General features: G+C 43.7%; 1 protein-coding gene and 1 non-coding gene across 2 annotated transcripts; one reads left to right on the forward strand and one right to left on the reverse strand.

Moving 5' to 3' along the window:
- Positions 1-25,376: 25,376 nt before the first annotated feature.
- LOC123391526 lies at positions 25,377-25,481 on the reverse strand. Its single transcript, XR_006606235.1, has one exon. It is a non-coding gene; the product is annotated as a small nucleolar RNA U13 (small nucleolar RNA).
- A 1,142-nt stretch (positions 25,482-26,623) lies between these two features.
- On the forward strand, positions 26,624-101,453 carry LAPTM4B (lysosomal protein transmembrane 4 beta). The gene is made up of 7 exons (XM_045077969.1): positions 26,624-26,947; positions 54,947-55,058; positions 73,534-73,607; positions 73,946-74,068; positions 76,907-77,005; positions 81,470-81,565; positions 100,347-101,453. Exons 1-7 carry the CDS (start codon positions 26,849-26,851, stop codon positions 100,422-100,424), a joined length of 681 nt encoding a protein of 226 aa, XP_044933904.1. The 5' UTR covers positions 26,624-26,848; the 3' UTR covers positions 100,425-101,453.
- The last annotated feature ends 1,234 nt before the right edge of the window (positions 101,454-102,687 follow it).

Below are 102,687 nucleotides of genomic sequence, written 5' to 3' on the forward strand. Positions count from 1 at the left end.
GCATCTGCCTTCGGCTCAGGTCATGATCTCAGGGTCTTCAAATCCAGCCCCGCGTTGGTCTCTCTGCTCAGCGGGGAGCCTGCTTCTCCCTTTCCCTCTGCTGCTCCCCCTGCTTCTATTTCCTCTCTTGTTGCCTCTCTCTCTGTCAAATAAATATATAAAATCTTAAAAAATAAAAATAAAAATAATAAAAAATAATAAAAATTTGTTCAGAGGGTAGGGGTCCCTGGCTGGCTCAGTCAGGGGGGCATGCAGCTCTTGATCTTGAGGTGGTGACTTTGAGCCTCACGTTAGGCATAGAGATTACTTAAAAATAAAATGTTTAAAAATTCTGTTAGGAGGGTAGATCTCATGTTGTATTCTTACCACAATAATAAATAAATACATCTTTAAGATAACCTTGATGAAAATCGAGAACATGAGATTGTCTCTGACAGAGTCTGAGAGATGGAGAAACTTAGACTCCTGAACAGAAAGTACAGCCCCGGCCGTTGCCTTTTCTTGTACAAGGAGGATAAGAGGCTGGAGGATATGACGCGTCACATGCCTTGAAGACATCAAGGATATAAGCAGTAGTCAGTTGGGGGTAAAAGTCTTTCCTGGAAAATGTATGGTACTCTGTATACTATCCTCATAAATGTAAATATTTTATGTACAAGGAGCTCTCTTTCTGAGACCTTCAATGATTAAATGTTATATAGCTTTTAACTTCGATGCTGTGTAATACAGTAATAACGGATGTGTGGACTCCAAATATTTCATCACATAAATCACATAAAAGATGAGGTGGCAGTATTTTTGCAAACTAACAAAAAACACTAGTTTTCAGCCAATCTGTATACATCAAAGAGCACAAAAGTAAAGATAATGGGACTTTCACATATCTGACCAAAGCCTGGGGTGAGGTTTTGAATGACAGAAGAGGAGAGCTCCCCTTCAGAGCCCCCTCTTGCCCCTGAGAGGGGGGCTGAGCCGAGGATGGGGACAGTGTAATTGTATCCCAACCCCTCTTATCTCTGGATGTCCTGTCGCCTTCACTGGTTTGTTTGTTGTAGGAAATCGTATTTACTCATTGCATGTTTGTAGTAGCAAATCAAGTTTTCTAACAGTTAACCCATTCTCTGTGACTTCACTGATCTCTTTCAAGTTAACCTGAGGGGCGCCTGGGTGGCTCAGTAGGTTGAGCCTCTGCCTGCGGCTCCAGTCATGATCTTGGGGTCCTGGAATCAAGCCCCACCTCGGACTCCCTATTCAGCGGGGAGTCTGCTTCTCCCTCTCTCTGCCTACCTCTGCCTGCTTGTGATCTCTTGTCTGTCAAACCAATAAATAAATAGGTTTAAAAATAAGTAGGGGCGCCTGGGTGGCTCAGTGGGTTTAAGCCTCTGCCTTGGGCTCAGGTCATGATCCCAGGGTCCTGGGATTGAGCCCCGAATCAGGCTCTCTGCTCAGCAGGGAACCTGCTTCCCCCCCTCTCTCTGCCTGCCTCTCTGCCTACTTGTGATCTCTGTCTGTCAAATAAATAAATAAATAAATCTTTTTAAAAAAATAAAAATAAAAGATAAAAATATAAATAAATAAATAAGCCCCGCCTTTCCGGGCCCTTGGGAGGCATGGTTGGTAGGGCTTCTGGCTCAGGTTGGGATCTCAAGGTTGTGGGATTGAGCCCTTGGTTGGACTCTGTGCTCAGTTCAGAGTCTGCTTGAGATTCTCTCTCCCCTACCCTTTGCCCTTCCAATTTATTCAAATAAATAAGTTTGAAAATAAATAAATAAAGTTAACCTGGCCAGTAGAAAAACTATCCAGAGCTTGGAGTTAGGAAAAATGCTCTGATTTCCTCCATGTCCAGTTTGAAACAGAGAAAAATAAAGAGTGATGATAGCAGAGATGTGCTTAACACACAATTCAAGGGTGCCTGGATGGTGCAGCCGGTTAAGCAGCCAACTCTTGGTTTTGACTGGGTCAGGATCCCTGGGGATTCGTGAGAATGAGCTGACCTTAGGCTCCATGCTCAGTGGGGAGTCAGCTTGAGGATTCTCTCCCTCTGCTCCAAGCCCAACTCACGAGTTCTCTCTCTCTCTCTCAAATAAATAAATCTTTTTTTTATATATATTTTATTTATTTATTTGACAGAGTGATCACAAGTAGGCAGAGAGGCAGGCAGAGAGAGAGGAGGAAGCAAGCTTTCTGCCAAGCAGAGAGCCCGATGCGGGGCTCAATCCCAGGACCCTGGGATCATGATCTGAGCTGAAGGCAGAGGCTTAACCCACTGAGCCACCCAAGCACCCCTAAATAAATAAATCTTAAAAAGAAAATAAAAAACCCACAGTTCATAATTTAGACCCCTTAAGAGTACATCACACGTTTGGGGTGCCTGGGTGGCTCAGTGGGTTAAAGCCTCTTCCTTCGGCTCAGGTCATGATCTCAGGGTCCTGAGATTGATCCCCGCATTGGGCTCTCTGCTCAGCAGGGAGCCTGCTTCCCCCACCCTCTATCTACCTCTCTATTTGTGATCTTTGTCAAATAAATAAATAAAATCTTTAAAAAAAAAAAAGAGTACATCACACATTCAATTGTTCTTACAACAAAAGAGTCTTTGGTGAAATATACCTATTGATGATAGGACGGGTTATGAGTTGATCCCATACCCATGAACACCAGATCTTATTCACAGTAATAGCTATCACTTAGGGAACACTGATTCTCTGGTATGTGCTTTGTGCTTTGTCCTCAGTTGCTCACAAATCTCAGGAAGTCGAGTAATTAGTCCCAAATCCCAGAGAGGCTGCAAAGTTGGAAAGGAGCAAGGAGAGCCAGGGTCTCAGCTGCCTCACTAACTCCCTATTTCCCAACCCGGTGTCCTGTGAAACGCTTCTGGGAGTTATTTCTAGTTAAGTCTCAAAGTTGAGTTCCAGAGTGAAGGTTCAGGAATTCCAGCATGTTTCCTCTTGAAGGAGCTTACCATTCACATCAGCGTGGTGAAGCTTCAGAGAAGCCTTGTGTTAAAGTGTTTAACTCTATTTCACTTAGTTACCCCAAATATATATTGAGAACTTGGAACTTTTTTTTTTTTCAAGGAAAGCCTGGTAGCAGATCCTGAAAACTCACTGTAACAGAAGCTGAGTTAAAGTTTTCCCATTGTCCTGGAACTGACCACTGAGGTCTATAGCTGAGGACTGAGGAGCATCAAGAACCCCACATTCTGGGGTGGCTGGGTGGCTCAGTCGGTTAAGCATCTGACTTTGGCTCGGGTCACGATCCCTGGATTCTGAGATCAAGTCCACCATCTCTGGCTCTTTGCTCAGCAGGGAGTCTGCTTCTCCCTCTACCTGCTGCTCCCCCTACTTGTGCTCTCTCTCTCTGAAAAATAAATACATAAAATCTTTAAAAAAAAAAAAAAAACACATTCTGAAGAGAACTGCTACCACTGGACACCATTTTGGTCCATGCCCTCCCATGTTGTCAATACTTGATTCCCACCCAAAAAGACTGTGGAGGGGAGATGGGAAGAGAGTCACAAGAGTGGAATGTTGTCGGCTTCGAGCAGTGCACTGTGGCTTTCTTTACCGTCTCGGTGAGGAGGAAGGAGGAGGCGTTCTCCCCCACCACCCCAGCCAAAGAAAGAGGTATTCCAAGAGAAACTCTTCTGAAGATTAGGGTGTCTGCACTACACACAGAAGCCATTGGCACAGACCAGTTGGGGTTGGCAGAGAAGCAGAGAAAACCTTCTTAGGATTCTCCAAAGAGATGGAACCAATAAAATGTGTGTGCTTGGCACAACAGGCACACACACTCACACAATGTGGGTGGGCTCGTCCAATCAGTTGAAGATCCTAAGAGGAAACACACACACATATATGAGATTTTATGTGGCTCAGTGGGTTAAAACCTCTGCCTTCGGCTCAGGTCATGATCCCAGGATCCTGGGATTGAGCCCCACATCGGGCTCTCTGCTCGGCAGGGAGCTTGCGTCGCCCTCTCTCTCTGCCTGCTTTGCTGCCTACTTGTGATTTCTGTCTGTCAAATAAACAAAAAAAAACTTTTAAAAATTTTATAAAATGATTTTAAAACAGACTTTATTTTTTTTTTTTAGAGCAGTTTTGGTTCACAGCAAAATTGAGCAGAAGCTATAAAAATGTCCCATCTACCTGTGCCCACACATGAACGGACTCCCCTATTATCAACGTCTCCCACCAGGGCAGTATGCTTGCGGGGGGAGGACAAGGGACACATGATCATCATCTGAAAGTCCTTAGCTCACCTTCGGGTTCATTCTAGCCATGGACCTTGTATGTTTTCGGACAAATGTATAATGACATGTACCTATCATCATGGTGTCACGCAAATTATTTTCACTGCCCTAAAAATCCTCTGTCCTCCACCTACCTGTCCGTCTCTCCCTTCACCCCAAACCCTGACAACCACCGATCCTTTCACGGTCTCCATAGTTTCGCCTTTTTCAGAATGTCCTATTGTAGGAATCATACCATATGTAGCCTTTTCTGATTGGTTCCTTTCACTTAGTGATACGCATTTAAGTTCCTCCGTGTCTTTTCCTGGCTGGATAGCTCATTTCTGAGAGAGAGATTTATTTTAAGGAGCTGGCTCATGTGGTGGTGGGAGGTGGCAAGTCTGCAAAGTGCGTGGCAGGCGGGCGGGTGGGCGGCCTGGAAATCCCAGCAGGAATCAGCAGGAATCCATGCTGCCGTCTTGAGTCCAAAGGTGGTCTGGAAGCACAATTCCTTCTCTTGTGAGGATCTGGGCTTTTCTCTTAAGGCCTTCAACTGATGAGATGAGGCCAATCCACGTGATGGAGAATAATCTCCTTTACTCAAAATCTGCTGATTTAAATGTTAATCACGTCTTAAAAAATGCCATCACAGCAACATCTAGACTTGTGTCTGGCCAAAGAACCAGGCGCTGTAGCCCAGGCGAGAGACCATGGTTCGTTTTAATTAACCATCACAGCCCCCAAGAGAAGATCAGCAGTAGGAAAAAGGCTCAGAGCCTGTCTTTCCTCACAGCTGACACCCTAACACATTGGAGAAACTGGAGCATGGTTGGTGGGGAGGCTCCAAGCTCGATCACAAGCCCCCTCCGCCCCTCCAGGAGGCAGCAAGAAAGAAATAAAAGCAGAGACAAGCTCTGTCTACCTCCACACCCCTAAGCCATTGTTAGCCTGCTGAGGGCAGGAAAGGGGAAGAGGGAGTGGGATGAAGTTTAAATTGGAGCTATACAGGGACTTTAAACTTAAGCTTTAAGGACTGGAAATGGCTGGGAAATGATGGAATCTTCTGGATGTCTCTACAGGACAGAAAAGCAGGAAGCAACAGAAAACAGATGACAGAAGGCACCGAGGGAACGAATGAAACCACTTTGTGTTTAGAACCTACGGCCCTATTATTAACTAATTAAAATGGTGTTATCTTGTTTGGGAGACCCTATTTCATGTTCTATGCCCCATTGCACAGATACTAATAAACTAGTGACATATTGTTTGAGAGACCTTCAAGTTAGGACACAGTTCTTTAATTCATTTCTATCACCACCACCGTAAGAAAGGCAGGTGAACAAAGATTTAAGAAATATATATGTGGGGGCACCTGGGTGGCTCAGTGGGTTAAAGCCTCTGCCTTTGGTTCAGGTCATGATCCCAGGATCCTGGGATGGAGCCCCGCATGGGCTCTCTGCTCAGCAGGGAGCCTGTTTCCTCCCTTTTCTGCCTGCCTCTTTGCCTACTTATAATCTCTGTCTGTCAAATAAATAAATAAAATCTTAAAAGAAAAAAAAAAAGAAGCTATTAGTCCCTTCTGATGGTTTAAAAAAAAAGAAAGAAAGAAATATAGATGTGCATATATATATGATTAAAAGTAGAAAAATACTGTTATTTGAATAACTGATTGGAAGTGAACTTATTTTCTCAGATATCAGTTCTAGGGGAAAAAAATCTGTAAGAATCTGTACAGAGAGGGGCGCCTGGGTGGCTCAGTCGATTAAGCATCCAGCTCTTGGTTTCGGCTCTGGTCATGATCTCAGGGTCCTGAGATCGAGCTCCGGGTTGGATTCCGCACTGATCAAGGAGCCTGCGTAAGATTCTCTCTCCCTGGGGCACCTGGGTGGCTCAGGTTAGGTATCTGCTTTTGACTCAGGTCATGATCTCAGGGTCCTGGAATGGAGCCCCACATCCAGCTCCCTGCTCAGCGGGATGTCTGCTTCTCTCTCTCCCTCTGCCTGCTGCATGCTTGTGCTCTCTCTTTGTTTAAAAAAAAAAGAAAGAAAAAAAAGTAAATAAATAAATAAATGAAATCTTTAAAAAAAAGATTCTCTCTCCCTCTAGCCTTCCCCTCCGCCCCCGCGCCCCTCCCCACCCCAAGCGCTCTCACACTCAAGAAAGAAAAAGAATCTGTATAGAGAGATGATGGTAGCTGGGCACTTTCCCGCCACACCAGACCTTAAACATAAGAACCTGGCACTGGGGGGGCGCCTGGGTGGCTCAGTGGGTTGGGCCGCTGCCTTTGGCTCGGGTCATGATCTCAGGGTCTTGGGATCGAGTCCCGCATTGGGCTCTCTGCTCAGCAGGGAGCCTGCTCTCTCTCTCTCTCTCTCTCTCTCTCTCTCTGCCTGCCTCTCCATCTACTTGGGATTTCTCTCTGTTAAATAAATAAATAAAATCTTTAAAAAAAAAAAAAAAAAAGAACCTGGCACTGGAAAAGATAACACTGTGTGACACCGTGGGGCTCAGCTCACTTCAAAAACCTCCATCAATTTCTACAATATTACAGTTCAAAGGAAAACAGTACAGAGTGTTACAAAGACACATTCCAGGAAAGGGAATTAGAATTTATATCTAGCCCTTATTATCCAATTGTTCATTCCTTTGGGGCTATAAAACTTAAAAGGGAAGAATGACGGAGTAACATTTTTAAGGAGGAAATTGGGATGATAATGAGGACATTAAAAATCTCCCACTCTGTCCTTCTTGTTCCAACTCGCGGCTCCATTGAGATTTATTGAATACTTACCATAAAAAGCACAGCGTTAAACAGGTCTGAAGGGAAAAGGAAGGTGCGCCCAGAAAGGCTTCAAAGTGCCGGCGAATTTGCTCTAGACACAGCCCTGAGTAAGAGACCATGTCTGGTTGGCTCACTTGGGCTCCTGGAACTACAACAAGCCTGACTCTGTGGCTCAAAAAAGTATTTGTTCAATGACCACATGAATAAATAAATGGATCCGTGTTCAGCATGTTGTCCGTTTTCTAATAAAGGTGGGCTGAACTGAACAGTGTCGCTGTGTGTCCCCTGTGCTCCCAAGCTAACAGTTAAGAAGTGGCGCTTTCCTTCTGTGGCTCGAAGTGTCTCCATGGCTCAGGGTCCTGCATTAGGGACAGGGATGTCGCAGTCACCACAGCAACATGACAGATCAATTGTTCGTCCCACCAACCTAGATGACAAACAGCAGGCAGGTGGCGGAGGGCAAGGGAATAACAGCCCCCGCCAGAGAAGCGCAGAGTGCCTGGGGAGCCAACCGTAAGGTCGCGGTGGCAGAACCCTGATGCTCTGGGAAGGATGCTGCACCCTCCAGCCTCCTCTGGGGCTAGTTGCGGGAGGAGACAGGTTGAGGCCGGACGCTGTGTGTGCCGCGGGTCCGGGAAGGCTGCTTGAAAGGACGGGGGTCACTTTCTGATCTGTGCCTGGGGCTTCATTTATAAAGGGAATGAGTAGTGGCATGGAGAGGCTAATGCCTCGGGCAGAAGAATCTATGACTTGTATGACTTGCAGTGATAGATAGGAAGAAAGGGCACCCACGCCGCACGGGGCCACACGGGAAGCCACCATCTTCAGTCGGCAGGCTGAAGCAGGTGTCAGGGGAAGCACCGGCCACAGCCTTGATCGTGTCCTCTGAGGGCCAGGCAAGCTTGGGGTTGGAGGGTTGGAATAATTCCAGCTGCCTCTGGGGCAGGGGCTGTCCCCGGTTGTATGGTCCCTGGCCTTGGGGTGATGTAGGTCAGGGGCACCACCAGCCTAGTGAGCAACCGTCAGGTAAAGGAGACAGTTCAGGAAATGGGCCCTGGTTCACTGGGAGATGCCAATGACCTTGACTGTTAGTTTGGTCTTAGGATGAATAGCGGCCAATCAGGCAAATACAGAATCTCAAACAGAATCTCAGCCTGGCCAACGAGGTACTACTCCAGGCTAGGACGGAGCTGTGGAGAGGAAGGAGCCTGGGTCTCCAGGGACCGCACGCCCCGGGCTGTCCAGCTCCGCGTCCATTCCACATGAGAGAGAAATTGGATTTCCACCCTATAAAGCCACAGTGACCGCAGTTCTGTCATGGGGAGCCCACAGCATGCCAATGGATAGAGGCACCTAACGAAATTAGGGTAAGTCAGAGAAGACTGGCCTCAGGAGGCGACGGCAGGGCGAGACCAGGGCAGACGGATCACTGAAGTGAAGAAGTGCATTTGGTTAGAGGAACCCACGTGAATGAAGAAGGCCTGGGGACAAGAAGGGAGCCTCAAGCATGGGCCATAGAAAGCTCGTATGGAGGAAGCCCACAGTGCAGCTTGCTGGGGGGGTAGGGGGTCCGCCAGGTGGGAAGACAAAGAGTGTCCATGAATGATGGAGCCAAGGGACAGCAGGGACTGACTCATAGGAACCTTGTATGCCCTGTGGAGTGACTTAGCTTTAAAGACGCTAGGGGAGGGGCACCTGGGTGGCTCAGTGGGTTAAGCCACTGCCTTCGGCTCAGGTCATGATCTCAGGGTCCTGGGATGGAGTCCCGCATCGGGCTCCCTGCTGAGCAGGGAGCCTGCTTCCTTCTCTCTCTCTCTGCCTGCCTCTCAGTGTACTTGTGGTTTCTCTCTGTCAGATAAATAAATAAAATCTTTAAAAAAATAAATAAATAAAAATTAAAAAAATAAAGACGCTAGGGGGCCCTCTAAGGGTTTCCAGCAAGGGAGCGACACGACCAGATTAGTTTGAATTCGGGCCATTCTGTGGTCAATGGATCAGAGAAAGGAACCAGAGGAGTGGCAAGGACACAGGTAAGAGACTGCTTGGGGTGACCAACTCCTCCAGGTTGCCCAAGACTTTCCTAGGCTTCGCATTGGAAGTTCTGCATGCTGGGACCTCCCCCCTTATCCCCCAACCCTGAGTCGCATGCAAACAGGCACAGCGGGTCACCCTAAGGCCGCTGTAGCACGCCAGGTGAGAGGGACTGCGGCAGATGAAGGGCGCAGAGAAGGCTCCAGGGTATTTCATGGGGAGACAAACACCAACTGTCTCCTAGAGTGGACAGAACTCCCTCAGGCAGAAAATGACACCAGGAAAAATTTTAGGGGTAGGCCAGAACTTCAGAGCCACTGAACTCCAGGAGAGGAATAAATCATGATAGTCAATGTCTAAGAAACGTCTTTTCTCAAAATAATAATAATAATAATAATAATAATAACAACATTTTGCTTGGATGCAAACAATCCCAGTGTCCATCTCCATGATTCTTCTTGCTACCATTATCCTCGTTTGATGAGGGACATCATTTGACCTACTCATGGATGGGACACTGAGCCCCAAAAGAAGCACAGGAGAATTCTGACCTCTTGTTCTGTAGAGTACCACAAGGATGGGCCATCTTTTAAATAAGACAAATGTGGGAGCACCTGGGTGGCTCAGTGGGTTAAAGCCTCTGCCTTCTGCTCAGGTCATGATTCCAGGGTCCTGGGATCGATCCCCACATCAGGCTCTCTGCTCAGCGGGGAGACTGCTTCCCCCCCTCTCTGCCTGCCTCTCTGCCTACTTGTGATCTCTGTCTAATAAATAAATAAAATCTTTTAAAAATAAATAAATAAGTAAGACAAATGTGGATACATTTGCTTCCGAACACTTAGGAATTCTGTCTGGCTTCTGCTGCTGTTTGTTGCAAGTTGTATACATTCCCTGGAATCTATAAGAACAGTAACTGCAGTAATTGATCAGAGAATCACAGCATAGGAGAAAAAAAAATGGCAGAAGTTCCCCAAATCTAGAAGTTTCTGCTGTGCAGCAAAATGTTTTACAGAGATAACAATGGTCCCCTGTCAAGTCACTAAGCATAGAATTGATAATGGAACAGATAATGGAAGGGATAGCTGACTTAATAGGAGATAAATGATACTTAGGAATTTTATTTCAATCATCACTCAGTTGGTCAAACAAACTCTCAAAATGTATTTTGGAGGGAATTTACTATGAAAAGTGCTAACTGACTTTTAATAATCTCGCCAACAGCTACCCAAGAGATCTCTTCCAAGTGTTAGCCTCTTGAAATCACAGAATTACACACACACACACCACCCACCAAGTATTTGTCTAAAAGTTACTACAGTGCTCCTTGAGCAGACATTTTTAAACTGAAATTTTTTATTTTATTTATTTATTTATTTATTTATGGTCAGAGAAGAAAGGAAGTGGAGGCTTGCGTAGGGCATGTTTATGGGCAGGCCCTAGAAGAAGGATGCCACTTTCAACCATAGTGCATGCTCTAAACTCAGACATAGAGCCTCACATAGCTGAAGGAAACCTGAGGAATATGATCTACCCATGTGTAGAGAGAGAAGAGAAGTGGATTTGGGGGCTTCCTGTTCAATCTACATGAAGTGGAGTGCCCGGCAGGAGGTAAAGACCCAGTAATTGTTGAAGGTCCCAGAGATGATGCTACTGTTAGAATTCCAGCTTCCTCCTGCTGGGCCATGCTGTGCGACCAAAGGGCCATATTGGCATGGATAAGGTCAGCTTGAAGGGTTTTCCTCATCTGCCCATTGAGGTTATCTCTTAATCTCTGTATACTGGGGAGAAATCGTCTCTTTGCCCCCAGGGACTCTTACCGTGGTCCCTGGACCTAAAAGGAACATGAGCTGTTCTCCACTACTCATCTTCAGAACAATAATGGAGACGGCTACTAGCTGCTTCAAGCTGGGTGTAGCAGGCTCTCCATTGAGCAGAGAGCCCGATGTGGGGCTTAACCCCAAGATCATGACCTGAGCTGAAGGCAGAGGCTTAACCCACTGAGCCACCCAGGTGCCCCTCGATTCTGAGTTTCTGAAACATCTTGTGATATCCTCCAACCTTGCACGTTGTGTCGGGTCTTGAAAGAGCACAATGAAGAATGTATTGATGTAAATAATCTTCTAAGTGGGGAGTGGCAGGCAAATTGTTGCCCAAAAACAATCCCAAGAAAACCATAAAATAAAATGAACTGAAAAATAAAAGCTGTCACACAATGAGCACTTTATCAGAATAATAGAGGCTTGGTGAAAAGTTAAATGGGCTAACTCAATGAACATTTAAGTCAAAAATGGCATGTTTTTTTGCTTTAAATCCTTTAGCCAATAAAAAAAAAGTTACCAGGCTTTCAAAGGGGGCATTTACACAGTGATAAACAAAATGCACTTTGAGGACTATTATAGATTCATTTAGTTCATTTAAATGTTTGTCATATTTTCATTAAATCACAAAACATCCTTTTCTCCCTCTGTAAGGAGCATGTTAAGACTATAAGTGGTGTCAAAGCAAATTCAGAGTTCTTCCAAAACTTCTGTTTTCAAAAAAACTGAGCATTTAAGAATTTTGTCTAATACCAGTTTGTTTGCTTTTTTTTTTTTACTTTCTATTTTTTTAAAATAATCTCTATACCCAAAGTGGGGCTTGCACTTATGACCGCAAGATCAGAAGTCACAAGCTCTACTGACCAAGACAGCCAGGCCCCTTCTCGAATACTGTTTTACCATAGTTTCCTCCTTTCCTCATTACTGCCCAATTCACTTTTTTCTCTTTTTTTAAAATGCACTTTATTATTTTTTTTTAATTTTTTAAAATGAACACATAATGTGTTATTTGCCCCGGGCATACAGTTCTGTGAATCATCAAGATTGCACATTTCACAGCATTCACTATCACAGCACATACCCTCCTCAATGTCCATCACCCAGCCACCCTATCCCTTCCCTCCCACAACCCCCCAGCAACCCTCAGTTTTTTCCCTGAGATTAAGAGTCTCTTATGGTTTGCCTCCCTCCCAGATCCCATCTTGTTTCATTTTTTTCTTTCTCTATGCCCTACAACCCCCTCCCTGCCCTGTCTCTCAAATTCCTCATATCAGAGAGATCATATAATAATTGTCTTTCTCTGATTGACTTATTTCATTCAGCATGATACCCTCTGGTTCCATCCACGTTGTTGCAAATGGCAAGATTTCATTTCTTTTGATGGCTGCGTAGTATTCCACTGCAGGTATATACCACATCTTCTTTATCCATTCATCTGTTGATAGACATCTAGGTTCTTTCCATAGTTTGGCTGTTGTGGTCATTGCAATGTACTTTTTTTTTTTTTTAGGATAGTTTAAATCTGCAGAACAACGGTGACTATAATACAGAAGTCCCCATATACCCATCCTCACTTTCCCCCATTAGCACCTTCTGTTAGCACAGTACATTTGTCTTAATTAATGAACCAGTACTGATTCATTCTTATTAAGTAAGATAACAGACTTTATTCAGATGTCCTTAGCTTTCCTCTGACAACCTTTTTCTGTTCCAAGATCCCATCCAGGATACCACATTATGTTTACTCGTTACATCTCCTTAGGCTCCTCTTGACTGTGACAGTTTCCCATTTTCCTCATGTTCGATGACCTTGACCGCTTGGAGTACTCGTCAGATGTTATGGAGAAGGTTCCTCCAGTGGGATTTGTTAATATTTTTCTCATCATGAGACCGGGCTTAAAAGATCATAGAGACAAAATGTCATTTTCCTCACACCATATCAAGGGTACATGCCATCCCCCGGATTCAATCACTGTTGCTGTTGACCTTGACTACCTGGCCAAGGTTTGTCGGGTTTCTCCATGTTACTTTTTGCCCCACTTTCCATACTGTGCTCTTTGGAAGAAAGCCACGGTGCGCAGCCCACATTCACGGAGTGGGAAGTTGTGCTCTATCTCCTCGCAGACAAAGTATCCACATAAATTATCTGGGATTTTCCTGCACCAAGGAATGTATCTCTCCTTCCCTACTTATTTATTCAATCATTTATTTATTTCAGTATGGACTCAGGGGTAGGAGCACAGTTCATTTTTCAAGATGCAAATTTCTCCCCACGGGGAGGAAAACAAGAGAGGCTGCCAAACATTTGCATAAACAAAATGCCCTCAGCCTTTTCTCCAGCACATCCCGGGAATGCGTTAAATCCTCTCTGCAGCAAGGGACTTGGCACAGGTAAAGAGGGATTGCTCCCTGTCATCAAAAATGGTTGACTCACTAAATTAAAATACCCTTGAGAAAACTTCCCTGGTATTTACTTAATCTAAATCCGCCATTTTAGGAAGGAAAGGAAATTTATTTATTTATTTTTTTTTTTTTATAAAGATTTTATTTATTTATTTGACAGACAGAGATCACAGTAGGCAGAGAGGCAGGTAGAGAGAGAGGAGGAAGCAGGCTCCCTGCTGAGAAGAGAGCCCGCCCGACGTGGGGCTCAATCCCAGGACCCTGGGATCATGACCTGAGCCGAAGGCAGAGGCTTTAACCTCTGAGCCACCCAGGTGCCCCAGGAAAGGAAATTTAAATGCACTCTTTATTTCTGAGTTTTACTTAAACCACAGCAAAATATAAACAATCAATGAAAAAAAAAAAAAAAAGACAGGAAACCTCCCTCAGACTACTAAGAGAAAAATAAACACACCAACAACAGCAATGCCGGTGGATGATTTGGCCAGACTTCATGGCCAGGAGCCTTCGGAATCCTGTGGCCCCAAGAACTTAGTTTCACTACGGGTCTCACCAAGTCCTAAGGCCAGCTCAAGGTAGCTTCCAGTGGAACTCCTGCCTGTCAGGGGGACCCCCCACATGTAGCACTCACCTTCAGAAAAGCACTACAGACCATGGCTTTGGGGTAGTTACTAGACATTTCCTGACTTGCTAAGGTGTCCGGCTCTACTGGGAGACTAGTCCTCTCCACAGAAGTGCCCTGCTTTCTTTCCATGCCATCACCTTCGACACCTCAGGAATTTTCTCACATCTGCTATAGCTGCCCTGTCTTCACAGAGTCGGACAGTGGGCCGTCCCCTCTTGGTCTTTTCCTTATCAGTTTTGGGAGGTCCCACCGTGTGAGGGCACAGCTCAATCTGAGGCAAATTGTCTGCTCTGTCTCTCTGGGCCTCAGGTTCTCTAGTGTGAAATAAAGGTACTGATTCAATTGACTCCAACACTTTCCAGCTCTGAAATGTTACCATCTTGTTTAATCTTTAAGACCTTAGTTCCTTTTTTAAAGGAACTAAGTATTACAGATACAATAGCAGAAGGCAGAGGCTTTAACCCACTGAACCACCCAGGCACCCCTACCATGAGTATTATTGACTTTAATCATATCATCTTCTTAAGAATAAAACTTGAGGGGTGCCTAGGTGGCTCAGTGGGTTAGAGCCTCTGCCTTTGGCTCAGGTCATGATCCCAGGACCCTGGGATCGAGCCCCGCATCCGGCTCTCTGCTCAGAGGGGAGCCTGCTTCCTCCTCTCTCTCTGTCTGCCTCTCTGCCTGCTTGTGATCTCTGTCTGTCAAATAAATAAATAAAATCTTTAAAAAAAAAAAAAGGAATAAAATTTGACATCTCATATCCCTGTTTTTCCTTTTGTTGACCATTTAATCGTCTGGTATTTGAACACACAGAGCCAGACATTAAAATAGGACTGGGAAGAGGCAGCCCCCTCGTCTAGGGTCTTTTTCTTTTACTTTTTTTTTTTTTTTTTTGAGATTTTCTTTATTTACTTGACAGGCAGAGATCACAAGTAGGCAGAAGCAGGCAGAGAGAAAGGAGGAAGCAGGTTGCCTGCTGAGCAGAGAGCCCAATGTGGGGCTCGATCCCAGGACCCTGAGATCATGACCTGAGCCAAAGGCAGAGGCTTTAACCCACTGAGCCACTCAGGCACCCAAGGACCTTTTTCTTTGAAGCTCCCATTAGGCTCTAGCTCCTCTGTGAGGCTTTTCTTTTGACCTTGATCTCCTGCAGAAATTTGTTAGTCAACTTCTCTGGTGCTTTTTGCTATAGAGACCCCTTTGAGGCACTTAATCCCTACTTAGTTAGGAACTCTGGGCTTGTCCACCAAGCCACATTTTCCTGTATGGAACACTGACATTCTGTACCCTCAGGAGGGGCGAGGTCACTCCCCGCTAACAAACAACCCCACAGGTCATTTCTTGCCCACACTCCCTGTCCAAAATAGGTTGGCTGTGGCTCCCACCCAGTGGTCTTCACTCTGAGACTGTGGATGGCACAGTCTGACCTGTCACACCACCTGTCTCCAGGTAGAGGAAGAAAGAGCCCCATAAGCCACATATGATTACTAAAACTTCCACGCACACATTTTTAGACCATATTATTGGACGTAATAATGCAGTTGGGTGGGGATATCCAATCTTCCTGGTGGGAAGGGCACCAGGGAGCAGGAATCTGATCATTTGGGGAATATATAGTGACACAGTCTTCCACACGCTCTTGGGAAATGTTTCCTCGGCTGGATTGTGGACTTTCATCTTTCAGCTGACAACCAATCATCCTGTGAGTTCACCTGGTGATGCTGCCAGTATCAGCAGTGTCGTCCTCTTAAGGAACTATTCGTACAAGCATTTAAATATTTTATTGCATTGTAGCCCTTATTAATTTATAACCATGGATGGAAAATGGAAAATTAAAGTGCTGATATGAGTCATAAGAAACATAGGTCTCAGAAACTGAAAACTGCTTGCGAGGAGACCTTAAGTGTGCCTTAGGCTGTGATACCCCAGAGGTTTCCTGCCCAATCTAGGTTCCTCCTTAGAGAAGAAAATATATTAAGAAACTTGTAAAAAGCTAGAGCAATATCATCAAAGCTAGTGTTTAAAGGTTGGGGTATAGGGACACCTGGATGGCTCAGCAGTTAAGTGTCGCCTTCAGCTCAGGTCATGATCCTGGGGTCCTGGGGTCCTGGGATCGAGCCCCGCATCAGGTTCCCTGCTCAGTTTCCTCTCCCTCCGCTGCTGCCCCTGCTTGTGCTCTCTCTTTGTCTGTCTGTCTCTGTGTCAAATCAAAAAATAAAATCTATATAAAGAATAAAAGAGGGGTGCCTGGGTGGCTCAGTGGGTTAAAGCCTCTGCCTTCAGCTCAGGTCATGATCTCAGGGTCCTGGGATCGAGCCCCACATCGGGTTCTCTGCTCAGCAGGGAGCCTGCTTCCTCCTCTCTCTTTGCCTGCCTCTCTGCCTGCTTGTGATCTCTGTCTGTCAAATAAATAAATAAATTCTTTTAAAAAAAAGAAAAGAAAAGAATAAAAGAGTTTTTAACTCTCTAGGAACAGAAATTATTGCATCAAATTGGGACATCTTGTTTCATATCCTTATTTTCAGGAACACCTTATATAGGAGCTCTCGATACTGGCTGACTTTTTTACTTAGTGGTTTATACACATGCTTTGTTTTCTCAGATTCAAAATCCCTGGGGAGAGGCTCTAAGTGGCAGAATGGAGAATGCACTCAAGTTCTGTGAGACCATCCCAGATCCAAGTCCTGGCCCGGACACCGCCTTGCAGTGAGACACTTAAAGTCCTTCAGCTTCAGTTTCTCATCTGAAAAATGGGCGGCTTAATCCCTAGCTCCCAGGTTTGTTGTGAGCCTTATTTAATAAATGTAAAACACCAGCAGGTGCTCCACAATGTTAATTTGTCTAAGGCTACCATTTACTACACTTTCTCTGCACAAAGCATCTAACATGCTTTGCTCTGTGATAACGTCCCAACAACCATAAATGTAGGACTAGCAGTCCCATTTTCGAAAAGTCCGAGAGATTAAGCGATTCCCCCAAAGACACAACCATTGGCGAATTATGACTCGAACTCATGCCCATTTATTATGAGATGCTGCAAACTGAGAAAGGGGAGATTAACTGGTCTTTCTGCCTCGGAAAATAAGTCATTGCAAGACTCTGCCTTTCTAGATCATCAACGAAAATAAATTGTACTTGATAACATTTCGGGGTTAGATGTCACATTGCCTAGATAACTTGCCTGCTTGTTCTCAATTCGTCTCCCTCCCTCCCCCTGCTCTTTTGGGTTGTGTGGTAAAATGCGCACAACACAAAAGTTAGCCTTTTAACCATTTTTGAACTTAACAATTCTGTGGCATTGTGTACATGTACGTGTTGTGTGACCATTACCCTTACCTATTTGCAGAACATTTTTATCATCCCACAAGGAAATTCTGTACCCATGAAACACTAACTCTCCATCCCCACATCCCCCAACCATGGGTAACCTCCGATCTGTGATCTGTCTCTATGAATGTGCCTACTCTCTGTACCTCCTATGAATGGAATCTTACAGTATTTGTCCTTTATGACTGGTTTATTTCACAGAGCATGTCTTCCAGGTTCATTCATATGATAGTATGTATCAGAATTTCATTTCTTTGTAGAATTTAAACAAAAATTGAAATAAAGAAGAATTTCATTTCTTTTAAAAAAGTTTTATTATGGCTCAGTTGGGTGGGTGACTGCCTTCCATTCAGGTCATGGTCCCAGGGTCCTGGGATCGAGTCCCATATTGGGATTGCCCTGCTTCTCCCTGTCCCTCTGCCTGCCGCCCCCCTGCTTGTGCTCTCTCTCTCTCTCTTTTAAGAAAAGATTTTGTTTATTTATTTGACAGAGAGAGATCACAAGTAGGCAGAGAGGCAGAGAGAGAGGGGGAAGCAGGCTCCCTGCTGAGCAGAAAGCCCGATGCGGGGCTCGATTCCAGGACCCTGAGATCATGACCTGAGCCAAAGGCAGAGGCTTTAACCCACTGAGCCACCCAGGCGCCCCACAAAATCTTTTTTAAAAAACGTTTTATTATGGCGAAAAAAACCACGTAACATGAAATCTACCATCTTAACCATGTTTAAGTGTACTGTTCCGTAGTTTTAAGTATACTCATGTTGCTGTGAAACAGATCTCCAGAACTTTCTCATCTTGCAAATCTGAAACTCTATACCCATTGAACAACAATTTCTCATTTCCTCCTCCCCACTGGCCCCAGGCAAACACTGTTCTACTATCTGTGAATTTTACGATGTTCAATAACTTTTATAAATGGAACCAGACAGTATTTGTCTTTCTGTGACTAGCTTATTTCACTTAGTTTATCCATGTTGTAGCATACCACATGATTTCCTTCCTTTTGAAGGCTGAAGAATATTCCATTGTAGGAGTACACCACCCTTGGTTCATCTGTTCTTCCATGATGGACCCCTGGGTTGACACCAGCTTTCAGCTATTGGGAATAGTGCTGCTACGACCATGGGTGTCACCCCCACTGGTTTTGTATGACAGGAAAGTACCTCTCCCAGACCCTTGTCAGGTGGTTTCTGGGAGTTCAGCCAATGGGAAGCACTGGTAAAAGACTAGAGGGTGGTGCAGGGGAGAGGTCAAGACATTTTCCTCTTTTCTCTCTGCTTTGGGAGGTATCCCCAACAGTGGCCACACATCTGACAGTGGCAGTGCCATCTCAGTCCGTCACCCTTCTTGCCATGGTCCCAGCTCTAGTCAGGTGAGCACTGGTGGCTTCCTTCCTTCTTTGGCCAATACGTGGGCTGCCTCTTTGTCTTTCCTCTGACTTCTCACCTGGGTGCATCTCTGCTGTAAAATTTAACTTTTCTTTTGATGGTGGGACACAATACAGTGACACTTCAGGATAGAGGAAAGGCAGAATTCTTTGTTACTCATAGCTCCAAATGAAAGAAGACAGCCAGGCAGGATGTCATGCAGGGGGGAAGGGTTTGCACCCGTGCATGGAGGAACAGCAAGTTGGAATTGTAAAAGATGGCTTATGGGGACGCCTGGGTGGCTCAGTCAGTGAAATGGCTGCTCAGGTCGTGATCCCAGGTTCCTGGGATCTGGCTCTTTGTTCAGTGGGGAGACTGCTTCTCCCTCTGCCTGCCCCTACCCCTGCTTGTGCTCTGTCTCTCTGACAAATAAAATCTTAAAGAGAGAGAGTGAGAGCTTATGTATGGCAAGCAGGCTGAAGTTAGCTAGGTTGTGAGGGATCCTTGGGGGTTGGGTATTTCGAAAAATCCTGCAGATCCTATCTCTTAAGTATCTGGGGCCTCTCACCTTGGGTAAGTGTGTCTTATAACCTAGGTGTGTTAGGGTCTGATAAGGGAAGTAATTGGGGTGGGGGCTTAGCAAACGGCCTACAAGGTGGAGTTGAGAGCTTTGAGGTAGGACTACAAAACTGGGACAAAACAGCATTTGGAAACTATTACACAACCAATTCCCTATATTACCTTCCCTCTGTGTAGAATTTCTAGAATGGCCCCTGTTTCGCTGCCTGGACTCTGACCGATGCAGATGTATTTGATCACATTCCAGATCATTACACACCGATAAACAACTAAGGTATCGTATTAATATCACCAGGGATCAGACTACTGTTGCTTCATCGTTAGCCACGCTATCTCCCTCAAATGAATCCCTCCAGCCATCTTTGGCCCTCTCACTATTTCGTGAGTTTCTTAGAGGCAGGGTTTGTGTCTTATGCATTCCTTCTCGCAACCCCCATCCAGAACCTGACCAAACCCCAAATGTGTGCTTTAATAAATACATGATTAATTACGTGCATCTCTGAGAGCACATCAATCATGAGTTTTGACTTCCACCTTGGCAGCAGTTCAGGCCTGGAGCCAGCTCCTCGCTCTGATCTTCATAGTCCTGCCCTCTGTCTTGGACAAGATCCAGATTCTTCGATGAATCATCTGACATACTTATTTTCTTCCACACATTCCTATAAAATTGGCATTTATCACAGCTTCCATGAAACAGTTCTTTGTTATCGGACAGCTTTCCCTTTTCTTGTTGTTGTTGGTTGTTTTAATCTCTAAGAGAGACATGGGACCTATCTCCAAGGCCAGCCTCATGGGCATGTGACCCCGGCAGTAGCACAGGGTCCCCCTCCTTAGGACATCCCACACATGGTTTCATGTTGCCTTTTGGGAATGCTTAACACTTTTTTTTTTTTTTTTTTAAGATTTTATTTATTTGAGAGAAAGAGAATGAGAGAGGAGGAGGGAGTGAGAACATGGAAGAGGGGAGGGTCAGAGGGAGAAGCAGACTCCCTGCTGAGCAGGGAGCCCCCTGCAGAACTCCATCCTGGGACCAGGATCATGACCTGAGCTCAAGGCAGGTGCTTAACCAACGGAGCCACCCAGGTGCCCCAAATGCTTAATACTTTTACATGAGAACCCCATCCCTATTCTCACTGTTGGACTGGAGCCCACAAATAATAGAGCCAGTCTTGCCTGTCTCATTTGTATGTGCCTAAAGCTTGTGACATTAATTGATCATGGAGGCATATGGATTTAATATGGGTTCAATATTTAGTTCAGAAGCTCCCCATTTTCCTTAGGAGATTTGCTCCAAATCTTTCAGTGCAACATGGGATGAAAAGCTTTTCATCTGCTGTTAACTCCCCTGCCTATACTGACACCCATAAAACTTCCTCAGCCCCATCTTCTCTACTCTGCACCCCCTCCCTTCAAATGTCAACTCCCGGCTATCATACTACCTGCTGTTTCTAAATTTGTGGGCTTGCCAGATGCTGGGCCCTTGCATGTCCTTGCCCCCATCCTGTCTGAGGTTGTCCTCTGCCTGTCTCCCTAGCCAGCTCCAACTAACCCCACACATAGGGATCTAGAGGTCACTTCCCTGGTCTTCCCTGAACTGAGAGGTGGGGCTCTCATAGCACCTTGTAGCATTTATCTTGCTATTATGTTACTTTCCATTTTTTTCTCTATTTCCCTCACCTGGAAAGTTTTCATTCCCCAAATTCATGACTGCATGAATGCACAGATCCCTGGTTTATTTGGAGAGTGTGTGAGGAGACCTATTGGGTTTTCTTTGGTACCACCAACTGATGAAGTTTTAGAATATAGGTGAGGTTCGGTGGGATGAGGTCTGGAGCCGATGACCAAGAAAGAGCTGAGACATCTTTGGTGCAAAATGGTGGTTTATTAAAGCATGGGGACAGGACCCCTGGGCAGGAAGAGTTGCTGCCCCAGGTTGTCAGGGGTGGCAGTTTATGTACCATGGGGGGGGGGGAGTAAGGAAAATGGAGGTTTTAATAGAACTTTTGTTAGGCCCCCCAATAATGGGTCCGTGATTAAAGGAGCGAGACTGATACAAAGCGAAGGTCAAGCAAAGCTTTATTCCGCGCCAAGCATCAAGAATCAGACCGAACGTGGGGCACCTGGGTGGCTCAGTGGGTTAAGCCTCTGCCTTTGGCTCAGGTCATGGTCCCAGGGTCCTGGGATCGAGCCCCACATCGGGCCCTCTACTCAGCTGGGAGCCTGCTTCTCTGTGATCTCCATCTGTCAAATAAATGAATAAAATCTTAAAAAAAAAAAAATCAGACCAAACGTTCAGGGCCACACCTCTTACAGAGAGGGCGACCCCTCTCTGTTTCACAGACTAGCCTTTAAGGTCAAAGGCCATGTGGTTGGGCCTGGCCACGCACAGGTGGCCAATGAAATTGTAACAAACAGAGAAACCTGCACAGTCATGTTAGGTCACACATAAGTGACCAATTGAATTACAATTTACCCTAGTAGATATTTGAACCAGCCTATCACCTTCGGCAGAATTGGCACCTAAAAGGGGCCCAAAGGGCGGGGCCCATACTCCTTGGTAACTAGGGAGACAGTACTCAGGCTTTACTGATAGGATGTCTCCACCTGACCCAACTCATCCCGGCATTTGGGCTGTTATCTCCACCTGACCTGACGCTTGCTTGTATTTGGGCTTTGTTACCTGGGACTGGTTTCGCAGACTTGCTTTTAAGGAAGTTCCTCTGGCGGGGGCGGGGGCGGGAAGGTGGTGGTGGTGGGCGGTGCAGGGTCAATTTAAGTTTTACTGCGTAAACAACAAAATGGCAATACAACTGGAGTGGGGCCGCTCTGGCTGAATAAGGCCCTTACACTTTCATATGCTAAACAGAATCTACAAGATACCCGATACCAGAGGCCTCGCCATTGCCAAGGCCGTTTTGCCCTTTTTAGCAGGCTATTAAGATAGTTGGGAGATTCCTAAAGAATCACATATGTCGGGGCACCTGGGTGGCTCAGTGGGTTAAGCCTCTGCCTTCAGCCAAGGTCATGATCCCAGGGTCCTGGGATCGAGCCCCGCGTCGGGCTCTCTGTTCAGCGGGGAGCCTGCTTCCCCTCCTCTCTCTCTGCCTGCCTCTCTGCCTACTTGTGATCTCTGTCTGTCAAATAAATAAATAAAATCTTTAAAAAAAAAAAAAAGAATCACATATGTCCCATCCCAGAGTGGGGGTGGGGGAGAAGTTGTAAGGTCTCAGCCTTTTGCTTTGTCCTTAGCTACCCTTCTGTTGCGTCATCACCGACGACTGAGAAGTACTTCCATCATGGAAGAAGACATTCCACAGCACCCTCCGCTTAGGCACATGGAGTCCTTTTCCAACACAACCACAGAAGGCACTGCCTCCCCTTGGTCTTTCCAGGATAGCTAGACGGTAGAAGCTCCTTGAATTTCTCAGCCTTTGAAGGCGGGGGCGGTTCTGAGGTTTCTCATGGGACAGACCCTTACCCAGGTCCTAGAGGCAGCTCCAGGGAGACCTTCCCTACCTCCAAAGAGTATCTGGCCCTATGTAAATCCTGGATCAAGTGTTTCTTCCTTCTCCTTTGTGTTCCCTGTCTAAGTTCTGTTCACCGTTTCAAGACCCAACTGAAATGCTAACTACCCACATTTGTCATGTAAATGACCCCTATCTGCTTTCCCATTGCATTTCCTTTTCACCTGTAGGGGTACTCTGCAGACGTTCTGACTAGCACCTTGGAGACCACACAGTTGGCTTTGGGAGCCGGGGAGGGAGGGGTGAGGGCAGAATGCGCTCATCTTTGCAGCTTTTATGTCTTTATTTCCTGTACCCAGTTGCCACTCTAACTGACCTTGGTATACTGGATCATAGCAGATAGACTGATGGAAGGAAACGTTTTTATCAATTCACTGGAAAATGCGCTTGGAAGAAGGGGGCGAGGGTAGGATTCAGGGAGAGAAAAATGGGGACTTTGAGAAGGCAAGGGAAGGGACCTGGGTGACAAAAGAAGTTGCAAGGCCTGAAGTCCTAGAGGTAAGAAGCCTTTAACAATTGGTAAGGATGCAGGCAGGCCCTATCCAAGGATCAGAGAGGGTCCTTTCCCAAGGATGGAAGTGAGCCAGAAGAAAACAGAGTTTCCTGAATAGTGTAAGTGATAGAGTACAGCACACAGAGTGTCCGGCAGACTCAGAAAAACAGAGGTGAGCCTTCTGGTCGCTTGGGGTTAGGAGTCTCTATTGGAAAGGGGTCTAGGGTACGTGTTCCTTTAGGAACCCAGGGTTGGGTCAGATCATAGACAAGTGCCAGGTAAACGATAGATGCTATTCCATAAATCACCAAAGGTGGGGATACTGATGCCAGTGTCCACAGAGGTTGGTTTGAGGTGAATGTCCTGGAACATGTTCAGCATTCGCGATCTTTTTAGATGTTAATCAGGTGTTTGGGGACCTAGGGTGGATTGCAGAGAAAGAAGAACTTCCCTGCTTCCCCCTTGGCAGGAGAACATAGTTTCTCTGGTTTACTCAGATGCAAGGTGAATTTACTCATGCCAGGTGAATTAACACCACCAGTAAATGGGGCCTTTCTAAAATGGAGACCCTACTGTTTGCCCATCTCCGTAACAAAGGCACTATGGAGACAGAGAAGAATGGCAGGAGAGGTGTACTCTAGCAGGGAAGAGCATGTGTGGCCCCAGAAGCTGAGGCACCCAGAGATGAGAACAAGCTGATTTGTCTAAAGAACGGTCCAGCTGTGTGATCGGTGCTCCAGTAAATACGTCGCTGTTTGAGAATGGCTGTGACTTAACTTCCTTGGGAAGCCTCTGGGGTTTTGTTTTTCTGGTTTTGTTTGTTTTTGCCAATCCTCCCCAGTCCTCTCGCATTCAAATAACTACAACTCCAGAGACCCTGACATTATGTTTTATTTCATAAACTTTGCTTGCAGATGGACTGTTTCTCTCCTGATCTCCTTTCTCCAGCCAGATTTTTCTCTACTCTCATCTCTCCTCTTTTCTAGTGCCATGTAGCAAGTATCTATAAATTCAGATCTTGAATAGTAAGTTCTGTGAAATACAAAATTCCCTTTAATCAATGAATCATTTGCCTAATGAATCTGAAATCCTGGTGGGGGGGGCAAAGCTGGAGGTAATTAGAGGAACATGTTGGTAGTTTGAATTTGGAAAGTACCACTCTTCAGCCTGATTCTCTATTTCCATCCTGTACAGAGGACTCCTGCTTATCATCCCACAGCAGTTTAAAAGTACCTATAGAGCAGGGTGGTGCACCTGGGTGGCTCAGTGGGTTAAGCCTCTGCCTTCAGCTGGGGTCATGATCTCAGGGTCCTGGGATCGAGCCCTGCATCAGGCTCTCTGCTTAGCGGGGAGCCTGCTCCCCCCACCCCCGCCGCCGCCCCCTCTGCCTGACTCTCTGCCTACTTATGATCTGTCTCTGTGATGAGGAAGCAGAAGGCTGGCTGAGGACAAAGCAAAAGCTGGCACCTTGCACCCTGTCTCGACCCGCTCCCCTCTACTCTCCATCTCTCCTCTTTTGTGAGGAGAGAATGTGTGACATTCCTCAGGCACCCCTGGCTACCCTAAAAGAAAAACAACTAGTTAACTTGCCAAGATCACAATCCTGCAAGACAGGAGTCTCCCTCGGTCTATAAGTGTCCTACTGATTTACAATAAAGAAGCTATCTTATCAATAGCCCAACTTCCTTAGACAAATAACTCAGTTCCTCAAGCCCTAATGTGGCCCTCCCCTCCAGAAAAACTGAAGGAGGTTGGGGCTGAAGGAAATGTAAAGTTAAATTTCTTCTAAACCTAAAACTCACTGACAAGGATGTTTGTTAGGAGGAATGTGACATTCCACCAGGAACTCCCAATTGTCTTCGTGTTAGTGTCTCATCAGAGGGAAAAACAGCCTTGGCTTAACAATAACTAGGCCTCCAATATCCTGACCGTCTTCTTTACCGTGACAGCCCTTTTTAACATCCCCTTTGTCCTCACCTACCCAACTCCTGTGTATATAATCAGGCACTCCTCAGGATAGCGGGGCAGCAGCTCTTCCTGCCCATGGGTCCTGTCCCCATGCTTAATAAATCACCATTTTGCACCAAAGATGTCTCAAGAATTCTTTCTTTAGTCATCGGCTGCGGACCTCACCCCACCGAACCTCACCTATGTTCTAGAACTTCATCATCTGTCAAATAAATCTTTTTTTTTTTTTTTTTCGCGTCAGATGAGTAATGTGCCGAGGTTGTAACAAGGTTTAGAGGGTGGCACATGTCACACAGAAGCGTGAACACCCAATCATCATGCTTATGAACTATGAAAGGATCTAAATAAATAAAATCTTAAAAAAAAAAACCTATGGGTATAACTGAACATTAAAGACCCCAAAGAGAAAATTATCTCAGGTGTGAGAGAAAACAGAAATTCGTAGTCACAAAACAAAACAACAACTGATCTTCACCCTCCTTTCTGATGATCTCTCGCATGTTACTTATTACTTCCAATTAAGGGCCCACATCTGACATTCTCTGGAGACGCCCCGGTCCCTTTGGATCCAGGTTTAAGCGACACACTAAGAATGTGACAGCTTTACAGTCTTATCAAACTAACTGGTCCTGCACGGAAACCACCTCATCGCACATTCTCCTTCCCTCCTGTATAACCCGTCCTTAAGAAATTTAAATCTGACCCGTTTTTCTCTTGCTCCAAGTCCGAAACCAAACTTTGACACGCACTAATAATCTAACTCAGGAGATGTTTGGCTTGAAGGGTAATTAGATGCTAACCCAGGGCGAGGGTTCTTTGAGACCAAACAACAAATGGGAGGAAATAAGCCCCAGCTGGAGCTATCTTCCAGTAACCCCCCCTCCCCCGGTCCGCGTTGTGGCCTTCAGAGCCCATGCGGTAGTAATTGGCTTGATTGTTTCTTCAGAGCTGCAGTCATGATTAAAAATGCTGCCCGAAGCACAGCGAGGATGTCCTTGACACACATCCTATTTTCTGGGAAAAAGGTTACTACCACGGTAATTGAGCTGGGAAGCGGAGACAAATTGCTCCGGGCTCCAGCAGCGGGTTCAAAGGACTGCTGTTGACCGGAATCGCACACACCCTGCAGTTTTTCCTCTCGCAGTTTGTAAGATAACAATGATAGTATTTGCATCTACAGATTATCTGCAAAACTGAAGTAGAAGGGAAGAAACCGCAACCGAGGAGACTAGAAAAGAATCCAAAACGCCGGACAGAGTTACACAAATGACCACAGGAGAGAGGGGGAGGCCCGGAACTCCCCCGCGGGGCTGCTCCGGGACGGGCCCGGGACTGCAGGGGGGAGGGGAGGAGGAGGGGTGCGGGGCGGTGGTGCAGGATGATTGATTTCTCTGCCCCGGGCCGGCGGCGCCCGCAGCTGGCTGGAGCCCACGGTGACATCACTGGCCCCCGGCGCGGGTCACGTGGCCCTCCCCCCCCCCGTCCCGCTCCTCCTCCTCCCGCTGCCTTCGGAGCGCAGGGTCCGGCCGCAGCAGGCGCGCGGAGCTCTCCGGGGAGGCGCAGGCCACTGGCGAGCGGGACCCGCGGCAGCAGCGGCAGCAGCGGCGGGGGAGCCGGCAGCGGCCGCGCAGGGAGTCCCGAGCGACGCGACCGACGCTCCTGCAAACTTGGGCGCGCGCTCGCGCTACGGCGCCCGCAGCCGGAGCGATGAAGATGGTCGCGCCCTGGACGCGGTTCTACTCCAACAGCTGCTGCCTGTGCTGCCATGTCCGCACCGGCACCATCCTGCTCGGCGTCTGGTACCTGGTGAGCGCGGCGACGACGCGCGGGGGGCGCACCTGCCGGGGAGACCCTCCCCCCACCCCGGCCCCTGGCCCCAGGCCCGCGCGCCCAGCACACCGCCTCCCCCCTCCCCCCTGCGCCAAGTGTGGCTTCGGTGTCTGGCGACGCCGGCGCTAATCTGCCTGAAGTTGTATTATTAGAAACTTAATTCCCTGCACGAGCCTGTCCGCGATCCCCGGCGCGGCCAGCCTGCGGCGGGGGTCCGGCCGGGGGCCCGGAGTCGGGGGCTGTGTGGCCGCGGCCGAGCCCGCCGCTTCCGGGAGAAGTGCTCCTGCGGCCCCCGAGCCCCCGGCGGAGCCGCCGACCACGTGCTTCCCAGCCCTTCCTTTCTTCTCCGCGCCGGGTGGGCCGTGACCGGCAGGGTCGTGGGGTGGGTGACCGAGTGCGTCGTGCCCCCCGCTGCGGTCACGCTGGCGGCCGGACGTGCCCTTTCTCCCTGCTCGCGCCGGTCTGGCGTCGGGTTTGCGGGACCGTCTCCTGCGCGCGTGCGGGTCCGGAGGAGAGACGGTTGGGGGGTTCTTGGCTCACTCGGTGCCCGAGCCCCTCCACGTCTGGTGGAAAGCCGTTACTCTAGGAAGGGATTTGCTTGTGGTTGACTGCGTTTCAGTCCGTCCCGGGAAGCCATTTTACACCCACTTACTTTCCTGCCCGTTGACAGGTGATCCCTGTACCTTTCTTACCGGCCACAGCCAGCAGATCTGATCTTTTTTTTTTTTTTCTCCTTTTTATAGGTCGGATCTTTTAAGGACTTGTTTGTTTGGGGGAGCAGTGATTCCTGGGGGCAGTGAGGAAACCTGATGGAGCTTTCTGGCCCTGTGCCTGCTCCAGGTTGATGGTTGGCATCCCAGGACCGCATGCACCAACAGAGTCAGATTCCGTTGCATTTCGGGTTTTGTGACATCACGATGGGGAGTTAGACCCGAGCCACTGTGCAGTGACTACCACTGCATCCTGAGGAAATCATGGTGCCAAGACGGCATATTGAACTTTTTAGTGAGAATAAATTCTTGATCATAAGAGTTTTTTGTTGTTGGTTCATAGTCACTTTTTCGATGTAGTATGAACATCCTGTCGAATTGTGGTGTTGTGCCATATTAAGCCAAACGTTTTCCCCCAGGTTTATGGTGTTCCCTGCAGTATAGTTCAAGTTTCCTTTAGTCAGTGCCTATCATAGGCCACACAATAGACATCTTTTGGCCTTAAAAGCTTTCAAACAGATCTTTGGTATGAGTGGATTCTTTCTGTGCAGTCTGAATGCAGATAGAACATCAGCATCTTGGCTCAACGCAGACTTCGCTAGGAGCCAAGAAATGCTTTACAGAAATTTTAAAATTACAGCAAAAGGATGGTAGGTGGCCTCAGAATAGGGCTCTTATTGATAGTCAAGGTGGACTGTTGTATATAAATGTCTTGTGTCCTCCTTGAAAATGTTCAAAACTGCAGACTTGCAAGTACACCAGCAAATGTAATTTGTAAAATCTAGGGCACTGCATTAGGCAAATGTACTTACACGATCTACAGGAAAGATAAATCTACTTGAGCCCTGTTCTTGGCTGAAATCCAACCAGACAGCATTGGTGTGAGAAAAGGAAAACATTCTGCATGCTTCGTCTACTGTTTGAACTTGCTCTTTGTGGAAAGTAGTTACTGCTGTGTGTGTTGTAGCATTTGGAAACAGCATGGCCTTTTGAAAGATAATTAGAAAGCTTTCTAGCAGATGGAAGGATGCGCCCTTTGGTAAACCTAATAAATGGGAAACCTGGCTTTAGTACTAGTATTCTTCCTAAGAAGTCTTTTGCATTTTGTAAAACAATTTGGACTTGCGAGTTTCACTCATACCTTTACGTATAATTTGGGTATTCAAAACTTGGTTTCACATGAACATTTTTTTTTAAGTTTTTATTTTATTTATTTATGACAGAAAGAGATAGCGAAAGAAGGAATACAAGCAGGGGGAGCTGGAGAGGGCTCAATCCCAGCGTCCTGGGATCATGACCAGAGCCAATGGCAGATGCCTAGTGATTGAGCCACTCAAGCGCCCCATCTCATGAACATTCCTTTTTTTTTTTTTTTTAACAGATTTTATTTATTTATTTGACAGAGATGACAAGTAGGCAGAGAGGCCAGCAGAGAGAGAGAGAGAGAGAGAGAGGAAGCAGGCTCCCTGCCGAGCAGAGAGCTGGATGTGGGACTTGATCCCAGGACCCTGAGATCATGACCTGAGCTGAAGGCAGAGGCTTAACCCACTGAGCCACCCAGGCGCTCCACATGAACATTTCTAAGATGAAGGAGCAGGGTCACTGAGAGCAAGGCACCTCTTCCTCCCTCTCACTCCACCAGCCAGCTGGATGGCATAGGGTCAGTTATCAGATGGGGAGAGTTTTAATTAAAAAAAAAAAAAAAAAAGGATAGGGCTATGGGAAAATATTGAAATAAAACTTTTTTTTTTTTAAAGATTTTATTTATTTACTTGAGAGAGAGACAGTGAGAGAGAGCATGAATGAGGAGAAGGTCAGAGAGAGAAGCAGACTCCCCATGGAGCTGGGAGCCCGATGCGGGACTCGATCCCGGGACTCCAGGATCATGACCTGAGCCGAAGGCAGTCGTCCAACCAATTGAGCCACCCAGGTGTCCCCAAATAAAACTCTTTAAATGAATTATTGCCTGTTACAGGGGCACCTGGGTGGCTCGGTGGGTTAAAGCCTCTGCCTTTGACTGACATCGGGCTTTCTGCTCATCAGGGGGCCTGCTTCCCCTCCTTTCTCTGCCTGCTGCTTTGCCTACTTGCTATCTCTGTCAAATAAATAACTAAAAATCTTCATTAAAAAAATTATTGCCTATTACACCAGAAAGGTAAAGTGGATCTTTGTCATGCCTTTTCTGATTGCTGTTTCCTACCCCACTAGCATTTACTAAGGCCCTGTGTGCCACGTACTATACCAGATGCTTGGCATATGCTCAATTTTTACATACTCCTGGTGCGGTAGATTTTCTAAACTTTGTTTTATGAATGACAAAATAACGTAATTAAAAAAAATAGAGGCCCAGAGAGCATAAGTGATTTGCATACAGGCCCATGGTGGGTTTGTGGTCCCTGTGGTATTTTTAGTCGGCCTGTTTCCTCTTGTTCTTACCTTTTAAAAGTTTTGGGTGTGTTTTGCTTTTGCCTTAGAATAACAAAAGTTTCCTTTAGTCCAGTAATAAAGCATATTGATTTCAGGTGTTTATATTGGAAATCAGTTTCTTATTTTTTCCTTTTAATGAGGCTTAATTTACATATGGTGGAATCCATAGACGTGTACAAATGCTGACAAAGGCATGCACTTTGTGTATCCCACACGCCTAGAAGACATTTCCAAAACCTCAGAAAGTTCCCGTGTCTTTCCAGTTAATCCCTGCTACCCCTTTATCCTCACCCTAAACGACAGTTTTACTATTCCTATAAGTGGAATTATACTTTATGTGTTTTGTATCTGGTTTATTTCACTTAGCATTACCGTCCTTTAAATTCAATCATGTTAATTGGAGTATATTAATAGCTTGATGCTTTATTGCTGAGTATTTATTGTATGACTAAATCACAATTTATTTGTCCATTTGCCAGATGATGGACATTTGGGTTATTTCCAGTTTGGGGCTATTTTGGATAATGCTGCTCTGAACATTATTGCTCAAGGTTTTTTTAAGAAAAGATTTTATTATTAGAAAACGGGGTGAGGGGAGGTGGGGGGGGTAGAGAAGCAGGCTCCTGCTGCAGGCAGCTGCCCAACCACCGAGCCACCAGGCCCCCCTCTTCCACAAGACATTTTGTGGACATATCTTTTTATTTCTCTAAATACCTAGCAGTGGAGTTGCTGGTTATTGGGTAGAAGTGCGTTTAACTTTATAAGAAACTGCCAAGCAATTTTCCAACGTGGTTCTCTTTTACACTGCAGCCCTCAACGTGTGAGGTTCCAATTGTACCACATTCTTGTCAGCATTCAGCATGTCAGTCATTTTAATTGTAGCCATTTTGGTGGGTATGTAGTTGCAGCTCTTGGTAGTTTGAGTTTACATTTCCCTTAGGACTAACGATTTGGGGCGGTGTATCTTTTGCTTATGGGTCAGTCATAAATCTTCCTTTGTGAATTGTTACTTATTGCCTATTTTAAAATTGGGTTTTATTTTTCTTTTCCTTAATGATTTGTAAGATCTCTTCATGTATTTTAGATTCTGGTCCTTTGTTAAAGATTCATTTTGTGAATGTTTTCTTCCAGCGCGAGGTTGTCTACCCACTTTCTTAATGGTGTATTTTGATGAAAAGTTTGTTGTTGTTTTGAGACAGAACGAGAGAGAGAGAGAGAGAGAGAGAGAGAGAGAGAAAGAGCACACAGGTGCACAAGTGCTGGTCGGTGGGGGGGGAGGAGGGCAGTTAGAAAGGGAGAAGCGGACTCCCTGCTAAGCAGGGAGCCTAGCTGTGGCTCGATCCAAGGACACTGAGATCATGAACTGAACCAAAGGCAGACACTTAATCAACCGAGCTACCCAGGTGCCCCAGTGAACAGAAGTTCTTAATTTCTTTTTCTTTTTCTTTTTTTTTTTTTAAATTTTATTTACTCATTTGACAGATAGAGGTCTTAAGTAGGCAGAGAGGCAGACAGAGAGAGAGGGGGAAGCAGGCTCCAGGCCGAGCAGAGAGCCAGACGTGGGGCTCGATCCCAGGACCCTGGGATCATGACCCGAGCTGAAAGCAGAGGCTTCACCCCCTGAGCCACCCAGGCACTCCAGAAGTTTTTAATTTTAAGTTCAGTTTGTCAATTTTTTTTTTCCCCTGGTTAGTAGTTTCTAATACAGGAAAAGAAGAAAAAAAGAAGAAAAAGAAGGAAAAAAAAATAAACCCAAAAGATAAACCGAGAAATTATTGCCTACCCCCAGATTGTGAAGATACTCTCGTATATTTTTTCTAAAGCTTTATGGCTTTATTAGCGTTTATATTTCCATCTGTGATCCACCTCTGATTTTTGTGTTAGAGTTTTGTTTTTGTTTATTTTAAAGGGCAGGTTAATCGCTTAGCCTAAAAAGTAGAATGATTATATAACCCTTAATAACTGTAAATGTTTTCAGAGAGACAAGTAAGATGATTATCCATCTTCTCAGGGAAAGAGGACGGATCTGTCGTGGATTGCAGAGGGATCATAATAGAGCACTTGATGAGGGCTGATTGCTATATAGTCTTCTGGGGTTTCCACTCTTTCTTCATCAAAACTTCCTGTTCTAAACCAGAATCCATTAACTTCCTCCCCAAGTTCCCCCACACACTAGCCTTTCTCCCACCATCTGTCTGGATTCCTCAGCTGTGCACCTGTTTTTCCTGCCACCGTGATCTCCTCTTGATTCGCTGTCTGTGTCCTGCCTCCAGATTACCTCCTTATTCTATCCTTTCTTCTCGCTATCATTCACCTCATTTAGGCTTCCATTAGCACTCACTTGGCTGTTACAGTAGTGTTTCTGTTTCTAGCTTTACCATTAACAACCCTTTTTAAAAAAGCCTATTATAGATGCAGTTCCCAGAAGTATTTTTCTCAGACACAATTACAAACTTGTTGACCTGCTCCTAAAAACTTTGGCTCTCTGTCCTAGGGAAGTCCGTGTATTTCATGACCCGCGTGTTGTAAGCCAACTTCAATTGGCTTAAACCCTCAGTTTCAAGTCATTGCAAAAATCCCGAGGTTCATTCTGATTTCGACAAACCTAAGTTATCTCTCCGTCCCTGAACCAAATAGCAGACCAGGGATATGTGACAAGGATATCAGATGAATTTAGGTCTGGGTATTCTCCTGCCCTTAAACTGTTGACTGGGGAGAGATGTGAGCTGGGGATGGGATTAACTTGGCTCAAAACACCAGTTCCAAAGCAGAGGGATGAGTCATTTCCCAGAGAATCTGAGATTGTTACTGGGAGGAAGACACCAGAACAATGCTTCCTGATCCTTAGGCTAAAGCCCCCATTTTTTTTTTTTTTTTTTTTTTTTTACGGAATGTGTTTTACCCCAGGGACCTGAATTTCCCTTGACATATTCACACAAAACTACTATTCTTTCATTGTTTTATTACATGATTTTCTTTGAATGTTTTAAAAGAGGTGTACGGGTAATTGAAAGCATCTGAACTTGACACATGGGATGAGTATGCCTTTGTTTATGTCATCCTTTTCATCATCACCTAAGTGTGTTTTAGGCACGTAGTCTTTGAGCAAATATGTACTGAATGCCTCTTTGTATTTGTACTCTATTCATAAGGTAGTTGGCCATGTATCAGATTATAAAGGATAAGAGAGGTCAGAGTAGCTAGCATCATTAGCTTTACAACCTGACCTTTCAAATAACCAACCGGTTCACTTTGAAAGTCCCACTATGCTAGTGTACCCAAGCCTGATGGATTTCTTTGTATCCTGAGAAATTTTGGTGTGATAAATACTGATTTCTTTTTTTTGGGGGGGGGGTCTGGGTGATAATACTGGATAGTAAAACCAACAGCTTGTATTTGTAGAATGATTGATAGTTTAAAAAAATATTTTATTTATTTATTTGACAAAGATCACAAGTAGGCAGAGAGGCAGGCAGAGAGAGAGGAGGAAGCAGGCTCCCCGCTGAGCAGAGAACCCAATGTGGGGCTCAGTCCCAGGACCCTGGGATCATGACCTGAGCCAAAGGCAGAGGCCTTAACCCACTGAGCCACCCAGGCGCCCTGATTGATAGTTTTTAGTGGGTTTTCCCATTTATTCTTAGTTAAACCTTAAGGCAGTAGGTTGGGGCTTGTAGGTGGTCATATGCTCATTTAAGATCGATAGTTTCCTTTTAGCTGTCAGATTCTGTGACTTAACCTTTAAGTCCAGGATAAGATATGAACTAAACACATAGTACTTAACCTGATCCTTATTGTCTAGTGTTTTCCCTACTATACTAGAGTGTAAAAGCCTGAAATACTAGGTCATAGACTTGGGATTTTATTCTGTAGGCAGCAGGGAGGCATTGCAGAATTAGGAACAAGAGTGATAGGATGAAAGCAATTTCTTTCCCCAGTGTAAGACTGTTCTGTTTTCTCTTGGTCAGTAATGCACTGCATTTATTTTTTTCCTCCTTACATTTTGACCCTTTACCCATTTCTCTGACCTCCCACCTCCTGCTTCTGGTAACCCTCATTTGTTCTCTGATCTCGTTTTTTTATTTATTTATTTATTTATTTATTAAGAGTCTGCATGTAAATGGCGTTGTCTTTCTCTGACTGACTTATTTCACTTAGGATGATGTCCTTAAGGTCCATCCATGTCGTTGCAAATGGCAAGATTTCATTTTTATGCTGAGTAATATTCTGTCGTGTATAAAACGTCACAATTTCTTTATCCATTTGTCTGTTGATGGACACTCACAGTGTTTTCATATCTTGGCTGTTGTAAATAATGCTGCAATCAACAGGGGGGTACAGATACCTTTTCAAGTTAGTGTTTCTGTTTTCTTAAATACCTAGAAGTGGAATTGCTGGCTCATATGGTGGCTCTGGTTTTAATGTTTTTTTTTTTTTTTTTTTTTTTTTTTTAAGATTTTTATTTATTTGTCAGAGAGCACAGGTAGGCAGAATGGCAGGCAGAGGCAGAGGGAGGAGCAGGCTCCTGCCAAGCAAGGAGCCTGATGTGGGACTTGATCCCAGAGCTGAAGGCAGGTGCTTAACTAACTGAGCCACCCAGGCGTCCCTGTTTAACGTTTTGAGGAAACTCTGTGATGCTTTCCATAGTGGCTATACTGGTATACATTCCCACCACCAGTATACCCTTTTCCCCACATGCTCATCAATGCCTGTTAACCTCTTTTTTCCTTTTGATATTAGCCATCCGAACAGATGTGAGGTGGCATCTCTCTGATTCTGATTTGCAGTTCCCTGATGATGAGTGATGTTGAGCATCTTTTCATGTGCCTGTTGGCTGTCTGTATGTCTTCTGTGGGAAAATGTCTATTCAGATCCTCTGCCCGTTTTTAAATTAAATTTTTTTTGCTGTTGATGTATAGGGGTTTTTGATATATCTTGGAAAGTAGTGGCTTATTAGATACATGATTTACAAGTACTTTTTCCCAGTCAGTAGGCTCTCTTCATTTTGTTGATGGTTTTCTTCGGTGTGCAGAAGCTTTTTAGTATGATGTAGACCCACTTGTTTTTGTTGCTTTTGCTTTTGATGTGAGATTAAAAAATCCTCACTAAGAACTATGTCAGGGAATTTATCACCTGTATTTTCTTCTAGGAGTTTTAAGGTTTTAGGTCTTACATTCAGGTTTTTAATCCATTTTGAGTTAATTTTTTAAAAAAATTCATTTATTTGAGAGAGAAAGGGAGAGGATGAAGGGGGCTGGAGGGGGAGAGAGAGAGAGAGAATCCCAAGCAGAATCCCCACTGAGCGTGGAGCCTGGTACCGAGATCGCGGCCTAAGCCGAAAGCAAGAGTCGGAAGCTTAACCACTGAGCCACCCAGGTGCCCCCATTTTGAGTTAATGTTTGTGTGTGATGTAAGATAGTGGCCGAGTTTCATTCTTTTGCATTTGGCTCTTTTCTGAACACCATTCATTGAAGAAACTCTTCTTTTGTTACTGAATATTCTTGGCTCTGTTTTGTAAATTAATTAACCATATATACACGGGTTTCTGTCATGTTACCTTCCATGATCTGTGTGTCTTTTTATGGCAATATCATATTGTTTTGATTATTACAGCTTTATAATACAGTATGAAATAGGAGTATGGTGCCTTCAGCTTTGCTCTTTCTCCAGTTTGTTTTGACTATTTGAGGTTTTTTGTGATTCCGTACAAATTTTAGGATTGTGTGTTCCCTTTCTTCGAAAGATACCATTGGGATTTTGTTACGGATTATACTGAATCTAGCTTGCTTTGGGTAGTTTGGACAACTTCACACCATTGATTCTTCCAATCCATGAGCCGGAATATCTTTCCGTTTATTTATGTCTTCATAGTTTCAGTACACCAGTCTTTTTATCTCCTTGAGTGAGTTTATTCCTAGGTGTTTTATTCTGTTTGACATAATTGTAAGTGGGATTGTTTTTTATTTCTGTTTCCAGTAGTTTTATTATCAGTGAATAAAAATGCAACATGTTTTTGAACATTGATTTTTATATCCTCCAACTTTAATGAATTCATTTATTCTAACAGTTTTTTGATGGAGTCATCAGGGCTTTCTGTATATAATATGTCATCTGTAAATAGTGACGGTCTAATTTTTTTCTTGTCCATTTGGATGACTTTGATTTCTTTTTCTTGCCTGTTTGTTGTGCTTAGGACTTCCAATACTATGTTAAATAAAAGTGGTGAGAGTGGGATATCCTTCTTTTGTTCCTGATCTTAGACGAAATGCTTTTAGTTTTTCACTGTTAAGTATGTTAGCTGTGGGCTTGTAATATGTGGCCATTTTTCTTAAAGGATTTTATTGATTTATTTGATAGGCAGAGATCACAAGTAGGTAGAGAGGCATGTAGAGAGAGAGGAGGAAAGCAGGCTCTGAGCAGAGAGCCTGATGCAGGGCTTGATCCCAGGACCCTGAGATCATGACCCTAGCTGAAGGCAGAGGCTTTAACCCACTGAGCCACCCAGGCACCCATATGTGGCCATTTTTATGTGGAGGTATGTTGCCTCTATAACCAACCACTCTGTTGAAGAGTTTTCATCATAAATGTATGTTGAATTTTGTTGATTAACTTCGTCTGCATATATTGAAATGATCATCCGATTTTTAGCTTTTGTTTTGTTACTGTGATACAGTACATTGATTTGTGGAGGTTGAACCATCCTTGCATCCCTGAGGAGGAAAAATCTTCCTTGATTATGATACATAATTCTTTTAATGTATTGTAGAATTTGGTTTGCTAATATTTTCTTGAGGATTTCTACTTCTATGCTCATCAGAAATAGTGGTCTGTAATTTGCTTTTCTTAAAGCATCCTTGTGTGGTTTTGGTATCAGGTCAGTACTGAACCTCATAAAATTGAGTTTGGAGGAGTTTCTGCCTCTTCTATTTTCTTGGGAGAGTTTAAGAAGGATTGGTATTATTTCTTTGAATGTTGGGTGGAATTCATCAGTGAAACCATCTGGTCTTGGCCTTTTCTTTGTTAGGAGGTTTTTGATTATGAATTCAGTCTCCTTACCAGCAGTCAGCCTGTTCAGATTTTGTTTCATCATGATTCAGTCATGGTAGGCTGTAGGCTTCTAGGAATTTATCCATTTTCTGTAGATTGCCCAGTTTGTTGGCATATAATTTTTCATTTATTTATTTCATTTATTTCTGCTCCAATATTTGTTATTTTCTTCCTTTCATGAACTTTGGGCTTCCTTTTTTGTAGTTCTTGCAGTGTAAAATTAGATTGTTTTGAGAATTTTCTTATTGCTTGATGTAGATGTTCACCACTGTGAGCTTTCCTCTTAGAAGTGCCTTTTTTTTTTTTTTTTAACATTTTAAAAATTTATTTGACAGAGACAGATCACAGGTAGGCAGAGAGTCAGGCAGAGAGAGAGGAGGAAGCAGGCTCCCTGCTGAGCAGAGAGTCTGATGCGGGGCTCCATCCCAGGACCCTGGGATCATGTCCTGAGCCGAAGGCAGAGGCTTAACCCACTGAGCCACCCAGGCGCCCCAGAAGTGCTTTTGCTACATCTCACAAATTTAGATATGTTAGACATCTCACAAATTTAGATATGTTAGACATCTCACAAATTTAGATATGTTAGACATCTCACAAATTTAGATATGTTAGAGTCCATTTTTACTCATTTTAAGATTTTTAAAAATTTTTCTGTTGATTTCTTCTTCGACTCCTTGGATGGTCAGTAGCATGTTTAATCTCCACATATTTATAACTTTTCCAGGTTTTTTTCATGTAATTAAAATTTCTAGTTTCATATCACTATAGTCAGAAAAGATACTGTATGGTTTTAGTAATTTTAAATTTGTTAAGATTTACTTTGTGGCCTAAGTATGATACATCTTGGAAAATGTTGCGTGGGCATTTGAGAAGAAGGTGTTTTTTGTTGCTTTGGATGGAATAGTCTGTGTATATCTGTAGTCCATTAGGTTTAATATGTTATTTAAGACCAATGTTTCCTGTTGATTTTCTTTTTTTTCTTTTTTTTTAGATTTTATTTATTTATTTGACAGAGATCACAAATAGGCACAGAGGCAGGCAGAGGCGGGGGTGGGGTGGGGTGGGGGGGTAGGGGGTGGGAGGCAAGTAGGCTCCCTGCTGAGCAGAGAGCCCGACGTGGGGCTAGATCCCAGGACCCTAGGATCATGACATGAGCTGAAGGCAGAGGCTTAACCCACTGAGCAACCCAGGTGCCCCTCCTGTTGATTTTCTATCTACATGATCTATCCTTTGATGTAAATGGGATATACCCACCTGTATTGGTGTCTGTTTTTCTCTTTAGACCTGTTAATATTTGCTTTATGTATTACGGACTCCTAGGTTGTGTCATAAATATTTACAAATGTTATATTTTGTTGTTGGATTACTCCCTTACTATTATATAATTATATTCTTTGTCTCTTTTTGTAGACTTTGTTGTTGTTGTTGTTGTTGTTTTTAAAGATTTTATTTATTTGACAGACAGAGATCACAAGTAGGCAGAGAAGCAGGCAGAGGGAGAGGAGGAAGCAGACTCCCTGCTGAGCAGAGAGCCCGATGTGGGGCTCGATCCCAGGACCCTGGGATCATGACCTGAGCCGAAGGCAGAGGCTTTAACCCACTGAGCCACCCAGGCGCCCCTGTAGACTTTGTTTTAAAGTCTATTTTATCTGATGTAAAGCTTGCTTTTGGCTTTCATTTGTATAGAATATCTTTCCATCCTTTTACTTTGTCTTTGTGTGTCTTTACCTCCAAAGTTAGTTTCTTAAAGGGAGCATATAGATGGGCCTCATTTTTTTAATTCATTCAGCCACTCGGTCTTTTGATTGGAGAATTTAGTACACTTGCATATAAAATAATTATTGATAGGCATGTATTGCCATTTTCTTAATTGCTCACTGGCTGTTCTTGTAGTTCTCTTTGTTTTTTCTTCTCTTACTTTCTTTAGCGGTATATTTCTGTTCTTTTCCCTTTATCTTTTGTGTATTCACTATTGATTTTTGTTTTGTGGTTACCATGAATCATACATATAACCACTTCTACATGTAAATGTCTATTTTAAGTTGATAACAGCTTCTCATTTTTTTTTTTTTACTGCTTTTTGAAGTCACATTTTACACATGTACTCCTCTGAATTATTGTAATTAAAGGCATTTTTACTACTTTTTTGTCTTTTATTTATTTTTAGAAATATTTGTTTATTTTGGAGAGAGGGAGCATGCATGTGCACACATGCAAGTGGGAGGAGGGGCAGAGGGAGAGAGTCTCCAGACTCCAGACTGAGTGTGGAGCCCAGTGTGGGGCTTGATCCCACACCCATGGGGGAACATGACCTGAGCCACAACCAAGAGTTGGCCACTTAAACCTGAGTCACTCAGGCACCCCAACTTTTGTCTTTTAACCTTCATACTAACTTCATAAATGATTAATCCACCACGTTTACTATGTATTTACCTTTGCAGTGAGATTTATCATTTCTTAAGTTTTCTTGATTCTAAGTAGTACCTGTTTTTTTCTCTTCAACCTTTCTTGGGAGGCTGGTGTAGTGGCAATGAATTCCTTTAGTGTTCGCTCACCTGGAAAACTCTATACATCCCTTCACTTCTGAAAGATAACTTCACTGCATAGAGTATTCTTGGTTGGAAGTTGTTTTTCTTTCAGCACTTTGAATATATTGTGCCTCTGTCTTTTAGTCTGCAAAGTTTCTGCTGAAAATTGCTCATAGTCTTGTGGGGGGGGTCCCTTGAATGTAACAAGTTGTTTTTCTCTTTCTACTTTTATTTTTATTTTTTTAAAGATTTTATTTATTTGGTGCAGAGAGAGCGAGAGAGAGATCACAAATAGGCAGAGAGGCAGGCAGAGAGAAAGGGGGAAGATGTTTGACAGAGATCACAAGTAGACAGAGAGGCAGGCAGGCTAAGAGGAGGAAGCAGGCTCCCTGCCTAGCAGAGAACCTGATGTGAGGCTCGATCCCAGGACCCTAAGACTATGACCTGAGTCGAAGGCAGATGCTTAACCCACTGACCCACCCAGGTGCCTCTCTTGCTGCTTTTAATACTCGGTTTTTAAGGGATGTTAAAATAGCAGGCTCATTTAGGTGGCTGAAAAACTAGAAAGGATGTGTTAGAGTCCTTCAGATACGATGTGTAGAAAATACCAGTTCTTTCCACCATCAGTCTCTGATTGGCTAAGGCTGTGGATAATATGGCTGGGGATTTTCATCAGTTAGTGAATGATACATCTAGACTTGACATCTAGACTTTGTCCATCTGAATTCAGGAATCAAATAGATTTGGGTAGTGAGGAATACTGAAATTTTGAGAGATGCCCAGTGAGCTCTTTTTACAAAGCATAGGTACCCTCTGCCACCACCTAATACAAAGGATCAAGGGTAGCTCTATAAAATACTGGCTGGGGAAGATTTCAGTGATACGTATTTAGTTATTTTTTAAATTGAAATGCAATTAACATACAGTGTTATATTATTTCAGGTGTACAGTATAATTCAAAAATTCTGTACATTTTTTTTTAAGATTTTATTTATTTATTTGACAGAGAGAGAGATCACAAATAGGCAGAGAGATAGAGAGAGAGATGAGGAGAAGCAGGCTCCCTGCTGAGCAGAGAGCCCAATGTGGGACTGGATCCCAGGCCCCTGGGATCATGACCTGAGCTGAAGGTAGAGGCTTAACCCACTGAGCCACCCAGGTGCCCCCCAAAATTCTGTACATTTCTAAGTATTCAGCAAGATAATGCCCCTTACCTATTTTGCCCATTCCCCCACCCACCTTCCCTGTGGTAACTACCAGTTTGTTCTCTGTATCCAGTAATATCTAATATGTTTTTCGGCTTTTGTTGCACATTATGATAGATGTTCTGCAGGATGTTTTAAAGATACGTTGGCCGAGAAATAAAGATTGCCATCAAACCTGTCATTAATATCAACTTCTCTGGGGCCCACTCTAAATATATCTAATTAAGTATTAAAGTATTAAACATGAGTTCTGCACTGTGATGTGTATTATGTTTCACTAAATGTACAACATACTTACTTTGTTAACTTTGAATCTTTGTCATAAAGGAAGAGGCCACATTTTTCTCTTCTCACCTTGTCCCCTTTGGGGCAGATACATTATTGTCCATAAAAGGATGCTATAAAAGTAGTAGGGCGCCTGGATGGCTCAGTCGTTAAGAAGTATCTGCCTTCAGCTCTGGCCAGGATCCCAGGGTCCTGAGGACGAGCCCCGCATTGGACTCCCTGCTCAGTGGAGAGTCTGTTTTCTCCCTCTCCGTCTGCCTGCCTCTCTGCCTACTTGTGATCTCTGTCAAATAAATGGTCTTTAATAAAAAAAAGGATGCTAGTAGACATAATACGTGAGCTCTAGCAGCACAATTTACTACTTTTTACTTCTCTCCCAGATGCCTTGGCTCTTAGTAGAGTTTCTGGAGCCTTAAGAAGAGTTCTTAAAAAGCTGTAAACTGGTTAAGCTATTTTTACTTGAAGAAAAACAAAAATTAAGTGAAAATCACACTTCTTTAGTTGCTTTTAACAACATGCTAAAGGTTTAGAGTTGCCTGTTGGCAGTTGCAGCTTCCAAGGGAGAATTATTTCCTGGGAAAATGTGAGCACCAAAAGATGCTTAAAAGAAATATACTTTTTAATTAGTAAAAATAAGTTTGAGCTCTTTCTTTTATTGAGCTTGAGCTGCTAAAATTACATAGCACTAAATTAGTATTGAATGATTTGAGTAGTTAAATAACTTTTATGAAGACCATCTGTTGAGTCCAGCTTCATAGAAGAGATAATATTCAGGGCTAAAAATACCAGGTCACCAATCTGAGTCAGTATGTCTTCTGACTGGGCTTAAAGAGAAGGGTTTGCTTCTTGATAGACCTCTGTTGAGACCTCGGTTTGTATTACCCCAATCTTGATCTAGCACTGCTAGTCTAGGAGTTTTTGTTTTTGTTTTTCTTCTTCTTCCCTTTTAAGGTATCATTGGATTTTCTGATATCTGTCTCTTTTGTGTTATATTAATTTTAACCTTTGTATTTGTTACCGTGTATCTAGAATTTTGTAACAGAGATTTCAGATGCAGTACTTAGGCAGGATTGAAGTTTCTCATGTAACATTCCAGTGTTGGTAGGCTTTTTGTTCTATGAGGTCACTCAGAGATCTCTTCTGCTGGGGCACCTGTGCTATCCCAAATTCATGGATTCCTTCTCTGGTTCTGAGGAGGCTACGTCCTTTAGCCTTGTCTGCAGGGCTGGAAACAGCTCACCAGTACTGTGTTTTCTGACCTGCTGGAAGGGACAAAGGACACCTGGAGGACAAGCAACTTGGTTTTTTTTTAAGGATGTGAAATGGAAATGACACCCATTGCTTTCACTTACATACCAGTCGTCCAGAGTGAGACCTATGACCTAACTGCAGTGGAGGCTGGGAGATGTTACATGCGCTGGGCATTTATGTATCCGGATAAGCCTATGACTGTGAAAGAAGGGAGAGCAGATTCAGGGGATATCTACTAGTCTGAGGTGCCCCCGAAGGGTGGCCTAATTTTTAAGATCCTGTTGCCCAGTGGGCAAACCTGTACTGCCTGCAGGATGCTTTCTTTAATTTCCAGTCTACAAAGTGGTACTGGTTGGTTCTCAGTACTTCGGCGTTCCTCTCCAAATTGGGAGTTAATAATACTAAAAATAAATAATCATAAATCGTTACTAAAAAGTATCACAGAACACTTTAAATAGGTCATAAAAATAGTTATGACTATGGAAAAAACTAAGTATACAAATGCAAATGCATTTTTCCCAAGGTGTGCTGCACTAACGGGGTTTTTAATGGGCTGCATAAGAATTTTTTAAAAAGACAAAATGAAGGCCACACAAACATCATTTTCACTGTGAAACTGCATATGGTCATCTATATCAGACATAAAAGGCAGCTAGCTTATAGATTAGAAAACTGTTCATTGTGCTTCTGGGTTAAGGAGTTCCCATCTTGGAAGAAAATAATTGCAGGAAATTTAAGCCTAGAAGTTAACGCTAATACTTAACCCAGTTTCTTCCCGCCTTCCCTCCCTCCTTGCTTTCTCCCTTGTCCGTTAACAGATTTTTTTTTTTTTTTTAAACTGTGTGTTAGGAAGTGTGCCGAGTACAATGGTGATTCGGCATAAACCCAGTCCTTGCCAACATCCAATCTGTGGTCTAGTGGAGGAAATAAGTATTAATCAGAATTAATAGAAATAGTAATCATACAAGTGAATATTGGCATGTAAGGGTGACGAAGATGGTAGAGAAGAACATGTGGCCTTGTGATAAGGCGTGTTGGAGGGTTTGGGGATGGGAGTGGAAGAGATGTGGGGCTTGATCCCAGAACCCTGGGATCATGACCTGAGCCGAAGGCAGAGGCTTAACCCACTGAGCCACCCAGGTGCCCCAGACATACACTTTAATAAATGCTTCTTTCCATATATAAACAGTTCAGCATTATGGTTCTAAAACATGTCTAAGAGATGGTTAGACTGTATCATTGTAGGGGATTTTAATTTGACAGTAAAGACTTTAAGAGGTTAGCTACCAGGTTATACTTAAGTAGCTTGTTTTCTAGAATTCCAGGCTATGTTTCAACTATAGAAGTATATGTTTTTTGTCTCAATTTTTTTTAAAGATCTATTTATGTATTGGGGCGGGTTGGGGGGTAAAGGGGGGGAGAGAGAGAGAGAGAGAGAGACTGAGTCCTTAATAGACTCTGCACTGAGTACGGAGCCTGAGCCACCCAGGCGCCCTTGTCTTTAATTTCTTACATTCGTTTTTGCTTGGGGATGTTTTGAATATATTGCTATTTCGTTAGAAGATTTTAACTCTATAAAGTACAATATAACAACCCTGTTATTGAATTGGATGCAAAATTTATAGTCTAGTAGGTGTCTGTTACAGACTCTGCACTTTGATTAGCGAAGACCTTGCATTTATGCGTTTCCCTCTCTCATGAATTGCTGCAGGAATCAAGTGTCCTTGTATATATTAAAACTAAACAGGGAGTAGAGAATATAATCACTTAAAACAGTCTTTGAAAGCATATTTTACGGTAATCCAGATTGTTGGAATAGGATGGTTACAGATAAGGACTAACAGACCTAATGAATAGAGCCAGTCAACACAGAGACTGTTGTTTGCTGTACAAAAAATTAATTAGCTATTTTGCACTTTTATATCTTTTCCAAATACTAGTCTTCTGACCCTTTATTTATTTATTTATTTATTTAGATTTTATTTATTTATTTGACAGAGATCACAAGTATGCAGAGCAGCAGGAAGAGAGAGTGGGGGAAGCAGGCTCCCCACTGACCAGAGAGCCTGATTCGGGGCTTGATCCCAACACCCTGAGATCAGAACCTGAGCCAAAGGCAGAGGCTTAACCCACTGAGCCACCCAGGCACCCCCTTCTGACCCTTTAGTATGTGATACTTTTTCTTATTTCTTTTTCAAGATTTTTTACTTTTAAGTAATGGTCTGCACCCAGTGTGGGCCTCTGATTTATAGCCTTGAGATCGAGAGTCCCGTGCTCCACTGAATGAGCTAGCCAGGCAACCTTGTGATACTTTGTCTTATGCAGAGTTTAGGTCTCCATAGCCTGTTCTAAAACAGGCTCCGGGCGAGGTCAGTCTCTTCATATTCAGAGATCCAGAATGTTCTTCAAGATGTAAAAGGGAGCATGCTTGTTCTCCTCAACTACCTCCTCCACTTCCAAGTCTCCTGGAGGCTCTTTGGACAGTATTTCTCTCTCTGGCCTCCTCTGGGGGACCAAACTTTGCCTTCTGTCCAATGTCCAGCTACTCATAGATCACATGGGCCCTGTATTCTGAGAGCATCAAATGGCGCCTCAAGCCTGAGAGTGATGTTCAGATCACAACCAAGTCCATTCGAAGAAATGGGCATGCTTCTGCTGGGGTGCCATAGCGGTTTCCTTTTGCTTGCTCTTAACCTGCTTGAGGGTGGATAGCGGGAACACTCCCTTGGAAAGAATTCTGAGCATGCGCCAGGGGATTGGTTGGCCCATTCTTGCAGCTGGAGTCTGTGAACTGGGTGTGGTGGTTACTAGATAAAGCCTGAGGTGGCATTCATCATCAAAGATCAATGACTGAGCCTCAGCTGAGAACTCCGACCTTGTGTGGGGTTTCCTCTGCTGGCTGAGCACGCTCGTTTGTGGAATGGAATAATAGTCACACTTCATAGGGCAGCAAGACTGCTTCAGTGACAGAAGTTGGTATGTGTGGTGGTGGTGGTTTTCTTGAGGAAGACATGTTCCAAATGATGGCACCGTGGGCTACAAGGTGAATCAGGAGGAGCTCCTTGAATTGGGGGGAAAACATTTAAAAAATTTACCTATTAAAATGTGGCTCTAATACAAGGTACAACTTCCGTTTTACTGCTTAACTTTTTCCCCTAACTGAATGTAACCTGGAGACAGCCCTTTATTAGTTTATTATAGCTTCAGCAGCGTAAAGCATCAGCTGTAATTATCATTCAGTTCAGAGGACTGACAAGAGTGGCGTGTTTTTATGTCCTAGGACTGTCTCTTGATACTCAGTTCTTAGTCATTTAGTCTGATACCCTAAAATTATTTGTGCTGTAATCTTTTGTCTCTCAAGATTTCCAGAAGTCTGTTACATTCTGGTGTTAATACTGTCATTTCCCTGTGAAGTCTTTAGCTTCTCCCTCAGCGAGTATAGCAGAATTCCTTTTCTCTGTGAAGGAAACATCCAGTTTATTTGACTGTCGCCCCCACTAGACCGTAAGGTACCTTGTGTTGGCCATATGTATGTGATGCTTAGCATAGTGCTTGGCCTCTATTTCTTGCCTAATAGATCATTTCTGAACAACTGAATGAATTATTTAATGAATGGTACTGCATTCTGCATTTTACTTGGCTGTTGATGTGTTTACCCCACCAAACTACTCATCTTTGGGGTCAAGGACCACGTGTATAGCCTAGTCTCAGACAGAGCATTGGGGACATAGTAGGTGAATTGATATAGTCCATTTCTTTTTCTTTTTTTTTTTTTTTTTAAAGATTTTATTTATTTATTTGACAGAGAGAAATTACAAGTACACTGAGAGGCAGGCAGAGAGAGAGAGAAGGAAGCAGGCTCCCTGCTGAGCAGAGAGCCCGATGCGGGACTCGATCCCAGGACCCTGAGATCATGACCCGAGCTGAAGGCAGCGGCTTAACCCACTGAGCCACACATGCGCCCCGATATAGTCCATTTTTTAGGGAAATAGGATTTCACCAAAAATCCAGAATGTATTTACCACAGTTGATGGAATTGAAATAGTAAGTGTCAGAAACTTATTTCAGTATCAGAAAAGGACCATATAGATGGTGTGATTTGAACATGAAAGCATGTGTGGATCAGAGTTCTAAAATTAGATTTAAAGGTACTTCAAATACAAAGTTCAAACCTTCATTTTGTTTTAATTTGTCTGTTGATGTTGGACCCAAGTGAAAGGCACATCTGCCATTATTATCTTTTTAAAATTATTATTATTTTTTAAAGGGGGTGAGGGGCAGGAGAGAGAGAGAGTCTTAAGCAGGTTCCATACCTAGCACTGAGTCCTGGGTGGAGCTCAGTCTTAGAAACCTGAGATCATGACCTGAGCCAAAATCAAGAGTCAGACTAAGCTACCTCAGTTTAACTGACTGAGCCACCCAGGTACCCCTGCCATTATTAGCTTTAACTTTTTTTTCAAATATTGGAGTATAAAAATTACCCAGCTGGGGCGCTTGGCTGGCTCAGCTGGTGGATGGAGCATGCTAGTCCTGATCTTGGGGTCATGATGAGTTTGAGCCTCACATTGGGCATTGAGATTACTTTAAAAAAAAAATTTTTTTTTAAATTTGCCAATTATCTGAAAACATCTGAATATAATCTATATTTTTTATTTTTAACTATTTTTACTGTATTGCACACATTCAGAAAATGCACCAAATACAAACAACTTGGTTATTGCTAAACAGTTATGTAAGTCTGACTCTTAAAGGTCACCCTAGAGATGACCACATAAACCCTTGACTTTTTTTTTTTTAAGATTTTATTTTTTGGGGTGCCTGGGTGGCTCAGTGGGTTAAGCCGCTGCCTTTGGCTCAGTTCATGATCTCAGGGTCCTGGGATGGAGTCCCACATCGGGCTCTCTGCTCAGCAGGGAGCCTGCTTCCTCCTCTCTCTCTCTCTCTCTGCCTGCCTCTCTGCCTACTTGTGATCTCTCTCTGTCAAATAAAAAAAAAAAAAAGATTTTATTTTTTTACTTGACATATCACAAGTAGGCAGGGAGGCAGGCGTTGGGGGGGGTTGGGAGCAGGCTCCTCTTTGAGCAGAGATCCCGTTGCGGGGCTTGATCCCAGGACCCTGGGATCATGATCTGAACTGAAGGCAGAGGCTTAACCCAAGGAGCCACCCAGGTGCCCAACCCTTGACTTTTTAAAATCTCCCATTAACTGGTATTTTCATCCACTTCCTGGGCAATGCAAGGATTTAAGATCGGTTCAGTTCCGATTACTGGCTCTTGATTTATATGCTGTTATCTATTTTCAATCTGTTACTGTTTTGCGCCTGTAAGTCATTGTTACTGTGTTAACAATGTTCACAATTGAGAATATAATTACCATTTCTGTTATTATTCTTTCTTTGTACATTTTCATTCTTTTTTTTTTTAAAGATTTTATTTATTTATTTGACAGAGAGAGATCACAAGTAGACAGAGAGGCAGGCAGAGAGAGAGAGAGGGAAGCAGACTCCCCGCCCAGCAGAGAGCCCGAAGGGGGACTCGATCCCAGGACCCTGAGATCATGACCTGAGCCAAAGGCAGCGGCTTAACCCACTGAGCCACCCAGGTGCCCCCATCTTCATCCTTTTCTCTGATATCATTTTTCTTATGCCAAACCAATACCCTTCAGTGCTTTCTTTACTGCTAAACTTTTGGTAACACATTCCCTCAGTTTTGTCCAAAAGGATAACTCATTAATTTTCTTGCATTTTGTCTAATGGGCTGAATTCGTCGGCTGTGTTGATTTGGCTACTGCAGTTTTTAATTCTAGAGCCCCCCCCCTTTTTTTTTTACTAAAGATTGTTTTTACTTATTTGACAGACAAGATCACAAGTAGGCAGAGAGGCAGGCAGAGAGAGAGAGGGAAGCAGGCTCTCCGCTGAGCAGAGCGCGCAGTGCAGCGCTCGATCCCAGGACCCTGAGATCATGACCTGAGCCGAAGGCAGAGGCTTTAATCCAGTGAGCCATCCAGGCGCCCCTAGAGCCTCTTTATTTTCAAATCTATCCTATCCTTTTTTTTTCAATGCTGCTAGTTCCCTTCCAAAATTCTTCTTGTATTTTTTTCTTTATCTCCTCGATTTTCATAAACATACTCACTTTAAAGGGCATGCTCAGTAACTTCAGTGTCAAGAGTAGCTATGTTTCTCTTGTCTGTTCTTTTTGCTGATTCTTGTTCTGAGAGTCTTGTCTTTTCCTGTCTGCTGTATTCTGATTATCTTTCTGCACCAGGATTTTAATAGTTGTTTTTTTTTTTTTAAGATTTATTTATTTATTTGACAGACAGAGATCACAAGTAGGCAGAGAGGCAGGCAGAGAGAGAGAAGCAGCCTCTCTGCTGAGCAGAGAGCTGGACGCGGGGCTCGGTCCCAGGACTCTGAGATCATGACCCGAGCTGAAGGCAGAGGCTTAAACCACTGAGCCACCCAGGTGCCCCAAATCATATAACATTTTTATATTTTAGTTTTCATTTAACATACTATGAACATTTTTTATTGTTAACACTTAGAAATATGATTTTTAATGCTTAGGATTTTATTATTTGGTAGCAGTATTATTTTATTTTTTTTTTTTTTAAAGATTTTATTTATTTACTTGAGAGAGAGACAGTGAGAGAGAGCATGAACGAGGAGAAGGTCAGAGAGAGAAGCAGACTCCCCATGGAGCTGGGAGCCCGATGCGGGACTCGATCCCGGGACTCCAGGATCATGACCTGAGCCGAAGGCAGTCGTCCAACCAACTGAGCCACCCAGGCGTCCCTGGTAGCAGTATTATTAAGCCATTCTCCTACTTTTGTTTCATGTTTTCATTATAGATAAGTATATAGTCATTTTTGGACAGCACTTTCTGTGCGAATTTCTGGTGGTTGTGTAATTATTATCTCAGTGGGTTTGAGTGTTACTAAGGTTCTCTTATTGAGGCTTTTAAAAAACGAGCGGATAATTACATGTAACATTTTTCAGTTGTTTAAATGAAAGCTGTAGATATCACTGTTCCTTTATTTTTTATTTTTATTTTTTTTAAAGATTTTATTTATTTGACAGAGATCACAAGTAGGCTGAGAGGCAGGCAGAGAGGAAAGGGGAAGGAGCATCCCTGCTGGAAGGAGCCCTCCCTACATGGGGGCTTGATCCTGGATCCCAGGACCCTGAGGTCATGACCTGAGTCTAAGGAAGAGGCTTAACCCACTGAGCCACCCAGGCGCCCCTCACTGGTCCTTTAGATGTGATACATGCTTTAAGGTTAAAGAGCATTTTTGATGCCTGGAGAATATACAAGGGCCTAACCATTTAAGTAATTGGACAGAAGTTGAATTTATTTACATATGGAAGTAATCATTGTCAAGAGCAAGGAAAAAATATGGGACACCATGGGAACACTTTGTAAATAGAATGGGAACAGTTTGTACACGACCTACCAAAACATACTAAGGAAGTCCAAGTGTAAGTGAGCATTAGCTGAACAAGATCATAAATATGCCTGCTCTTTGTTCTACATTTACATCGGCGGTGGTAGTTATATAATCTGCTCCTGGCAAGTCCTGACGTCGTCTTGGTTCTCGTTTGGGGTGACATTTCATTGTTTTTTGTTTGTTTGTTTGTTTTTGCTTTTTTTTAAAGATTTTATTTATTTATTGTAGGCAGAGAGAGAGAGGAAGAGGAGGAAGCAGGCTCCCTGCTGAGCAGAGAGCCTGATGGAGGGCTCCATCCCAGGATCCTGGGATCATGACCTGAGCTGAAGGCAGAGGCTTTAACCCACTGAGCCACCCAGGCGCCCCAGCATACATTTTTCTAATGAAAGTTTGATTCTGTGATGAGAAGAGCATAGTGGTGACTAGTCTTCTGTGATTGGTAATGCCCTTATCACATCTTTGTTTTATCAATATCCCCTCTCTCTGGACTATTTTGTGAAGAACTAGGGCAGCTGGAAGGACAGTCGGCCCCAGGACTGTGGTCTGTGGCTCCTGATGGCTTGTGGTACAGAGGAGATGACAGTGAGCAGAGCAGCTGGGGCACAGCCGGGGACGGTAACCGGGGCCTACTGTGGAGCAAGAAGAACATTGAACCAGTGGCCAGAGCTCTACTGTCAGGAGAGTTGGGAGGTGTGCAGACTGAGCAGGGGAGAGCAGGAATGTCACCAAGGCTGGGCATCAGGTGGTCAGAGCAAAACTGAGGGCAGGCCTGGGCACCAGAGGTGGGCTAAAAACAAGTGGAAAGCATGATTCTTTGGATATCCTGGAAGTATTTTTCCAGCACAGTGTGTCTAAAATCTGCCTCCCCTTCATCTCTCTGTGATCTCCCTTGTATCTGGTAATAAGGTATATCGCATTGGCCAGCCTTGAAATCCCGAGTTTTGCTGGCATCCCATCATCTTCGCATTAGTCGTTCACGGTGGCTCTGCCTCCACCTGGAAAGGCCTCGGTGTTCCAACTGTCGCTCTCCCTCACTCGGACCTGAGATGAGGTCACTTAACCTCTGAAAGTTAACCTGTGTGACCACAGTCTTGAGAATTGGAGGGAAGTGGAGAAACTCCTTGTGACCCCTCAGCCCACTGCCGGTGCAGTGCTCTGCAGCTCCCGGCCCGCCTCCTGCTTCGCCTCCCCACCTCTTCTGGCTCGGTCTTCCCAACCACAGGACTCTGATCGAGGCTCATTCCAGCTCAGAGAGCTTTGTGGCATCTTCATTAACGATGAGCAGGAAGCCCCAGGCCCCTGTCCTGCTCTTGAAGACTCTCTACTGCCTGGCCTCAGGCTGCATTTCTTTCCTTTCTTTTCTTTTCTTTTCTTTTCTTTTCTTTTCTTTTCTTTTCTTTTCTTTTCTTTTCTTTTCTTTCTTTCTTCTTCTTCTTCTTCTTCTTCTTCTTCTTCTTCTTCTTCTTCTCCTTCTTCTCCTTCTTCTCCTTCTTCTTCTTCCTCCTCCTCCTCTTCCTCCTTCCTCCTTCCTCTTCCTCTTCTTTCTTCTTCCTCCTTCTTCTTCTTTTTTTTTTTTTTTTAAGATTTATTTGTTTCAGAGAGACCTCTAGCAAGCATAAGTTGGGGGAGGGCCAGAGGGAGAGGGAGACAAACGGACTTCCCTTGAGCAGGAAGTCTGATGCAGCGCTTGATCCCCTGATCTGAGCTGAAACCAAGAGTCCCCTACTCAACCAATGGAGGTACCCAGGTGTCTCCCATCCCCACCCCCGCCTCCACCCCCTGCCTGCACTTCTTTTCTCATGCCCTTACACTTAACTTTGTGTGCTGTGTCCAGCCGCATCAAGCCGCTTTGCCACATTCCATACAGGCCCCTATACAAGCGTCCCTATGCAGACTTGAAGGTGCGCTTTCCCACACCGCTGTGGTTCCAAAATCTCGCTGTCTTTCCAGCCACTGTCCACGTGCTCCCATCTCTGCTTCACCTCCCTGGGCCTCTGGTCTCAGCCTTAGGCTTCAGTAATTCCTTTCTCTGAGCTTCTATTCATCTTCGCCTGGACTCTTGGCACGCTTACTGCTGTATGTTTTGTGGTATTGGGGCACATGACTTACAACCTCTTGTATTCTGAGTCCTGGTGAATTCTTCCCAAGCGCTTAGCACAGTGCCCATCTGTTGCAGTCGGTATTGTCGTAAGTCAGCCGGGCATGGGGATGGTAACGCGCTGACGAAGGGCTGACAGATGCTTTCTCCACTGAGTATTCTTAGCTCTGTTGGCGAACACGAGTTGACCATGTATGCCTGAGCTTTTTCTGGGCTCTCAGTTTGTTGCATTGGTCCATGTGTCCATTTTATGCTAGGGCTACACTGTTTTGAGGACTGTAAATTTGTAATAAAATAAGAAATCAGGAAAAAAGACAAAACAAAGAGTCGATGGGTGCTTTGGAACTAAAAGGACAGGAAAAAGCAGCAGCGTCGCACTGGCCTCGATTGGCGGACAGCTCGAGTTCCCAGCCAGCCACAAGCCTTTTTGTGGTTGCTGTTGAGCTGGGAAGAGGCAATCCAGCTGACTTGAGTGGCCGTTATATGCCAGTCACCCTTCTAGATGTTTTACTTGATTCACTCATTTGAACCTCAGTCAGATTGCATTCTTCCCTTTCTTAATTAACTCTTCATTGGTTCCTTGTTAACACTTAGAATCAAGTCCGAGCTGTATCAGTAGCTCTGCAGCCCTAAACATGTCCTGCCTTTCCTTAACAGGATGCCGGTGCCCTGCCTTCTCACTCTACCCCTCCCTAAGGCTTTGCCTACGTCTCCCAGGTCGGTCTGTCTTTTCAGACCTTAAAACCCACCCGTTAAGGTAGCTGTGAATTTGCTGTTTTTGTATGGTGCCTTTTTCAAAAACACATTCTTAGGTTGTTTTATCTGGTTTTATGTCCATCCATAATCTTTGGACTGTCTTTTGCAGAGACAAGAGTACAGAGGGAATGAAATGCCAATAACACTGGACAGGGTGTATAAAAGCTCACTTTGCCAAATACGACATGCCAGTTGTGAGAGTACTTGTGCCTTCCTTTAAGCTTTAGTTGTGTTCTGAAAAGCTTTCTTCAAGTAGAGTTCAGCTAACCACATTCCCTTTAAGACGGGCTAGGAGGTTTCTTGGATCTCTGAAGGGAAACAAGAAACTTATAGTTCTAATAACCACAGTGGAGAGGGAGATTGGTGGATAGCAGTAGGATGGACACTGACTCGTCACTATCTACCCTTTTCTGCCTTAAAAAAATTTTTTAACCACATGCTTGTATTTATTTTTATTAGCTTTAGATATATGTATGTACATAGAGATACATGTATATATGTATGAGTTTTACATACATATAATGTATGTATGTATACTCTGTGACATTGCTATTCATTCTCATTATTTTAATTTTTTTTCAAAAAGCAGTCAGACCATATGAGACAGTTTGGAAAAAAGAGAAGAAAAATAATTATTCCAAATCCTACAATAATTCTAAAATAACCACTTGGTATTGCCACTGAAAAATGAATTCTGGGGCACCTGAGTGGCCCAGTTGGTCGAGCATCTGAGTCTTGATTTTGGCTTAGGTCATGATCTCGGTCTCCTGTGGTCAAGCCCCATGTTGGGCTCAGTCCCCAGCACAGTCTGCTCTTCCCTAGCCCTCTCCTCCATTCCATCCTGCTCTCCCTCTCAAATGAATGAATGAATGAATGAATGAACCGTTTGTGGGGGGAAGAAAAATTCTGGAGTAGAACAAATTCTGTTTCATAGAACAAACAACCTGACACTTCCCTTTGAACCTTTTCTGTAAATAGGTAATACCAAATACAGATTTTATGGTAGGATATGCCTTTATTTACTGTTGTTAGTAAATGAATTTCCTCCATAATCTTCATGGTTATTCATTTTCTCCTCCCCATTTTGAGAAGAGTAAAACTCCCAGTCTCGTCTCAGGCCTTACCTACGCTATCCCCACAACTGCCCCCCAGCCCCGCCACAGCTGGTACACCTGCCTACAGCGGGTACACGTGTGCAGCATGCAGCAGGGGCAGTTAGGAAGAACAAAGGAAACAGAAATGCAGAGTAGAAGAGCCAGAACTTCCCAGTTGGTCGGATGTGAGGATAAGGAAGATGTTACGTAAGCCCAAAGATGACCAGGCTTCAAGTATAAACAGGAGGCTAAGAGATTGGGTTTGGGAATTAAAAATTCCTGGATTCAGATCCCATTTCTGCAGATCATTACTGGTCTGATCTTTGGTAATTATCTTTACCCCCCCAAGACTCAGTTTTCTCGTCTATAACATGGGGATAATTTAGTGTCGGGTTCACTAGGTCTTTGGATGGCTTAAGAGAGAGACTCCAAGTACAGCACTTAGCGTAGTGCCCAAGTGTGTTGCACTTTTAATTATTAATGGTGATGGTATTTTTTTTTTTTTTTTAAAGATAGAGAACATAAAAAGAGGAGCAGAGTTGGGAGACGGTGAGGGAAGGTGATTTCCGTTCAGACTATCTAAGTTTGAAGTACCTGAGGGACGTGTGTATTCTGTGGTATCCGGAAGGCAGAGCCTTGGGCCTGGGGTGCAAAGGGGCTCACCTGTGCTGCAGTGGGGGGGTTGGGTCCTGGCTCTGCTGCCGTGGTTTTGTACCATTCTCTGACTCTTGTGTCCTAGCTGGTCTCAAAACTCACACTGTCTGACGCTGTGGAAATGTTGGATCACCTGGAAAGACTTGTGGTTGCTTATCAGAGCGCACTTGGCTAACTGGAGTCTGTGTGTGTTTCCCACCTTGTTGGGCGTCAGGACTGCTGTGTGTGTCCGGATGGGCTGCTCACCTACTCTAGGGTTTCCACCCCCAGGCGGCAGGAGCGGAAATCTGCCTGCTGGCCACAACCAAGCCTGCCCTTCCCTGGCTGCCTGGATGTCCTCGTGCACCCTGAGGGTGCTGGTGGGGGTGGGTGTTGCAGGGTTGGGTGGGAGGACCCTCTGCTGATGTTAAGTTCCATGTGGTCAGTTTAAGTTCTTATGATAGGGACCATTTCCTGGGCTGCTTATTTCTCTCCCTGCAGGTCATCAACGCTGTGGTGCTGCTGGTTCTGCTGAGCGCCCTGGCGGACCCGGACCAGTACCACTTCTCAAGTTCTGAGCTGGGAGGCGACTTTGAGTTCATGGATGATGCCAGTAAGTACATCAGATAGCAGCTGTCGTCGCTCTTCTTTGGGTATTTTTCAAGGGCGGGGAATCCTGCCGCCAGGTCTTCCTGTTAATTTACAAATATTGATTTGTGGGCCCATTTGAACTGATACTTCCCTTTCTTTCCGTCGTTACAAATCAGATCAACAGATACTTTCGTGCTGCTTGAGCTCTGCTGCTGTTCTAAGTGCAGGAGTCTAAGTAGATGTCTCTTCTTTTCCTTTTTTTTTAAATTAAATTTTTAAAAATTTTTTATAAACATAAAATGTATTTTTAACCCCAGGAGTACAGGTCTGTGAATCGCCAGGTTTACACACTTCCCAGCACTCACCATAGCACATACCCTCCCCAATGTCCATAACCCCAACCACCCTCCCCTGACCCCCCTTCCCCCCCACCTTACATTAACTTTCTTTGTTTAAAGAAAGTTAATTTTTTAAATTATTGCTTTGTTGTTTTTTACCCTGGGCCTTTGTAGCCTTCTTTTAAAAAAATTTTTAATTTTTTAAAAATTTTATTTATATATTTGATAGAGATCACAAGTAGGCAGAGAGGCAGGCAGAGGAGAGAAGGAAGCAGGCTCCCTGCTGCATAGAGAGCCCAATGCGGGGCTAGATCCCAGGACCCCAGGATCATGACCTGGGCTGAAGGCACAAGCTTCAACACACTGAGCCACCCAGGTGCCCCATAGCCTTTTTTTTTTTAAATAAGATTTTATTTATTTGTCATCTACACAGCGAGAGAGGGAACACAAGCAGGGCAATTGAGAGAAGGAGAAACAGGCTTCGCCTGGAGCAGGGAGCCCAACATGATGCTTGGTCCCAGGACCCTGGGATCATGACCTGAGCTGAAGGCAGGTGCTTAATGACCGAGCCACTCAGGTGCCCCCACCTTTTGGCCTTTTTAAGAGGATGGGGAGTAAATGGCAGGAAGCAGGGTCATAAGGATCATATCTATCTCATTGTGTCTTCTCTTATGTTTCTGTATTTACCTTTTTTCTAGGAGATGATCATTCTCTGTTCCAGAAGCTCTGTTGCTCATTATTTGGTGGACTTGGGCCTTTTTCCAATAAGTAGAAACATACACAGGAATGTGGATGTGTGATAGACCAGGAGGAGGCTGGTCTCCTCCAGCTTTAAGGTCATTGACACCTGAACATTTTGTAATTACAGTCATGCTGTGTCCACACTGCCTGAAAGGGGCAGTGTTATGCATAATCCCAAACAAAAGATCATGCGAATGTAATTGTCATTGGCTTTGGAGAACTGTAAATGCATTTTAAGAAAAATGTTGGGGCAAAATGAGTAAGGTGGGGAGACAGTAACTCGAGATGCAGGTTTGGGATAGACTGGGAACATTCAGAAGACTGAGGCTTGTGGATTCTGTTCCCAGGGTGAGAACATCGCTGTTCAGTGGCTTTTAGTAATTCAGCGGTTATGCATTGATGTGTGTTTTATGCAGATCCCTTTCATTGCTGAGAGGAGGATGCATTTAGGAGACTGGTGCATGAGTATAGAGGCCTGGAGACTAGTTCGGGGGTGTTTCCCTGTGATCCAGGATGGGGAAGAGAGGGTGGGTTTTGGAGGTAGGATTGATAGACCTTGTTAGTGTGGGTGAGGAAGAGAGGGAGGAATCAGATGATCCTTGCTTTCAAGCTTGAATAAAAGACTGATCACTAGGGGGAAGAGAGTCTGGGTTCGGGAGATGAGTGCTTATCTAGGGAAGGGAACTTGGCTTTGCTTTGAGTAACTCAGAGAGGTGGTTAGGAATCTGTGCTCTGAAGCAGAAGACCTTAGTTTAAATCCTGACTGTCATATATTAAATGTGTTAACATGGGGCTAGTCAGTTACCTTTGTGTGCCTTCCATTCCCCCACTGAGAGATAGGGTGATCATAGTATCTGCCTCGTGGGATTGTCGTGGTGACAATTCCAGTGCATTGGATGTTTCTCTCATATGTCATATATTTAAAAGAAATGAATGAAGAGTTTGTAATTACAGTTAGGACTCTATCAGTCATTTAAGTCACATGTTAAATCAGTTAGTACATGAAAAAAACAAAACAAAACAAAACACAGAATGGGTTCTGGCCCATAGTAAATGCCAGTATATTTTGCTCTTTTACTAACCATTCTTACTTAGGTATGTTGCAGCTAAAACACGAGCTGCGAAGAGATTAAAAAGGTGGTTGGGTATGTGACTCTGTAAGCAGAACCCAGACGTCTGGGCTGTAAATTGAGGACATCAGCCTAGAAATGGGATTTATGTTAAGGACATAGTGAAGGGGAAAAGGAAAGGGGTACCAGATTGAGCCCTGGAGGAGTCCCATCGGTAGAGGCCTGAACAGGAGCCTGAGAGCAAACTGGTAATGAAATAAACAGAAAACCAGGAGATGCTTTTCTTTTCTCTTCTCTATTTTTTTTCCTTCTCTTCTCTTCTCTTCTCTCCTCTTTTCTTTTTGTTTCATTGAAGATTTCTTTATTTTAGATTTTATAAAGAGGGAAAAGGGAGAGCATGAATTGGGGGAGGGAGGAGCCCAGAGGGAAAGGAACAAGCAGACTCTGCGCTGAGCATGGAGCTCGACATGGGGCTCAGTCTCATGGCCCTGAGATCATGACCTGAGCCAAAACCAAGCCCGCTGAGCCACCCAGGCGCCCCCAGGAGACAGCCTTTTGTCACCTTCTACCACCCTAGCTTTGTGATCTGTACTAAATCGTCAGGACATTACATTCTCCTGGGGTGTGGGACCTTGTCAGACTGAGACGGGACTTCTGCTATAACATCGCTCCTTCTCATGATTTTGAATAACCCATGGATTCTTCCAAAAAGGATAATGAGTCCATTAATACTAAATTAATATCTCTGCCTTCCTTCCCCTGAGCTAAAAGACGATGTAAGCTGTAGACATAATGTTTGGTTGACATTTAAAAACAAACTATCTTTAGCTGTTTCCAGTAGCGGGTTTCCATTTCTAAAGTATTTGAGGTTAGAAAAAGAAGTTTTAAATGATACAGCTATAGTGTTCTCTGAATCATATAGTAACACTATATGCCTTGATCTAATTGCAAGAGATTAAGCTGGGTAATGAGTCTCTGACAGTATAGGCTTAATTTAGCTGGCTTAAATGACTTGCTAGTACTTAAGAGTTTAAAATAGTAGTTGTTCTCTAATGTCCTGGATATTAATTCCAGTGCATTGGATGTTTCTCTCATATGTCATATATTTAAAAGAAATGAATGAAGAGTTTGTAATTACTGTTAGGACTCTATCAGTCATTTAAGTCACATGTTATAAAAAGGTACAGAAGAGTGGATAGCAACTTGAGTCTTTTTTTAACTTCTTTGCTTACATTCCTTTTCATATGGTTAGATCCCCCCCCTTTTTTTTAAACAGGACATTTTATTTTATTTCTTTTCCTTTTCTTTCCTTTTCTTTCTTTCTTTTTCTTTTTTTTTTTTTTTTAAAGATTTTTATTTATTTGACAGAGACAACAGCGAGAGAGGGAACACCAGCAGTGGGGTGAGAGAGGGAGAAGAAGCAGGCTTTCCATGGAGCAGGAAGCCCGACTCGGGGCTCGATCCCTGGACCCTGGGATCATGCATGACTTGAGCCAAAGGCAGACAGATGCTCAATGACTGAGCCACCCAGGCGCCCCTGGATCTCCTTTTTTAAACAGAACAATATTTATTTGAGAGAGATAGAACATGTGCATGTGTGCAAGAGAGAGCAGGAGCAAGGGAAAAGGGGGAAGGAGCAGCAGACTTCTTCCTGAGACTCCCTGGGATCATGGCCTGAAGCCAAAGGCTAATGCTTGACTGACTGAGCCACCCAGGTGCCATGCACTGCCCCCTAACTTTAATGTGGAGCTTGAACTCAGAACCTTGAAGTCAAGACCTGAGCTGAGATCAAGAGTCAGATGCCTAATCCACTAAGCCACCTAGGTGCCCCATCTCCTTTTTAAAACAAATTTTTTAGGTCAGAGTTCATTGTGTTTGACAAGCCTTTCTATATTTAACTCACACATGGATAGAATTAAATAATTCTTGAAATGGGTACAAGCAATTGCTTTAAATAGCAATTTTAAGTTGCTATCTTTTTTGGAGTGGTGGTGGCGATCTGCAGATTTTATCCAGGACAGAGCGGGAATGTGTTCTCACTTTTTCCCCCATATGGTATTTTCCTAAAATGATCTGGTAGAGTAAGATTTATTGTTTACATCAAAACGAGGCATATGGGAGAATCCTCTGGGATAAAGAAAGAAAGTAGGATTTCTTCTTTTAAAAAAGAAAATTTGGCTCTTTAACATTTGTATTTTTATATATGTTATATGATGTAAAAATATTAGTGATAATACATATTTATAATTTATAAATAAATATTTTTTTTATTCCCCCCCCCCCCAAGTTGACTACACTAAGAAAGAATGAGGAATTGTCATAGGTTGGAGGAAACTAAAGAGACAAAACTAAATGTAGTACGAGATCCTGGCTTGGATTCTGCAACAGGAAAAGGATAATAAAAGGGAGACATGATAAGTTCACACGATTTTTGTAGTTTAATTAAGAGTACTATAAAAGTGTTAATTTCCTGTTTTTTTTTTTCATTTTTTTAATTTTTAAGATCTTTATTTATTTATTTGATAGAGATCACAAGTAGGCAGAGAATCAGGCAGAGGAGAGGGGAAAACAGGCTCCCACTGAACAGAGAGCCCAACGTGGGACTTGATCCCAGGACCCCAAGATCTGAGCCACCTGGGCGCCCCAAGCATCTGACTCTTGGTTTTGGTTCAGGTCACGATCTCAAGGTTGTGAGATTGACCCCAGAGTTGGGCTCCCCACTGGGTGTTCAGTCCGCTTGGGATTCTCTGTCTCCTCCTCCCGCTGTCTATATCCCCTGCAACACGTGCATGCCTCTTTCTCTCTCTTTCATTAATTAATGAAAATCTAAGAAATTGGGGGGGGAGAATGATTGGCTAGGGCTTTCCATACGGCTCTTTTTAAAAAAAAATTTTAAAGATTTTATTTATTTGGCAGAGATTACAAGTAGGCAGAGGGGCAAGCAGAGAGAGAGGGGAAAGCAGGCTCCCCACTGAGCAGGGAGCCCAATGTGGGGCTCGATCCCAGGACCCTGGGATCATGACCTGAGCCAAAGGCAGAGGCTTTAACCCACTGAACCACCCAGGTGCCACTCCATATGGCTCTTGACATCACAGAGTAGAGCTTTCCTTGCTCTGTCATTTGGAGAGGATCCCAGGCTGCCTGCCTGCTGTCTGTTCACATACCCCCATAGCCTGACAGCCAGTCTGCACAGCTTGTCCACTGTGCATAAGGATCCCCGCTGTCTTGAGGAAGTAGACATACCCATGTTGCAGCAGCTGGGGAAGTAGAGCCGTAGGAACCTTCCTGGCCCTTTACTTTCATCATCCACCCTCCACCCTCCCATCTGTGTATTTACCTTTTAAATCACGTGGCTCAAAAGGTTGCATATTCTATACATTGACCACATCTTGCTTTTTTTTTTTTTTTTAAATAAAGATAATCCAATGAACATTGTCCAGGGAGATTTTTTTTTTAACTAAGATGTAGATGTACGAAGACCACTAGGGATAATGAAGTGACGTGGATAATCAAAGCCACAGAGACTGTCCTAGACCTGAAGGAGTGGTGGGAGGCTGTGGTTACTGGATCTGGGAATGAGAGACTCTTACAGGGTTAACCTCTTATTTAGGACAAGTGGCCTCTAGTCTAGGGCCACAGCCAGCCCAAGGCACCCTCTCCTTGCCTCTGCTCTCCTGTCTGGACTGCTGACTGGAATCCAGTCAGGCCAGAGGGCACCAGAGGCTGCTGATAGCCCATGCAGGTCTGCTTTTCTGGGCCAGAGAACTGGATGGTGAAAGGCCAATGAAGACATCTGAGAACAATCATTCACTCACTTACCTGGGTGTTCACGTAATCCGACTGTTCGGCTTGGTGCGCATTTTCCCACTTCACCTACAGGAGCAAGGAACTTTGCTAATGGGGTATCTGGGTGGTTCAGCTTTGGCTCAGTTCATGATCTCAGTGTCCTGGGATTGAGCCCTGCATTGGACTCCCAGGTTGTCAGGAAGCCTGCTTCTCCCTCTCCCACTCACCCTGCTTGTATTCCTTCTCTCTCTCTGTCTCTGTCTCAATAAAATCTCACAACCCCCTCCCACCCTAAAACTTTGCTAAGTGTCTTTTTTAAAGTTACATACGTTAAGCCAGGGCGCCTGGGTGGTTCAGTCAGTTAAGTGTCTTCCTTCTGCTCAGGTCATGATCTCCGGGTCCTGGGATCAAATGCCACATGGGGGGCTCTCTGCTCAGTGGGGAGCCTGCCTCTCCCTCTGCCTCTGCCTGCAGCTCCCCCTACTCATGCACACACTCTCTCTGTCCAATAAATAAGTAAAATCTTTAAAAATATATAAAATTAGAGTCCGTTCCTCTTTTTAAAAAGGTTTATTGGAAAGAGAGAGGGAGAGAGCAAGAGCGTGAGCCGGCAGGGGAGGGGCAGAGGGAGAGAAAAGAATCCTAAAGCAGATTTCCTGGCTGAACTTGGCGGAGCCAGAGCCAGTGCCCGGGCTGGCTTGATCGCACAGCCCTGAGATCATGACCTGAGCTGAAAGCAAGATGAGTTGAGTGCTTAACAAACTGAGCTGCCCCAGGGGCTCCCCTGCAGATTCCTTTGATTGGTTTGAGGTTCCAGGTTGGACAGGGAGTGAGCAGGAACCAGAAGTATGCGCTCAAGCATCCTGTGCTTTTCCTTCTGTGTTCTTTCCCCCCTGCAGCTTCTTTGATGATGAATTTTGTTATTGGTGTTTGAGTTCCAATGTGTTTGAAATCAGGATGTGATCTACCATGTAGCATGGTTTTAGTGTGAGGATCTTGTTTTTTCTTCACATCTTTGTTTTGGAAAAATTCAAACCTTTCAGAAAAGTTTGGTGTACAATGAATATCTACCTTGCTGTTTTCATTAGTAATAATTTGGAGTTTTTATTTTTTATAGAATTATCTCTTAAATAGTGACTAGGTATGAAACAGTATATATATATTTTTTCAATTCATTTGAGAGAGTGAGTGCCAGTAGGGGGGAGGGTTAGAGGGAGAGGGAGAAGCAGACTCCCCACTGAGCAGAGAACCCTGATGTGGGCTCAGGGGCTGGATCCCCAGACCCCGCAATCATGACTTGAGCCAAAGACAGATGCTTAACTGACTGAGCCACCCAGGTTTCCGAGTATAAAGCAGTATTTACAGAATACCAAATAACTTGTGTACCCACCACTCATTTTAAGAAGTTAAATTTTTACCTTACTTTCGAAAGAGTCCAGTGGGTCCCTTTCTGATGCATATGCTTTCCTCTGATCTCAGAGGTAGCCATTTACTGAACTGTTGACCATCTCTTTGCCTTTCTTCATAGATGTATACATATATTTGTATCACTGATTGATCTACTGTTTATTTTCATGCTGAATCATAGGCTGGATTCACATAGTCTGCCTCCTGAGACTCTCTTTTTCAGTTGTGTTGATGAGAAAGGTACTCAGACACTTGTTAAAGATGGTAAGGACAACTTTAGTCAAGAGGGGTTGTGCAGTAGGGGAAGGAGGTCAAGCTCAACTCCACCTCCAGCAAGGATGATAGCCATGGGGCAGCTGGGGGTGGGTGGATAGAAATTGACTGAGTAGAAACAGCAAGGCTGGAGAGTGTGTTGCTAGACAGCTCAATAGGATTCTTGCTGAAGGCAAACCAGAGTGGCACGTTGAGGAATTTGATCAGATACCAGGATGATCCGATACCAAGGAGAAGGGTTATCAGTGAGCTGAGTCAGCAGGTTATTGCTCAGACTAGACGGAATGGGCCATGGGCAGGGCCCCGGGTATTCGGAGGAGAGAGTTGTCGTTACGTGTCTCCATCTATCTGGGGGGTCCTTTCTGCTTCCAGCCCCGTGCTGCAAGGAAGTCTGGAAAATGCAGATGGTAGGTTTCTAGCCTCTGCAGAATAGGCAGACCCACTAGAAGGTAGGAGTGAATGCTCAGTGCCAGTTCCCCACTGCAGACATGCTATAGCGTACAGTGAGCCTGATCTGTCCTCCTTTTTCAGAAATCTTCCAACTATTCTTTCTTGTTTTTTCTCCTATGCTTTAGCATCAACTTGTCCAGTTCTTGGGCAGTTCTGTTGCATATTTGTTAATTACAGATGTTAAACCTACTGATTAACTAGGGAGAAGTGACACCTTACATGTGGTATTTTGTCTGGTTACACGTTTTTTTAAAAAACGGCATTTTTGAGGGGTGCCTGGATGGCCGTGAGCCGAAGGCAGATGCTTATGATCCCAGGAACCCCACATCGGGTTCCCAGGTTGGCAGGGAGCCTGCTTCTCCCTCTACCACTCTCCCTGCTTCTGTTCTTTCTCTCGCTGTCTTGCTTTCTTGTCAAATGAGTAAAATCCTTAAAGAAAAAAAAATGGCATTATTGAGGTAATAATTTTATATACCCTAAACTTAACCCATTTAAAATGTACAAGTCAATGAGTTTTAGTGAATTTACAGAGATACGTAACACTTTTAAAATATCTGATTACAGGGGCGCCTGGGTGGCTCAGTTGTTAAGCGTCTGCCTTTGGCTCAGGTCATGATCCCAGGGTCTTAGGCTCAAGCCCTGCATCAAGCTCCCTGCTCAGCGGAGAGCCTGCTTCTCCCTCTCCGACCCCCCCCTGCTTGTGTGCCCTCTTTCACTGTGTCTCTCTCTCTGTCAAATAAATAAAATCTCAAAAAAAAAAATCTGATTACAGGGGCACCTGGGTGGCTCAGTTGATTAGTATCTGACTCTTTGATTTTTAGCTCAGGTCATGATCTCAGGGTTGTGAGATGGAGTCCTGAATTGGGCTCCACATTGGATGTGGAGCCTGCTTAAGATTCTCTCTCTCCCTTTGCCCCACTCCTGCTCAGGCTTACATGCTGTCTAAAAATAAGTTAGTAAATAAAATGTCTGGTTACAACTTAAAACTTACTAGTTAATACAGATCTTCTTCAGTGCCCCATGAGTAATGTTTCTAAAACTTTTCCTATATGTATGGATTGTACATGTTTTTATTTTTTTATTAGGTTTTTAAAATTTTAATTCCAGTATTTAACACATAGTGTTATAATAGTGTCAGGGGTACAATAGTGTTTCAGCACCTCCATACAATACCCTGTGCTCTTTACAAGTGTCTTCCCTAATCCCCGGCACCTGTTTAAGCCATTCCCTCATCCTCTTCTCGTAACCATCAGTTTGTTCACTACAGTTCAGGGACTCTGTTTCTGGGTTTGTGTCTCTCTCTCTCTCTCTTCCTATGCTCATTTGTTTTGTTTCTTAACTTACACATGTGGATGAAGTCATATGGTATTTTTCTTTCGGTAACTGACTTATTTCACATAACATTATACTTCTGGCTCCATCCATGTTGTTGTAAACAGGCAAGATATTACTCTTTCTCGTTGAGTAATACTCCATTGTATATACGCCAAATTGTCTTTATCTGTTCATCAGTTGACAGACACTTGGCTGCTTCCACAATTTGGCTATTGTAGGTAATGTAGGTAATCATAGGGGTGCATATATCCCTTTGATTTCTTTTTTTTTTGTGCTCTTGAGGTAAACAGCCAGTAGTGCCATTACTGGATCTCAGGGAGTTCTGTTTTTAACTTTGAAGAACCTCCATACAGGTTTCCTCAGTTTGCATCCCCACCGGCAGTGCATGAGGGTTTCCTCACCAACACTTGTTGGTCCACATGTTGTTGATTTTAGCTATTCTGACTGGTGTGAGGAGGTATCTCACTCTGGTTTTGATTGCATTTCCCTGATGATGAGTGACATTGAGCATCTTTTCATGTGTCTGTTGGCCATCTCGATGTCTTTGGGGAAATGTCTGTTCATGTTGTTGCCCATATTTTAATTGGATTATTTGTTTTTTGGATGTTTAGTTTGATAAGTTCCTTTTTTTAGATACTAATTCTTTATTGAATATGTGATTTGCAGATACCTTCTCCCGTTTTTAGTTTTTTATTGTTGCACTGTGCAGAAACTTTTTATTTTGACATAGTCCCAGTAGTTTATCTTTTGCTTCCCTTGCCTCAGATGTATCTAGAAAAGCATTGCTACAGCCGATGACAGAGAAATTACTGCTGGTGTTTTCCTCAAGGATTTTAATGGTTTCGGGTCTCACATTTAGCTCCTGATCCATTTTGAGTTTATCTTTGCGTATGGTGTAAGAAACTGGTTCAGTTTCATTCTTTTGCATGTAGCTGTCCAGTGTTCCCAACACCATTTGTTGAAGAGACTGTCTTTTTTCCATTAGATATTATTTTCTGCTTTGTTGAAAATTAATTGACCATATAATTGTGGGTTTATTTCTGGGTTTTCTATTCTGTTCTATTGATCTATGGGTCTGTGGTTGTGCCAGTACTATATGATGTAGTATAATTTGAAGACTGGAATGGTGATGCCTCCAGCTTTGTTTTTCTTTTTCAAGATTGCTTTGGCTATTTGGGCTCTTCTGTGGTTCCATATAAATTTTAGGGTTTTTTTTTTTTCTAGGTCTGTGAAAAATTTTGTAGTTTAATAGGGATTCCATTAAATCCATAGATGATTCATATTTTTTCATTAAATGTCTTTAAAATTTTAAAAATAAAGTTCTTTTGCTTTCTTCACCGTGTGGTCTAGACACATATGTATCTTGGTTCTCTGGTGAGCATAATCACACCAAAAACATGTAAATGATGTTTATTAGTTTTTCTTTCTCATTCTTTTTTTTTTTTTTAAAGATTTCATTTTTAAGTAAACTAGCCAGTGTGGGGCTCGGTCTTACATCCCCAAGATCAAGAGTCCCTTGCTCCACTGACTGAGTCAGCCAGGTGCCCTGGTTCTATTTTTCAATAGAGACTTAATTATGTCAGTATATATCTCAGTATAAGCATATAGCTGGCAAGAGCTAATTTCCTTATCTTAGAGGAGGAAGGGGGAATGGGGAGTGACTGCTGAGGGTGTGGGGGATTTTTTGGGGAGAGTGAAAATATTCTGGAATTAGTGGTAATGAACTGTGCAGCTTTGTGATGATACCAAAAACTCACTGAACTATATACATGGTTTTAAAGAGTAATTTTTATGGCCTATGAATTAAATCTCAAAAAAAAAAAACGAGGAAGAAAACAACCCTCTCCAAATAATCATGTCCTCCAATAAATTCTTTATTCCCCTTTTTCTGAAAATAATACTGTGCCCTCTGACCTCCCTTAGCTCTTCGTCAGTTACCTCCTCTTGAATTCTTCCTCCCTCCCCAGTAGATGCTGAGCATCAGAAGAGAGGAATCTAGAGGTTCTCTAGATTATATCCTTAATGGTGTTTATTTCATATTACATACCTGTTGAGTGTTCAGAAAATAAATGCTGAATTTAAGAATAAAGTTGTAGGCGCCTACGTAGCTCAGTGGGTTAAGCCTCTGCCTTTGGCTCAGGTCATGATCAGGTTGTGATCCTCAGGGTCCTGGGATCAAGCCCCACATCAGGCTCTCTGCTCAGCAGGGAGCCTGCTTTCTCCGCCCCCCTCCCCCATCTCTCTGCCTACTTGTGATCTGTCTGTCAAATAAAAAACCCTTAAAAAAATTAAAGTTAAAATTAAATTAAATTTAATTTAATTAAAGTAAAAATTAAGTTGTAAATTAGCCAGGTTACCAAAAAACTCTTCCGTCTGAATCTGCTTCAATAAAAAGTTGTAAACAGTTGCCACACACATAACAAAAAGTGTAATTTTAATGGAATAAAACTAGTGCCTAATTGCGTTCTCCTCCCCAAGCTTTTCAGTCTTAGAATGTGGGACCCTATATAGTATGGACTTGCTGAACCTGTGTTTTCTCTTTGCCCCCGTGGGCATTCAGAGCTTCGTATTTTGCGTGGGTAGCTCATAGTGTTGCTGCAGATCCATCTCAAAATAGTTCTCTAATCCTAACAGTGAGAATAGACCCAGATAGTGTTGGTTTTCATAAACTGCGGTGCCAGGAATGTGGCCAAAAATGAGAGAAACTTGAGATGAAACAATAACTTATGACTACGGAAGTAAGATGGGAACATGAATCAAGTAGTTATCTAGCTAGCTCCCAAGTTCTATGGAAGAAGAACCAAATTGAAGAGATATAAGGGAAAGTGGAATTAGAAATAAGGGTATTTAAACATAAATACCATGGTATTCCCATGACATTAAGGCCAAGAGACAACAATGCAAGAGATTATTTGAATCATATGAAAACACACATACCAACAAGGCCTACATACACCTTTTTTTGTATCAGAGGTCAGCATAGTAATGTTGAAAGAAAGAAATGGGGAAAATGACTTGGCAACATTGATGATTGACAAAAAGGGATTGTTCTTAATATACTCAGGAACCATAGCAAATGGCATTAGGAGAACACTTTCAGTTACAAGAAATAGAAACGCAGCTCAAATAGGAAAAAGTGAGGGGAAAGGAGCAGAAGAAAGAAATGGGAGATCTGGGTAATTACTTGGGAAAAAATACTCAGTCTCACCAATAATTGACAATACAGTGACTTAGAAAGAGAAAGGCATTTCAGAGAACTCCTTTACATGCCTATTCTGTTTCAATGATTAACTAAGTATCAGAAAACATGGTCTAATTAGCCTTCTGTAGCCTGTGGTGTAGGTTTTCTTGGGATCCTTTTCAAATTAGAACTGCATTATTAAAGCAGGAATTTAATTTAGGGAACAACATGAGGACAGTGTGCTCCGACTAGATTGCTACTGGGAGCTCCTTGTGCCAAGAATAAAGGTTGTCCCTATCACTGAACAGTACTATTACTGATCGTAATTTTTATTACGAATATTAGAATAATAACCTCATTTACATGACATAATTAAAAGGAATGAATTAAAAATAAAAGGAATGAATTTTAGGGGCTCTTGGGTGGCTCAGTCAGTTAAGCGTCCAGCTTTTGATCTCAGCTCTTGTCTCGATCTTAGGGTCGGGAGTTCAAGTCCTGTGTTGGGCTCCACGCTGGGTGTGGAACCTGCTTAAATAAATAAGACAAATAAAATTAAAGGAATTCTAATCCCTCAGAGTAATTCATGTTCAGCATGGTGCCCTATGCATTATTTCAGAGGAATCAGCCTGTGCTCTCATTTGCTAGGAGAGAAGGCACGTGAACCTGCTTTATCTTAGCCCGCTCTGTGGTTTTATTCAGTTTACACTTTGATTCTACCTAAGGGATTTCACATGCTTGTCATATATTCAGTCTGGTCATTGTGGTTGGTATAATAATTTGTACGAACAGAATATTGAAAATTTTCTCATCTCAAATTAACATTTTCATAATTGTAAGTAGTGTGTCATTGTGCTGGGTAATAGGATACCAATTACTACTTTTACTTGAGCCTTTTAAATTTCTCTTCTTTGACGGGGCACCTGGGTGGCTCAGTTGGTTAAGTGTTTGCCTTCAGCTCAGGTCATGATCTCAGAGATTGAGCCCTGGGGGTGCTTCTCCCCCCTCTTCTACAGCTCCCACTGCTTATGCTTTCTCTGTGTCAAATAAATAAATATCTTCAAAAAAATAAATTTCTCTTCCTTCAGAAAAATGTACATTTAAACATTGTTTATGATTATGTGAGATTTAGTTCTGGAGTTTCTTTTTACTTCAGAGTAGGATATGTAGGTTATATCAATTTTTGTGGTGACACTAATATTTAAAATTTTTGAATACAGCTTTGAGTTTGTCTACCTATCTATCTCGTTTAAGATCCATGAAGTAGGGCGCCTGGGTGGCTCAGTGGGTTAAGCCGCTGCCTTCGGCTCAGGTCATGATCTCAGGGTCCTGGGATCGAGTCCTGCATCGGGCTCTCTGCTCAGCAGGGAGCCTGCTTCCCTCTCTCTCTGCCTGCCTCTCCATCTACTTGTGATTTCTCCCTGTCAAATAAATAAATAAAATCTTTAAATTAAAAAAAAAAAAAGATCCATGAAGTAGCAAATATCCTCTAAATGGGCTGGCTTCTGTTAAATTAATGTTTTTCTTTATTTTTTTAAATTAAAATTTTAAAAAAGATTTTATTTATTTATTTGACAAAGAGAGATCACAAGTAGTCAGAAAGTCAGGCAGAGAGAGTGCGGGGAAGCAGGCTCCCTGCTGAGCAGAGAGCTTGATTCAGTGTTTGATCCCAGGACCCTGAGATCATGACCTGAGCGGAAGGCATAGGCTTTAACCCACTGATCCACCCAGGCCCCCCTAAATTAATGTTTTTCTCATTATAAAATATGCTTATACAGAATTTGGAAACTGTCTCAGTTGGCAAGAAAATAATAAACTTTTGCCTGAATGCAGGTTTCAAAGGTCACTATAAATTCAGATCGGTTTTGCACATAGCAAGTACATACTGATGTCCAGCTCCTTGGAGGGCTGCTGTGTGGCTTTCCCTGCACTTTGACCTGCGTCACTGTGATCTACCTCCTTCCCAGCTGGGCCCCATACTGCCTGAGGGAGTTGACTGGGGGGTTAGACTGCTTGGGAAGAATATCCCACTTACTAGCTGGGCAGCCTTGGGTAAATTACTTGCCTTCTCTGAGCCATCTTTTTCTTATCTAAAATGGGGATAATATTAGTACTTACTATCTCTTAGGTTTCTTATAGGGATTAAATGAAATAACACAACAGCCCAGTTCAGTGAGGAAAGAAAGCATATCTATGAAGTGGGGAAACAAAGCAGATGATGGACATCCCACTCTGGTCATAGCTTTCTGTAGGTGCCAGGAACCTGATAACCCTCACTGCTTCATTGCTTCACATGCAAACAAAGGCACTAGAATGCATCCGTGTGTATTTACATATGTGGCTCCCTACAGAGAGGCTTGACCTTTGCCTGTAAGGGGTTAGGTCAGCCTCTTGAGCTTCATTTTGCATGGAAAATGCATTCAGGTTTATTCCCCCACTAATCTGCGAGGATGCTGTGAGGCATATATTAACTTTCCTTGTAGGTATCTTTTACCTCACTAGAGGGAAAAAGCTAAGTTAATGTAGCCTAGAAATTATTAACGACAAAATATGTATGTATTCTGAAAGAAATCATGATTTTCCTTTTTTTTTTTTTTTAAGAGATTTTATTTATTTCCTTAGAGAGAAAGTGGAAGTGAGAGAGAACATGAGAAGGGGAGAGGGGCGGAAAGAGGGAGAATTAGACTGTCCGCAGAAAAGGGAGCCTGCCGTGGGGCTCCATCCCAGGACCCTGGGATCATGACCTGAGCCGAAGGCAGAGGCTCAACCCACTGAGCCGCCCAGACACCGCAGAAACCATGATCTTTTAAGCACTAGCTAGGGCTAATCACCCTCTGAGTGATTTTTTTTTTTTTCTTATTTGAGAATGAGACTTTCGTTCCTTTAATTAAAGTGACCAGCATCATTATGAATTTATTGCACTAAATCTGTAGATTAATCTCAGGAGCCTTCGAGTTGTTTTTTTTTCTTAAGATGGCGAATGGTCTTTTTTGATCTGCATTTTATGTAGACCTCCTACTTAAAATGTCCTCTCATCTCTAAAGCTGAGGATACAGAGAGGAAGGTTCTAGAAGTGGAATGTTTTCCTTTGGAGAAATACCTATAGGAAGTGACAGGCCAGGTTAGGTCATTGGTCAGCATTCAGAGCTGAAGTGGAATCTGCAGAGTCTTAGCACAAAGAGGCAGAGATCTGAAATCCACCAAGCGAGGATTAGTCAGGTTCGGCCTTTTGATGCAAGTACTGTCTCAGCAAGTCACATAAGCTCCGAGCCTGGTTGTGCAGTGCGCTCGGTGGGAACAGGTCTGTCTCAGAGTCAGGAGTACTAAATGAGGTGTCTGTGAAGGGCCTCGGCACTGTCAGCACTGTACGGATCTTTACAGCGTGGGATTTTGTGAGCACCCTACCCGGGTACCCCAGTCATGTGTCGTCATCTGAATCCCTAAAGATAACGGTAACATGACCTCTTGAATAAATGTTCGGTTTGTCTCTGCTGTGATAACAGGCATTGTTCCAGATCGGACTGTTCAATAGAAATAGAGTGCAAATACATAATGGAATTTAAAATTTCCTAGGAGCCGCATTTAAAAACACAGGTGAAATAAACTTCAATAAATTTACCTTAGTTAGCTCAGTATATCTAAAATATTTTAGCATGTAATCATACAAAAATTACTAATAAGATACTTCACTTTTTTTTTTTTTTTTAAATCAGGACCTGGAATTCTGAGTACATTTTAATTTTACAGCACATCTTAATTGAGATTGAGCCCGCTGCAAGTGCTCAGTGCCTCCCTGTGGCTAGTGGCCACTGGGGTGGGCATCTATCCCCTTCTGTGTGTTGGGTTGTAGGAGTAAACAAGACACAGAGAGTTCTTTCCCCCAGAAGGGTTCTTGCATGGGGAGACAGACAAGACACAACAGACGTTATGTATAACTTATATATGTTAGATAGTAGAGATAAGTGCTATAAAGAGAATACGACATTGGGACGCCTGGGTGGCTCAGTGGGTTAAGCCTCTGCCTTGGGCTGAGGTCATGATCTCAGGGTCTTGGGATTGAGCCCCGCATTGGGCTCTCTGATAGGTGGGGAGCCTGCTTCCCTCCCTCTCTCTGTCTGCCTCTGCCTACTTGTGATCTCTCTCTCTGTGTCAAATAAATAAATAAAATGTTAAGAAAGAAAATATGATACCAACTCAGGAGGAAGTGTGAGGGCTGCCTTACCTATAATACTCAGGGAAAAGCTGTTGGAGATGTTGATTTCTGAGCTATGGCCTAAATGATTAAAAAGGCAGAGCTAGGGTTGGGTGCCTGGGTTCCAGTCATGATCTCAGGGTCCTGGGATCGAGCTCCCCTCAGGTTCCATCCCCCCCCAACTTGTGTGCGTACTCTCTCTCTCCCCCTCAAGTAAATAGATTCTTTTTTTTTTTTTTTAAAGATTTTTATTTATTTATTTGACAGAGATCACAAGTAGGCAGAGAGGCAAGCAGAGAGAGAGGAGGAAGCAGGCTCCCCGCTGAGCAGAGAGCCCGAATGCGGGGCTGGATCCCAGGACCCTGGGATCATAACCCGAGCCGAAGGCAGGGCCTTAACCCACTGAGCCACCCAGGTGCCCCTCAAGTAAATAGAATCTTAGACAAAATAAAAAGGCAGAGCTACTCCCGTGAAAATGTGAGTGATGTTGCCTCTAGTCAGCGGGAACTGCAGATATAAGGCCCCATGATGGGATGTTCTCCTCTTTGTACTTAAGGAACCAAGTGGTGTGGCTGGATTGTAGGAAGTGGGAAAGTAATAGACGAGATTGGAGAGGTAGACATGCTCTAGAAGAAATACAGACATAAATGCTGTGATAAGAAATTGATATTTTATTTTAAATGAGATGGGAAGCCAGTGGAGGGCTTTATTTATTTTTAAAATATATTATTTATTTGAGGGGCGCCTGGGTGGCTCAGTCATTAAGCATCTGCCTTCAGCTTAGGTCCTGATGCCAGCGTCATGGGATCAAGCCCCGCATCAGGCTCCCTGCTCAGCGGGAAACCTGCTTCTCCCTCTCCCATTCCCCCTGCTTGTGTTCCCTCTCTCACTGTCTCTCTCTCTGTCAAATAAATAAAATCTTTTAATTAAAAAAAATACATATATATATATATATTTATTATTTATTTGAGAGAGAAACAGAATAAGTGGGAGGCCGGGAGAGGGAGAAGCAGACTCCCTGCTGATCAAGGAACCCAACATGGGACTCAATCCCAGGACTCTGGGATCATGACCTGAGCTGAAGGCAGACACTTAAGGGACGGAGCTACCCTAGTGCCCCCAGTGGAGGATTTTAATAAGGGCACAAGACACACGAGTTTATAAAATACAAGTGAGATACTCATGTTTCAAAGCTACCTGATTTATTATATATCTCATTCAGTGAACCAGAATTCCAAACCTTTTTTTTTTAAACATATGTAACCAATATCTCTTTCCCATTTTCTTTTCTTTCTTTTTTTTTTTTTTTAAGATTTTATTTATTTATTTGACAGATCACAAGTAGGCAGAGAGGCAGGAGAGAAAGAGGGGGAAGCAGGCTCCCCCCTGAGCAGAGAGCCCGATGTGGGACTTGATCCCAGGACCCTAAGATCATGACCCGAGCCCAAGTCAGAGGCTTTAACCCACTGAGCCACCCAGGCGCCCCCTCTTTCCCATTTCCAAAATAAACTTACATGCAAGTCAGCATGTTACCTGTAGACACTTAATGTGATCTAGGGAGAATGCCTTAACTTTTTCAAATTCCAAAAGAGCTCTGGGTGTTTGACTTAATAATTAAATTCTCGCTTACAATTGTTTTATAAACAAAATGCCTTTGAGGAAAGACAAATTGTGAAAACAGTGGATCTCCTACTGATTTTCTTCTTTCTTTCCTAACCCTTTGGCAGACATGTGCATTGCAATTGCAATTTCTCTTCTCATGATCCTGATATGTGCCATGGCCACTTACGGAGCGTACAAGGTAAGTGGCTTTGAAGTAGGGGGCTGGGCCTTCTCCTTGGTCCCTTACCCTTGTAGCCTAGGCAGCTACTTGTGAGAAGGAAAAAGTGATTCTCAGTTTCCTCTAAGAGCCTTTGAAGTTTCAGTCTCATATTATTATTCTGTGGAAAACCAGAAGTGTTCATGGAGGCCTGTTGGTTAATCTCGTTGGTGTGGTTGACCAGTTGTCCTCAGGACCTGGCGTATCGAATGTCTTGTCTTCCTCTTCCCTTCAGAGGAAGAAACAATTTGTCTGAGTTGGGAAAAAATAACATTTTATGATACTGAACGCAACAACAACATCTTTTCTCTCATATTTAGCAACGTGCTGCCTGGATCATCCCGTTCTTCTGTTACCAGATCTTTGATTTCGCCCTCAACACCTTGGTTGCCGTCACTGTGCTTGTTTATCCAAACTCCATTCAGGAATACATACGACAGCTGGTATGTGGCCATCCCCATCGCTGTTCCCTTCAGGATCTGGTTGTGTACACACACACACACGAATTTTTGGGTTTTTCCACTTGCATCTGAGTTACCGATTAGAGTGTTATCTTTTAGGTTTCTGGTTTCTTAGAATGCTTTTTGGAACAACATAACTTCTTGAGGTTGATAAGGGGGTGGGCTGCGATGACTGTATTAGATGTACCTACGCAAATAATAAACTAGTTACTAATTCTTACTTTGTAAAATGTAGTTTGCTCAGTTATCAGCAGAGGATCGTTTTTTTGCCTCTGCTCTTGTACAGAGAAAGTGGAACTGTACTGGACACTGGTTCCCAAACTTATTTGGCCATAGAACCCTTTCCTGCTCAAGCATCTCTTTAGGCCTCGTTTTCTGTTAAATGTTCTTTGTGACCATCTGAGCAAACGTGGGTAACTGGGTATTCAGAAGCTGGGGGAGAATGTAATCCTCTATGCCTCTGTATCTCTCACCTTTGTTACGATTGTGACTGTGCCTTAAAATTTAATTTCTTCAAAATCTTAGCATGTTTCAAAGGGAGAGAATGTTGACCCTTTAGAAGTTTGCATTGTTTGTGAGCATGGGGGACGGAGCAGGGTTTTTCTGGGACGGGAGGTTCAAGGCTGGGGGTTTGACATGACAGCGGAGGCCAGAAGGTCAGTGGAAAAGGGAGGGCAGGGAGGAATGGCGGCAGCCGGAGTTTGTGATCTCGCGGCTGACACGCCCAGGATGCGTATCCAGTAGTCAGCAGACCTAGAAGAGCCAACTGGAAAGCCTCTAATGTTCTTTGCTCCTTAAAAGTGTTCTTTCGCCACTGCTGTTGCGATTGTCATTCTTAAGCTATTAGCAACAGCTTCCCTTTGCTTTAGAAAACAGGTCTGTGTTTTGGTATCCTGTAGTGTCGAGGAAAAAAAATACTGTGTATGTCCCGTGTGCTACTCTGTATTCTCTCTTATGGTAGAGCTGGAGCGTTTCTGCCTGAGAGGGTTTCTATGTGACGGGCAGTAGGAGAATGACCTCAGTCTTTAAGCACTTGTGTTTTTATTCTGTAATGATGACCCAGTGCCGGGCTCCTCCAGTCAACCTTGGACATGTGGAGGAGACATGACCTCCCCATAGCCTGTCACGTGAGGGGCCAGGAAAGGGCGGTGCCGAGTTATGAGACACCAAGAAAAGCCCTGTGGTGGCCCTGTGACCCCTTGAAGCGTGTGTTGTTTGCTCCCTTTGTGTTTTGCGGAGACTTAGAAGAAGCAGAAAGCATGGAACATGCAGGCGAGCCTGGAGAACTCTCAGATGGCTACCTCGACTTTCTGCCATACCCTGCTCAGTCACTTCATACTCATTGCTTTAGAGCCACCGGTGGTAAAATGATGATGTTGGTGATGCTGATAGCACAATATGAGTACAAAAATGAAATAAAATCACCATCTTTCATTTGTAATTACAAACCAAATCATCCAAGTGAATGTCTTCAGTGTGTTCTACTCAAAAATCAGTTTGAGCTGAAGGCGTGAGGCCCACGGATGATGAGGTTGCCTAAGGACGAAGGTAAAGCTGTGTGGGCAGCGAGGCCCACTGACAGGTTGCTGTCTGAAGGGACGCTTACCTGAGGTTGGGGGAGATCACCCCTTCACATGAACGCCTGTTCTCCTCATGCATGTTCTTGTAAAATGCAGTTAAAATAAATTGTGCCTCTGTTTTACAGCTCTTGCTGTAGAAACTGTGTTCACTTTTCTGAGGGGAAGGAGTGTGGAGGTCTTTGTGGAAGGAGCCACATACTTCCACTTTAATCCCTTTTTTAAAAAATTAGACACAGAAACAGTATGATTTGTGTTGATCTTAGGAATTGACACCAAGTTGTTTTATTCTTACCTGTAAGATTAGCAGTACGCAAACCCTTCCAGTCTGTAAGGGGAAGGACCAGTCCCATGAGCTGATCACAAAGAATGACTCAGATTTTTTTATCTCTTGGGGTTTTGGCCCAAAGTAAGTGGAGATTGAAAACCATTAGGTGATGTTGACCGTGGGGAGGAGAAGTTTCTTTCCATTCTCCTTTAACATTTGGAACCTCTTTGTTATATCTCAAAATACTGCTAATGTGGAGTCCAAAGCCGTGGATTCGATGATGAGGAAGAGGTTAGGGGGATGTGGCAGCTGGGGGTGCTGTCCCTGCACCACGCTCCCGGCCGGGGACGTGGAGGGCTTCCAGTGGGCTGTCCGGCCACTCCCAACCACAGGAGCTGGTTCGAGCCTCCTGAAAAAGGTTTCCTTTGACCTGATAGTTGATCAGTATGGCCAGATGGTAGGACTTGATCATCATCATTTTCTTCTTCTTCTTCTTTTTTTTTTTTAATGCTATAAATACCTATTAGTGTAAAAGATTCTGCTCCTTGAGACAAAACATCAGCAAAAAAATGCTCTGTATGAATAAGACTGTTTTAATAGGTTTTCCCTCCTTGCCCTGTGCAAGCCCCTTAGTGTGGTCCGCCATTTGCGGCGAATCTCAGTGTCACAGGCGGATGGAGAACTACTGACTTCTGACTTTCTGTGCAGTAAGGAGGGCACAGTTACATTTCCAAGCCTCGCGAATCTTCTCTGACTTGACTTTTCACGAGTTACTGTGGAATTACGAGCACACTGGCCTTTCTCTACACACTGTCACTGTTTCATTAGAAGTGGGCTAGGAAGTGTGTAGTGGTCTTAAATAATAACTGTCTGCTTTAACTAATTGCTTTTTAATAAGCATATCTGGTTAATGCCTAAGGGGTCTAATCTGGAATGATTAATGAAATTTGTTAACGAGGCACTTTTTATTTGCAGCCTCCGAATTTTCCCTACAGAGATGATATCATGTCCGTGAATCCTACCTGTTTGGTCCTTATTATTCTTCTGTTCATCAGCATTATCTTGACTTTTAAGGTAAGCATGAAGATTTTACTTACAGCCTAGATACTGTTAAGTGTATTCATGAATGCTAAGAAAGTAAGCAAACTGTGTTAGTTCTTTATGTTGCTTTATATTTCTGAACTGCCTTTTGATTGCCTAACAGTTCCGTTTCTTTTATCTGTGTGAGAGAGAAATAGTAGCCACCTTCCCTCAGGCCAAAGGGTTACTCCAAAATCCATTTGGAGGGGAATACATTTACCACGTTAGGTAGTGAGTCGGATACTGCATTTGCCGTTACAATGTGTGCACATTGTTCTGTACTTTGTTTTTACAATGTAATACAGTCTTAACAGTGTTCTCTCACAATCTGGTATATGAATTTATCAATATTTAATAAATTACTTATTTTTGGACATCAAGACAGTTTCTGCTTTCTCACTCAATAGTGCTATTATTTTTTTCACGACATCTTTCACACACTTACATATGTATTTCTTCCAGACAACATTTCTTAAAATTAGAGGGTGTGCATAATTGGAGGGCTTCTTTTGGGGTGTCCAACAGCTCCCCCTGAGATGAGGTGACCGGCATCCCAAGAGCACTATTTGCTACGCCCTCAGCAGTTGAGTGCTGCTTCTCTTTTTCATCTTTGTGAACCTGATGATAAAAACATCACTGCACTTGGTGCTTATGTGCAGCTACGAAGTAGAAAGTTTCTAAGTCATTACTATACTTTGAACTTTTAATTCCTAACATCTTTTGTTGTCTTTATGTTGGCCTAAAATTACCCAGTTCTTAAACAGCCAAGCTTTGATAAGCTCAAAGAAGCTGCATTTAGAGAGAATAGTCTTTCGAAGCAGATAATAGGAAGAGGAGCAAAACGATGATCCATAGGGAGTCGTCTGAGTCAGCATTTTTCCCATGAACTGAACGTGTTCCTACTGTGGTGCTCAGTGCTCGGGATAGGGGCGGATTTTATATGTGCATATTGAGGCTTCCTGCCTCTCCAGTTTGCTCTCCTCACCCCAACCTTCTGGCTTCTCCGTGGGCCCTTAATATGGTCCCTTGCCCTACCTGGCAAAAGGTTGCAAACTCTCAAACCCCTGACAATTTGTCTTCCAAAGGCAGACTTTTTTTTTCTCTTTTTTTTAAAGATTTTATTTATTTATTTGACAGAGAGAGGTCACAAGTAGACAGAGAGGCAGGCAGAGAGAGAGAGAGAGGGAAGCAGGCTCCCTGCTGAGCAGAGAGCCCAATGCGGGACTCGATCCCAGGACCCTGAGATCATGACCTGAGCTGAAGGCAGCGGCTTAACCCACTGAGCCACCCAGACGCCCCTCTCTTTTCTTTTTAAGGCAGACTTTTCTTTAATTTCTGCTTGTTTTGGTCCCTCCCTCATGCTTTCAAATTGAGTGTATATCTTATTGCAGATTTTACCATTTTTACATGTAGGAGGGTTGGTTGACCACACCACACTTTCTGCCATTACCAGCGCAGAAGCCAGAACCTCCTAGTGCTCTTGTAGGCATTTTAACTTTGTAGGTGTTTTCCTTTGTCTTAGAAATGCTTTACCTTGGGATGTTGAGTCAGAGTTCACTTCTCTCACTGCTGTTTCTGTCCATGTGGCCAGAGCCTTGTTTGTTTGTTTTTTAAATAACCAGCAGTAATGGTTAAGAAAACATGCTGTGGGGGTGACTGTGAAGTTTGAGTGTATTAGTGGTTGAGAAGATGCATCATTCATTCATTTTTTTTTTTTTCCCCAGTAAATATTTATTAAGGGTCTCCCATGTGCCAGGCCCTGTTCTAGTACTAGGGTTAGGTTGTAAGAACAGTGTCTGCCCCGTGGTGCTTTTATAAATTGCAAAACACTTAATTATAATGATCGAATGAAAGGTACAATACAGACCTTTCTCTAGCCTGTAGGAGATACACCTTTGTCTCACTTTGTCGTCACTTAATACCTGCTTACTAACCAGACTGCATTTCCTTGAAAAGGTAGACTGTGCCTTAAGTTTTATCATCGTCCTAGCGCTATGCTGATGCCTTGCACTTAGAGACTTGGTGATTATTCATTTAAATAAATATGAGTCTACATGCTGTGATTGGATCAGTTTACCTGATGAGTGGCTCTTGTGACCTAAATTCCCGGGTACTGTTTGATAAAGTTTATAACCACACGGGTTCCTTAGGATGATTTGTCACTGCATGTTTATTTGGGAAACATACTAAATATTTAATTCTCTTGAAATTGAGGAAGATGACAGAAATGTCAAGAAAGAAAGAAGGTCATTGACGTAAGTTACTGGGTTTTTAGAGACAATAGGCCAGAGGGTTTCTTCCCCCTTGCTGTGATCAGTAAGTGAATGCATATGATAGTGTCAGGAACCCTTGAGAATGCTGGTTGGGCTTGTGAAGCCCCCGCCCCCAGGTGCCTCCCTTCTGCTGTTTAACGCTTGTGTTGTAGACCTGCCAAGTGCAGAGGTCTCAGCTGGACTCAAAGAGAAGCTACTGCTCATGCTAAAATCATGGATACCTGTAGTCTTCTCACAGAACACATAATTTATGAGTATGTGCAAACATTTGTTTTCGTTTGTACTGAAGTTCTCAGAAAGTCCAAGGCTCTTGTTTTCTCAGTAAAGGAATGACAAGATTGAGTAAACTGAAGGTTTGAGTAAAATGAACATATTATGTGCATTGTTCAAGAAATACTCCCTTCCTGTCTCTCTTTTTGTCATTGCTGATACCCGGTTTCGGATTATTGCTGTACAGAAACATTTCATAAAGTACCATTTTACACATTTTCATCTTCACATCATCACAGAATATTTAAATATGAGAAATAACCACCATTAAGGATGAGTGCAGCCTGAGACAGCATTCTGAGTATACAACGGAATATTTTACCTCAGTCTTCCAAGAAATGTCAAAGAACTGTCGACAGGCATTCCTTTTGTCTTTTAACATCTTTGATATAGAACAACTTTGTTGTGATATAATTGATAAATCATAAAGTTCACCCATTTAAAGGGTACAATTCAGTGGCTTTTAGTACAGTCACGGAGTTGTGTGAACCCAGCTCTGTGGTAAACAGGGTAACTTGAGGGCATTTTCATGACCTGCTATTATCCCTCATCTTCATCACCCCCAGATCCCCAATACCTGACAACTACTAATCAACTTTATCTCTCTACAGATTTGTCTGTTGGGGACATTTCATATAGATTTCTATAATATGTGGTCCTCTAGGACTGACTTGCTTTGACTTAGCATATTTTCAGGGTTCGTCCATGTTGTATATGTATCAGGATTCCTTTCCTTTATACGGCTGAATGATACCCACCCCATGAATATACCACATTCTGTCTAACTGATCATCGGTTGATGGACGTTGCAGTCACTTCCCCACTCTGGCTCTTAGGAATACCGCTGCTTGAGCATTCGTGTACAAGAGTGCGTGTGGGCACGCGTTCCTTTCTCACGGGCATACACGGAGGAGTGGAACTGCAGGGTCGTATGGTCACTCTTTAACCCTTTGAGGAGCCACCAAACTGTTCTCCAAAGCATCTGCATCATTTCACATTGCCACCCACAGCGAACGAGGGTTCCGGTTTCTCCACATCTTTACATTTTTTGATAAAAAAGTGTAAAGTGGGAAAGGGATTTTGACGTCCTCTAATTCTAATCCACTCCTAGGTGCTCCGAGTGGAAGGGCAAGAGGCTCATAGTCTGCATGTCTCCCATGAACTTGTACTTTTATCCTTGGCTTTATTCTGGGCATTGATTTTAATGGTCTTCTCCGGATACTTTAGTATGAAGATGGAGATGATTTAGTGACCTCTGTTGACCAGAAAGCAAATTTATATGCTGTGAATGGTTTTTAAAAATTAACTTGAATGTGATTAGTTTAATCATATATAATCATGTAGAAGAAAAATTCTGAAGACGGAGATTAAAAATGTGATGAGAGGAGCACCTGGGTGGCTCAGTGGGTTAAAGCCTCTGCCTTCGGCTCAGGTCATGATCTCAAGGTCCTGGGGTCAAGCCCCGCATTGGGCTCTCTGCTCAGCGGGGAGCCTGCTTCCCTCTCTCTCTCTGCCTGCCTCTCTGCCTACTTGTGGTCTCTCTGTCTGTCAAATAAATAAATAAATCTTTTAAAAAAAAGTGATGAAAAATGGGTTAACACATGGATTGATCTGTGACATTGGGGAAAGCAAGTGTTTGTGGCAACTGTGCCTTCCAGCTACATACTCTCCTGCTCTCCCGTGTCCCCACCACCACCGCCTACCATCTTGGGAGAGGGCGGTTGTGATAGGATAAGCTGCCAGAAAGTTCTATACCGAACATTTGTAATTGTAAAGAGTTCTTGATTTAGTAGAGTTACTATGTGCACTTACAAGTAGTAAATAAAAGTTCTGTAATACAGCTTTCTGTGTGGGGGGACTGAAAATTGTCTGAAGTTTGGAAATCAGAGACCTAATAATCACTACTCATTTACAGGGTTACCTGATTAGCTGTGTCTGGAACTGCTACCGGTATATCAATGGCAGGAACTCCTCTGATGTCCTGGTTTATGTTACCAGCAATGACACTACGGTAGGTGTGAAGTCATTCAACCTGGAGATGTTCACACGTCTACTGTAGACAGCTTCTAGATGTTTCTAGGGTGTTTGCTCTATTTTTACATTGTTGAAACAAACTTATGAGCTGCTTAGTCAAAAGATTGATAGTAGAGTGAAATGTGTTTTATTTTCCTTAGAGGATATTAAAATGTAGATAGTTCATGTATTTTATTTAAATAAGTTCTGGCTTATTCTTTAAAAAAATATTACCAAACTCAAATTACTAAGCCAGGGTATAAAACTCTAGATACCAGTTCGGCTTAGTATGACTGCTGTCTGACTTGACATGTGAATTGGAACCCAGAAATTTGGTTGTAGAGCTAGAGAAATGAGAATAGCAGAGGTTGCTACATTTTTAAGTCTTGTTCTGTTCTTCGTTGTTCATACTTAAAGTTTTTAAACCTATTTAATATGATTATGGAAAACATGTCTTTACTGGAAGAGTCCTCAAAGTCATTCGTCCTTTATATAGATTATCTTAAACTGCCTGGCTCATAAGAAAAGTATAAGTCCTCTAGGTATTAACCTCTCCATGTCCCATCATCTTTGTGTTCAGCACGGTGCCTGACAACAGTGCTTGGAACAAGTAGGTGCTCAAGGAGTGGTTAATGCAAAAATGACATATGTGGGATGGCGCTCGTACTGGACAGGATTGGAGGGATCTAGAACGGACGGCACGCATGGAAGGGTAAATACCAAGGGCGTATTAAGTCTAAACCAGAACAGAGTTTGACATATTTGTTCTGTTTCTTAAATTGTGGTGGGTCACTCTGTGACCTCACTGAAGTCAGGACAGGTCCTGACTTGATTTCTCTGTATATAAAATGGGAATAAAACAGTTTCATTCCTTATATTACATATATGTGTACCAGCTGATACACTGAGAACAGTGTGGAATTTCTGAGAGAAAGCATGCTGCACGTGAATAGTTCTTCTTCGTGTTCACCCAACACGTCCTGTGTTTGAGCAATGGTTTAAGAAGAGGCTCTGCCACCACCAGGTGCACACAGCCCAGCGTGTCAGACGCTGAGGGGGCTCTTGGGGTTGGGGGGGGTCAGTTCTGCAGAATCCTGTGTCCTGATCACAGTAAACACATGTTTTCCTTCAACCCTTTAAATAATTCCTCTTGGTCAGTAAGTCTCTTTAAAGAAATAGCTGTTTGTAATGATCACAATTTTGGTAAAATTACTGGCTTAAGGAACTTTTTCCTTCATTCCGAGTTTCTGGATATTTAGTTAGCTGTAAGTTTTTTTCCTGCCTTTCTTCCTAAACAAGAAATCCCAGGGTACATTTATTGTCCTGCTGATGTAATGAGAAATCTAAACCAAGTTTGAGGTTTTTGAGTCTGAGGAACCAAGAGAGTTGCTAAACAGTAAAGATGCATCAGAATGTCACCTGAATGTTGCAGTTGTGAGCCTTGAGAAGTGTTGCCGGGACGATAATGCCTGTGCCTCACACGTTAGTGTTAGTGCGCTGTTGGGCGTGGTTTGCTCACGGCTTTCTGAAGGGTGGTGTGTATTTTTAATGGAAGCCAGGTGGAATGGCTGAAAAGGTATGCATTGTATAGATAGACCTCCAGATCCAAGGATACTCTGACATTTGTAGGAATTGGGGTGCTGAGAGAATTTAAGAACCATGAGTAAATCCTTAAAGTGCACCCAACTTGGCTTTTTAGAGGAAGCTTTCTATTTTCTCCCATTGAAAGATTCAGAATTAAACATGGAATAACAGGGAGGTTTTATTCAAACTAACATAGATTCAAAATAGTTACACTTTCAACTGGACTTCCCTAGCTCCACTAATAATAGACTTTTTTCTTCAGAAAAGCTTCCAGGTTGCAGGTGATTTGGAGTCACTAGGATTTGGGACCATAGACTCAAGCCAACTGTGATGGTTTCCTGGTTTGTTGACAGGAGGGGCTGGGGAATTGTTCAGCAGTGGTTACTGGTCATTATCTTCTTGGTCATCATGCTCTACCAACTTGACATTTTTAAGACAGGAAACTGTGTTGCTGATAATGTTTCTACTTTCTCAAAGTTCCCAGTGAACCTTTCTTTTTCTCTGTGTATGTGTGTGTGTGTTTCTTATAGAAGCATATTCCTGGGGAAGAAAGATTTATTATTTCTCATAAGTAGGTTGTAATCTACTCCAAAATGTAGGCTAAATATACCACCCGAATCTCAGCTCTTCTGACAGTATTTTGAAAGCTTTTTTTAAAAAAGATGATGTTGTGCTTTTTTTTTTTAAGAAGTCCTTATTATACCTAACATAATAACTCCTTAATAGCATAAGAGATCTATTAAGTGCTCAGATTTCCAGCTGTCTCATACATGTTTTTCTAGTGGTTTATTTTAAATAGGAGCTATGGGTCAATCTGTATTAATAAAGATTCTAATTTTTTGTTATGGAAACTAGTTCGTCCTACAGACTAGATTTGTCTGACTGCCTGTAATGTAGTCCTCTGTATTCCCAGTAGATCAGCGCTCGGATCTAGAGGCTTCCCACAGTCATATCCACCGCCCCCCCCCTTTTTTGCTGCAATATTACTTTATAATTGGTCATTGGTTCTTCAAGCAAGAGGCAGATAATGTCTGGCTGATTCTGTCTTTGGGGATGCCAGCAGCCATGAATATCTAACACCTGGACTCAGTGACTCATTAGGGTTTGCAATATAATTACATGCCATCACTCCTTGTTCATTCATTAGCTGGAATACTTCTGTAAAGGGCAATTTTCCCTCATACATGATTTGCTTACACAGTGGTACTTGTGACCTGGGTGAATATACTTGGTTTTGTTATTTATCAGTTGTCCCAGTGGCAAGTTGGTCTGTCATTCTCTAATGGTGACCAGTGAAGGTTTTTCTGTTTGCTTGTTTGTTTTTATGTAACACATGAAGTCATGAAAAGAGGCCTATGAGGAGAAGAGCTGGGGGTGTCCAATTGAAAAGTAAACTATCTTGATATATTTTACCAGTAAGCCTAAAGAAAACCATAACCTATTATTCCGTACCCTTTGAGACTTTCAAAGGGAAAAAAATAAAAGCTTTCTCTAAAAAGCTTGTACATTTTAGTTAAAATCCTTATTGATGCTCAAATTGTACTATCTTTGGGCAGTGGGCGCCTCTTCAGGTCGGCCCCCTGGGGTCTTTTGACAGAACCATGGCTTCTTGGCTGTCTAGTTGACAGGATCTTTGATGCTCCTCTTGTCCATTTATAATCCCAGACCCGGAATCAGCCATTTCTTCAAGGAGCACTGCTTCTTTTAGGTGGAGACCATATCTAGATTTCCAGGGTTGGAGAACATAATTCTTTTTAAGCAGGGCTCCCCATGTTTGAAGACTGTTTAGACTCGAATGAAAGGAGTTAATGCTTGCATTCCAACTTAAAAACTCTAAATATACCAAAGCCACACTCTGAGACCCCAAGTGGGGGTTGGAATGATCTAGTTCTGTCATTTTCGCTGGTCTTCATCGCTGTATTAAGATCCTTGTAGCATGTAATAATGTATGCTGCTCTTTTGTCCCTGTCTTATTGGGAATCCACACTGACATAATAACATGTTGCTTTCACTTCCTATCAGATTCTAAGCCAGATGGCTTTTCTCCCAGGCTGAATAGTCTCAGGGTGACCTCTGTGGATGCATCCTCTGGGGGCTCTTGTTGGTAGAAAATAAATGTTCTTTTTTTTTTTCTCCTCTAAAAACGAACACATATTATTAGCCGGATATGTAGTTTCTCAAACACTACTGAGATGGAGGATGGATGAGTTACCAGATACTGGAATCATTCCCTGGGTTAATCTAACCTCCAGTTTCCCAACCAAACCATAGCAAAACCTTGGAAAGCAATGCTTAAGACATAGGGGGCACACAAACTCTATTAGTTCATAATGCTCTATGATCTTTGGTTTTTTTTTTCCATGGTGCCCATAGGTCAAACGAAATACCTAACTGTCCATTGCATTTTAAGTAGTCAGGTCCAAACAACTTAAGAGTGGAAGTGAGTGTGATACCTGCCACTTCTTGCTGTGTTTTCCTTGGAATTTAAAAAAAATCCCACAGTGCCCCCTTGAGTCGCTGCATTCCGTTACAGGGTACCCTAAGCACCCTCCTTTTTGGACACCGTGGTAGAAATCACGCTCTGAATATATGTTATGTAATACCACATTCTCTCCCCGCCTCAACCAAAATTTGGCCCTAAAAGGAAAAATGTGTTAAATACCAAACATGTAGATTATAGAAACAGATTTTCTTCACATTAAAATTTATGCAAATCGAGATTTTAAAAACTCTTTTAATCTGTCTTGCTAATACTAGTGAAGATTGGAATCATAGTAATACCCGGTATTTAGTTAAATCCCAGAGTAGGGAACATGATTCCTTTGGAGTCCGAGCACTCCAAAAGCAGCGAGATTACTATTTAGCCAAAATGGCATCTCATTGACTTGAGTAATGTAGGAAAATTCCTATTTAGGGATAAATAGGAAAATTTTAAACTTCGTAGAGCCTGTTGTGCCATGCCATTTTGTGGGTGCTAATCCAGATTAACATTACATACGGGTTTATTGTGTTGGTTTCAGAAAGTATTTTGCTGTGTGGCACCTTGCTTTGAGTTTGAGTGGTTGAAGAACACAGTTAAGAAAATGGCAGTGGGGGTACCTGGGTGGCTTAGTCCGTTAAATGTCTGCCTTCAGCTCAGGTCATGATCCCAGGCCCTGGGATCTTGCCCCTGAGTCGACATCAGGGCTCCCTGCTCAGTGGGGAGCCTGCTTCTCTCTCTCTCTCTCCCTCTGCCCCCCCCCACCTATGCTCTTGTCTTTCTGATAAATAAATAAAATGTTAGAAAGAAAGAAAGAAAAAGGGTGGGGGGAAGTCAATGACCCTGTGGAAGCCAGATTATCTCCCTGGCAGCCGGAGATTAACAAAAGGCTGACCTTGGGCTGTCAGAAAAGCCACAACACAAATTCCTGTTTGGCTGAGGTGGTTGGGGGTTGGGTGGGATTTAATAGTGATCCTAACAACTTTCAGAATTTGTGCATAAAAAATCTGCTGCTTTTTCCCCTCCTCCTCTTGTTTTTAAAAATCAGGCAGTTCTGCCTAGGTTGGCTATGGTTAGAAACAGGTTCCTGACGATGGAACACGAGTCCCTTTATTCTCCCCCTCCTCCTCTCCGCTGTAGAGAGAGGTAAAGGGAAGGGAATAAACTAATTGCCAACAGGAGAGATTTTTAGTTAGACTTCAGAAGAAGGTCCTTCATGCTGGAGAAGCTAGATTGATGGCAAGATGAATCTCTGATTCCTGTCTTGCAGAGTCTTTTTTTTTTTTTTTCTTTTTTTCAGATTCTTGAGGAATCTTGAGGATTCTTGAGGAAAGGTCATCACTTTCAGAAACAGTTTAAGAGAGGGCTTCCCCCAGAAGACGAGTTACTAGTCTGGCTCTCAAGCTCTCTTCAAGTCCTGGCCATTTCGGATTCATTAAACACACTTCACCAGCAACACATAACCTTTCATCAGACCTCTGCCTGTAGCAACCAGAGGGTCCAGAAGCAGTGGTGGGTTGCAGAGAGCAAGGTTGTTTAAGAAGAGGACTTTCTGTAGAGTTTGAAAGAGTAGCCTGTGGGTTAGACTCAGAAACTTCTGGCATACCACATACTGGAATCCAAAAAGGGGGTCTTACTTGTAACATTTCAGTGGTAGGTCTCCTTTTGCCTTGCAGCTTAATAGTTTGTATGATCTCTCCTCCTTAAGCTTCCCCCACCCAGCCTTTAATTTTAAAAGGCCAAGAGAGCTGAGAAGTTGATAGACCTTTGGCAAAATCTCAGAGAAGCAGAGAGAGCAATTAGACGATTTCCAGAGTTAAGGTTCCTGTGAGGATGGAGATGCTCAGGGTCTGATCAGGGCAACAGTTGAGATACTGTGAGGAAGAGGGGAAGGATTTGAGAGAGCTGGAGGAGGTAGAAATGAAAGTTGATCATTGAGGGGCTGTGGAGTGAGATGATTCTCAGGGGTATCTCTTGTGTATGACTGTACCTGAAACATAAAAACCCCTTACTCTGAGGCTAGGACAAGACCTTGGAAGTTACCTGCCCAGCCACCTTCCGGTGTGCTGTCTCCACAGCTGTTGCCGCAGATGCCATCTACCTGAGGGCTGAATAATTCCAGTGATGCTCTGCTTTTTGCATCTCTTAACACCTCCCTGGTCCATGGCTTTGGGAACACAGCTTTTCCCCATACACTTGAGTAGCGGTTGCCATCTGCCAGGATCTAAGCTGGGTGCTTCATGTAAATGAGCTCATTTTGTCTCCCAAGATCCCTTGAAGAAGGTTCTTCTAATCCCTATATACAGGAGAGTGACCCCCGGTTACTTCACAAGATGACAGGGCTCACGAGAGGCAGGAGGGACAGTGTGCCCTGAGCAGCCTGGCTTCTGTCTGTTCTTATGCAACCCCTTCCCCCTAGACTGTCGTCTGCTGAGGTGGCAGCCAGGACCAGGGCTTCTCAGCACTGGTGCCTGGCACGGGCATCCCTGGAGCGAGGAGTGAAGCAGCCACACAGCTCATTCTCAAGGAGAGTCGCAAACTTGAGAAGCAGTGGGACTTTTTAATTTCGCTCACTTACTTCTGCTTTTTCTTAGCACAGTGGAAGGGATGGGAGGGTGAATGAGGAGAATCGGAAGAAAAGCACAGGTTTAAAGGAACCTTTATAACAGTGAGGCAGCCGCCTCCTTCAGAGTTGTGCTGCTGAACAGTCCACTTCTGGTGACGCAGCCCCCAGCATCCTGATTCCTGCTGTGTGCACACAGCTTGCAGGGGTGTCCACCTGCCGGTCCGAGCGGGAAAGCGTGGTGCACGAAATTTCCTCCTGAAAGCTCTTCACCTGCTTTCACGTAGTTTCCACGGTTTTAGCTGACATTATATGACATTAACTCTGCTCATACTGCTTCCCTCCATTAGTAAAATACAGCACTTTAAAAAACATCCCGGTCTGCTAGAAATTATCTGTGACCCATACCGCTTTTTAGTCCTTTAATCCAGCAAGCATCTGGAGTGGTCAGTCAACACATAGATATTTGAAACCTAAAAGTTCTGGAAGAACACTTCAGACAAACCCAGTTTTCCTTGTGACCTTGGACAAGAGGATATTAATTAATTGTAACCCTTCTATAATATAGCAAGCAAAAGTAACTTACAGTAGTTTTATGGTGAATTGAGGATATAGTTAACCTCTGTTTTCATTGTATTTTACTTTAAAACACGTACAGAAGTTGACTGACGTATCACTCATGTCCGCGGTAGAGTTCATACTGATTTTTACTCTAACAAAGGAGACATTGGATTTTATTTTTTAACTTAAGAAAATTTTCTGGGTATATATCTTAATGAAGCAATAAGAAAAATGTATAAGGATGTTCGTGCAGCATCATTTTTAACAGCAAAAGTAAGTATCAAAGTGCATTGTCTAATAACTGGGGAGTGGTTTGGTAAAACAAGGGTCCATCCCCTTGACAGAATGTCTTTATTGTCATAGAAATTATTATGAACTACAGACGTAGTAATGGAAGAAAGGCTTGTGATGTTTTAAAAAGCGGAATACGGAAGTTTGTATTGCAATTAACAGCTAGGAAAAAACCAAGCTCGTAGGCACAAATTAGATTGTAATAGAAAATTAAACATTGATTCATTGGATGCTGGAAATCAAAGCAGGAGACATTTCTCCCTTTCCACTGATGTGAGGGAGGGAGGGGGGTGTGTAGGGAAGGGGGAACTGGGTAAAATGGGAAAGAAGCTGAGATGTGAGACAGTGAGCAGTTCTACAGCTGCCTTGGCAGCCTCTGGAAGGAATGGTGTAGAATTGTTAAGGAGATGGCGCGGTAGGTGGCGTCGCACGTTCATGCTGGGAGATCAGGCTGGGGGACCGCTGGGGAAGCAGCCGGCGTGTTTTCCAGAAGGTTCCCGTGGTGATGCATGCCAGCCATTTCTTCCATCTCCTCTGTAGTTAAATTAAGTATCTTTATTTTAGAAAAAAGTATAGGCTTTTAAAGATGTATTTATTTAGATACAGTTTTTTAAGCATTAGATACTTAAGTGCTCAGAAGGTTCTTAACGTTCAGTCTCAGCTGCTGTATTATTTTGGTATTTCCAGACCAAATACCTCGCTAGTGAGTTTTTGACCCAATTTGAACTATTTGAAGTATGAGTTCTATATTATGAGTATAATCTATAAAAGAACTTGAATTCTCTGCTGAGAATTAAGAGAAATAATGACTTCCTCCTATAATACCAAACAAGTACAATTTATAGTAGTTTTGCAGTGAATTGAGGATAAAATCCTCTGTCTTGGCTTTTGGAAATGATTCCGTTGGCTGGCAGGGCTCGGCAGGGGGATTTCTCACTAGAACCTCCTAAAATCTGCTTACCTCATCTCCTGGTGGGTTGGATTCACTGGATACAAGATGCCGCCAGTTGTAAATTGCACCATTATTTTAGATGCTGTCGATTACAAGGCAAAGCCTAAATTTAGATGTTAAAGTGTACAGAAACATGTACCTTAGAATTTTAAAAATGCAGTTATGTGTATGTCTTTACTTATTTATATTATTGGTGAGGATATTTTACTTATTTATATTATTGGTGAGGATATTTTTCAAAGTTTGAAAATAGTTAAATCTAGATTCCTTAAAGATAACCCAGACTTTCTGTTTGTGATAACCCCGTGCCAAGTGCCCAAATGGTTATTTCAGTTAATTGTGAAGACTTGTGAGTCCACTATCTCCCCTTTGCTGTTAGGCGTGCATAAAGGCAGCTCCTCTAAACAGGCAGGTGTGGTGTGACCAATTTAAGACAAGCATTAATTTAACGGCTGCCTGTTTTAAACAAGATACATTGTGGACTGTTACGGGGTTTAACAAATGGCGAAGAAGAGAAAATTTTGACTTCCTGTGAGTAATAGAAATGGACCTTTGGAAGAGTTCCCTAAGTGCCTCTAAATGCTGAGGTGGTTGTAAGGCTGTGTAATTTCACATCTGACAGTAGCCTGTTTCCAAGGGCCAGATTCAGGGTAGTGCTTTCCCTTAGAACATGCAAAAGCGAACTTTCTCTATAAAGAGCCAGAGAGTCAATATTTTAGGTTTTGTGGGCCATATGGTGTCTGTCGTAACAACTCAGCCCTGCTGGTGTAGTGTGAGACCAGCTGTAGGTAATCCATACGTGAGTAAGTGTGGCTGTGTGCCCATCGAACTGCATTTATGGATGCTGAAATTTGAATTTTATGTAATTTTCACATATCACAAAGCGTTTTTTTTTTTTTTTTTTTTTTCCTTTAAACCATTAAATGTTAAGAACTGTTCTTAGGTCGCAGGCCACACGAAAAACAGGTGCCAGGCCAGAGTTGGCCCACAGAGTTCAGAGACCTCTGCCTTAGTGGGAATTTCAGCCAAGTTTTCTAGGCATTTGTAGGACAACTATTTGAACCATCCCGAGGAATTTAATGGTCCTGGCTTTTGGCCTTGAAAGACCTCCGAGTTGAATTTTCCCCTCCTGCAAGTGAGTTGGCATAGAGCAGCCCCTAATCCTTTGGCTCTTGCAAAGGATATCTCTTTCCTGAGAAAGTTACAGTTCTCCCATATTTCTGATTTTTGTCTATGGATTTGAATCAGGCTTATATTTAACAAACTATAGTAGAAAATGAATATAAGAATAATTTGCTTGTAAAACGGTCACTAAAATTTTGTAAGAGAGTAGTTAAAGCTGTTACATGCATTGTCATTCACTTTTTTGCAAAGATTTGTTCCATAAATGGTGGTTTTAGTTTATTGTTAAAAAGAATAGTACATACTTCCTTTCTTCTCTCTCTCTCTCTCCTTCCCCTTCTGTTCTTTCTTGTTATATCCATCTCTGTGTCTAGCTATCCATTCATGTATGGAATGAAAACTATATCCCAGTTAATTTCCATTTTGGCTACTTCTGGGTCATTTTAACACTTGGAGTGTGTCCAGTAGCACAGGCCATCTCATCGTTCCATAAATGCGTGGAATAGAGTTGAGCCTCCATCCATGCCTGTACTACTATCCACTAAGCACGTTGCTTAGACGGTTATGGCCCCTGTTTATAGATGGAAAAGTAAGGGTTTAAGAAGTTAAGTGGCGGGCCCGAGGCGTTGGAGCTGGGATGGGTAGACCCAGATGGTCTCCACAGCCAGGCTCTCAGCCACTACCCCTGTGGGCGCCAGGCTTCTTGATACGGTGGCAAAGAGGAAGAAAAGAGAGTGTGTGGGGGACTGTCTTATGACTGGACACCGGCTGAGACGGTCCTCCCTTCCCCATGGAAGAGAACTTCTGTTCATCAGCTTCCTCCACTAGCAGATAACCTGTCCACTGGTTCAGGCCTCGTCCGTTTCGGTTAGTGTGGTGTCCTCAGTGCCCACACACAATGGGACCCACGCTCATTGACGAAATGAACCAAAGTATTTAACAAATCGTCTGTCTCGCTCTCTTCTTGATCGCTGTCGGAGGAAATGGCTTAGGTTATGTGAACTAGATCAGCTCTGAGCCCGTACCCCCAACCACCCAGCCAGCAGTCATCCCGAGAGAGCACTCTGCGGGGCTCACTCCATTTCTTCCTCGTCACCGTGGCCAGTGAGCTGGGAGTCCTCTCTCAACTTGTTAACGTTTAGTCTCTTAGGTCTTTTCGGCTCTGTTTTCTCTTCCATTTTTTTTTTCCTCTCCGTTGCTACCAGATCGATCTAAATCATAAACCTGATTTGTCAACCCCTTATTTAAAAGTCTTTGGGGGTTCTGCCATTTCTTAACTGTAGCATTTCTTAGTGGTGATGTCCCCCACTTTGCTATGTAGATGGCCTTTGTGACTCGTGAGGTAATACTTAAAATAAGTTTACCAGTGGTTTTATGTTGTTTTTTTTTGTTTTGTTTTTTGCCTTTTTGGTATATAGGAACAGATCTAGGATTACCCCTAATATCCGTCTCAGCTGCTTGCATTAAAAATTTTTCTTAAAACGAGAGGAGGGAGCAGAATTGTAACTTTGTCCTGCCAACTCTCTTTTACTTGTGAGGCAACTTCGAGGGACTGTTCATGGATATGTTGTGGCTGTGCTTTCATGAATACCGGACCCCTTGTTTCCCACCCCGTAGCTCCCCAAAGAAGACAGCACAAGAGAAGTCTCCATTCCCAGTGGTATTTTCTGTAGTTTTTCATATTTTGTGGGTAGAAAAGGGCAGTTGGTTTTGTAAACAGAATCTGTGTATGACCACAGAGGAGAGTTCTCTCACATGAGAATGTTACCAAAGTTCCCAAAGGTCCCCCACAGTCCCCCAAAATGGTGAGGACCACTGGCTTCTGTGAAAGAAGGGGCCACTTTTCTGTCCCTGCTTACAAGACCAGCTGGAATCATACCCATTGTTCCAGGCTCATCTCTGTAATGCCACTAAGGTTCTTAGCTCTCCAGACAGCAGACTGCCTACACCTTGACCTGGGTGCCTTGGTCTTTCATGACGCACAGTTTGCATGTGCCTTCCCCACCCCCCCTGGCTTGAGTGCGCTGCTACGCTGACACAGGGCACCCTACTCCATGTTAGGTGTGTTAACTCCCTTAGATCCTTAAACGCCGCTTGGAAGGAAGCCTGTGATGGTCTTCATTTTACAGATACGCAAACTGCAATTCAGGCAGATTCAGTAACGGAGGACCATAAATCACAGAAGACCTTTGAACTGAGGTCTTGTGTTTGACTGTCCACCACCATATTACCTTTAGAATTTGATCATGGCCACACATCTGCTGAGTGATAGAACTCAGATTTGAACACCCTTGTGACCACGAACCAGTTCTGAGAAAGGGATATGGAAATATAAGACTCTCACCTTCTAGAAACTTTTTGAAGAGGAGAAAGGTAAATGTATATTAGACGGTTAATAGTATAGAATTGTCAATAATTTAGTTGATAAATTACATAAGTGCTTCAGGAAAGTGATTTTATGTCTTGAGTTCAGAGGGCTATGTTATAATGACTGCCATTTCCAGTGTGATTCTTGGGACTTTTTTTTTTTTTTTTAAAGATTTTATTTATTTGACAGAGGTCACAAGTAGGTAGAGAGGCAGGCAGAGAGAGACGAGGGAAGCAGGCTCCCCGCTGAGCAGAGAGCCCGATGCAGGGCACGATCCCAGGACCCTGAGATCATGACCCGAGTCGAAGGCAGAGGCTTTAAACCATTGAGCCACCCAGGACTTCTTAGAACTTGAACTTCTTCAATCTACAAGGAATCTGGAAATCTGTCATCATAGTGTTTTTGTTCCAAGAATTTACTGTCCTGTAATTGTGTGGCATGAAGATGGGGAGAAGAGTGTTGTCGAGGCTGGACTGTTTCAGATCTCCGTCTTAGAAGTGAACCTAACTTGGGCCGTGGGTTGTTTGGGTTTATATGGAGCAACGTGAGAAAGAAAAGCATTCCAGGAGAGAAAAATCAGGAGCCGGAGTGGGATTGGTAATGAGGTGCTATGCCTGGGAGTTCTGGGAGTAGATCTGGTCGGGTAGAGGCAGATACTGGGCTGAGCAGTTGGGTAGGACGGACGAGGGTATGAGCAGCACAGAGGGTGTGGTAGTAAGTGAGGGAATTGCTCATTTTCCCATCGCACACGTGTATCCGTGGGGCTACTTATGGGCACCATAGTTCTCTAGTTCCCACCGGTGCACAGGGTGTGCTGCATTGTGCTTTAATATGGAGTTGGGAGCTCAGAGGACCGGAGAAGACTCTCAGGCAGGGGTGCGGCGGGTCCTGATCACTGTCTCCAGGCAAGCACGTTTCACCCGAGATACTAACTTCAGCCCACACCACATTCCCCTGTTGCTTTGTTTGTGTCTATATTGCACGGGGTCCAGACCCTGCCACCCTTCTCTTGCCTTTGAGAGTCACAAACCTGGCAAGTTGGCTCATCTACAGGCCCCTGCAGAAGCTCCTGTCATGCCCATGGCTCGCCTGCCAGCCAGCGAGGCAAAAGGAGCGATGTGGCTCTCAGCCTGCCCCCTATCTTCAGGTTGAAAGTTGCCCCTGGATGACGGACGTCCTCTTCCCTTTAACACTGCCACGAGTACTCTTTCAGTTTTTTAAGTTAGTAGTCGTCATCTGTGTTGTCAATGTGGTATTTCATGTGCATAGCTAGAGCTCATGACTGAATCAGAAAGACTGATTTCTCCCTAATTGCCCTGCCTGTCTCTTACCTCTCACCCCAGCAGTGAGCATCGCTCACTTCCTTTTCCTGTTTCTTCTAGTGTTTGCCTCTATTTTATCTTATTATTTTATTTTATTTGTTTTTAAAATTTTATTTATTTGACAGAGAAACAGTGAGAGGGGGAATACAAGCAGGGCGAGTGGGAGAGGGAGATGCAGGCTCCCTGCCAAGCAGGAAGCCCAATGAGGGGGTCAGTCCCAGGACCCTGGGATTGCGACCTGAGCTGAATGAAGGCAGACACGTAAACGGCTGAGCCACCCAGGCGCCCCTTGCCTCTCTATTTAAAAAAATAATGTCTACATTGCTATTCGATGATCTGTTCAAGATCTCTTTTGACTGCTTATTGTTGAACAGGATTTTACTCTCCTCCTCATGTTCTCCGCTTCCCTTGTCCTTCTCCTATCATACCAGATTCTCCGGTGCTGTCTTCAGTGTTTACCTTTGACAAGGCACATATGTATGGTTCGGTGCAGAGCTCTGGGATAGACATTCTCTTACATGGTGTTGGATTTTCCCCAGCAAACATTTGCCTTGTTTTTTTAGCTGCCAAGTTTTTTACCTGTTAACTTAAGTCCCCATCCTGTCTCTGTTGCTATGAGATCTGCCAACTATCTACTAACACTGACTCTCTCAGATCTGTCAGTTCTCCTTTCCTAGGGCTTCTCCTTCCCTAACCCAGGGTAGACGAGATGGCACACAGCTGTCATCCGGGTCACTGGTTTCATTTTAACGTACCACTTGTTAGGGTGCAGGCCAGCAAGCTGACTTCAGGTGCCATTTCCCACGTGCCTCTTCTGACCCCCGGTTTTGGACCTCCGAATCTCCAGGGATGGTTCTTTGAGAATCTGATCAAAGCTCTGAACACTCTTCCCGGGAAATAATTGCACAAACACAAAATTTGGCCTGTTGTCTTGTGAATGTCTGAAGACATTTGTGTAACTTACATGGAACAATTTGGATGATGTCATCTTAGCAACTATAGAGTTCCAAATAAGCCTTCGCCTTCATTGTGCCTAAGCTCTAATAGCATAAGTCCAACTTTAACCATAGTATCCAAAAATCTCCTATTTTTACCAATAAATAGTTCTTTTCTCTTGAGCATTTTTATCATTTCTTAGTATTTGATGGAATGAATTTGTTTTCCAAGCTTTAATCACTGGTGGATGTATGGCCAGCTGGAATCGCTTCTCTGTTACATTTTGCAACCTTTGATATTAATTTCTTTCTCCCTCCAACTGTTCTATATATCGATGTAGCTAGGAAAATGAAGTTCGCTCTGGTAACACTCTGAGTATTTGTTGAGTTGAATTGAAATGACTGAGGAGTTGCCTTTCCCACAAGCACACTGTAACCGAGCAAGAGAACTCCCAGTTAAAGAGACACTCCAGACAGAGTCTAATCTTCCTAATGAACCGCTGCCTTCTGGGGTCATTGGCAAGAGGGATTTTTCCATCTGCAAGGAATAAAGTTACACTTTCACACAGTCACTCCATGGTTGAGCTCCTATTAAGACAGACTGCAAGGGATGGTACTTAGAATAGAATTTCATTGTATTGAATATTGCTTCAAGTAAAGTGGTCTGTGGCTGAGATTTGTAATGTGTCTTTGTTTGCCGACTCACTGAGTAGCTGCCACGTACCAGACAGTGACTTCCTTTTGCAGTAGGCTGTGACCTATATTCTTAGTCCTGAGAGATTACTTTTTAGCCATTCATTATGAATGACTAAATTTCGAAATGTGGAAGGTGGAGTTTAAATGCCAACTTCTAAAAATGTCAGAATAATCGGATTTCAACCAGTTTTGTTGTATGGCATCTTAACTAGCATGTTCTGTCTTAATTGACCCTAGTGCAGTTTTCTCGGATTTCCAAGTACTTCATTGATCTTAGTAGAAAAGGACAAGAGGAAGTGTTCCCAGTCAGTATCGACAGCCTATAATAGAGGAAGTATGGTGGCCCTGATGGCACCAACCCCTTCCTTGAAATTGTCAATAATATTAACATCATTTATATTTTAAAAAGATGACGTCGTTTCAGAATGTAAAACTTATACTCCATTTGGACAACTGTCAGTGAAAAGAGCATGAGGTACTGTGTGAAGACCGTTCTTCGGGCTGCATTTAGTATGTGGTGGTGAGGAAGCGGAGACAGGTGAGGCGAGGCGGTCACAAGCCCTGGTGAAAGGACAGACTCTTCTGTCTGTACGATGCCATACACCAGGCATCTTGACTTTGGGTAAAGAGTCTGAGGCTGTAGGATATTTGAGACAGAAGCCAATATTGGGATATTAAAATTACGACATAAAGTGAAACTTTAAAACAAGTTTGAAGGGGCGCCTGTAGGGGTGCCTGGGTGGCTCAGTTGGTTAAGCATCTGCCCTCAGCTCTGGTGACGATCCCAGGGTCCTGGGATGGAGCCTGCCCAGCGGGGAGCCTGCCTGTCCCTCTCCCTCTAGGCCCACCCCCGCTTGTGCCCGCCCCCGCTTTGCATGTTACCTCCCTCTCTCTCCAATACTTTTATAAATAATTAAAACAAGTTTGAAGATAAATTGCAAGAAGCAGTGACAAACTACCTAACTCAATGTGAACCCATTTTGACAAAAGGCAAAGCCTGGGTGGCTCAGTTGGTGAAGTGACTGCCTTCAGCTTGGGTCATGATCCTGGAGCCCTGGGATTGAGTCCCTGCTCAGTGGGGAGCCTGCTTCTCCCTCTGACCCTACCCCCTTCTTGTGCTCTCTCTCCCTCTTTCTCTCTCTCAAATAAATAAAATCTTAAAAAAAAGGCAAAGTTACAGTACTTCTTTTTCTTTTAAAAAAAAAAGTCGTGTTTAATCTTTTGTGTACATTTTGCAGAATCTTGAGTGTTGCATTTTGCTGGGGAAAGAGAATAAATTGGATGCAGCGGCTGATTTCACTCCCTTTTAAGTAGCTCCGCTGTGTTGGAGGGTAATCTCTCCAAGGGTAATCATAGATATGAATCAGGTAATTGTTTAATGAGGCTGAGGAGCATAGTGCTGGAGCTCAGTCATGCAAAATTTAGTATTTCTAGTTTCGCTCACAGCTGTGCTGCTGGCTGTAAGTTACCGTATCTAACGCGCGCGCGCGCATACACACACACACACACACACACACACAAACATACACAAACGCCAGTGTGCAGACTCCGGGAAGGAAGCTGTGGCTTTGTTGTAGAGAATGCTGCTGCCACACACTGGGTGAAGGGCCTTTGGGTGGAAGATGGGGCTCTGTTCATGCTCTGACCCCCGCCCCCTCTCACTGGGGTCCCAGCAGGCGCTCTGCCTTCAGACTGCCTAGCCTTGGCTGTGTGCTCACCTGTCTACCTGCAGCGCCGCCTCGCCTTTCTTGGCCTTATCCCTCTTCTCCAGACGCCTAAAGTGTTCCCTATGTGTTCTTTGATGTCTTGTTCACACCCATGCATTGATCATGCCCGATTTTACGGCTTCGCCTCTGGTCCTCTGTTAATCATTCTTTCTGCAGTCTACTCTGTTCCAATGACTGGGTGGTTTCTGTCTCCTAATTGGACCCTTACCGGTGCCAGCGTCCTCTGCCTGCAATGCCAGGCTGCACTTGGCAGTCGTGTGCACGTACAGTGTCCCATGGCCAGCCCAGGCGATGCTTCACTCATTCATTCCACCAGCATCGGAGTTCTGTGCCCAGTACGCACTGGGCCGGACTCTGGCATTAAGAAAGACTGGGCTTCAGCTCTGCAGGGTCTCCGAGACTGGGAGAAGAGGAGAAGTCGTCAAGTGGGTTAAAGTAGAGAGGTAGGAGTGGGTGTGTGTCTGTGCCTGGTATTGCTGGGAATAGCGGATGACAAAAACTTAGAACAAAAAACTTCAAACGTGAGTGTGTACCTCTGGAAGCTAAAAGGATAAATAAATGAAAACGCAAACATTGATAAATGTTTACCGTTTTCAGTGTAAGTGATCTCCATAATTTTGTTCTTTTCCATTTGTGAATGTTCTTTGTCTTCGCACAAAGCACTTGAGGTGGGTAAGATTTTCATTTATCTCATCTCTGAATGCCTGAGGGCAGGGACTGTCCTTTCTCTTAATTACCTTGTACCCACAGTGCCTGCTGTCTAGTAGGTGCCTAGTAAATGGTAGTTGACTATACTACTAGGCTGATGATACTGAGTTCAAATGCCCCAGTTGGTTTTTTACTACAGAATTAGTCGGTGTTTCCTTACGTTGCCAGTTCATGAACCATTCCAGGCACTTGTTTTTGTACTTGAGATGTGAACAGGAAGGTTGTCAGTCAGCACAAGTGCTGTTCCTCTTGAGCCATTTACGGATGGTATCGCCCATCTCAGGTGTGCATCGAGCAGTGTTAACTACTCTGTAGACCTCCAAATCTTTGGCATCCCTGTATTACAGGTGTAGAAATGGAGGGGAAGTTAATTACTCGAGGCTCTGCTGAGAAAAGGTGGCCGATCTCCCCATGAGTGGTTCCCATGGTCAGTCAGGTGCCCACCCTCTTCGTGTGCACACGTAGGCATCTCCCAGAAGCCTTTCTCCTTTCAAAAGACAGTTGCTTCCTTTCTAGTCCTAGAGACACAGCCCTTTGGCCTGTGTCTTTAGTACCTTTACCCACAGGTACTTTGACATCCAGGCTCATGTGAGCAGGGTTAGAAAACCTAGAAGGGGCCAGAAGTCTCTTTCCACTTTCTCCTTTAAAAAGTCGTCTTGGGGGATGCCTGGGTGGCTCAGTTGGTTAAGCGGCTGCCTTAGGCTCAGGTCATGATCCCAGCGTCCTGGCATCGAGTCCCACATCGGGCTCCTTGCTCGGCGGGGAGCCTGCTTCTCCCTCTGCCTGTGCGCTCGCTCTCTCTCTCTCTCTCTCTCTGGCAAATAAATAAAATCTTATGTAGCCATTCATCAATTGATAGATGTTTAATTTTTTTATTTTTTATATATATTTTTAAGATTTTTATTTATTTATTTATTTGACACAGAGAGAGAGAGATCACAAGTAGGCAGAGAGAGAAGGAAGCAGGCTCCCCGCTGAGCAGAGAGCCCGATGCGGGACTCGATCCCAGGACCCCGAGATCATGACCTGAGCCGAAGGCAGCGGCTCAACCCACTGAGCCACCCAGGCGCCCCGATGGATGTTTAAAAAAAAAAAAAAAAAAAAAGTCGTCGTCGTCTCGGGGCACCTGGCCGGCTCAGTCGGCTAAATGTCTGCCTTCAGCTTAGGTCGTGATCCCTGGGTTCTGGGATCGAATCCAGCATCGGACTGCCTGCTTCACACTCAACTCCTCCCTGCTCGTTTTCTGTCTCTTTCTTGCAAATAAATAAAATCTTAAAAAAAAAAAAAATGAACAAAAACGTCTCCTGGAAGTGTGGCCACTTGCTGGCGAGTTGAAATTTGGCACAGGTGATGACCAGCATTCCGTTCCGTGAGAGTCCCGTTGCGTGAGAGTCCCGTTGCCGTGAGAGCTCAGGGGAACGGGGGTGCACGTGTGCGCGCTAACCCGGGTGTCTGCTGTGTGTCTTCTCAGGTGCTGTTACCGCCGTGCGATGACCCCGCTGTGAATGGGGCTGCCAAGGAGCCGCCGCCCCCTTACGTGTCTGCCTGAGCCCACGAGCGCGGCGGGACTGAGCACAGCGACTTCAGTTCCGGACGTCGGAGCAATAGTCCTTTTTTTCTCTTCTGGGATGAGCTCTCTGAGCTTCGTTGTTGCTGAAATGCTCCAGTTTTAAAATGTAGACGTTAAGTGAAACCCTCTTTAGTTTTAAGCATACACTGTGGCTAGAGCACGTTGATGGACTCAGTGTAGAGTCCTCTGGAGGGCGGCGCGCTGGGCTTCCGGCGTCCTCCCCGGGGTTCCCTTCCCAGTAGTCGGGATGAGCCCCCCGCGTCAGAGGCCGGGAGTTCATCATCACACCTTCCCTTTGTGTTCCTTCTGTTTCGAGAGTGTAAAATAAAATGAGAATTAGATGATGCTTTTCTTAAGCCAGTGTTGGAGCAAACCCTTCACACCTTACAGAGCACGCGTGTCCATTGTGTGATTATTGCTCTAATGACGGAGTAGGTGTCCCTGTCTATATAAATAAAACGAGAATTTCCTGAAGATTCTTTAGGACTTAAATTCAGTGGCAGTTTTGTATTTGCTGTTCAAGGATTCTGTCTGCGGGCGAAATTGAGACCTTTCAACAATTCCAGGCAGTGACTCACAGCCGCTCTCTGACGGCTGGTCTTAAACACCCACGGCTGGGGTCACGGATAGGCGGTCTCACCTGTGTCACGGGAGAGGAGCTGATGCGTTTAGTACCACTTGGTGCTCCCTTTCTAGTTTATCATGCCCACCCTAGTCACTAAGAATTTATTTGCCTAAGAGTATGAAAAAAGATTTCCTTCTAATCTCCTTGCAAGGTATAGCATGCTATTTTGAAATTCCGAGTATGCCCAGTCATCTGTTCAAATGTAAAACGGTCTTCAGAGAAATGAGTAGAGGGGTGCTTTTCTTGTGGAATGTTCTTATCGCAACTACCGAATTTCAAGGTCATGTGTGCAAAAGTCACAGCTCTCCTGGTTTTCATTGTTTTATTCATTGTTGAGTGTGCTGTAAATGAAGGCTTTGCAATTAAAGTGAGATTTGCCCACATCTGAGAAAGTAACCTTTTGATTTTGTGGTGATCGTGCTTAGGGACCTTTCCCACTCACATGTGGCCATGCAGACACAGTTTGGCCCAAGGAAGCACCTTTACAACTTGTTTCTCTCTCTCTTTCTCTCTCTCTCTCTCTCTCACACACACACACACACACACACACACACACATTTGTGTGTGTGTGTAATTTTTTACCCCCTGTTTCATTGCTGATAAAACCAGAGCATCTCAGGCCAAGAGAAATGGAGCCCAACAGACCTGAGCTGCTCACACTTCCAAACCCCACCCCTGCCAGGCTTGGTGTGCTCAGCTGTTTTGCATACGGTTGCTTTATGTCCATGGTGTACTTTTTTTTTTAATAAACATCTAATGTATTTTTATCCCCAGGGGTACGGGTCTGTGCATGGTGTACTTTTAATAAGCAGTTCAGACTTGACTCCATTCCAAGGGAGATCAAATAGAGGAGTGGGGGGGGGGACTTTTGAACCCCTGAGACTCAGCCTCAGTGATTTCTTTTGGTGTATCTCATTAGTATTCTTTATAAACTCAGCCTAAGAAATTCTCTTCCTGGAAGCTTTGTGCCCATAAGAGTCGCAGTAAGTCGCAGTAAGTTAATCATTTTAAGAGCTGTTGGGAATGGAAAAGGCCTCTCGGACTGTTTCCCTGATCTCTGGAAGGCTCATAGGACATCACAGTTGCTTGCATGGACCTCCCTGTGATTTTCCAGCCGTCTGCCTGCTAATTTCTGTGTTCCAGAAAATGGCACATGGTTAAGTAGAAGTGTTGATTTTGAGTCTGGGGGCCGTCCTCTGAGGGAATATTGTTCGTGTTATGCTCAGAGCACACCACAAGACACCAGGATATCCTGTCACTCTCAGATGTCCCATCTGGAACTGGTGAAGCAGCCTTTCCTGACGCACAGCATAACCCAGGCTGTGCGGGAAGGCCGCATCTGTAGTTCCTCTGAGTGATGACCTGTCCTCTCAGCTCCCCTGTGAGGTGGTGGTGTTTGGAGCCCATTCCATGACTCAGCAGTTTACTCTGTCTTTATCTCATTGCCAGTCCAGTTAAATACTTCTCTTAAAATTATTTTACTATTTTAAAAAAGATTTTATTTCTATTTTTTGACAGCACAAGTAGGCAAAGCGGCAGGCAGAGGGAGAGGGAGAAGCGGGCTCCCCGAGGGGGGGGGCCTGATGGGGGGCTCAATCCCAGAACTCTGGGATGGTG

Source organism: Mustela putorius, unplaced genomic scaffold (assembly GCF_011764305.1).
Source record: "Mustela putorius furo isolate JIRA1106 unplaced genomic scaffold, ASM1176430v1.1 tig00000228_pilon_pilon_pilon, whole genome shotgun sequence".
Classification (NCBI taxonomy): Eukaryota; Metazoa; Chordata; class Mammalia; order Carnivora; family Mustelidae; genus Mustela; species Mustela putorius.

What these genes read in the sequence shown, in the direction of transcription:
- LAPTM4B (XM_045077969.1), top strand. Translation starts at nt 26,849, where the DNA reads ATGAAGATGGTCGCGCCCTGGACGCGGTTCTACTCCAACAGCTGCTGC. An exon ending in AGGAATACATACGACAGCTG is followed by an intron (nt 74,069 to 76,906) that starts GTATGTGGCCAT and finishes TTTTATTTGCAG; the next exon opens with CCTCCGAATTTTCCCTACAG. An exon ending in GCATTATCTTGACTTTTAAG is followed by an intron (nt 77,006 to 81,469) that starts GTAAGCATGAAG and finishes ACTCATTTACAG; the next exon opens with GGTTACCTGATTAGCTGTGT.